This window comes from Parasteatoda tepidariorum, chromosome 5, assembly GCF_982258835.1.
Source record: "Parasteatoda tepidariorum strain Cologne lab strain chromosome 5, Ptep-v5.0, whole genome shotgun sequence".
In the NCBI taxonomy this organism is placed as follows: domain Eukaryota; kingdom Metazoa; phylum Arthropoda; class Arachnida; order Araneae; family Theridiidae; genus Parasteatoda; species Parasteatoda tepidariorum.
This window is the reverse complement of record NC_141759.1, coordinates 120,087,254-120,231,432: the sequence shown is the minus strand read 5'-3', so window position 1 is coordinate 120,231,432 and position 144,179 is coordinate 120,087,254. Positions and strand designations below refer to the sequence as shown.

Below are 144,179 nucleotides of genomic sequence, written 5' to 3'. Positions count from 1 at the left end.
GTCACTAGCACGCGGTCTTAGCCATTGTACCACGTTTACACGGAGATCAGGCCACTACATAGCTTCAAGTACCCTCTCCCGGTTTGCTAAAAAAAATACTTGAGGGGCCATTGTGGCCCCTCTATATGGTCTATAAAAAATTTTCTCGGTAGGGTGGTTCGGCACATAGAGGCCAACTTTCCGCCCGAGTTTGAAATTTATAGCTTAATACATATTAATAGGAGTTAGACGGACTTGAAATTTGAGCCTTTTTCCCGCCATTTTATTTTTTTTTATTATTTATTCCTTTATGCGCTCTTTCACCAAGAAAGACGCTTGATTTTAAACATAGAGCATTTTTCGGATGCTAAACTTTCGTGAAAATATTGTAAAATTAGTAAAAAAAAATAATAATATAAATAAACTAATTTTCCGGGAATTTTCCAGTTTTTAAGCTGTATTTGAAAAGTCTCAAATAAAAAAAAATTTTTTTTGCTTGTAGGATCCTTTAATGTATCGAAAAACACATGAAATAAATAATATAATGTAAAAAAAAACTAAAGAAAAAAATATAAAAAAAATTTTAAAAATTGACCTCTGTCGTTGTTCGAACCTGCACCCCCTCGCTTAAGGCGTAAGTCACTAGCACGCGGTCTTAACCATTGTACCACGTTTACACGGAGATCAGGCCACTACATAGCTTCAAGTACCCTCTCCCGGTTTGCTAAAAAAAATACTCGAGAGGCCATTGTGGCCCCTCTATATGGTCTATAAAAAATTTTCTCGGTAGGGTGGTTCGGCACGTAGAGGCCAACTTTCCGCCCGAGTTTGAAATTTATAGCTTAATACATATTAATAGGAGTTAGACGGACTTGAAATTTGAGCCTTTTTCCCGCCATTTTATTTATTTTTATTATTTATTCCTTTATGCGCTCTTTCACCAAGAAAGACGCTTGATTTTAAACATAGAGCATTTTTCGGATGCTAAACTTTCGTGAAAATATTGTAAAAGGAGTAAAAAAAAATAATAATAAAAATAAACTAATTTTCCGTGAATTTTCCAGTTTTTAAGCTGTATTTGAAATTTCTCGCATAAAAAAAATTTTTTTTGCATGTAGGACCCTTTAATGTATCGAAAAACACATTAAATAAATAATATAATGTAAAAAAAAAACAAAAGAAAAAAATATAAAAAATTCTAAAAATTGACCTCCGCCGGGGTTCGAACCTGCACCCCCTCGCTTAAGGCGTAAGTCACTAGCACGCGGTCTTAGCCGTTGTACCACGTTTATACGGAGATCAGGCTACTACATAGCTTGAAGTACCCTCTACCGGTTAGCTAAAAAAAATACTTGAGGGACCATTGTGGCCCCCCTATACGGTCTATAAAAATTTTTCTCGGTAGGGTGGTTCGGCTCATAGAGGCCAACTTTCCGCCCGAGTTTGAAAATTATAGCTTAATATTACAGGGAGTTAGACGGACTTGAAATTTGAGCCTTTTTCCCGCCATTTTATTTTGTTTTATTATTTATTCCTTTATGCGCTCTTTCACCAAGAAAGATGCTTGATTTTAAACATAGAGCATTTTTCGGATGCTAAACTTTCGTGAAAATATTGTAAAATTAGTAAAAAAAAATAATAATATAAATAAACTAATTTTCCGGGAATTTTCCAGTTTTTAAGCTGTATTTGAAATTTCTCGAATAAAAAAAATTTTTTTTGCGAGTAGGATCCTTTAATGTATCGAAAAACACATGAAATAAATAATATAATGTAAAAAAAAAAAAAAGAAAAGAAAAAAATATAAGAAATTTTAAAAATTTACCTCAGTCGGGGTTCGAACCTGCACCCCCTCGCTTAAGGCGTAAGTCACTAGCACGCGGTCGTAGCCATTGTACCACGTTTATACGGAGATCTGGCTACTACATAGCATCAAGTACCCTCTCCTGGATAGCTAAAAAAAAATACTTGAGGGGCCTTTGTGGCCTCCCTATATGGTCTATAAAAAATTTTCTCGGTAGGGTGGTTTTGCTCATAGAGGCCAACTTTCCGCCCGACTTTGAAAATTATAGCTTAGTATTAAAGGGAGTTAGACAGACTTGAAATTTGAGCCTTTTTCCCGCCATTTTATTTTGTTTTATTATTTATTCCTTTATGCGTTCTTTCACAAAGAAAGACGCTTGATTTTAAACATGCAGCATTTCTCGGATGCTAAACTATCGTGAAAATATTGTAAAAGGAGTAAAAAAAAATAATAATAAAAATAAACTAATTTTCGGGAATTTTCCAGTTTTTAAGCTGTATTTGAAATTTCTCGAATAAAAAAAGTTTTTTTTTCATGTAGAATCCTTTAATGTATCGAAAAATTCATTAAATAAATAATATAATGTAAAAAAAAACAAAAGAAAAAAATATAAAAAATTTTGAAAATTGAAATCCGCCGGGGTTCGAACCTGCACCCCTTCGCTTAAGGCGTAAGTCACTAGCACGCGGTCTTAGCCATTGTACCAAGTTTACACGGAGATCAGGCCACTACATAGCTTCAAGTACCTTCTCCCGGTTTGCTAAAAAAAAATACTAGAGGGGCCATTGTGGCCCCTCTATATGGTCTATAAAACATTTTCTCGGTAGGGTGGTTTTGCTCATGGAGTCCAACTTTCCGCCCGAGTTTGAAATTTATAGCTTAATATTAAAGGGAGTTAGACGGACTTGAAATTTGAGCCTTTTTCTCGCCATTTTATTTTCTTTTATTATTTATTCCTTAAGCGCTCTTTCACCAAGAAAGACGCTTGATTTTAAACATGGAGCATTTTTCGGATGCTAAACTTTCGTGAAAATATTGTAAAATTAGTAAAAAAAAATAATAATATAAATAAACTAATTTTCCGGGAATTTTCCAGTTTTTAAGCTGTATTTGAAATTTCTCGAATAAAAAAAATTTTTTTTGCTATTAGGATCCTTTAATGTATCGAAAAACACATGAAATAAATAATATAATGTAAAAAAAAACAAAAGAAAAGAATATAAAAAATTTTAATAATTGCCCTCTGTTGGGGTTCGAACCTGCACCCCCTCGCTTAAGGCGTAAGTCACTAGCACGCGGTCTTAGCCATTGTACCACGTTTACACGGAGATCAGGCCACTACATAGCTTCAAGTACCCTCTCCCGGTTTGCTAAAAAAAAACTTGAGGGGCCATTGTGGCCCCTCTATATGGTCTATAAAAAATTTTCTCGCTAGGGTGGTTCGGCTCATAGAGGCCAACTTTCCGCCCGGGTTTGAAAATTATAGCTTAATATTAAAGGGAGTTAGACGGTTTTGAAATTTGAGCCTTTTTCCCGCCATTTTATTTTGTTTTATTATTTATTCCTTTATGCGTTCTTTCACCAAGAAAGACGCTTGATTTGAAACATAGAGCATTTTTCGGATGCTAAACTTTCGTGAAAATATTGTAAAAGGAGTGAAAAAAAATAATAATAAAAATAAACTAATTTTCCGTGAATTTTCCAGCTTTTAAGCTGTATTTGAAATTTCTCGCATAAAAAAAATATTTTTTTGCATGTAGGACCCTTTAATGTATCGAAAAACACATTAAATAAATAATATAATGTAAAAAAAAAACAAAAGAAAAAAATTTAAAAAATTCTAAAAATTGACCTCCGCCGGGGTTCGAACCTGCACCCCCTCGCTTAAGGCGTAAGTCACTAGCACGCGGTCTTAGCCGTTGTACCACGTTTATACGGACAACGGGCTACTACATAGCTTCAAGTACCCTCTCCCGGCTATCTAAAAAAAATACTTGAGGGGCCTTTGTGGCCCCTCTATATGGTCTATAAAAAATTTTCTCGGTAGGGTGGTTTGGCTCATAGAGGACAACTTTCCGCCCGAGTTTGAAAATTATAGCTTAGTATTAAAGGGAGTTAGACGGACTTGAAATTTGAGCCTTTTTCCCGCCATTTTATTTTGTTTTATTATTTATTCCTTTATGCGTTCTTTCACCAAGAAAGACGCTTGATTTGTAACATAGAGCATTTTTCGGATGCTAAACTTTCGCGAAAATATTGTAAAAGGAGTAAAAAAAAATAATAATGAAAATAAACTATTTTTCCGGGAATTTTCCAGTTTTTAAGCTGTATTTGAAATTTCTCGAATAAAAAAAAATTTTTTTTGCATGTAGGATCCTTTAATGTATCGAAAAAATAATTAATTAAATAATATAATGGAAAAAAAAAACAAATAAAAAAATATAAAAAATTTTTAAAATTGACCTCCGTCGGGTTTCGAACCTGCACCCCCTCGGTTAAGGCGTAAGTCACTAGCACGCGATCTTAGCCATTGTACCACGTTTACACGGAGATCAGGCCACTACATAGCTTCAAGTACCCTCTCCCGGTTTGCTAAAAAAAATACTTGAGGGGCCATTGTGGCCCCTCTATATGGACTATAAAAAATTTTCTCGGTAGGGTGGTTCGGCACATAGAGGCCAACTTTCCGCCCGAGTTTGAAATTTATAGCTTAATGCATATTAATAGGAGTTAGACGGACTTGAAATTTGAGTCTTTTTCCCGCCATTTTATTTTGTTTTATTATTTATTCCTTAAGCGCTCTTTCACCAAGAAAGACGCTTGATTTTAAACACGGAGCATTTTTCGGATGCTAAACTTTCGTGAAAATATTGTAAATTTAGTAAAAAAAAATAATAATATAAATAAACTAATTTTCCGGGAATTTTCCAGCTTTTAAGCTGTATTTGAAATTTCTCGAATAAAAAAAATTTTTTTTACTTGTAGGATCCTTTAATGTATCGAAAAACACATGAAATAAATAATATAATGTAAAAAAAAACAAAAGAAAAAAATATGAAAAATTGCCCTCTGTCGGGGTTCGAACCTGCACCCCCTCGCTTAAGGCGTAAGTCACTAGCACGCGGTCTTCGCCATTGTACCACGTTTACACGGAGATCAGGCCACTACATAGCTTCAAGTACCCTCTCCCGGTTAGCTAAAAAAATACTTGAGGGACCTTTGTTGCCCCCCTATACTGTCTATAAAAATTTTCTCGGTAGGGTGGTTCGGCTCATAGAGGCCAACTTTCCGCCCGGGTTTGAAAATTATAGCTTAATATTAAAGGCAGTTAGACGGTTTTGAAATTTGAGCCTTTTTCCCGCCATTTTATTTTGTTTTATTATTTATTCCTTTATGCGTTCTTTCACCAAGAAAGACGCTTGATTTGAAACATAGAGCATTTTTCGGATGCTAAACTTTCGTGAAAATATTGTAAAAGGAGTGAAAAAAAATAATAATAAAAATAAACTAATTTTCCGTGAATTTTCCAGTTTTTAAGCTGTATTTGAAATTTCTCGCATAAAAAAAAATTTTTTTGCATGTAGGACCCTTTAATGTATCGAAAAACACATTAAATAAATAATATAATGTAAAAAAACACAAAAGAAAAAAATATAAAAAATTCTAAAAATTGACCTCCGCCGGGGTTCGAACCTGCACCCCCTCGCTTAAGGCAAAAGTCACTAGCACGCGGTCTTAGCCATTGTACCACGTTTACACGGAGAACAGGCTACTACATAGCATCAAGCACCCTTTCCTGGATAGCTAAAAAAAATACTTGAGGGGCCTTTGTGGCCCCCCTATATGGTCTATAAAAAAATTTCTCAACAGTGTGGTTTAGCTCATAGAGGCCAACTTTCCGCCCGAGTTTGAAAATTATAGCTTAATATTAAAGGGAGTTAGACAGACTTGAAATTTGAGCCTTTTTCCCGCCATTTTATTTTGTTTTATTATTTATTCCTTTATGCGCTCTTTCACCAAGAAAGACGCTTGATTTTAAACATGGAGCATTTTTCGGATGCTAAACTTTCGTGAAAATATTGTAAAATTAGTTAAAAAAAATAATAATATAAATAAACTAATTTTCAGGGAATTTTCCAGCTTTTAAGCTGTATTTGAAATTTCTCGAATAAAAAAAATTTTTTTTGCTTGTAGGATCCTTTAATGTATCGAAAAACACATGAAATAAATAATATAATGTAAAAAAAACAAAAGAAAAAAATATAAAAAATTTTAAAAATTGCCCTCTGTTGGGGTTCGAACCTGCACCCCCTCGCTTAAGGCGTAAGTCACTAGCACGCGGTCTTAGCCATTGTACCACGTTTACACGGAGATCAGGCCACTACATAGCTTCAAGTACCCTCTCCCGGTTTGCTAAAAAAATACTTGAGGGGCCATTGTGGCCCCTCTATATGGTCTATAAAAAATTTTCTCGGTAGGGTGGTTCGGCTCATAGAGGCCAACTTTCCGCCCGGGTTTGAAAATTATAGCTTAATATTAAAGGGAGTTAGACGGTTTTGAAATTTGAGCCTTTTTCCCGCCATTTTATTTTGTTTTATTATTTATTCCTTTATGCGTTCTTTCACCAAGAAAGACGCTTGATTTTAAACACGGAGCATTTTTCGGATGCTAAACTTTCGTGAAAATACTGTAAAATTAGTAAAAAAAAATAATAATATAAATAAACTAATTTTCCGGGAATTTTCCAGCTTTTAAGCTGTATTTGAAATTTCTCGAATAAAAAAAATTTTTTTTGCTTGTAGGATCCTTTAATGTATCGAAAAACACATGAAATAAATAATATAATGTAAAAAAAAACAAAAGAAAAAAATATAAAAAATTTTAAAAATTGCCCTCTGTCGGGGTTCGAACCTGCACCCCCTCGCTTAAGGCGTAAGTCACTAGCACGCGGCCTTAGCCATTGTACCACGTTTACACGGAGATCAGGCTACTACATAGCTTCAAGTACCCTCTCCCGGTTTGCTAAAAAAAATACTTGAGGGGCCTTTGTGGCCCCTCTATATGGTCTATAAAAAATTTTCTCGGTAGGGTGGTTCGGCTCATAGAGGCCAACTTTTCTCCGGAGTTTGAAAATTATAGCTTAATATTAAAGGGAGTTAGACGGACTTGAAATTTGAGCCTTTTTCTCGCCATTTTATTTTCTTTTATTATTTATTCCTTAAGCGCTCTTTCACCAAGAAAGACGCTTGATTTTAAACATGGAGCATTTTTCGGATGCTAAACTTTCGTGAAAATATTGTAAAATTAGTAAAAAAAAATAATAATATAAATAAACTAATTTTCCGGGAATTTTCCAGTTTTTAAGCTGTATTTGAAATTTCTCGAATAAAAAAAATTTTTTTTGCTGGTAGGATCCTTTAATGTATCGAAAAACACATGAAATAAATAATATAATGTAAAAAAAACAAAAGAAAAAAATATAAAAAATTTTAATAATTGCCCTCTGTTGGGAATCGAACCTGCACCCCCTCGCTTAAGGCGTAAGTCACTAGCACGCGGTCTTAGCCATTGTACGACGTTTACACGGAGATCAGGCCACTACATAGCTTCAAGTACCCTCTCCCGGTTTGCTAAAAAAAAAACTTGAGGGGCCATTGTGGCCCCTCTATATGGTCTATAAAAAATTTTCTCGGTAGGGTGGTTCGGCTCATAGAGGCCAACTTTCCGCCCGGGTTTGAAAATTATAGCTTAGTATTAAAGGGAGTTAGACGGTTTTGAAATTTGAGCCTTTTTCCCGCCATTTTATTTTGTTTTATTATTTATTCCTTTATGCGTTCTTTCACCAAGAAAGACGCTCGATTTGTAACATAGAGCATTTTTCGGATGCTAAACTTTCGCGAAAATATTGTAAAAGGAGTAAAAAAAAATATTAATGAAAATAAACTATTTTTCCGGGAATTTTCCAGTTTTTAAGCTGTATTTGAAATTTCTCGAATAAAAAAAAATTTTTTTTGCATGTAGGATCCTTTAATGTATCGAAAAAATAATTAAATAAATAATATAATGGAAAAAAAAACAAATAAAAAAATATAAAAAATTTTTAAAATTGACCTCCGTCGGGTTTCGAACCTGCACCCCCTCGGTTAAGGCGTAAGTCACTAGCACGCGGTCTTAGCCATTGTACCACGTTTACACGGAGATCAGGCCACTACATAGCTTCAAGTACCCTCTCCCGGTTTGCTAAAAAAAATACTTGAGGGGCCATTGTGGCCCCTCTATATGGTCTATAAAAAATTTTCTCGGTAGGGTGGTTCGGCACATAGAGGCCAACTTTCCGCCCGAGTTTGAAATTTATAGCTTAATACATATTAATAGGAGTTAGACGGACTTGAAATTTGAGCCTTTTTCCCGCCATTTTATTTTTTTTTATTATTTATTCCTTTATGCGCTCTTTCACCAAGAAAGACGCTTGATTTTAAACATAGAGCATTTTTCGGATGCTAAACTTTCGTGAAAATATTGTAAAATTAGTAAAAAAAATAATAATATAAATAAACTAATTTTCCGGGAATTTTCCAGTTTTTAAGCTGTATTTGAAAAGTCTCAAATAAAAAAAAATTTTTTTTGCTTGTAGGATCCTTTAATGTATCGAAAAACACATGAAATAAATAATATAATGTAAAAAAAAACTAAAGAAAAAAATATAAAAAAATTTTAAAAATTGACCTCTGTCGTTGTTCGAACCAGCACCCCCTCGCTTAAGGCGTAAGTCACTAGCACGCGGTCTTAACCATTGTACCACGTTTACACGGAGATCAGGCCACTACATAGCTTCAAGTACCCTCTCCCGGTTTGCTAAAAAAAATACTCGAGAGGCCATTGTGGCCCCTCTATATGGTCTATAAAAAATTTTCTCGGTAGGGTGGTTCGGCACGTAGAGGCCAACTTTCCGCCCGAGTTTGAAATTTATAGCTTAATACATATTAATAGGAGTTAGACGGACTTGAAATTTGAGCCTTTTTCCCGCCATTTTATTTATTTTTATTATTTATTCCTTTATGCGCTCTTTCACCAAGAAAGACGCTTGATTTTAAACATAGAGCATTTTTCGGATGCTAAACTTTCGTGAAAATATTGTAAAAGGAGTAAAAAAAAATAATAATAAAAATAAACTAATTTTCCGTGAATTTTCCAGTTTTTAAGCTGTATTTGAAATTTCTCGCATAAAAAAAATTTTTTTTGCATGTAGGACCCTTTAATGTATCGAAAAACACATTAAATAAATAATATAATGTAAAAAAAAAACAAAAGAAAAAAATATAAAAAATTCTAAAAATTGACCTCCGCCGGGGTTCGAACCTGCACCCCCTCGCTTAAGGCGTAAGTCACTAGCACGCGGTCTTAGCCGTTGTACCACGTTTATACGGAGATCAGGCTACTACATAGCTTGAAGTACCCTCTACCGGTTAGCTAAAAAAAATACTTGAGGGACCATTGTGGCCCCCCTATACGGTCTATAAAAATTTTTCTCGGTAGGGTGGTTCGGCTCATAGAGGCCAACTTTCCGCCCGAGTTTGAAAATTATAGCTTAATATTACAGGGAGTTAGACGGACTTGAAATTTGAGCCTTTTTCCCGCCATTTTATTTTGTTTTATTATTTATTCCTTTATGCGCTCTTTCTCCAAGAAAGATGCTTGATTTTAAACATAGAGCATTTTTCGGATGCTAAACTTTCGTGAAAATATTGTAAAATTAGTAAAAAAAAATAATAATATAAATAAACTAATTTTCCGGGAATTTTCCAGTTTTTAAGCTGTATTTGAAATTTCTCGAATAAAAAAAATTTTTTTTGCGAGTAGGATCCTTTAATGTATCGAAAAACACATGAAATAAATAATATAATGTAAAAAAAAAAAAGAAAAGAAAAAAATATAAGAAATTTTAAAAATTTACCTCAGTCGGGGTTCGAACCTGCACCCCCTCGCTTAAGGCGTAAGTCACTAGCACGCGGTCGTAGCCATTGTACCACGTTTATACGGAGATCTGGCTACTACATAGCATCAAGTACCCTCTCCTGGATAGCTAAAAAAAAATACTTGAGGGGCCTTTGTGGCCTCCCTATATGGTCTATAAAAAATTTTCTCGGTAGGGTGGTTTTGCTCATAGAGGCCAACTTTCCGCCCGACTTTGAAAATTATAGCTTAGTATTAAAGGGAGTTAGACAGACTTGAAATTTGAGCCTTTTTCCCGCCATTTTATTTTGTTTTATTATTTATTCCTTTATGCGTTCTTTCACAAAGAAAGACGCTTGATTTTAAACATGCAGCATTTCTCGGATGCTAAACTATCGTGAAAATATTGTAAAAGGAGTAAAAAAAAATAATAATAAAAATAAACTAATTTTCGGGAATTTTCCAGTTTTTAAGCTGTATTTGAAATTTCTCGAATAAAAAAAGTTTTTTTTTCATGTAGAATCCTTTAATGTATCGAAAAATTCATTAAATAAATAATATAATGTAAAAAAAAACAAAAGAAAAAAATATAAAAAATTTTGAAAATTGAAATCCGCCGGGGTTCGAACCTGCACCCCTTCGCTTAAGGCGTAAGTCACTAGCACGCGGTCTTAGCCATTGTACCAAGTTTACACGGAGATCAGGCCACTACATAGCTTCAAGTACCTTCTCCCGGTTTGCTAAAAAAAAATACTAGAGGGGCCATTGTGGCCCCTCTATATGGTCTATAAAACATTTTCTCGGTAGGGTGGTTTTGCTCATAGAGTCCAACTTTCCGCCCGAGTTTGAAATTTATAGCTTAATATTAAAGGGAGTTAGACGGACTTGAAATTTGATCCTTTTTCCCGCCATTTTATTTTGTTTTATTATTTATTCCTTTATGCGCTCTTTCACCAAGAAAGACGTTTGATTTTAAACATAGAGCATTTTTCGGATGCTAAACTTTCGTGAAAATATTGTAAAAGGAGTAAAAAAAAATAATAATTAAAATAAACAAATTTTCCGGGAATTTTCCACTTTTTAAGCTGTATTTGAAATTTCTCGAATAAAAAAAGTTTTTTTTTGCATGTAGGATTCCTTAATTGTATCGAAAAACACATTAAATAAATAATATAGTGTAAAAAAAAATTTCAAAATTTTAAAAATTGACCTCCGCCGGGGTTCGAACCTGCACCCCCTCGGTTAAGGCGTAAGTCACTAGCACGTGGTCTTAGCCGTTGTACCACGTATATACGGAGATGAGGCTACTACATAGCTTCAAGTACCCTCTCCCTTTTAGCTAAAAAAAATACCTGAGGGGCCTTTGTAGCCCCCCTATACGGTCTATAAAAATTTTTCTCGGTAGGGTAGTTTGGCTCATAGAGGCCAACTTTCCGCCCGAGTTTGAAATTTATAGCTTAATATTAAAGGGAGTTAGACGGACTTGAAATTTGAGCCTTTTTCTCGCCATTTTATTTTGTTTTATTATTTATTCCTGTATGCGCTCTTTCACCGAGAAAGACGCTTGATTTTAAACATAGAGCATTTTTCGGATGCTAAACTTTCGTGAAAATATTGTAAAAGGAGTAAAAAAAAATAATAATTAAAATAAACAAATTTTCCGGGAATTTTCCAGTTTTTAAACTGTATTTGAAATTTTTAGAATAAAAAAAGTTTTTTTTTGCATGTAGGATCCTTTAATGTATCGAAAAACAGATTAAATAAATAATATAGAGTAAAAAGAAATAAATAAATAAAAAAAATATTAAAAATTTTAAAGATTGAGTTCGCCGAGTTTCGAACCTGCATCCCCTCGGTTAAGGCGTAAGTTACTAGCACGCGGTCTTAGCCATTGTACCACGTTTACACGGAGATCAGGCTACTACATAGCTTCAAGTACCCTCTCCTGGATAGCTAAAAAAAATACTTGAGGGACCTTTGTGGCCCCCCTATTCGGTCTATAAAAATTTTTCTCGGTAGGGTGGTTCGGCTCATAGAGGCCAACTTTCCGCCCGAGTTTGAAAATTATAGCTTAATATTACAGGGAGTCAGACGGACTTGAAATTTGAGCCTTTTTCCCGCCATTTTATTTTGTTTTATTATTTATTCCTTTATGCGCTCTTTCACCAAGAAAGATGCTTGATTTTAAACATAGAGCATTTTTCGGATGCTAAACTTTCGTGAAAATATTGTAAAATTAGTAAAAAAAAATAATAATATAAATAAACTAATTTTCCGGGAATTTTCCAGTTTTTAAGCTGTATTTGAAATTTCTCGAATAAAAAAAATTTTTTTTGCGAGTAGGATCCTTTAATGTATCGAAAAACACATGAAATAAATAATATAATGTAAAAAAAAAAACAAAAGAAAAAAATATCAGAAATTTTAAAAATTTACCTCAGTCGGGGTTCGAACCTGCACCCCCTCGCTTAAGGCGTAAGTCACTAGCACGCGGTCGTAGCCATTGTACCACGTTTATACGGAGATCTGGCTACTACATAGCATCAAGTACCCTCTCCTGGATAGCTGAAAAAAAATACTTGAGGGGCCTTTGTGGCCTCCCTATATGGTCTATAAAAAATTTTCTCGGTAGGGTGGTTTTGCTCATAGAGGCCAACTTTCCGCCCGACTTTGAAAATTATAGGTTAGTATTAAAGGGAGTTAGACAGACTTGAAATTTGAGCCTTTTTCCCGCCATTTTATTTTGTTTTATTATTTATTCCTTTATGCGATCTTTCACAAAGAAAGACGCTTGATTTTAAACATAGAGCATTTTTCGGAAGCTAAACTATCGTGAAAATATTGTACAAGGAGTAAAAAAAAAAAATAATAAAAATAAACTAATTTTCCGGGAATTTCCCAGTTTTTAAGCTGTATTTGAAATTTCTCGAATAAAAAAAGTTTTTTTTTTGCATGTAGGATCCTTTAATGTATCGAAAAACACATTAAATAAATAATATAATGAAAAAAAAAACAATAGAAAAAAATATAAAAAATTTTAAAAATTGACCTCCACCGGAGTTCGAACCTGCTCCCCCTCGCGTAAGGCGTAAGTCACTAGCACGCGGTCTTAGACGTTGTACCACGTTTATACGGACATCGGGCTACTACATAGCTTCAAGTACCCTCTCCCTTTTAGCTAAAAAAAAATACTTGAGGGGCCTTTGTGGCCCCCCTATATTGTCTATAAAAAATTTTCTCGGTAGGGTGGTTTGGCTCATAGAGGCCAACTTTCCGCCCGAGTTTAAAAATTATAGCTTAGTATTGAAGGGAGTTAGACGGACTTGAAATTTTAGCCTTTTTCCCGCCATTTTATTTTGTTTTATTATTTATTCCTTTATGTGTTCTTTCACCAAGAAAGACGCTTGATTTTAAACATAGAGCATTTTTCGGTTGCTGAACTTTCGAGAAAATATTGTAAAAGGAGTAAAAAAAATAATAATATAAATAAACAAATTTTCCGGGAATTTTCCAGTTTTGAAGCTGTATTTGAAATTTCTCGAATAAAAACAATTTTTTTTTTTTGCATTTAGGATCCTTTAATGTATCGAAAAACACATGAAATAAATAATGTAATGTAAAAAAAAAACAAAAGAAAAAAATATGAAAAATTTAAAAAATTAACCTCTGCCGGGGTTCGAACCTGCACCCCCTCGCTTAAGGCGTAAGTCACTAGCACGCGGTCTTAGCCATTGTACCACGTTTACACGGAGATCAGGCTACTACATAGCTTCCAGTACCCTCTCTCGGTGTGCTAAAAAAATACTTTAGTGGCCTTTGTGGCCCCTCTATATGGTCTATAAAAAATTTTCTCGGTAGGGAGGTTCGGCTCATAGAGGCCAACTTTCCGCCCGGGTTTGAAAATTATAGCTTAATATTAAAGGGAGTTAGACAGGCTTGAAATTTGAGCCTTTTTCCCGCCATTTTATTATGTTTTATTATTTATTCCTTTATGCGTTCTTTCACCAAGAAAGACGCTTGATTTGAAACATAGAGCATTTTTCGGATGCTCAACTTTCGTGAAAATATTGTAAAAGGAGTAAAAAAAAATAATAATGAAGATAAACTAATTTTCCGGGAATATTCCAGTTTTTAAGCTGTATTTGAAATTTCTCGAATAAAAAAAGTTTTTTATTGCATGTAGGATCCTTTAATGTATCGAAAAACACATTAAATAAATAATATAATGTAAAAAAAAACAAATAAAAAAAATATAAAAAATTTTAAAAATTGACCTCCGCCGGGGTTCGAGCCTGCACCCCCTCGGTTAAGGCGTAAGTCACTAGCACGCGGTCTTAGCCGTTGTACCACGTATGTACGGAGATCAGGCTACTACATAGCTTCAAGTACCCTCTCCCGGTTAGCTAAAACAAATACTTGAGGGAACTTTGTGGCCCCCCCTATACGGTCTATAAAAATTTTTCTCGGTAGGGTGGTTCGGCTCATAGAGGCCAACTTTTCGCCCGAGTTTGAAATTTATAGCTTAATATTAAAGGGAGTTAGACGGACTTGAAATTTGAGCCTTTTTCTCGCCATTTTATTTTGTTTTATTATTTATTCCTTTATGCGCTCTTCCACCAAGAAAGACGCTTGATTTTAAACATAGAGCATTTTTCGGATGCTAAACTTTCGTGAAAATATTGTAAAAGGAGTAAAAAAAAATAATAATTAAAATAAACAAATTTTCGGGGAATTTTCCAGTTTTTAAGCTGTATTTGAAATTTCTCGAATAAAAAAAGTTTTTTTTTGCATGTAGGATCCTTTAATGTATCGAAAAACACATTAAATAAATAATATAGTGTAAAAAAAATTTCAAAATTTTAAAAATTGACCTCCGCCGGGGTTCGAACCTGCACCCCCTCGGTTAAGGCGTAAGTCACTAGCACGCGGTCTTAGCCGTTGTTCCACGTATATCCGGAGATCAGGCTACTACATAGCTTCAAGTACCCTCTCCGTTTTAGCTAAAAAAAATACTTGAGGGGCCTTTGTAGCCCCCCTATACGGTCTATAAAAATTTTTCTCGGTAGGGTAGTTTGGCTCATAGAGGCCAACTTTCCGCCCGAGTTTGAAATTTATAGCTAATATTAAAGGGAGTTAGACGGACCTGAAATTTGAGCCTTTTTCTCGCCATTTTATTTTGTTTTATTATTTATTCCTTTATGCGCTCTTTCACCGAAAAAGACGCTTGATTTTAAACATAGAGCATTTTTCGGATGCTAAACTTTCGTGAAAATATTGTAAAAGGAGTAAAAAAAAAAATAATAATTAAAATAAACAAATTTTCCGGGAATTTTCCAGTTTTTAAACTGTATTTGAAATTTTTAGAATAAAAAAAGTTTTTTTTTGCATGTAGGATCCTTTAATGTATCGAAAAACACATTAAATAAATAATATAGTGTAAAAAAAAAAAAATTAAAAAAAATATTAAAAATTTTAAAAATTTACCTCCGCCGAGGTTCGATCCTGCACCCCCTCGGTTAAGGCGTAAGTCACTAGCACGCGGTCTTAGCCGTTGTACCACGTATATACGGAGATCAGGCTACTACATAGCTTCAAGTACCCTCTCCCTTTTAGCTAAAAAAAAATACTTGAGGGGCCTTTGTAGCCCCCCTATACGGTCTATAAAAAATTTTCTCGGTAGGGTAGTTTGGCTCATAGAGGCCAACTTTCCGCCCGAGTTTGAAAATTATAGCTTAATATTAAAGGGTGTTAGACGGACTTGAAATTTGAGCCTTTTTCCCGCCATTTTATTTTGTTTTATTATTTATTCCTTTATGCGTTCTTTCACCAAGAAAGACGCTTGATTTTAAACATAGAGCATTTTTCGGAAGCTAAACTATCGTGAAAATATTGTAAAAGGAGTAAAAAAAAAATAAGAAGAATAAACTAATTTTCCGGGAATTTCCCAGTTTTTAAGCTGTATTTGAAATTTCTCGAATAAAAAAAAATTTTTTTTCGCATGTAGGATCCTTTAATGTATCGAAAAACACATTAAATAAATAATATAATGAAAAAAAACAAAAGAAAAAAATATAAAAAATTTTAAAAATTGACTTCAGCCGGGGTTCGAACCTGCACCCCCTCGCTTAAGGCGTAAGTCACTAGCACGCGGTCGTAGCCGTTGTACCACGTTTATACGGACATCGGGCTACTACATAGCTTCAAGTACCCTCTCCCGGTAAGCTAAAAAAAAATACTTGAGGGGCCTTTGTGGCCCCCCTGTATGGTCTATAAAAAATTTTCTCGGTAATGTGGTTTGGCTCATAGAGGCCAACTTTCCGCCCGAGTTTGAAAATTATAGCTTAGTATTAAAGGGAGTTAGACGGACTTGAAATTTGAGCCTTTTTCCCGCCATTTTATTTTGTTTTATTATTTATTCCTTTATGCGTTCTTTCACCAAGAAAGACGCTTGATTTTAAACATAGAGCATTTTTCGGAAGCTAAACTATCGTGAAAATATTGTAAAAGGAGTAAAAAAAAAATAATAAGAATAAGCTAATTTTCCGGGAATTTCCCAGTTTTTAAGCTGTATTTGAAATTTCTCGAATAAAAAAAATTTTTTTTTTGCATGTAGGATCCTTTAATGTATCGAAAAACACATTTAATAAATAATATAATGTAAAAAAAAAACAAAAGAAAAAAATATAAAAAATTTTAAAAATTGACTTCAGCCGGGGTTCGAACCTGCATCCCCTCGCTTAAGGCGTAAGTCACTAGCACGCGGTCGTAGCCGTTGTACCACGTTTATACGGACATCGGGCTACTACATAGCTTCAAGTACCCTCTCCCGGTAAGCTAAAAAAAAATACTTGAGGGGCCTTTGTGGCCCCCCTGTTTGGTCTATAAAAAATTTTCTCGGTAATGTGGTTTGGCTCATAGTGGCCAACTTTCCACCCGAGTTTGAAAATTATAGCTTAGTATTAAAGGGAGTTAGACGGACTTGAAATTTGAGCCTTTTTCCCGCCATTTTATTTTGTTTTATTATTTATTCCTTTATGCGTTCTTTCACCAAGAAAGACGCTTGATTTTAAACATAGAGCATTTTTCGGATGCTAAACTTTCGTGAAAATATTGTAAAATTAGTAAAAAAAAATAATAATATGAATAAACTAATTTTCCGGGAATTTTCCAGTTTTTAAGCTGTATTTGAAATTTCTCGAATAAGAAAAATTTTTTTTGCATGTAGGATCCTTTAATGTATCGAAAAACACATGAAATAAATAATATAATGTAAAAAAAAACAAAAGAAAAAATATAAAAAAATTTAAAAATTGACCTCTGCCGGGGTTCGAACCTGCACCCCCTCGCTTAAGGCGTAAGTCACTATCACGCGGTCTTAGCCATTGTACCACGTTTACACGGAGATCAGGCTACTACATAGCTTCAAGTACCCTCTCCCAGTTTGCTAAAAAAAATACTTGAGGGGCCTTTGTGGCCCCTCTATATGGTCTATAAAAAATTTTCTCCGTTGGGTGGTTCGGCTCATAGAGGCCAACTTTCCGCCCGGGTTCGAAAATTATAGTTTACTATTAAAGGGAGTTAGGCGGACTTGAAATTTGAGCCTTTTTCCCGCCATTTTATTTTGTTTTATTATTTATTCCTTTATGCGTTCTTTCACCAAGAAAGACGCTTGATTTCAAACACAGAATACATTTCGCAAGCTAAACTATCGTGAAAATATTGTTAAAGAAGTTAAAAAAAATAATATTATAAAAATAAACTAATTTTCCGGGATTTTTCGAGTTTTTAGGCGTTATTTGAAATTACCCGAATAAAAAAAATTATTTTTTACATATAGGATCCTTTAATATACCGAAAAACACATTAAATAAATAATAAATATTCGCGGACCTGTTATGTGAAGCGTGGCGCAGTTGGTAAAGCTCTGTGGCAAGGTAGATTTGTAGTCCCTGATACCCTGGGTTCGAAACCCTGCGAGGGTCGACTTTCAAATTTTTTTATATTTTGTTTAAATATATTTTTCGATATTTTAACGTGAATAAAGTGTTCTGTGTATAAAAATATCTTTCTTTTTTTTGTTGGGAAATAGCGAATAATAGCTGATTAACAGAAAAATTTCGGATATTTATTACTTATTTATTTATTTTATTTTATGTTATTTTTATAACTTTTTTTTCAATATTTCAATGTCATAAAGTGTTCTACATGTAAAAAGATTTATTTTTCTTTGTTAAAGAGCGAGTAATGGCTGAGAAAGAGACAAAATTCGTATTAAGAGGCACGCACACATCACACCCCGTAACTCCCTATAATATTAACCTATAAATTTCAAATTTGGCCTGAAATTAGAGTTTAATGTAACGAACAATTGTACGAAAGAAATTTTTTATAGTTCTATTAGTGGGAACACAATGGGCCAAAATACGTTTTGTTGACTAACCGGGAGGAGGTGTTTTAAGCTAAATATTCGCGGGCATGGCATGTGAAGCGTGGCGCAGTTGGTAAAGCTGTGTTACAAGGTAGATTTGTAGTCCCGGATACCCTGGGTTCGAAAACCTGCGAGTGTCGACGTTCAAGTTTTTTAAATTTTTTTTAATATTTTGTTTTAATATATTTTTTGATATTTTAACGTGAAGAAAGTGTTCTGTATATAAAAATATCTTTTTTTGTTGGGAAATAGCGAATAATAGCTAATAAACGGATAAATTTCGGATAATTTTTACTCATTTATTTATTTTATTATATGTTATTTTTTTAACTTCTTTTTCAATATTTTAACGTGAATAAAGTGTTCTAAACTTAAAAAGAATTATTTTTCTTTGTTTAAGAGCGAATAACGGCTGAAAAAGAGACAAAAGTCGTATCAAGAGGCACGCGCACATCACATCCCGTAACTCCCTATGATATTAACCTATAAATTTTTAATTCGGCCCGAAATTAGAGTTTAATGTAACAAACAATTGTACGAAAGGAAAATTTTATAGACCTATTAGTGGGAACACAGTGGGCCAAAATAAGTTTCGTTGACTAACCGGGAGGAGGTGTTTTAAGCTAAATATTCGTGGGCCTGGCATGCGAAGCTTGGCGCAGTTGGTAAAGCTGTGTGGCAAGGTAGATGTGTAGTCCTGGATACCATGGGTTCGAAACCCTACGAGGGTCAACTTTCGAACTTTTTTAATTTTTTTTATACTTTGTTTTAATATATTTTTCGATATTTTAACGTGAAAGAAGTGTTCTGTATATAAAAATATCTTTTTTTTTTGTTGGGAAATAGCGAATAATAGCTAATAAACGGAAAAATTTCGGATAATTTTTACTTATTTATTTATTTTATTTTATGTTATATTTTAAACTTCTTTTTCAATATTTTAACGTGAATAAAGTGTTCTAAACTTAAAAAGAATTATTTTTCTTTGTTAAAGAGCGAATAACGGCTGAAAAAGAGACAAAAGTCGTATCAGGAGGCACGCGCACATCACATCCCGTAACTCCCTATGATATTAACCTATAAATTTTTAATTCGGCCCGAAATTAGAGTTTAATGTAACAAACAATTGTACGAAAGGAAAATTTTATAGACCTATTAGTGGGAACACAGTGGGCCAAAATACGTTTTGTTGACTAACCGGGAGGAGGTGTTTTAAGCTAAATATTCGTGGGCCTGGCATGCGAAGCTTGGCGCAGTTGGTAAAGCTGTGTGGCAAGGTAGATGTGTAGTCCTGGATACCATGGGTTCGAAACCCTACGAGGGTCAACTTTCGAACTTTTTTAATTTTTTTTATACTTTGTTTTAATATATTTTTCGATATTTTAACGTGAAAGAAGTGTTCTGTATATAAAAATATCTTTTTTTTTTTGTTGGGAAATAGCGAATAATAGCTAATAAACGGAAAAATTTCGGATAATTTTTACTTATTTATTTATTTTATTTTATGTTATATTTTAAACTTCTTTTTCAATATTTTAACGTGAATAAAGTGTTCTATACGCAAAAAGAATTATTTTTCTTTGTTTAAGAGCGAATAACGGCTGAAAAAGAGACAAAAGTCGTATCAAGAGGCACGCGCACATCACATCCCGTAACTCCCTATGATATTAACCTATAAATTTTTAATTCGGCCCGAAATTAGAGTTTAATGTAACAAACAATTGTACGAAAGGAAAATTTTATAGACCTATTAGTGGGAACACAGTGGGCCAAAATAAGTTTCGTTGACTAACCGGGAGGAGGTGTTTTAAGCTAAATATTCGTGGGCCTGGCATGCGAAGCTTGGCGCAGTTGGTAAAGCTATGTGGCAAGGTAGATGTGTAGTCCTGGATACCATGGGTTCGAAACCCTACGAGGGTCAACTTTCGAACTTTTTTAATTTTTTTTATACTTTGTTTTAATATATTTTTCGATATTTTAACGTGAAAGAAGTGTTCTGTATATAAAAATATCTTTTTTTTTTGTTGGGAAATAGCGAATAATAGCTAATAAACGGAAAAATTTCGGATAATTTTTACTTATTTATTTATTTTATTTTATGTTATATTTTAAACTTCTTTTTCAATATTTTAACGTGAATAAAGTGTTCTATACGCAAAAAGAATTATTTTTCTTTGTTAAAGAGCGAATAATGGCTGAAAAAGAGACAAAAATCGTATCAGGAGGCACACCCCATAACTGCTTATAATATTAACCTATATATTTTAAATTAGGCCCGAAATTAAAGTTTAATACAGGGCTCGAAGAAAGTCAGAAATTTTGCCCGTCCCCGAGGACGGCTGATCCAACAATGTTCCCGTCCTCCTTTGAAACTAACCCGTAGCTTCTAAATAAATAGAAATATGATTTTCTCTTATTTATTACAAACATTTATATAAATTGCACAATGATTTAGTAGTTACTAGGATTACAAATACTAGTTTACTAATAGTAAAATAAGTATTTCTTTTATGAAATAATTTATTTCTTTTATGAAATAATTTAAATGACAAAGGTCAAGTTATCTGGAATGTCAATTTATCCGAGGGTACTTCGTTTTTTAAATGAAACAAATATGACGTTTGCCAGTTCCACAATCAAGCCAATAATTTACAGAGGTTTCTGCACAGAAATCTGAAAGGGGTTTTCAATTTAGGTGGATGTTCATAATTGCGTTTAACGCTTCTTGTTTAAGACCAGTACGTAACGTGTTTTTTTGTAAGCTCATTGCTGAAAAGCCTCTTTCAACCACTGCACAGTAGTCCCAGACAGAGAAAACATCAATTCCACCAAGCGCAGTATGTTGCTGTATTTCTAGAATTGAGGGTCATTTTAGAAGTGAGGCGCTAGACCAGGGGTGGTGAACCTTTTTGCACCAACGTGCCATTTTTTTCTAAAAAATTGTTTAATGTGGTCATAGACGTGCCATCAAATAATTTTGATTTCGTGATTATTGGGAAAGTAATAATACTAAATACTATCAACTCAAAACTCTTTATATACTATGGAGAGAGAAAAAATTTCGCAATGTCTCAGTTATACGCATAATTCAACTTAAAGTAACACCAGTGTGACTTCTGTTGTAGCAAATTAGATGACAAATAACTTATAGTAGATAGTATGTTAGTTTAAACAGGACTGTTAATTTTTTTTGCTAGTTATTTATTGTTAGCTTGTTTTTTATGGTTATTAATTGAGTTTTTTTTTTGGCATTAATTGTTAATTTTTTTGTGAATTTTAATTTAATTGTTAATATGCTTCATAGTGAACTTTGTGATGGGTGGCGTGCCCAAAATATTGTGTCGCGTGTCATGAATGGCACGCGTGCCATTGGCTCGTCATACCTGCGCTAGACTCTTGTAAGATAACAAAAATTGAAAATGTATCACGAATATTAACGGGAAAACCGCAGGGAATTTTTGACCGCCGAGGACGGGCGGTTTTTCGAGGCCTGGTCTCCCGTAAGGAAAACATATTCTCATGAGGGTGGTTTGTTACCACTGCCGATAAACGCCCGACATCGAGCTTTTTAGATCTCATCCCGTGACTTAGCCAAAGATAAACAACGAGCATAGATTCGGCTCATTTGAGACGATTATCGATCATATTTCCAACAGAATATCCTTGTTCTCCCTCTTTGTAAATAAAATCAGCCAAAAGAATCCCAGCGAGTGAAGTTTTCCAAATACGGGGCAGTAGTTCAGTCCATCCTTGAAAGTGACCCCCTTGAACCATAAATCGTATGTCATGAAAAACCGGTCATTAGATTACGGAGTGTTTTTGTCCATTACACAGCTGTAAAATGTGCATTTAAACGAAATTAAGCTTAAAGTAAAGATAATGGTTGAAAACCTCGAATAAGGTAAAAATTAGCTGCTGTATAAAGTTTAAAATTCATTTACTTATAAAATAATAAAACTTTTTTACTCTTTTAAAGTCACGACACAATGATCGCCTGCTAAATTTTACTTATATTTCTAGATTTCTGATCTAAAAAGGTGGATAACTATTTTGTTTGTTTTATTCAATATATATTTATTATTTTTCAATGTAATATTTTTTATAAAATTCAAATATTAAAAACAAAAAACAATTGGCTGTTTTTTTATTTTTGAATTACTTGAGAAAACTTATTTGTAACTTAGAAATTTAATTTTTTTAATGTCTTTTGCTTAATTTCTTTTATTTTGTAACCGATATTTTAAGTTTTTATTAAATTTAATCTTGATAATATGAACAAGATAACATTATAATTCTTGTTGAAAAAAAAAGATTAATAAGGATAAATTGAAAAGAGATATTTACCACTGAAAAAGAAGATTACGCCATTTAAAATATGAACTTTGATGGTAATACACATTATTTGTTTTCACGAGAATTATAATGAAATTTTGCTTAAATTTTCATAATTAGATTTTAAGAAAATAACTCGAAATATTTCTTACAAAATAAAAAAATTTCAGTTAAATAAAAAAAAATTACATTACTAATTTTTTTATAATCACTTCATATATTTTCATTAAAAAATAAAAGTAAAATGTAGCTTAATTTTTTTTTGTTTGAAAATTTTAAACTTTGTAAAACAATTAATTTAAATTAAAAAATAATAATTTAAATATTGAATAAAACATACTAAATAATTATCAGTATTTTCATATTAGGAATCAAGAAATATAAATGAATGCCTCAGTTAGAAGGCTTAATTGTTGCACCATAAATTCACGAAAGATAAAAAGTTTTACTATTTAATAAGTGAATGAATTAAAACTTAAAGCAAACATATTTTACTCCGGGAGCAGCGGTATTTGCAAATCTTTAACCTCTCCAAGGTTTTCAACCATGCTCTTTAATTTAAGCGAAATATCTTTTTAATGCAGACATAAACTTCACTTGTATTAAAACACACTTAATGACTAGACTAGGGGTGCACAACCTGCAGCCCTTCGACTACTGAAGTGCGGCCCGCGAGAGCTTCTAAACACAATAAAAATTTTTTTTAAAAAATGGCTTTTTGTAATCGTTAAGTCATCACGTTTTGACACAATCAATTTTAACAGATTCTTTAGTAAATGTACGTTTAACGCGCTTTCTTGAAGCTGAATTCATCGTAAATATAAATGATTTTTTTAAAACTGTTATTTCCGCTTTTCTACGTGATTTTGAAAATTTCGAATTTTTATTACGACGCGAGTTTCAGATCGCAAATTTAAATAATCGCTTTTCGTGCACATTATTTATGACGATTTCATCTTAAATCTAAGTGATTTTTTATCTTTTTTTTTGGCAATTTCTTCTCTTTTTTCAAAAATTTTTCTCGTCAGTTATTGCTATGTGTTTCCACGTATTATAAAAAATTCCAATTATTCTGTTACGACATGCGAATTTTAAATCCTGCATTTAACGCGCTTTATTCGTGCTGAGTTCAGTATAAATATATTTTTTCCTAATTATTTCTATACTTTTCCTCGTGATTTTGACGATCCCGTTATTTAACTATGATGCTATTACGACACGTGATTGTTAATCACGCAATTAAATAATCACTTTTTGATACGGTATTACGGTACAGTTTTATCGTTCCTAGTTATTTTTCCTTCGTTTTTATTTCCGCAACGAATATGATTTGGTCGAATGTGGTAATGAATTGTGATTTGATCAAAAACCAAATATTCGGCAAAAAAAAGAAGAAAAAATCTATTGAACGCCATACACTTGGGGCCAAATAGCAAAATCTTTTAGCAGTATAGCAACACTGAAACTAAAATTTCAATGCTCAGAATAATATTTCCTGGAAAAATGAATTCATAAATTAACTCTAAAAAATAAGGCCAATCAAGAACGTATTTGAAAATGTCGAAAAGCGAAAGAGAGAACATATAAATCAATCTCAATTTTTGAAAATTTTTTTTAAAGCTGAACATCTCAGTTTTTCAATTACCATAAAAAGCCAAGAAAAAAGAATTAAGTCAACAGAAATGCTATTAAAAATTGCTGCGTTATAATGAAAACGTCTAAAAAAAGTTTTTTTTTGTTTAAAGAAAATAAAAAAGATAGAAAAAAAGCGTTCTTAATTTTTTAAGTGAAAATCTTATGCCGAAAATCTCAATTTAAATTTTTCTCATTGCCATAATTTTAGAAGAAAAAAAATTGCTATAAAATAAATTTTATTTGTAACTTTATTTTTTAAAAAAAATGCTGAGTCATAATAAAAATGCCTAAAAAAAGAAAACAGAAAAAAACTAATTTTTCTTGGTTCCTGAAACAAAACTTTAATACTGAAAATCACACTTTTCTATGTTACTGGTTATTTATATAACAGTACAGGGAAAGAGTGATAATAAATTAATAGTATGAGACGTTCTGTTAAAATGCTGGGTTATAATAAAAACTGCAAAAAATGGATCCTTCTCAAAGTATTGAAAAAATGACAAAATTGACTTGTCTGATTATAATTAAAAAAAAGAAAATATCTATAAAAATTCAAAAATAAAAAAACTTAAATACGTTTCTAAAAAATATTCTGCCAAATATTTGACTGATCATACAACCAACTGAATTTTTCACAGAAAGGCCAAGTACTCGTTACATCCCTCCCTAATTTAAATGCAATGTTATTGCAACTTGAGAAATTCATAAAATGACGGAAAACGTGAATTTTTAAACTGCTTACTGTTTGCAGTTTAGATTTAAATTTTTTGTTGCTTATGTGATCTTTTTCGATAAAAAAAAGGAAAATGTTTACGATATAAAAAATCTAATAATTAATATTTTGTTTTTATTTTAGGCTTTTGCTTAAAACCTATAAATTTTCTTCAATAAAAATATTTAATTTGAATTTATATTACTTAATTACGACTAAACTTTTTCCTACTTTCATTCTGTGGGCATTGCAGTTTTTTTTAATTTATTAAAATTTAATTCTAAAATGAGTTTTCATATTGCATATGATAAAAAAAAAAATTTCTTTTCTTCAATGTTTATTTATTTTGATAAATCTATTGTTCATATATAAAAATAGCAAGTTTATTTTTTATTTTTGAATGAATTCTAATAATGGAACACTACTAAGTTATTGATATTACTTAGTTTATTGATAAAAAAATGGAACGCTAATGTTTAAATAAACATTAGTACATTTGTCATTAACATGTCTGAATACATGTGCAGCACTTCGTTAGCCAACCTGCTGTGCAAGTGGCCCTTCACTCAAATAGGTTGTGCACCCCTAGACTAGACGATCGAATATTGATTCACGTTTGAGACTTATTATTTCCTTTTTTTTCTTTAAATATTTTCCCTTTTTTTTAATTTTTTTTTTAAGAAATGGACATATTTTTTTTAATGAACTCTACTATTTACAAATATTATTAAAAATTATTTTATTTCATTTACTGTATTTTTTTATAATACTTCATATTGCTTGGTATTTAAATTACATAAAAAAAAAATCAACCACTTCAAAATACAATAGTTTATAGAATACAATAGTTAATACAACTGAAATACCATGCAAGTGCACAGTCATAAGCACAAGAAACAAAAAATCCATAAAAAGGTATCTAATATTATTGAATAATAAAAAGGAATTGTTCTTTTTATACAAACAAGACATCAATCACTCTTTGTTTCTAGGATTTCACAATGGTTCCGTCTCCTAGCTATTACTTGGAAAGAACGACAACATCGACAAGGGAATGGTAATTTTTAAAGAATATACAACGAAAACCAGAAATTCACAATAAACAAAATAAATATTTAATAGGAATCATTATTAAAGTAAAAGTGATAAATAAATATTTTAAATACAAATGTTGAAGCAAAACATTTTATTTCAAAATTTAAAACTCTTCTTATTTTTTGTTTTCTTAAGATCCATGGAAGATGAAGCTTGATTACAAGCCTGAAATGAAAAAGAAACTGTATTTCACGATTTACATATAATAATAAAAATACACTAAGGTAAAGTTTTTGGTAGTTAAAAATCCTATAAATAAAATTTTTCTGAAAAAAATTGCAATGTTTAGTTTAGGAGAGAAAACTAGGTGACAAGAATGTTACCCAATAACTGCATAGAAATTTGATTTTAGATATTTTTTAGACCATTTATTTTTCTGATGTATCAAAACCATTATGAGTAAAATTAGTTGAAGGCAAAGACTGAGTTATCCAAAGTTAATCTGACAATGATTGTTGACTTCAAAATAGACTTGAAAATTTAAATTTTCATTTAGTAGCCAGTGGCTGGTAGACTAATAACTTAGCAGCTAATTTTTCCTCCAACCAAATGAGTCAATAATCAATACTGATAGGTCATTTTTATTTAATTAATGATCCCGATGATTAAGACACAGTTACCAGTAGAACACCGAAATCAAGCATCACTGGCTGCGGTCAGTAAGCGGGTAGGTGACCACTTTGATCATCGGTCCTCGTTAAACTGTTTTACCATAAAGTGCTCGACTTCGCGCACAGGTCGTCGGGCTACCAAAACGGAAGAGCCATCCCCTCTGTAGAGGATCAAAATTGTGATGTCATGTCTTCGGATCATCCTCGGGGATGTTTCCCGGACCGTCGCCAATAGCCCATTGTGCAGCTCTAGTGCGACATAAATAAAAGAAAGCTATGAATAAAAATTTTGTAAAATGTTTTTGTTAAATGTTCACGGAACAAAAATGGTTTACTGCATTCATCTAAACTATCCTTTAATATATTTTGGGTAAATGTACGCAATGAGAATGCCTCTGTGGCTGAGCATTAATAAGATCTATGGCCCCTGGCCAAATTATTAGACGCACTATAAGATTCTATGTAAAATCTTAATTATTAGGTGATACTATACAGCTTTATTGCTTTTACGCGGTTTGCACTTGTTTACGTTGAAATTAAACGATTTATAATGTAAATTCGAAGATAGATTATATAAATATTTATTATATCAGGTATTATATTAGTACATTATTATTAATTCGAGCAAATCATTAGACGCACTGCAGTTTTTTAATAACTAGTGTTTTAATAACTGCATGTTTTGCACGAGTGTATATGCGATACATTTATATTTAAACATACATGTAATGAGTGCTATTCTAGAGATTTTTTATATACTTCCTATTTGTAATTATTTTTAAAGTATTGCATTACAATGTTAACCAATTAATACACGAAAGTAAACAAGTGCTAACTGGTTTCAGTTGTGTAAGTCAGTTGATAATTTATATAGAATCTTCATTGTATCAAATAATTTGGCCAGGAACTGATGCTAGGCTAAATCGGCCAAATCGTTCCCTCAGAAATCGAACCTTAAATATCTGACTTTCTTAGAATTCGATTTCACAGGAACTATAAAGTACGCTTTTGTATCTGATTTCATAAATTAAAATATCGTCTGCATTAATTAATTAGCCTATTTTTGTTCACCCCCTCAAATCATTAAGATTAAGTCCTGAGCGTGAAGATCCGATCATTAGATCAAAAGTTATTCGGCGTGGTCAGCTCTTTTGTTTTTCACACTTTGACAATGTTTTTTCCCCCCAGCAAGTTTGCACTTTATTTCTTTGAAGATATAAAAAAGCATTGATCACTTAAATCACAAATATTTGATTATTTCCTAAATCACTGACCAGAAAAGCATAGATTTTGAAAGTTAAAAGAACAAATTCATAAAAAGTGCTTTAAAATTAAAAAAACTATTTCATGTAAACATGAATTAAAACTTCTTAATATCTCCTTATATTTAACCTAGCCAATTTTTAATTCGACACCATTTTGTCCCTCGGTGAAAATTAAGTTCTCCAGTTAAGTTAGTCTTCTAAAAGTAGCAGAGTAGTGAAAGCATTTCTAAAGTAGTTTGTAGTTGCTACATTTTTCAAAAAAAGTATTTATAGTTAACAACAATTGTAATAAAGTAGAACTACAGAGTTAGCTACTGAAGTTAACTACAAAGAAAATGTAGTTTTACTGACCACCACCCCTGGGTGCTATCTATGGGGGCAATTTGATCTAGGAGAACGATGAATGAATACCAATACTATTTGAATTATAAATCAAAATGATGAATAAATACCAATGCAATTTTTATTATGAATGAATACAATTACAAAGATTTTAAAAACCAAGCGATGATTTTAAATCACGTATTAGAGATATTTAAAATATGGATAAAGCAGGATGGATTATCAAGATGATTTAACTGAGTAAATTATAGATGGTTATGCAAAAAATATCTTAAACTTCAAAATGGCAAGATTTTCATTTGACATATTGATAATATAAAATTTCATTTGCAAAAAAAAAAAAATTATTCAGAGTCAACATGTTTCGAAGCTTGAAAATATGCGTCCATTCTCAAGACTCGCCAGATGTGAATGAGGCATAAATATATTCCTCACTCACATCATGGAGTCTTGAGAATGAGCACCTGTTTTTAAGCACTCAAAACACTTAGATTTTTATTACCATCAGCATATTTTTTTAAGCAAATGAAGTTTTATACATATTGCCAGTGGATAAATACAATATAAAATGGTAGATTTCCGAACCTGTGCAATATTTCCTTCATTTGGACCTTCACATCCCGAATCAGAAATTTCTCGTTTGACAGGAGCTTCTCTGTCCAGTTCTTCCTTATCTTCATCATATTGTATTGGAAATGAAGATTCAGATATCTCCTTCTTAATCGGCATTTGAGACTTATCTGCACTTTCTGACAGTTGATTTTCTGTAAGTCAATGGTAATTGTATGATTAGATTCAAATTCAATTATAAATGCAAGTTTTCTAAAAAAAAATAAACCTTTTGCTAACTTATAGAATGAAAGATTTTTCTGTAATATTAAAGTAAGCAAAAGAAATAAATCCACTACAATATTAATCTAAGAGCCGTGATGGCTCAGGTGATAGAGCGTTCACAGTCTTATTAGCTGAACCGGGTTTGAATCCCAGCTAGTGGATAGGAATTCCTTATTCGCCTTGCACCGACCACAGTACTGACGTAAAATATCCTCAATGGTAGACGGATCAGAGGTTAGAGTCCTCTTGCCATCAGGCTAACCTTGGGAGATTTTGCTCGCCATGTAACCCATATGTGGGTTAGTTCTATCAAAAATTCCTCCACGAAGGCAAATTTCTCACACTACTTGATACAGGAGTTCCCTTGTCTTCCAGATTAGGTTCAAAATTACAAGGCTACGGCATGGAGCATTAGTAATCGTAAACCAAAAAATCGGGTTGGCTGTTCAATGACAATTTTAAAATAAAATACCTATCTAAAAACTTAATTGCCTAATTTCTATAAAATAATTCATCAAAACATAGTCACCTTCATCATAATGTAGCGATTATTTTTATTCAAGATGCTTTTTCTAAGATATGGAGATAGATTTGTGCAATAACTTCAGCAGTAATAGTTAATACAAAATTTAAAATGGTACAATACCATAAACAACAGTTTTTTTCTTCAAACAATAGAATACACTTCAATATACTTAACTGTAAGAAGATCAACCAATCATAAAAAATTTAAAATAATGTTTTAAGTTTTATTACAAAACAAATAAAACAATTAAAGAAGAAAATAATAAAAATATAAAACAGTTACTAAAAGCACATTTTAAAAACATGAAAATTTGGTGCTTTTTACAGTTCTTATATATATTGTATAATTTTGTAATTGAATTTAAAACCCATAGAAAATACACAGCATTTTGTATTTTATATAATATGTCTTTTGGTCATTCTGTAAAAAATTTAAAAATACATTAAAAAATTGAAAATAAATGGATGTGTATAAAGGTACTTTGAAAGTACCTTTATACACATCCAGGATGCAAAAACAAAAAATAAGCACCTTTTAAGTACTTTTTAAGCACTACACATTAACAAAATGCAAAATAATTTTCAAAGACTTTACATGATCATGATAAAATAACCAATTTCTGACAAGGAACTATTTTCTTGATTATATTAGCCATTATAAAATGATGAAGAGGTTTTTCCGTTTGATATCAGAGGGAGGAAAATGATGCCTGAAATTGAGAATATCTTGCAAAATGCAGCAGAGTTTCAAAGAAGAAAAAGCAAAATAAAAGAAGAAAATTAATAAAAAAACAAACAAATGTAATATAAAAAATAATTAATTATTAATTTACAATAAAAACAATTATTATCTTCCAAAGCAAAGCAGATTATACAAATGAGACTTAGAATCTTGATTTAAACAGAAAAAAATAATTTAATTATGTTAAATCTTAGTGGCACAATACAATTACTTATTCCTTTTTTTGTCAGATGTAAAAAATCTAAAATGTATCGAGATTTTTTTTTTTTTTTTTTTTTTTTTTGTAAATCAAAATGCAATATGTTTCAACACATTTGTGCAAAATAACCTGTCTTGTTACAGTTTACTATAATAATTATTTATTGCATTTTCTGTTATAAGTGTGATTTTTTTAAAAAAAAACTGCACTTGTGAGAGATTCATTAATAGAGGTTAAAAATTTTAAATGATATAGCCTTTCATTTAACAACTTATAGCTTATTGAAACAGATATTTAAAAGTTAATAGTCATTATTTCTAAATCTTCAATTTTTTTACTTTGAACATGATACCTTGTTTGTTTAACCCACTGGCGGTTAAGGAAATGGGCAAAATTGGGAGAATGTTTCTTCCCTACACACAGTTCCCCTATCAGTTAACATGGGAAAACCGGTTTTGCTATGCAGAAAAGACTGCATGTTAAAATGCGACTTTTTACGTGCAGAACCGTCAGTGGGTTAAAATTATCAAGTTTAAAATTTTGGTTATCTGATAGACCTTACCGTGCAATTTCCGAACTAGAAATTTGCACATGTACAATGCAGAACATAAAACTAAACCTTTTGCTTTCCTAATAAACTCATATGAACAAAATTTTCTATATTCTATGTTTATACATCATTTAACATGTTTCTCATATATTCCTTAGTTTTTACCAGCTCTTTTAGGGTAAAAGGGGAAACAGTTATCAGCTTTGGAATGCAAGCAACATTTACAAACTTTCACTGCACAATTCCAATTTTGAACCAATTGTCAAATATTTACCAACAAAACAATAAAATTAAATGTTAACATATAGTTGGTTTGCAAAAGAACTTTCTTTTTAAATAAAATGTGTTGTAAAAGGTTATAATGAGATTGAGAAAATTACCATCAATGCAACGATTTTTAGACAAACATTGCTGTTAGTGATTGTAAGAAAATGAGTGATTAGTTGGCTTTGCTGAGAAAGAACAATTTACAGATTTCATTGGATGACAATACAAAAGCTTTCAAAAAAGAGTGCAATAAAAAATCTATTATTAAATTATAATCAACTAATTTTTGGAGAATTTTATAAAGTTATTAAAACACTTTGAATTGTTTCCCCAGAAGAAAAAATACTCCAAAAGAGTTGAAACAAACTTGAATGATAACTGGAATCAGCCCATGGACTAGAAGAAAAAAAAAAAACATTTATAAACAGAAGCTAACTCATTCTTCTGTCTCCACCACAATCTTTGCCTTTAATAAACTGCATAGTTTCCAAAGAGGTCAAAGGTTTCTCCATTCATTTAGCAACTGTGAGAGAGTTTTTATGTGGCATTCTAGTTTAACAGGGTTATAATAGTAAATTTTAAAGCAAGCAAAATATTGCTAATATGATGATATTTCAGCTGTTTGGTGATAAATTTCCATTTAAAAAAAAGGGGGTAAAATAATTTAAATTAAGAAAAAAAATTTCAGCTTTTTTTTAAAATTCTCAATTTTTCCATGTTTTTATCTAAATTCCTCAAATTTTTCCAGTATAAAAAAAAATTTCCAAAAAATTTCAGGTGGGTGGCTACCCTTATTGTATACTAGCCACCTAAGGCGGCCAGCTGTCCGCCACTCTGAAGGTTTTCACAAATAAAGTTTTTTAAAACATAGCAGGAAATCTGAAGATTAGTGGACAATTAAAGTGTTCCTGTCCAGCAATTTTGTCTTCATATCCAGTTCTGCTGCAGATGTGTTATAGCTCTTGAGGATGTTTGAAATTATATAGCTACAACGCTTAAGAAAAAAAAAACTAAAATGCTAAATACATGAAAAGAACACGAAAACGAATAAATTTTTTATGGTATCAATTTCTATTTCTATATAATTTTTTATAGTATCAAATTCTATTTCTATATCTGTTACGTCAAGCACTCAGGTATTATAATTTGATCTAGTTGTGCTTGTATAATTTTGATCTAGTTGCGCTTTCTACGTCATTTTGTTAACATCGTTTGGTTTGTTATTTAACATCGTTTGGTTTGTTATTTCTAAGTTAACTTTCAAAAAATTGGCTGGCATCAGCATTTTTATTCTTTAAGTTGTTTATTTTTTCTTTTGGAATTCGTTCCTTTTTAGCGAAATGTTTTTCAACCTAATCGAATTCTTTGCCGACTGTTCTCCGTATATATAAAGAAAATAAAGTAAATATTTTTAAAGTGTTGTGAAAAGAATTTTTAGTTGTACAAAGTACTACAATATCGCTATAAAAATTATCGTCTTCACTTAAGAAAAAAAAATAGAGCGTGGAAAGAAGAAGAAAAACTTATTATAACAATTATGAACAGCGACAAATATATCAAAGCGAAGCGTTCTATTTACGTATCGAATATGTTGCCACATTTTTAATACAAAAGTTAAACTTTTCTCCACTTTAATAAATGTAAACTAATGCGAACTTTATAATTAAATTATTAATTCCTTCGTATATTATTGGTTTAAGTTGTCGAAAATTAATATTTCAATTGTGAGGTTCGCATTAGCATACATTTATAAGAGTAGGGAAAAGTATATGCATTTCTTAATAGTTTTTTGAATATGGCTCTTTGAAGACGAAAAAGCAGACGAAAAGCATAGACTTACAAAATGACTGATAACTAAATAACTAATCCAAATTTTTGAAAAAGAAAAAAAATACTTCTTCATTATGTCAAAACACAATTATGTGCCGAGTTTCGTGCCTGGGCGAGGCTTCTGGGGCGACATATTGTGATTACAGACACACACACACAGCCGCTTTTATTATTATGTATAGATAATGCAAGAATGTCGTATGATTGTGCAAATAAAATGTTCCAAATGGCAAAAAATAAACTTGTCCCAGACTTTTGTCATATTACAACAATTTTGGACTGTTTTTGATACTTTCCACAGGTTTTTGATGTGTCATATCAAAAACCAGTTATTGATGTCAAAAACCAAATTTTGTTCAAAATTGCAAAAAAGAGAGAGAGAGAGACTGATAGTCAAAATCTGTCTTCAAACGTCAAGATTAAAATTGGAAGAGAAGGTTACAAAATAAAAAATTTATAAAAGTCTGTTTGAATATGATCAAACACATCTTTTTTTTAAACTTCCTCAATTCCTTTATATTTAATTTTTATAAACAGAGATTATTTTTAAATTACATTCAGCTAAAACAATAATAATAATAACTTACTCTGAAGTTCCATAACTTTTTTTCTTTCGACGGAACAGTCTTGCATGTCTCTTTGAACATTCAAAAACGAATCGACAATATCAGCATCAGAAGCCTGAAAGAGATTAACTAAAAATTAGTTTATTTCTTAAGTTTAAAAAGTAATAAAGTTGACACAATAAATATACAGCTCAATAGATATATACTTGCATGCAGTAACAATTTTGAAATGTAAAATTAAAATGTTAATTTAGCCAATAGTTAATAAAAAAGTTGTTTCTTTTTTAAATGGTAGCTTTTACAGAGTGTTTAGTAGCTTGGAACTTTAAAAAAGTGACTTAGGAACCAAAAATATTTTTTCTTTATATATCTATATAACTGTCGGTGAACAGCCGACCCAAATTTTTCGGTTTACAACTACTAATGTTCCACTCCGCAGCCTTGCAATTTTGGACCTGGTCCAGAAGACAAGGAAACTTTGAATCAAGTATTGGGAGAAATTTTGCCTTTGTGAAGTATTTTTTTATGGAACTAACTCGTATTTGCGTTATATGGAGTGGAAAACCACAAAAACCTTTCACGGTTAGTCTGACGGCAAGGAAACTCTCACCCATGATCCATCTACCACTGAGGATATTTTACATCAGCAATGTGCAAGCCAGGTGCGGTATTTGTATGGACGAGCCATCACTGGGATTTGAACCCGGTTCACTTCATTGGAAAGCGAAAGCTCTATCCTCTGAGCCATCACGGCTCAATTTTTTTTTTTAAATAAGAGGAACTTTTTTAGAAAAAAAAATGACAAGTTTATTTAAAAGCTGCTTTTTTTAATCAGAAAAGTATGTACATAGTTCCTGCCAACTTGAGAATGATTTTCTCCAGTTGTAATAAAATAAAAATTTTATTACTACTATCAGCAGAAATATCTGTTTTATTTGGCTCAGAGTTCAAAAATAACATTGTATTCATTTTCATCCACTTTTATAAATATTAATCCTTTAATATGTAGTGGTGGTCCAAATCATTTTAAATAAAATTTAAAAATCCAAGAAAGTGATAAAAAGCATAAACTTTACTGCAAATTTAAATGCATTTAAAATTTTATAGAAACTGCGTAAAAATCTGCAGTTATGTATATAGTGACAGGGTGCGTAGCCAAATCTATCAACAAAAAATAAGCACCTTTTAAGTACTTTCAAGCACTTAAAATATATTTTTAAGTATACACTAACAAAATGCAAAATAATTTTCAAAGACTTCGCATGATCATGATTAAATAACTAGTTTCTGACAGAGAACTTATATAAGCCATTATAAAATGATCAAGAGATTTTTTGGATCGATATCAGAGGGTGGAAAATGAAGCCTGGAATTGAGATTATCTTGCAAAACGCAGCTCAGTAGTACATGAGAGTGCAATCTCACCGAACCCAGTTCAGTAGACACACATGCGGACTCGCAAGTATTTCATCAAACATGTAAAATGATTGGAGCTTTCATAAGCTAGGGACCGACGGTGCGCCAAAATAGATTGTGATTGAATGAATTGTGAAAACGTTGCATAGAACAATGTGAAAAGCACGCTTTTGCATAATTTGTGGTGAAAATCGACATGGTAAAGAAAAAAGTCTCATTTTCGAAAAGGGAAAATTAGGCACTTTTTAAAAACACACAAAGAAATAAGCACTCTCAAGAGGTTTTAAAAAATGAAAATCGAAAATAAGCACCTTTAAGCACTTTTTAAAAATGCTACACACCATGAGTGATATCAGATGTTCCAACAGAGATATACCTAAATAAAAGTAATGAATGAACACAGACTTGCAACTAATTAAGATCTTCAAAAAATTGATAATTAAGGCTGAAAATCATGCTTTTGTATTAAAACGATTAAAATTTTTGCAAAAATAAACATAAAAAGGCACATAAAAATTAAGTTATATTACTAATTAAAATTTAGTTTTATTACTATAAACTTTTTGTGAACTGTACAAACCAATGTCAATCAACAACATCTTTCATACAGCTAGAAGACTGGTCATCTTTATAAAACTATAATGAATTAACATTTGGGCCACCGCAACTCATTGTAAACATATTTTTATAGGGTGAGTTAGAATTTGATAATGCTACTATGATTTAATCATGCAAAATTTTACCCCCAAAAAGAAAAAGTTAGAATGTATTTTTGTACAATTTTGTGTTAGATTAATACCAAATTGACAAATTTAAAAAGACAGCGTTTGGATGCACCAAGTAGTAGTGGTTTTATAAATTCTGCCAAACAAGCTACCCTTGCTTCTTTTCATGTGGCTTGGAATATTGCAAGACAAAAGAAACCCCATAATATTGCTGAAAAACTTATAAAACCTGCTGCCATTGACATGGCACGCATCATGTGCGGAGATGAAAGTTCAAAGATATCATTATCAAATGATACAATTCGTTTACGAATTAATGATATGTCATTTGATATTAAGAATCAACTTATTTCTGCTATAAAAATTGCTGGTTTATTTAGTATTCAACTGGATGAAACAGCAGATGTAAGTAAAGATACTCAACTCATGGTTTACGTGCGGTATCCAGGTTTAACAGCTATACAGGTGGACATTTTATTTTGCAAACCAATGTCAACAACAACTAGAGGTGAAGATATTTTTCTTATGGTCGATTCGTTTTTTAAAGAAGAAGGATTAAATTGGAATCAGTGTTTCAGAATTTGCACCGACGGTGCAGCTGCCATGACAGCATCTCAAAAGGGATTTTCGACAAGAGCAAAACAAATGAATCCACAAATTATATTGATTCATTGTTTGTTACATAGACAAAATCTTGCTTCAAAAAAATTATCACCCAAATTGTGTATCGTTTTGGATGAAATTGTTGCGGTAGTCAATTTTATCAAATCAAGAGCTCTTAACTGTAGAATTTTCCGTGAACGGTGTTTCGAATCTGGTGCAGAATACGAACATTTATTATATTATTCTGAAGTTAGATGGCTGTCCCGGGGCAAAGTTGTTCAAAGAGTATTATTAATACGAACAGAAGTCAAATTATTTTTGAGAGAAAAGAAACACGCATTAGCATCTAAATTCTCCTAGTTGAAGTGGATTACTCAAGTTGCTTATTTGTCAGATATTTTATTTGAAATAAATAATCTAAATACGTCCATGGAAGGAGGTAATCATACTATTATTTAATTAACTGAAAAAATTACATGTTTTAAAAATAAACTCAAATTATGGAGAAATAAGGTTGAAGTAAAGAAACTGCTGCATTCCCGAATCTTAATTTACTTGTTGAAGACAATAATATTGATATCACAGATTTTGAAATACAGAAAATTATTATTAATCATTTAGAAAAACTAATAGCAGACTTTGATCGATATTTCTCTGCAGACGATGTTTTAAAATATAATTGGGCTTGAATGCCATTTAATTTTGATGTAAGTGATTTGCATGAGGAATTTGATAATATTAATCAATTTCAAGAACAATTAATAGAAATACAAAGTGACCAAGCACTTCGATACAATTTCTACAAAAACACTGAATCTTTATGTGCTTTCTGGTTAAAATTAAAAACCGAAAAGCCAATAATTGTTAAAGAAGCCCTAAAAGTATTATTGCCCTTTTCAACAACATATATGTGTGAGGCTGGTTTTTCGGCTCTGTGTGTAATCAAAAACAATTACCGGAACAAGTTAAATCCTGAAATAGATATAAGGTGCTCCTTGACAAGCATTCTTTCTTTCAAAAGGAAGATCTTTCAAAATGTATTCAAGCACAAGGTTCTCATTAAAACTGTATGACTTGCATTTAAAAGACTTAACATATGTATTGATATTCCTTTTTTTTTTAGGAATAAGTTAAAATGTCAATTATTTTCAAAAAGTTATAAATATATTTTAATTTGGTCAATAAAAATTATTAAAAACACTTGATTAGTAATTAAATTTTCCTTGGATCGAAAAGTACTTTTGTTTATCTTTATTATTAAAAAAATAAATAAAAAATTTGTAAGTTAAAATAAATCATCATCGTAGGATTGAAGATTTTTTAAAAATACGATCTAAAATAAAGCAATGAAAAAATTTCGACTTTTTTTTTGGGTCGCGACATGAACATATTTCTCAAATTTGGGTCGCGGCTTAAAAAGGTTAAGAACCACTGCTTTACAGGACCAAATGTTAAAAAAGGGATAGAAAAGGAATCAAAATGAAAAAGAATACTTTACAGGACCAAATGTTAAAAAAAGGGATAGAAAAGGAACCAAAATGAAAAAGGGTACTTTACAGGACCAAATGTTAAAAAAAAGGGATAGAAAAAGGGCACTTTACAGGACCAAAACTCTAAACATACCGCTTTTATAAAACTTCATTCTAATTCATCCCAAAGGTGCTCTGTGCGGCTCTGAGAAGGCTAGTTCAGTTTTTGAACATCCATTTTGTCAAGCCTCGATGTGTGAATGGAGCCGTTATCCTGCTGGAAGAGAAATGGGCCAAAATATTGCCATAGAGTTGGGAGTGCAGCATTGTCCAGAATGTCCACCTTGCCCGAACTGAGGATCGAACCCAGGACCAGCGGCAAGGGAGCGCTATGACTCAGCCATCGGGCGTCTTTTCAAGTAAGAACCACATTAAAAGAAATTCATAATAAATACTTTAAACCGTTTATATTTTTACTTACCTCATGGAATGATAAGAGACAAGGCTCAAAATTAAAAATCAGAGACGCTCTATTGACATTGAACTGAACTTGAAATCTCATACATTCCTCGAAACATTCAAATTTGAAAATAAAATCATCCCTAGTCAAATCCATGTCTAAACTTCTTTCCAGATTTGTCATGATCACGTTTGTTTTCATTTCAGCATGCACATTCAAATCCTCAATTAATAATGAAATATTTTAGATTTTTATAATATGTATAATAATATATATACATATAACTATATAAACTAGTTTACTCTCATTTAGTTCAATTTGAGGCCTGCAAGGCTCATACACACTTGTAAAATAAATTAATGTGACCAAGTTTTATGTAAAGTCATAATGTTACTCAAAATGCTTGACCACCACCAACTCTGTCTAGTATATATTTAAATTTAGTTAAATAAAGTAATAATTGAAAGAGTTTAGAATTACACAGCACTATGTTACAGTAGCTTTTAAACTGGTAATGGCAGATGTGTATTGAAAGATGTTTTAATAACTGTTAAGTTTGGCAAACTATTTCAGATCATTTGATTTTTTTTCCTGATTTGTTATACCTTTATGATTTTCTTAAATTTAACTATTTTAATAAGCTTCCACGGTTTTGAAAATTATTTTATTATTTGAAGATTGCAACTGATTAAAATAACTTTTAAAAGCAAAATTTATGCAGTCTAAAAATGCTTTAATTTATGTTCATTAAGTTTTTATCAAAATGTGTTTAAATTTGTTAAAATTATTGCATATTTTAAAAATGCTTTATTTCATGTATGTGACGATTTTTAGTTCGATTTCAAACAATATGATATGTTATACAGCATCTGTGTCCGGGGATCATACATGCTATTAAGATGGCCCTGTTGAGTTTCAATTAGAAAAATTTAAATTACACTACTATGAAAAATCAATACCATTTGAGTATTTTAACAGGCTGCGTAGCCAAATCTTTCCAGAAAAAATAAGCACCTTTTAAGCATCTCAAAAAATATTTTAAGCACTATATACAAAATGCAAAATAATTTTCAAAAACTTTACATGAGTAAAATAACCAGATAAATATATGATAAAATATCCAGATGATAAAATAACCAGTTTCTGACAAAGAACTCTATTCTTGATTATATTAGCCATAATAAAAAGATGAAGAGGTTTCTCGGTTCGATATCAGATGGTGGAAAATGAAACCTGAAATTGAGAGTATCTTTCAAAATGCAGCAGAGTTGCAGATGAGAATGCAAGAATCTCACTGAATCCAGCTCAGTAGACGCACGTGTGGATTCTCAAGTTATTTCACCACACATGTAAAACGATTGGCGCTTTCATACAACAGTAAGCCGAAATAGATTGTGATTGAATGAATTGTGAAAACGTTGAATAGAACAATGTGAAAAGCATGCTTTCGCACAAAACGAGGCGAAAATCGACATGGTAAAGAAAAAAATCTCATTTTTGAAAAAGGAAATTTGAGCACTTTTTAAAAACACTCAATGAAAAAAGCACCTTTAAGGACTTTTACAAAACGAAAATCAAAAATAAGCACTATTAAGCATTTTTTTAAAAACACTACGCACCATGTTTCAGCAGCTTAGGCAGAATCTCATAAAGTGTGTTGTACAAGTAATCTTTAATGGGAACTTTACCTTTCTCAGTCAAAATGAGGTACAGTCAGCCCACTGAATTCTTAGGCAGTGCTCTTTATACACTGCTTAGCTTCCTCAACTAGAATGAAAAATAAAAAAAAAGAAAGAAATTTTACGTTATGTCATAGTAACTATTATGTAGCATGACAAATATGCAATCCACATTTTCAATGAAATCCTATTTGATAAACTTAAATGGTCTACATTGGAAGAAATTGACATTTCTAGTGACGGGCCATCATGCCAATTCGAACAGAAGCATACACTTTGCAACATTACTTTTTCATCCAGCAGGCCAAGTGGTCGGCATTAGTCGAGCAGTTAGCATGCCTATTGTTTATTTAGTTAAGGCAATAACAAATAGTTTATGGCCTTTAAGTTTTTTTTTCCTTTTATACTTCTTTTATTATTTTTGTTATTATGTGTTATTAACTTGCACCATATTTAATCTTTGTATTTTTTATAATATTGTGACTTTGTACTGATCTAAATTCTTAATAAATTCTTGCTGAATGGGCTCGTTCCTAGGCTGGAGTGGAGCCGGACCAGTAGCCAAGCTTTGGGCTATATGGTAAAGGGTCCATAATGACCTAGGTACATGTCCAAAGCTTGGAGAAAAGAAAAAAAAAAAGTTAGCATGCCTGACTGCAAAGCCAATGGCTGCGGGTTAGAATCCCGCTCTGGGCATGGATGTTTCTCTCTGTGTGTTGTCCTCTGTTGTGTGTGAATGTGGCCCACCCTATGAACGGGTATTTGTGGCAGTGTGGCATGGGTAATGTTGCTCGCCTCCGTGACTTAGGTTCACAGGTGCCCACTAGGTAACGTTAAATGAGCAACACTTCCGGCATCTTCCCAGGTGAAGGACGTAAAAGTTCAGTTCTGCCATTAGAAAAAAAAAAACTTTTTCATCCATAAAAATCTATTGAAAATTTTTTTTTTGCTGCCATAAGTCGTGGGAAAGGTTCAGTTGATGGGGTAAGAGGTACCGTAAAGAGGGTTATGTGCACAGGAATGATGGCAGGAAAATGGACTCCTTTACCAAATGATGCTAAATCATTTGCTGCAATGGGACGAATATAATCCAGTGTCCGAAAAAGGATATTGAAAAGGATGTTACTGCATTTGAAGAATATATGTTAAGTATAAAAGGTATAACAAATATACGACGAATCTATTGCATAAGAGTTCAAAGGAATTATACGTAATTTCTTATGCATCTGTATCCACTGAAGAAGGATAAAAATGTATAGAATAGACAGAGCCTGAACTAAGGCATGGGCTTATACCCGGGCCCCCACATCAGACGGGCCCCCCAAATCGAATAGAAGATTTATTATAGGTTTCCTTCTTTAATGAACTTTTTTTAAACAAAATATCAGTACAGTGTGAAATCCATCAGTTTTATGTTAGCTTCTTCATTAATCTATAATATGAACACAAAAAATCTACATTAATTAAAATTAAATCCATGGTTTTTTAGTACAGAATTCAGCTAAATTCTAGCAATTACAATGAACAAATTTGGCCAATCAAAATTTTTCCTTTTAACATGTCGCAAAATGTGATATGTTTATAAAAATACAGGCATCTGATTGGCTTAATTAAGCTATCGTAATTGAGAAAATTTAGCTGAATTCCACCCTATTGTCAGCAAAGATATGAATTTTTTGCAGCTATATGACAAAGTTAACAATCAGAAAACTGCATTCAAAATGATGGACATAGAAATGTCATAAAATCAATAAAATGGACAGAACGATATTTCGTCTGACCATTAGAGGGAGGGGGGACATTTATAGCTAATTTTAGGTTCGAGTCAATTTTCGTGTTATATATCTATAATGAGGTGAAAAATTTAAATACCTCCATAGTTCGGTTCTTTATTACTTAAATGGTGAAACAGAGGGGGGCCCCAGTTCAGCTAAGTCGGGCCCTGAGAATAGGAGAAGATACATGTATGAATGAATCTACAGAAATGCCAGATTCCTTCTCTTTTGATGTTGCAGTAGGTAGTTTTGCAAGTGTTAAAGTTCAAGGATAAAATAGGGTTGTTGCCCAAATAACTGAATAACTGTTAAACTTAATAAAAATGTGTTTACAATTTTAAAAGTCTTATAATAATTTATTTGACCTTGAAATGTGATAATTTTAAAAATTACAAATAATGTTTAGGATGGTCCAAATCACGGAATTTAATATAAATAACAGTGCATGTCAAAAATGAGAGATTTAATTTGTCCCCTCTGTTACAAATACTTTTAATTAACTTGCAATTTAATTATGAGGCTCTTTTATTATTTTATGCTAATTAATTAAACATTGCACCCTAACCTAGTATGCTCTTGCAGAATTTTTCGTTTTCAAAAATATGTAATACATATTTTAGAATGAAATATTTGTTTGATTTCCCCTCTGTTACACTTGGAATTTAACTTGTAATAATATTGAGACACTTTGTTTAATAAGTAAATCCAAAATGTATCTAAACATTGCAGAAAAGATACAGCTTTCGGAAACTTTAAACATCACAAACAGGTAAAATTTAATATGATTTAAAGATCAATATCATTTAAAGATCAAATTTTTTAGTGAAAAAAGAATTCAAATTTTTAAGGGAATCACTTCAAATGAAATAAAAGCTAATTAATTCTAAATTTGATATCAGCTTTTATTCTTCAATAAATAAATAAAAATGTTGGCACAAATTCTTAGAAAGGTAAATTGGAATTTTAATATTAAATAGCTAAAGCATAAATTATCAATTAAATTGAATTGCATTCTTGAATTTTATTAGTTTATCCATTTATAAATGCAATAGCAGCTTTATTACTGAAAATAGCAATGAGTCAGAAAGACAATTTTTCATATTTAATATATTTTGCAATGAAAATAAACAGGTATGAAATAACCAGGGTTGGGGTTTTAAACATCCTAAACCGGTTTTGGACAGGACACGTGGGTTTTACTGTCTTAAAGTGTCCAAAACCTTGAACTTTGGTAAAAGGTAAAAATTCTATAGGTGTAACCATTGTACACATAATAATTACTTGTATCAATAAGTATTTGATATTTTTTTAAACAATTTATTTTAACTTATTAAAGAAAAATAATATAATAAGAAAAGATTTATAATTTTTGAAGCACCACAGTTCATTGAACAACACTGAACTACCTAATCCTTTAAATATAAATATGCTTTTAATACTGATAAATATAAATAATGTTCTTGCATAAGAATAAATAATGCAATATTAAAAAATAAAAAATTTTTTTAAAAAATACTAAATTTGTTTAAAAAATTAACCTCCTTTTTTCACAATGCTTTTTTAAAATTTTTTTATAATTTCTGCATTGCAGGATGATAAAAAAGACATCTATTTGAAAAAAAAAATGTCTTTACAGATAAATGTATTAGTTTAAATTGGAAATACAAAATAACTTAAAATGTATGAACAGTTTTAAAGGGTATAACATCAGTTTCAGTTACTGACACATGTATCACCACTATGCTAAGAGAATCGAGTGTGAATGAAATAAAAGTATTCTTGAATAGCACTATAGATAAATAAATCTGCTAATGACTAACCAAACACTTAGTGCCTAATAGTTTAACCTGTATTGCAAGGTCAAACTTCAGTATGTACTATTGAATGAGAGGACCAATTGAACTTGATTACTGATTAATCTTCCTTTGTTTAATGCTTAAATTGAAAAGTCAAACAATATTAATAAAATATTATACTTTTAAAAACAAATATTCTCTAGTAGATTTAATTATCAATATGTTATTAGTTCTATGTTTACTTTACCTTTTAAATATTGTTCAGATAAAATTGTGACATAATTTGAGCAAAAGATTTTTGGACAGTTTAAGACGGTTTAAACCATGGATTAATCCATTCTGTCCTAAACCTTGCCAACCCTAGAAATAACATAAATAAAAAATCTGTTACAAATTGTAAATTACTTAAACTGTAGATGAATCAATAATTTGAAAGTAATTAATTAAATTAATTGGGATATTTCCGTATCATGATCTGTCACACCAACTACAATCACTAAGGTGCCAAAAAGATTTTAAACTCAACAACAACAACACTGATATCTAGATATAAATACAGCACATTTCTTTATAAGTGATACAAATTTAATTTGGTATCTTCATTTTACAACTTATTAAACAATCTTTCTGTTTATTTACATAAAAAAATTTATATATTTGTACCAGGGTTTGTTGATTTAAATCATACGTTAAATCAAATGATTTTTTTTAAAAAAAATCATTGATTTAAATAAGTTCATTTATATATATATATATATATATATATATATATATATATATATATATATATATATATATATATAGATTTAAAAAGTTACTTTTGTGAAAGTATTGATACTTTTATTATTTCTTTTCTTATAAAAATTTATTTTAAATAATTTTAATTTTTTTTTAAAAAAATTGCTGCATTAATTAATTTTAGCTAATGAAATTACTTTCTTTCTTGGTATGTGTTAAATTCCAACACATTTGAAATTACATTTTTAAAAATCTTTTGATGCTTGAGAATGAAAGTACAGATTAAAGTAATCATTTAAGTATTTTTTTCACATAATATGTTTATCTTTGGCATCAAAAGAATTTTGTGAAAAAAAAATTTCAATGAGTACATAGATTTTTAAAATTTTTTTTTTAGCTTAACTTATCTATTTTGATACAGGATTATAAATTTATATTTTAATGCAAAAATATATAGATTAAATATTTATTTATTTTTTGATGAATGACTACATTTATAAACACAATCTGTTACATTTATTTTGTCATTTTAAAAATCAAGAAAAAGAAGGGGAAAAAAAAAGAAATCACAATTTTAAATTAAAATTATGGTTTGGTAATTGAAACTTTATTTTAATAGTTTAAGTATTCTTTAAATTCTCTATTTCATCTAGTCTTTAAATTTCAATCATGTATTTGTTTCAAAATGGTTGCTATACATTCAAAGCTATGTATTATAATGAAAAATTGTTTTAGGTAGTTAGAGCTTCTAAAATATTCTTATAATATAGTTTTAATATTAATTTAATTTTGATTAAACATTTACAAAGTTTTTTAATCATAAATCAAAGTTCTTACAGTGTATTTGAATAAAAATCAAAAAAATCCAATTTAAATGAAAAAAAAATCTGATTTATTTTTTAGAATTTTTTTTTAAATCAAAAAAATCACGAACCTGATTGATACACATATAGTCATCAATCTACTTTGTGCAGAACATTAGAATTGAAATTAATTCATTTCATCAACTTCCAAAAGTAAAAAAACTTTTTAATTAGTGAATATATCTATAAATCTAGGTCATAATTTTAAAGCTGTCAAGGCAAATAGATTATACCATAAAATTGAAATTTCATGATAACTACTACATAAGTGCATAACATGTGAAATACTCGACATCTAAGGAACTAATATATTTTTTGCAATGACAAATAAAGTACAAAAATGCTTAAAAACTACAGCATTTAATATACATATTACTGTAAATAACTGAAATTGGTGGTTGTTGACTTCCGCCAGTGAATGTTGACAATCACAGTCGCTTTGCTAAATGTAAAAAGTATATACTAGGTCTAGTTAAGTGCCACTGCCCGGTATGCATTTGCCCGGTGTACCACTGTATTTTTAAGGACCAGTGCCCTTGCCCAGTATGCATTTAACTGGTACTCTGAACACTGATGTTTCTCCTAATCTATTCTTAGTAGATATTAAAATATCAAATAAATGTTATATCAACGAATAAATGAATATCACCTCGGATATAACAAATATTTCGGACACTCACTGAAGCGACTATGTAGTTGCTGACTTTCACTGGTGAAAATTGACATTCTCTTGATTTCGGTCTTTCACGATAATGTATACACTAATAACTATAAATTTAAATTGTTATCTGTTTGTGACCAACACTGGATGGCCATAATCACATAGGGAAAAAACTCTCTAACTGATTTTTTAGACTGATTGTAAAAAAAGGATTAATATGGCCACAGTCACTCAGGAAAAAAACTCCCTGACTGATTTCATAAAAATTTATCAATTTCTGCAACTGGTAGTATAAATTTCATTATTAATTTTTTAGCAATACCTTATTCTCATCCATAAAATATGTCACAAAACTTTTACATTAAGTACAAGCACATCAAATAAGAGGAGCCCACATTATGTAGGACCACCATGTAAAAGAAACCACAACCATTTTGTAGGTACAAACTTTAACTAATGCTGTTGTCGTCGTAGGCCATTAAGGCAAAAGGTGGGATTGTTCTTGTTTTCCAGTGACGCCATCTGTAGCCAAGAATTAGACTTCAGCCACACCCATATACGTCACACCAGCTTATAGGACAAATCCAGAAATACATCCATTCATTCATCCACAGATCGTAATTTTAACCTGAACCAGAGAACGGTCAATCCCCAATTCAGTACCCCTAGAGGTATAATTTGTTATGGGAACATGGAGGACTTTGTGACCAGACAGATTTAACATACACCAGTCACCATTTACTACATAGGAAGTCTTCGGCTGGCTAGATTCAAACTGCTGTTCTCACGCACGTGAATCCCACGTTCTGCCAATGAGGCTATCCCGGCCAACTTTAACCAATCTCACCCCTAATTGATACAATAAAAAGTTGATAGTGATAGGTCTTACACTTGCTACTAGATTTAAAAATAACCTTTTTTTATTTCATAATTATTATGAGACCAATTTAAGAAAAATTATTGCAAGATTACTTTAACAAAAATATTGGACATTTGGGTACCTGAAAATCTAATTAATTCATTTTTCTTGACTTTTTTTAAAATTATAATTCCCTGATTTTTCACTGCAATGTGACCACCCTGTAAACACTAAATAAATTAATATAAACATTTTTTATTAGGTTCATTGCATTCCTCAATTCATAATTTTCAATGAATTTATTTTAGATAGTTATGACATATTTTTGAATAACAAATACATTAAAAAAATTGGTGATAATATTAGATACTAATTATTTTCTAACTGATTTAAAAATAAAGTTTTTATTAAAAAAGATAATAAGTAAAATTTACAGAATTTTAAATTAAAAGTAACATTTGCTTTGCTGAAACTTATTTAAATTTACAAGCCATCAATTATCTGAGTATAGATTTATTTTGACAGGGATTCTTTAGATTTCATAAAATTTTTTAAAATATACGAATACATACAGAAGTTTTGTTTAAATTAGAACACCAGGATAAAATTGCCAAATTTAGTTATTTTCAGGAAAATAAAGTAGTAACAATTATTTTCCATTCTTAAGAATATGCAAAGATTGCTCAATTTCATTTGAATGAAGTCTGCAATCATAAAATTCACCAACTTTTTTTAAAAAATAAAATCTAGAATAATAATTATAAATAACACTTGATTTTGTTTTAATACAATATGGAACTTTCAAATCCACTTAACTTTGCTTCCATAAAATCTAGAATTATAAAAAAAAGTTTGTTCCTATAAAATCAGGAATTACAAAATCCAAGTAATTTTATTAAAATAAAATCTAGAATTACAAAAACTACCTAAATTTATTTTAATGAAATCTAGAAAATGAAGAAGAGAAAAGCTATTTCTTTTAGAAAAGAAAAAGCATTGGCTATTAAATAAATACTTGCCTCATAACTTGAAGGAAAACCTAAACTAATGCCTGCTTTAATAAGTCGTCTTTGGTTGTGGCGTATCATCTGTGTCCTCTAGTTTTGTTCGTGAAGTTTCAACTAAAAATAAAATATACAAAAACATACATATTTATAACTGTTTTTCTTGAAGAACATTTTAACCTAATAATATAAGGATTCTAACATAAAAAATAGCCCTGTGGCAGAATTTTTTAGAGCTATCTGGGACATAATGGTCCAGCACTAATATCTTTCTGCAAGATACTTTTAATAATAACAAACATATATGTTACTAATTTAAAATAACAAGAGCGCTTTGTTTACAACTACAAAAAAAAAAACTACAGAATTCTTTTAAATTGAACATGTAATAATTTTTTATTCTAATATTATGGGTGGTATTCTCGCATTTTGTTGGGGGGGGGGGTGAACGCACTAGTTATTTCCTTTTTTGCATTTTGTAAATAATCATCACAATAAAAAAAATTAAAAATCATGAAATCCGTAGTGGTAATTGTCCAAAAAAACATAGAGGATAAAATCATGAGAATAGAACTCTTCAAAAAGGGGTTTCTTTTCAAAATTAGGTTGTTGTATTGAAATGTTATCGAATAAAAAATGTAAAAATGGAGAAATCTATACTAATAATTGCTCAAAAATTCTATAGAATTATTGCCTTAAAAAGCAAATACTCAAATGTCCGATTCAAATTTTCCATACTGTTGGTCAAATTTTACATCAGTTGGAGGTCTTAATCTTTTCTTGCAAATCTTTTCTCAATGTTCAAAATGAATTTTATTTTTGGTATGTCACATTTCACAATAAAATTGGTCACATTCATAAATTTGAAGAGTGACTGTTCATGAGGTTTCAATCTTATTACAGAAAAAAAATCTTTATAATGCAATAACAGGGTGTGTAGCCAGATTTTTCAACAAAAAATAAGCACCTTTTAAGCACTCAAAAAATATTTTAACTTCCCTTTTCCTTAAAATATTTAACTTAAAATACTTAACTTTTATTACAGCAAAAATAGTAAGTTTTTTTTTTAACCCAGTCACCAGGGGCAGACCCCTATTATCACTTTCAAATTTTATTATTACTACTAATTAACTAATCACATACATATAAACTATAAAAAACACATATTGAATTCCCAAATACAAATAGCATCCATTTTTAATCAAATACTGTTAAATATGAATACTTGAACCGATTCCTAAACAAGTAGTATTATTCAACAAGTAGTTTAATACACAAAATAAAGTCAATTCCTACTTAGGTCAACAAAGAAAAATCTTACTTTAGTTACTTTTTATTAAATAATTATAATTTTTTCCCATATAAAACTAAAATTAATTCATTAAATTTAATTAATGAATTAATATTTGAAAAAAGTGCATAAAAATATAAAATAGTGTTATTCACAACAAGTTTAAAAAAAATGTATTTTAAATTGAATGGAGGAATAAAAAGTATTTTATTAACGATTGAAAATTTGAACAAGTATATAAATATATATTTCTTGGTGAGGAGCTATTCAAATTATTGGTGTTTGCATGATAATCAATTACTGTTTGTAGAAAAAATAAATAAAATGCCCATATTATACAATAGAATATATTTACTTCGCACAATATATAAGAAAATGTTGTTTATTCTTAGCTTATTTTTAATACAATTTATAAAAAGTATGATTCTCAAGCACCCCCTGGGTACTGCTCGGGTGTGCCATGTGTAAAGACGGTACTGTGATAGAGCTATTATAAGATTAGACCAAGTAGGCATTTGCTCATCTCTCCTACCCTTGGTAATGAAATTGAATTTTTGTTAAAAACCATAAAAAAATAAGTTTCCTAAAAATTAGTTTTGGTACTTAAACATGCAAATCTTGTTTTTAATTTACCATGTACATAAAATTGAAAAAGAAGGAGTCTTTACATTTTTAGGAGCCTTGCATTAAAACAAAAATATCATAAAAAACAAAAATATAGAATGAGAAAATCTAGTTTTTTGATAAATCATTTGATGATTATTTGAATTGGGTCGTTTAATGAAAAATTCTTTATTTCTAAAAAGCACTAATGTTGTGTACATAAAAATGAAACGATGGTATAAAATTTCAAGAAAAATAATGTTTGGTAGTTGGTCTTTAGAAATGAATTTTTTTTTTAAAAAAAGCAAATTTATTGTAAATATCTGGAGTTGTATTGTAAATAACAAGGAGAGCAAAAGAAATAGAATTTTAAAAAAACCCACAAAATCTACCAACAGTTTTGATCAAGCAATAAACAAACAAAAAAAGTCATGTTGAACAAATAATTAGTTACCATTAAAAAAAGTATCTTCCAAATCTTGTAAGAAATGCAGATTCAGAAAGGTTCATTTCAGCAGGCAATTTCTTGTTTAGTTTTTTTTTAATACTGCCTCTAGCAAATTCAAAAACATTAAAAACATAGTTTCAATAGTAATCAGAAATAAAAAGATAGGGATAATAAAATTCAAATGTCAAACAATTCATATCTTACCCACGCTAGGAGTTTAAAAGTACAAAAACCCTTAAAAGGATGGTAGTTGGCTGGTTTGCAAAAACCCAGCCACGTCAGTTTATATGCAGTGGAAATAAAAGGCAAGTCTTAATAAAACTCGAATGTCAAACAATTTATTCCCTAACCAGGCTATGAGTTTAAAAGTACAAAATCCCTTAAGAGGATGGTAGTTGGCTGGGTTCACAACCCAGTCCCTGTGGCTTCTTTTTATATGAAAAGACCTTATTATGTTTGGGGCCAATTGGGTTTTTTTTCAGGTTTTTCCATGAAATGATCTAATTTTGCCCAAAGATGAGTGCATTTTTTAAATATGTTCTACATGCATTCTTATATGTACGAAACAAAAAATATGGTATAAGAAGTATTAAAGGTATTAATAAATTAAATGATTATGAGGAGAATAACTATCTTAGTCATATTTATGCTTTTTAAATGTACAATAGCATAATGATGAAGTTGATAAAATAACTTTTTGCAAAATGCAAAGCATGATAAACAATATAATTAGCTTTATAGTCAATGAATGTAATTTCTAGATGCATTGTATACATTCATGAAATTAAATATACATATCTGTTGAAGCATGTGGTATGTTCATTTCTATTTTCAATGTGTGAGTTTCTTATATGTCTTTATAAAAAAATCAACCTTTATCTTTATTAAACCATTATTATGCTTTTGAAATAGAGAAAAAACATAATAAATTTTAAATGTTTGTTTCTAAACATTCCAAGTAAATAGTTAAAGATTTTATTGAACATGCAGAGATGTTCATTATTTAATAAAAATTAAGGACTCTTCTGAAAAATTAAGAACTTTAAAAATAGTATTGTTTATTATCGAATTTTCATATACCACCAGTGACAAGGCGAATCATTTAACTTTCTTAAAAACAAAATTCAATAAATGAAAAAAAAAAAAATAACAGAAAAAATTTTATTATAATGTCAGTAATGAAATAATTGTATTAATTAACAGAGCTTGCCAAAGTAGAAGCAAGCAATTTTTGAAAACCTGGGTAGTTTTTTTTTTAAAAATATTTTCCGATTGAAGACATTTATCGAATATTCATAATCCAATTTTAATAATTTCATTAAATTGAATTGTAAAATTAAGTGCCAAAATTAAGATTTGCAATTCTTTTCATATTATTGAAAAGAAAAGAGAAAAATTTAGGAGAAACAATGAAAATAATATTACAACAATATTTTGCTACTAGATAGGCATCACATATTCAGCTGTGGGCCAAGTTTGCTAAATATTCAGTTATGCCAAAAAATATTCCTTCTTTTCCACCAATAAAATGTTTCATTTATAAAGGAATTAAAACAAAAAGTTGAATTAAAGTTATGCATGAGAGTAGTTTTCTTACTATGTCATGTTAAATTAAGTCCTATTTCAAGTAAAAACATGCCATACTAACATCCAAGCAATTTAAATTATTCCACTTTTGTTTATTAGACTTAATTTATTTTTTTTTAAAAATCATTTATATAAATATTTCAATGAAAATTTTTATTAAATAAAAATATAATTACATTTGAGAAAATTTTTACTTTTCAAACCAATGTGTTTTATTAGTTCTCGGTGAAACACATAAATAAAAGGGTCTAGAACGACTTTTCAAAGGTATCAATACATTTCTATGGTCAGAAAATTGGTAAGGTTCCTTAACTAACAAATATTGATAAGTTATTTATTTTTTGATCACTTATAGGTATTTACTAGTAATATTTCTTTATAATACTCTATCATTCTTAATATTATTCTCGACTATTATTATGATTTGATATTTCATTTTTAATTAACAGTTTAAAACTGAAAGTACTATACTTTTATTATAAAGTAAACCTGCAATATCACCTTATCAGGTAAAGTTTTGTAAAAAAATATTGAAAAATATTATGAAAAACATATGTAATTTAACCATTTTGAAATTATTACTAAACAGAAAATGTGTAATATTTACTTTTAGGATAAGCCTTACATAAAATTATTTCCAGCCAAGACTGTTATTAGGAATTAATTTTACATAATATTACTAAACAATCTGTCAAAAAACATGAACAAATTTTAAAGTAATCAAAAGTTAATTAAAAATTTAAGTAAAAAAAAAAAGCATATTAAGTTGCAATGTTAACTGAATAAAATGATTATTAAAATCTAAGCTTGAATTTTATTCTAATAGACATTAAAAGCAAAAAGTTTATTGTGTAGATTTAAATTTTTATATAATAATCTGCTTATCCCTAAGATTTAAAAAATAATAGCATAACAATCTAAAACTTTAAATTAAAAAAAAATTACATTACAACGAAAGTTGTAAATAGTTACGAAATATTTACATTTTTTGTTAGAAGCAAAACATGTATTCTTATTTAGTACTGAGGAAAAAAAAATTAATGTATTTAAAAAAAACCAGTATTTTCATTAAAAACTTCATCATTAAAAACTGTATTTTCACTAATGAACTCCAGGTTTAGGATGGAAAACCTAGGTGGGCTGGGATTTTTCAAACACTGTTTATCACTGATCAGTTTAATTTTTAATAAAATCATGAATTTTAAAAAATGTTACTGCTTTCTATAAATTTACAGTTACCTTATATTTATAGTTACAAAGTTACTTAATTCTTCAAAAATTTTGGAAATAGTTTTCGATATAGAATATTTTGAAAATTCCTTTAATATATGCTAACTTCAAAACGTTTACGTTTGGATTCACGGAGCCGTTCAAAACTGTTGTTGGATATGACTTTTTTTCATCAGTCAACAAAATGGCATAGTAAGTGAAGCAGTAGTTGAAATAAGGAAACAAAATGTTTTTGCAGAAATAAACATTTATTTGATGAATATGAAACAAATGATTTAGATGATAACAGAACAGACTAATAGCTACACATAACTGAGACACGTGTCTGAGCCAACAACACATGTCTTAATTTCTAGAAGAATCTTACATGACAGTAACTTTAGAAAAAACATCATCACAGTTGGAAAGACAGCCCAATGTGGGCGAATGTCTTCCTCTAAAGATTTCTCCATAGCGACTTCCAATTTATCTTTGAACTCTTTTCATTAATTGCAAGAACTGACTCCACCGAATCAGCCCAGCGGCCTTCGCTGCTTTCTTGCTCTAGTGGGTCTAAAATGCAATATTTTTTTAAATGTATTGTCACTGCTCATTTGAATCACATTCATTTTTATGTATTTAATAATATCAGGTTGTTTATAAATCTTGTACAGTTCAATGTTAAATCTCAAGTTATTGTTTTCATTTACACCTTCGAGCACACCTCGCAAAATCTCTCAAGTCTCAGCCATTAAAAATCAAAATTCTGCGACATAGGCCAATAACAAACTTTTGAACATTTTGCAGAATTTATTAAACAAGAAGTTGAAAAATAACAGGCTCAACTACTGGAAAACTGGAGATGAACTAAAAGCATAGATTGGTCTGATTTGATGCGTTAATTAATCATATTTCCAATGAAAATGGGACAGTGTGTGAAAATAAAGTGCTGCCGCTTCCACGACCATAGCGACGAGATCTGTGACCGACGTTACAGTCATCTCCTACCCATGAACATATGCCCACAGGTAGTTAAAATTAAACAGTGCAGATAAAAGAAATATTTTCTTTATTCGGCCAAATTAAATACAAACCAAAAAACAACGTTAATAAAGCACAAATAAAGTATAGAAATGGACATATTATAGTTTTGGTTCTCTTACCAGGAAACGAAACTATAGTATGTCTATTATTTTATCCACAGTGATCTAAATTCAAACATAAAGTCACCAAGGATAAAATAATATACATACGGTTCTTGTTAAGAGAGCCAAAACTATAATATGTTCATTTCTTTACTTTATTTCTGCTTCATTCATGTTGTTTTCTGGCAAGCACAAAGTATACCTCTTTTTGGATAATTAAGAATCTTTTATAATTAATAAAAACTCTTTACATAGGAATATCTAATGTTCCTCTCACCTTTTGACCAATATCATCATGAATGACAATATTTCTTATTTTTTGTAACAAATGACTTAAGGCTGAAAGTGAGGACATTGATGTAGATATCTGTTCTTGAACATTTTTGCGCAACAAAAAATCCTCCTTAAAAAAAATTATTATTAATATGCAAACATATTAATTTTTTTAAAACAAAACAATACTACAATTAAGTATAAGATTTATTCATAAAAGCACCTTCGAAATCAATAATTTAATACTGTAAATTCCTATTAAAAATAATATGTTATAATTTTAAAGGCCCATTTTTATGATTTTAGTTAAGAGGATGCTCTTTAGTAATGAAGGAGAAATTCTCTTTCTAATTCATTACTAATTTGAAATTTAAAGAGTAGAAAAAGTGAGTTCAGACAAACCTTGAGTAAGCCATGAAGTTTTAAATACTGAAAAGAAAATTTTAAAAGATACAAATGTAAACAAATTGTGAGAAGATAACTTAGGATTAAGCAATTGGTGAAGTTCACTTCGAATAATTTGTTCGCATTTTAATATTATGAAGTATTTCTTTCAGCAGTTGAAACAGCATGAATTTAATTTTTCTTTTTTATAAATTAGTAGTGAATGAGAAAGTAAATGTGCAATAAAATTTTTTTCCTGCTGTGTGGTGACCTCTTAAAGGACGTATAGAAATACAGTCGGACTTCTATTTAACGAACTTCCATTTTACGAATTTTTTCGTGGAACCAAGAGCATTTTGGAAATTTCTTTGTTAAATAACTTCTAAATAGTGAAGTGAATTTTCTATATAACGAAAAAAAATTTGAGATCTACTTTCCCCATTTCCCAAAATTTTGAGAAAATTATTAACTTGTTAACGCAATTTATGGGGGAAATGACCTTGAACTGATTTTCGCATTCCCTTAACTTTGTAATTTTGATCCCAATGCAGAAGAGAAGTGAACTCCTGGATCAAGTATTGGGAGACATTTGCCTCCGTGGAGGACATTTTGATGGAACTAACCTGCATTTGCATTACATGGAGAAGAAAACTACAAAAACCTTCCACGGTTAGCCTGATAGCAAGGGGACTCTTAACGCATGATCCATCTACCACTGAGGATATTTCAAGTCAGCACTGTGATCAGTGTAAGCCGGATGCGGAATTCGTATTGACCTTCAAAAAATTATAAGTAGAAAAAAAAAGAATTTATCACCACATAAGAAATTGAGCCAGGGTGACTCCGGAAACAGAGCGTTCGCCTGCCAATGAGGTGAAGCAGATTAGAATTCCAGCAATGGCTGATCAATACAAACTCTGTATCCGGCTCTCACTAACCACAGTGATGATGTAAAATATCCTCCGTGGTATCCCCTTGCCGTCAGGCTAAGCGTGGGAGGTATTCGGGATTTTCCGCTCCATGTAACGCAAATGCGGGTTAGTTCCGTAAAAAGTCCTTTACGATGGCAAAGTTTCTCCCAATACTTGATCCAGGAGGTTTTTTGGGTTCAAAATTTTAAGGCTAAGGAGGGGTAGTCGGCTGTTCAACGACGGTTATAAAATAAAACAACATATAAGAAATTGTGATTAAAAAGAATATTTAAAAAAATTAAGGTGGGGAGATAAATCACCAGCAAGTAGTAAGACGTGGCATCTATAAAAAAATATTTCCATTAAATATAGCTGTTTTTTCTTCTTGTTATTTAAAAAATAATAAATTAACAATAAAACAATCTAAATGATATTTAAGATATATTTATCTTTTCAAACAAATTAGTTTTCTGGCAGTAATAGGAGAATTTTTATAAAATTTTCCCTGGACAGTAAATTGTTTCGCCAAATACCATAAAGTGTATCCTTGTAGGAGAACTAAAATATCAGTGGTCTGTCTAGGTTTTTATGAGAAGTACTTACTTTGAGAAAATGTAGACATAATTTGTGAAAATAAGAATTATATTAAAAAAAGAACACAAAAATATGGTAAATTTTTACATATTTTTCCCCATAAATTAAAATACAAATTTATGTAAATGAAAAAATTAAAACTAAAAATAGAAGATGACAGGAGTTACAAGAGAAACAAAAAATATAATCAGAAAACTATATTTTATAAATATTTAATCTATTTGCATGTATAAATGAATGCCTGTCCGTGATGTGTCTTTTATAGACTGCTAAATCATCTAAACAGCAATATGGCATGCAAAAAATTTGAAGCACAAAGAAAGCCCATTGAGCGAAAACGTCAACATCATTGAGAGAAAAACGAAATGAAATTTTCCAATCGGTCAAGCGTTATCCATTATTTTATAATTAACTTTAGACAATTTCCTAACGAGCCACGACTGTCTATCTGAACACTTGCACCGCATCGGTATTCTAAATTCACCTGACTGTCCGCTCTGCAACTTGGCAGAGCCCATGAATAGGACCCACCTCCGCCGCTGTGCTGCATTGCCAGGGGTCTGTCAAGGCCGAATTTACTACCGTTTAGCGATACCTTCACAAATTCAACTTTAGGAAAAACGGTAGTTTCACAAAATACTTTTTCTTAAAATTTCATTTTTGTATCCCTTAAGAACGATAAATTCATATTTTTGTGTTGATTTTTTAATATAATTTTTAATTTTTCACAAATTACGTCTAAATTTTCACAAAATAGGTACCTGTCAGAAAAACCTAGACAGACCGGCTCTGAATCGTCGCTTTATTGGCAAGCCAGAGAACTTTTAGGGCAATGATTTCGGTCATTCTGTTTAGTTTATTTATTCACCTGTTTTGTCTTTGCATTTGTTTTCTGCGTTATTTCTTGTTTATGCCCTGCCATTGGAAATTTTAAAAAAATTTAAAAAAACTTTAGACAATTTAACTATCCAAATATTTTAAAGATAACATCAGCAATATTTATTAGCTTATAGCATTATTTGATTATAAAGAAAAGGGAATTTATTATACTACTTTAATATTTAATTATTTTTATTTGCTCTATCAGATACCTTCAACATTAACGTGAGAACATGAATAGACAATGTCACCATATTAGTATTCCTAAAGTTATCTCAGACCGTGTGCTTATTTCGTTTATACCAATTCTTTTAAAACGTGTTTCTGTAAAAGTAAATGATTTAAAATCAACAGTAATTGAAATGAATAAAAAAGAATACTTAGATAAAAAATATATATAAAAAAAATATAAGTATTTAAAAAAATATATGAAAAAAATATGAGTATTTAAAAAAATATATGAAAAAAACATGAGTATTTTAAAAAATATATGAAAAAAACATAAGTATTTAAAGGCAAAAATTAAGAGAATAGTGGTATTAATTCGTTTAGGAGAAAAATGAAAAATCAACATGCTATTATTGACGCCGATGATTGTTAATTAATTTAGGTAATATATGCATAGTGAAATAAAAGAAATAAACCATGTACTACAAGACAAAATTAATGAAGTAAAGGTATTCATTCGCTTCGAGAAACTATAAAAAATTGCAGTACTATTATTGACAACAATGATGCTTAATCACTGTTAACAATATGTATTAGCTGAAATAAAAAAATAATTTATCAGCTAAATAGTATATTAATATTTTAATGAATTGGAATTAAAAGAAATCTTTTTTTCATCACTACTTATAAATATTTTAAACAGTAAATCAAAGATCAGATAGAGAAATAGTCATGCTCCAAAGTCCTTATCAAGGTCTCATAAGAATTTTATTTGTTTTTAAAATTCCGGGTTTAGTTGGCTGCTATTGATAAATGTATTTTGCACACAACTCAAATGTTAAAAGGTTATGTAATAAATCCCAAATATACTAATATAGGTATCGAGTATTATATTGACATATTTTCCGATTATTAAAACTACACCAACAGTAAGCAGCTTTAATATCAATATTGTGGAAATAAGTCTTTCACTCACGGCCCCTCGAAAGGGTTATATACAAAATTTTGACTATTATCAGCTGGTAGCTAATAGTGTTTTTCGAATTTTTTTGCCAAGAAAAATGAAAAAAGTCACAATTTAAAAGACAAAACTATAATTAACTTTAAGAGCACAGTAGACAACGTCAACAAAAATTCGTCACAAAGCTCAGTCCATAACAGAGATTCGTAACAAAAAGATTCAACAAATATTTTTCTGCATGACAATATGTGATACCTAAGTCGTGGGGATATAGAATTCAAGACAATAGCTATTTCTTTGTGTTTCACATAACTAGTAGATGGTAACTATCAGTGTACATTCAATGTTTGATAACACGGAGATACTTTAACCTGAAAAATAAATGCATTGATATTACCATTTTGGAAATATACATACAAGGTGCTAAAATCACTTTTAATCATAATTAAGGAATAATCATAATTAAAATCATAATTAAGGAATCATTGGCACATACTTAAGAAATCATTCGCATCTGAAAAAATGGAAATAGTAATAACATTTCATAAAGAGTCACAAATTAATTTTCAAGTGAGGAAAAAAAAAACTGTTTTGAACTCTCACCCACTACATAACTGATATCAGAAAGAGCAAAGGAGGGATTGAAATTATAAAAACAGCTTATTTTTTTAAATTTAGATTGGAATGTGTTACGAACTGCCTTAAGTTTTATCCCAAAAATAGTTGTAGATGATTTTAATTACTTGTTTGTCTTTACATCCTTTGAAAAATCCCCTTCAAAATTTGATCTGAACTAACCCCCACCAAAAAAAAAAAATGAATAACACACAAGGTTGGATTTATATATAAGCAGAATAGGTTGCAGCTTAGAATCCCAAATATCTTTTTTTTCTTTCTTTTTGTATTGCTCAGAGTTGTTCAAAATAAATTCAACAGCCAAGTAACATAAGCAAATACTATTAATTTAATCTTCAATAATCATGGATAAAAACTGATATTCTGATAATTAGTTTAGAGATTGCAAGTGATTTTAGTGACACTAGTTTTGAAATTTTTGAAACAATGGCTAAAAAAGAATTTCATGAACAGATTAAGAATTGATTTGATGAAGAAAATTGCTGTTGACGCAAAACAGTGACTTGGTAAGTGTTATAGAGACTCTTCACCTGGGAAATAAACTACTATTGAGTAAAACACTGCATTTATACATGGACACTTATGATGCTGAACGCTCTGGCAGTCGTTAAATCAGCATTGTTCAAGAAAATATCAAAAAAGATTTACAAAATACTTTTTCTTAAAATTTTATTTTTGTATCCCACAAGAAACGATAAATTCATATTTTTGTTCTGATTTTTTAATATAATTTTAATTTTTCACAAATTATGTCTAAATTTTCACAAAATAGGTACCTTTCAGAAAAACCTAGACAGACCCCTGCTATTTTAAGCTAACATGATTAAATATGCATGCTGCCCTTCATTAATCTACTTGCTGCGCGAGTGGCCCTTCACTCAAAAAGGTTGTGCACGCCTACGTATAAAGCGTCAACATCGTAAAGGGAGCATATAAAATATTGGTTAAGACATAACTTTCAGGATGCATAATTTTCTAGTGCAGTAAATAGACAGCGCCAACAGATTTATAGAGATAAAATTAAAACCGAAGATTAAACATATTGGTAAAACCCCATGAGAGGCCACTGTGAGCCCAAGTAATAAGCAGAGATCTTACAGACCCGGAAGTGTCAACATACAAATTCATATTTGAAACTAAATAATTGTTTCTTGTTAAACAGATGTCATTGATGTGATGATGTTCTGAACTCTTGAAAAACCACTGAACCTCACGATACTAATGGATGAACCTACTGATAAATGAATTTGAACACACATATACATAGAGCAAAATTTCCTTTTCTCCTTTATTCTTAGATGAAGGAGAAAATTAGCATAATACTAAGTATCAAATTACTTTGTAACTTTTCCTTAATGCAGATGTTTGACTAGTTCTAATTAAAAGCCTTGATTGTTTAAATATAATTCCTCTCGGTTTGAAATCCCCAGTTTTGTCTACCAATAGAAAAAATAATATAAATTAAACGCCTTGATTGTTTAATTAAAAGCTTTGATAGTTTGATTAAAAGCCTTGATAGTTCTAAGTAAAAGCCTAAATTGTTTAAATATAATTCTATTTTGGTTTGAAATTCTCTCTTTTGTCCACCAATAGATAAAATAATACCAATGTGAATATTAATAGGCAGATAAAGAAGATGAAATTTTATATCTTAAATAGAACTCTCGATTATAATATAAAGAGACCCAGAAGGAAGGAAGTCCTAAAGATCCACAATTTCCAAAGTATAGCAGAATCACTGTTCTTATATATTTAGTAAACTGAATGATATGAAAGGGGAAAGTAACTCAACTTTTACATAAAATTCAAATACCATTTTTTGCAGAAAGTATGCATAAAAAATTAAGTAACAAAATATGAAAAGAGAAGAAAAAAAAAGATTAAGCACATAGCCCAGCTTAAAAAAATTTATTATTAATCCAGTACTTAGATCATAATTTTAATTACAAATTGTCAGGATTAGAATTAATCATGGAATACAACTATAAAGAATTATGATAAGCAATTATTATGATCAGAGTAAACATTATTTTATTCCCCGTGGCAGAATTTTTTGGCATTCTGCGACAAACCTCTCTAGCGCTACTATCTTTCAGCAAGATACTTTTAATAATAAATAATGCATATGTTATTAATGACATTTGAAGTAACAGGAATGTTGTATTCACAAAGAAAAACCTATTAGGGTATAATAAAATTGTACTGTCCCATAGCGTGGGGGTTTAGGAAATAACACTCTTAAATAACACTATTTATTAATTATTTACAACATTTAGAATACAGAAGATGCGTCTTAATGCAACACTAACAGGTGAGGAAAACTAAACTGTAACTTTTAGAGGGAAAGTCCCAATTCGATTGCGCAGGCGTGATAGTTCGTAAACATAGCCTCGAACGGCTAAATACATGACAAAAACTTAATGTATTTTTTTAAAAATGAATATGTAATATTTTTCATATTCTAATATCTCGGCAATATTGTCCCATTTTGTAAAAGAAATAACAAACTAATTATTTCTTTTTTGGCATTTCGTAAATCATTATCACATAAAAAAAATAATTAAAAATCATAAAATCAGTGAAAGAAAAGAAAACCAAAATTAAAAAATCACAGGTATTCTTCCCCTCTGAAAGGAAAAAAAAATCTTTCAAAAAATTTCTGCAGAAGAACATTTTTTTTGTTTCAACGCTCTTTATTTTTCATTTTATTTAAATATGAATCGAAAAATTACGAACATTTCTTTCCCCTCCGATGCGCAAAAAGGGCTTCTTTTAAGTATAATTTTAAAGAAAGAGAACCAAAATTTTTTACTTTCTAAAGAGAAATTCTTTCTGCAAGAACTCTGTAACGTTTCTGTGACAATGTCGCTGCGATTCGCTGCCTTTCTAACTGAAATAGTGTATTTTAAAACTAGAAAAGAATAGTACTATAAGTTTAGCAAATAGAAAAACAGTCCGTTGTCCTTAGAAATACCATTTATGTGTAATATTAACTGGATAATTTACCCAAATGCTATAGATATTTCTCTGATAAAAAAATTTTTTTGAAGTATTAACCACATTTTTTGTATCTATAATTGACAAATGCTGATAAAAGTTTCGTGCATTCCATCACAAGATGGTCCCTGCAGCTGATGGGCAAAGGTATTTGGAACAGGTAATGATACATCTTTGTTTCTCTCATTGTTAAAAATTAAGAAATAAAACATTTTTAATTGTAAAAATTCTGTTTAAAAATAGATATATATTGTAGTTAACAAAAGTAAAAGCTAATTTGATGTACATATAAATATTCTATAATTAAAATAAATAAAAAAGGGGAGGAAGCTCGAGAGTTCAAAACTTGTATAAAAGGATTTAGAAATGAGTACCAACTTTTTATCTTTGTTATCAATCAACTTGGAAAGCATAGAGCGACGTTTATTCTTTCTGCCAGCAAGTATTTGTCCATAACCAGCATACGTCCTTAATTGATTTGGGCGAATATTATATAGCAGTCTATTAAACTTTATCATTTCAAACTCGTCAGAGCTAACATATATAATAATTACACAAAACAGATCAGTTTAGTTATTATAGCTTATGTATTATGAAAGTATTACGAACTGTGTGTTTATTTATTGTATAGTAAAGTGCAGCGTGCTCTCTGCTTTCGCTTATAGCACTACGTTTCAATAGGTAGGGCTTAATTTAGCCTATCAAGATTTATTTGAGCTCTGAGGCTCTTCTTCAAATGCAACATGCTACCACGGAATCCAACAGGGAACTTTTTATTGTATAGTACCAATATTTTGAAACTAGAGACCCTCCACCAAAACCCAAGTTGTTCAATTGAAAATAGAAGTAGAAGAAAATTATTCGCTTTAATCTAACTCACGTGATTTCGACAATAATTTAAATTTAACTCATTCACAAAATGGGTAGAAATAAGCAAAACATTACAAATTTCTAGAAACATTACAGGTTGTCGGCATATTATTTAATTAATTGCTCCTCTTTTAATACCTTTTATAATCTTAGAATTTTTAAAGCTTTTGTTGTTGTAATAGGATATATTGGCGTGAAATGTTAAACTATCTTTTTAAAGATTATTAATTATGATACCACATAAGTAATTATTTTCCCTTTCTTCGAGCTCTTCGTAAACCTACTTTAGATTCTTCTTTATTATCATCTGATTAAATAAATTTAAGGTATTTCGTGTACAAAAAATTCTGACGTTCTAAGGTATTTCGTGTACAAATTTCCTTTACAATAAAGTGTTAGGTACAGCTGTCATTAGTTGTTTGAGATCTTACTATTTGACTGCTCTCATATTAGAATTCTTTTGTTTATAGAAAATTTGTAGGGTTAAAAATGATTTAAATTAAAACAGAACCCTTTCAGTACAGAATAAGATTCAACGTTTAGTTGGGAATATATTCCAACTTTAAAACAGTAGGCTGACCCGGGGTAATTCAGGATCACTCTGTTTCTGGGGTAAATAATGATCACCTAAGTTTTATTTAAAAAAAAACATTTTTTAAAAAAATTTGAGGCATGGACAAGCATGCTTGTACACTATACCAAAGTATAACTACATTTACTTAATAATAGTTTTTTGTTTAATCTAACAAAATAAGTATCTTTTAAACTGCTTTCTGTATTTTCCATTTCAAAGATGGGCTTCAAACTGTGCACATTTCTGCAAAGATCCCCCTCCTTCTCTTAATAAATATTTTGAGTTACTTTCTTTTTCTTTGATATAAAAGTAGTGTAAGCTTTTGTTTAATTGTTTTACATCTACTGTAAACACTATTATTGATTATAGGAAACTATATCAAATATTGCTCCCTACAGATGGGGTAATTATTGATCACTGGGGTAATTCCTGATCATTGTCATTTCTTCTTATAAATAGTATATAAAATAGCTAATAAATAGCTAATTGTCTTTTCTTAAATAACAGTTCATATTTAATAAGTGGAGCAACTATAAAGTATATTTTAACTGTCATCACAAAATTTGTTTTTAGCTGTATACAAGACTATATTCTGATTTACACCATTTCTGGTTTGTCTTACCTTGCTTCTATTTTAATTTTATGTGTGTACATTGTTAGAATAATTTTTAAGTTTATAAATTAGCCTAGTATAATTTTTGGAGTAATTTTTAAGTTTATAAATTAGCCTAGTATAAATATGGTGAGAAATTATATGCCTAAAAAGGATACTAAGCTTCTAGAAAGCAAAATTAGTGAATTTCTTTTAATGATTGAAAATGAAAATTTCAGTGTGAGAGCTGCTGCCAGTGTTGTTAACATACCTTACTTAGCTTTACACTTTCCCTTCATGAAGTTAAAAAATCCAGCAAAAGTAACTCATGTGGGAACTCTCTTATATTTCAGCCGAACATGAGAATGAGTTGGCTGATTGCCTAAAATGTATGGCAGGATGGAAAGATTTTTGAAAATTTAAAGTGTTAATCTTTCTTCTTGCTTTTAAATAAATCGTTTTATTAGCTGCTTAAATATATCTTTTTGGTTTATTTGTTTGATCTTGATGTCTTATTTGTTAATTACCATTATATAATTATTTTTAAACAGCCCTTTACAATAAAAAATGGTGATCAGTAATTACCCCAGAAGTGATCAGGAATTACCTCAGAAATGATCACTAAAAATTTAAAATCTTTTAAATTCTAATTAGATTTTCAAACAAAAGAAGGTGGCATAGGACTCATCTCATATAGCGTCAAACTTCCAGTAAATATTAAAATTCCATTTTGAATAGTTTTTTCACAAAATAGATGTTTGCATTTTTTGATCAGGAATTACCCCAGGTCACCCTAATTATAAGAGCAGGGGCTGGAAGTGAAAAGAAAATATTAATTTTGATTTTAAGAATGCTCTTTTCAATTATGATTAAATTGTATCAATTTAATTTACGGATTTAACAACTTAATTACAAGAGCTTATGGAGCTACCTATGATTTTAACTTGTAACTTTAGCTACTATTTTAGAATAATTAGAAAAGAAATTAAGGTTTTTATTTGAGAGTTTTAATCCTTTGTTCTATGTCTTATCCCACAGTTTTGAATTACCTCTATTTGTTTAGCTTTTTTGTTGCATTTTTAATGCAAAGTTTTTAAGAGTAAACTTTTTTTAAATCAATCTTAAGGTATATTTTCAGGAAAAGTAAAATATTGTTTAGAAAGTCAAGCATTGTTAATCTTCTACAGTATAAATATTAAATTAAATAAATATTAAAGATTTACATACAATTTCTTTTGATTACAGATTGCATAAAACTTTTTTTTTTTACATTTACAATGTTTTATAATTTTTTTTAAAAACATGCAGCTGACTTAACTATCTTTAATTACATATTCAAGCTATAAAAAAAAAAGAAGTTAAATTTGGAATTGGGAAATTTACTTTTCAAACTTGGTTTTTATTATGTTCAATTTGAATAACTTACAAAAATTGAAAAACAACCTTGTTACCTAAGTCATTGAAAAGACATTTAACTTACAACATTACCTGTGTCCTTTTACATTGGGTTAGTTTTCTGCCTTGGAGATTTTGGAACTTGCTCTTAGGTATTCTAGCAATACAATTCCCAAACAGAATTTTTTTTATTGTTTTAATCTTGAGCTAAAGATTAGAGTTATTAAATTTTTTTAATTAACAAACAATTTTGTATTGAATTAAGATATTTTGAAAACAAACTTTAATTTTTTATGCAAGTATTTTCAACGATACTCAGACAGTTTTTTATTTTCATTTTATCCTTTTCAGAAAAATAAAAATTTGATTGATGCATTTTAAACAGAAGGATCAAGCCAGAATCAGTATGTACGCTCCTTATGTTTCCAAAAATCGTAAATTGTATTTTATTATTTTTTTAAATTTTAACTTTTTTTCTTGTTTGTTTTTCCTGATAGAATTATTTAAAATATTGTTGAAAGAATTATTAAATGTAGAATAATGATGTCCCGTGAAAAATATGAACTGGATCACTCAAAAAGTCAACTGTCAAATGATTGTTTACTTTTCAGAAACCGAAGGGACTTGGAGCAAGCTCCAAAAACTCCCTGTCCCTGAACTCACCCATTCTTTTATAAATGTCATACTTTGTTGCTTATAATACATAATGGAGGCATAACAATTTATTGTATCAATAAAGTTTAACTGGTAGGTAATTCTCTTAGCAAAATGAATAACATGGTTCTCAAGTTTTATGTGTGTTTAAAAAAATGTTAAACTAAAAATTACAAAATTACTTTTTTCTATACTTTCTAGCATCAAGAATTGTTACTTTAGGATTTTTCTTTTTTTTTTATATTGTTTATGTATTTGATTTCTTTTACAGGTCAATTTAATCCCAAAAGCTACTATGTCCTTAAAGGCACTGGTAGAGCTACCTATAATTGTTGTCTTGATGTACCAGCTATATAAAATGAGTGTTCATAAAGATGTTGATCAATTTATACCTACCATTGATAATGACAACTATTACTTTACAACCCACAGCTCAACAGAGGTAACTTAATTTTAATATTATTTACATATTTTTTGATAATAGAAAGTTTAATATTAGTGACTATGCTTCAATGTTGAAATAGTTTATGAAGTGATAAATGCTTTCATAATTGTCTCTTTGTTTGCCAAATTACTCTTAGATGATAATTTATACATATAAGATAACTAAGAAATCTCTGTAAGTATTAAAAATGTTGCACATGCTTTAAATTCCAGAAATTGGAAGCAGATTTCAGTTGATAATGATCATTGTCAATATTTACATAGATTTTGATTTATCTGGCATTGATTCTCATTTTTGCTATAAAGTATTTGTTTTATTATAATTTTCTTGTATCTAAATAAAAACTAATTTAAATTTAGATATATGAAATATCACTAAAATATATAATTCTGATTAATTTATGAACAGTCATGAAAAAATTATTTTCTACGCCTCATACGTTTAATAAATAATTCATACGTCTAATAAAGTTTCAATTAATTCACAACTTGTTCTATATAAGATAACGATAAAGTATTCTCTTTGATAAAATGCATCTCAATGTGGATACATAATTTTCTAATTTTTATTCTGTTTTGATCAAATCATCTAAACTTAGAAAATATTTTTTTTTTTAAATATTTTACAACCAGCTCTCATAATTTAATTAAGAAATAGTTAGTCTGGGAAATATTTGTCAATATCACAAAAAATTTGATATTTTTTAATCTTTTTTAAAAATAAAAGCTTGTTTATCTTTTTTAATTAAAACAAATGTTGTATCCAAATGAAATCAGATTTATTCTATTGGTCTCAGTTTTTATTTTTATCCTTGATTGAAGCTGGAATGTCTTTTCTTTTTCTTTGTAAAGGCTTGCAGCAAAAATATTGCAAAGTGTGAGTTAGTTTTTTTCTAAATATCTTAAAACAATGTCATACATTCAACTAAAAAAATAGTCTAAGGAGTATTGATGATATCGTGTATAACATATTTTATTACTTTGTTACACTTATTAAAAATAAAACTTTCTTAATTCAAACAAATATTTTACTATGGAGTACAATGTAGCCTATTAAGTTGATCAGCCCACTAGGTATACCAAGACTAAAATTTACACCACTCTTGTCTCACCTCTTAATATACTGACCACTTCTCAAACTAGGCCATCAAATTGGTACATTACAAATGGTCAACCTGCATGATTTTTGCTGTAAAATCTATTTTATTGATTTTGATCTTGATTGTTGTTTTATCCTTGACTCGCTTGTCATTTTAATTTTATTTTTATGATGTTTACAGTCAAAATATTGCAGAAAATATAGAGAGAAACTTTTTAAATTAACTACTTGCATGCAGGATATACCTTAATGTCTTTCTTTTTTACTTATTTTATACCAAATGATCAAGTCAGAGCGGTTTTATACAATAAAATTCTTCAGTATTGTTTTTTACTTATTCAATTGTTTTCTGTGAAAGAATTTTATGTTCAATGACTCTGTGGGGCAAAGTTAAACATTAAATTTTATACATTTAATTTGTTCTTTGGGAAAAAAGCAGACAAAATGCAAAATGTTTGTAGAAATTTTATTTTTTGTTTTGTTTGGTTTTATTTTAACAGCAATCCATCTTTCAACAGAGAAGTTTATGTTGACTTTATGCCTGCACAGATAAAAACATTATCTTTTCTAGCTTACTTAGTTAGAATATATCAAGTGAGTAGGTTAATGACTAATATATTAAGAATCATTCATTATTTTTTTTGATAAATATTTTTTTATCCTGTATTTTTAAGGAAATCCCTTTTCTGCTCAGAAGTACTCTAATGTGGTATAACAATGTTGAGCACACTACTATTAACAAATTTTAAATAAAGAAAATTTAAGCAAATTTTGAATAAGTTCTCTGTAATTGCTTAAAACAATGTTAATTTTTTGTTTTGTTTTGTATCATATTTAACATTGTCCCTTACCGGTGACTGACGCGGCCAAAACAAAAGGTTCAGTGTCGGTCACTGATGGCTGATGTGGACCTCAACATGTTAAAAGACAATTTAATACTCACAGAAATTATTTGAGAATCGACTCAGAGGTTAAAGGCACCAAGCTATCAATGTGCTAGGGTGGGTATAACTTCAAGAAGTAAAAGCAACTTGTACTTAATCATGCCATTGGTTAGGAATTGTAGAGTTTTAACTTGTGTGACCCTCCTGACCTACAGCAGGCTGTTGTGAGAATGCTTTACTACATGTTAAGGATTTAAGAATGTATGATTTGTTGTCAACAGGGGGATTACTTTCAAGCAAATTAATGAGCTGTCTTTACATTGAGTACTTAATAATGTTAGTTGAAAAATTTATTTTCCTGGTCCAATTTTTCAATAAATTTTGAATTTAACATATCAATTGCCTTTTAGAATTTTTTTTAGTAATTATATTATATAATAAGACATAGAATATGATAAAAAAATTCTGCACAATTGATTAGGAATCAGATTTTTGGTTAACAAAATAAATAGCTGTAATGCTGAACTATTTGCTCTTTAGACATTAAACAGAGATAATGTGCAAAGTATATTGCAAAATATATTATCTAGAATCAGGGTTTCCGCTACGGTAGCTTTTTTCGCAAAATGCGAAAAGACCCCTCAAAAATGCTAAAATTCAACAAAGCATTTTCGCATTTTTGCTAAAGGATTTTACTAAATTCCATTTAAAAAAAAAGCTGTGTGGCACATAGGCTAGCATTAGCCGTGAGCCAAGCAGCGTCTGAGAATGCTTACCTGGTAAAGTTTCAGGACATAATAAAAAGAATTCACTCTTATTTTGAATGCTCCCCTGCAAATACCAGGCGATTGAAGAATGTTCAAGATATCCTTGAACAAAAATCAAGGAAATTCATAAAGTTATCAACAACTCGGTGGTTGTCTTTGGGGAATTCAGTTACAGCTCTGGATTGCAACTGGCAAGCTCTTGTTAGTGTTTTAATGGAAGACAAATGTCCTGTTGCTCAAAGGTTGTTAAAAAATATAACTACTTTTTTGTTTTTAGCAACCACTGCCATCATGAATGATATCATGTAGAACATTAATAAATTAAGCCTCATATTTCAAAAATCTAATTTAAATTTTGAATATGTTCAATCAAGTGTGAAGGCTTGTATTTCAAGTTTAGAAGAAATAAAAAATGGCACCGGCACTCATTATATGAGTTTTTTAGATGATGTGCCTAAGAAGAAAAGTGAAAAATTTGAGTTTCAGGGCCATATAATTTTAGATGGACTGAAACAGAGGGAAAGATTCCGTAATTTGATGCACAATTTTTTAAACTGTATCATTGAAAATATTACTGATAGATTGGGAGATTTGGATAAAATCGAAATGTTCAATATATTTATACCTAGCAGGATGCCCCATAGTTCGGAAGAATTACAGCATTATGGTGTAAAGGAAATCCGTTGCATTTTCAATTTGTTTTCGGAATCTCCCAGAAAAGATTTTCAGTTTACAGAAACTGAATTACTTTGTGAATAAGGATTATTTAAGCACATCTTAATGCAACAATGTAAAAATATGTCATTTAATGAATTACTTTTATTTTTATATACCAATGATGTGTCTGAACAGTACCCATTAATAACTTCTGTTATAGAGTATTGTGCAACAATACCAATGCACACTGTTGACTGTGAAAGGGGCTTTAGCTGCCTTAATTTTATAAAAACTAATATTCGAAACAGGTTGTTAATCAACCATGTAAACAATTTGTTAATGATTAATATTGAGGGCCCTGAAAGTGCATTTAACTTTCAAGAAGCATTTGTAAAATGGGCAAACATGAAAGAAAGGAAGATTGTTAATTATAAACCAAAATGTTTTGATAAATAATAAATGTGTTTTTTTTGTTGTAGGTATTATTTTTGATATTCTTGTACATTACGCTATTCTTTGTCAGATAACTTACAGTACTTGTTTGATATAAAGTAATTTTATAAGCCTAATGGCATTTTAGCATTTTGCTAAAACTTTTTTTCAGATTTTAGCTTTTTTGCTAATGAATTTTTAGACTCAGCTTAAACCCTGTCTAGAATTCTTTAAAAGAGAAAATAAATTGAAGAGTCAAGCTAATGAAAATAAAAATGGAGTATGTTCATATTTAGAGCCAGGTAAAGGAAATGCTTGATATGATGATATATTTGGTTAATCCCTCCACCGGTATTTCCTTGCTTACTTGTTTATTAGAACTATTTTGACTAGCGGGATTTTTTCTGATTATTAAATTATTTTTATTATGTTGTGAATATAAAAAAAATTTCTGAGCATTTTATTTTATGTTTTACTACTGTGATTTAACTGTATCATTAATACAGGAACCTCCAATTATAAAATCACTGAATTGTAAAATTAACTGCTTTTTGCTATTAATTCTGCAAGAACGGAATCATTTTAATATCAAACTATGTAAAAACCATCTTCTAATAAAATTATTACTGTTATGTAAAGACAAAATTTTGTAAGGCTTTTGTTTAAAACAATGAAAAACTTTGCTTTATTTTGTTTGAATGATTAGAATTATCTATATTCTCAAGTTTTGAATATGTATGAAGAATAAATTTTTGTCTGTTCTCTATGAACAAAGTTACTGGTATTGATTGTATTTTGTGTTGAAATTGAAGGACAAAAGTTGCAAAAAATTAAGAAAAAGGGAGTCTAAAGGAATCCAAAAGAAAACTGTTTATGTGCTAAGAAAAATTGTAAAATGCCTATCATTCAATGTCATGAATCCTGAATCATTCAATCAGGTGAATCTTAACTTCAATGAATTTTAGAAGAACTCTTGATTTCTTAAAATTTTATTTACAGAAAAGAAAAGGATATTTAATGTTTTAGAAACTCTTATATGCTTTCAAACTATGGTGAATCTTTAATTTGAAATTTTGCTTATCAAATATAATATTTTAAAACCCTCCTATAAGTTAAAAAATGTAGCTCATGTTAGTGTCAAATGTAGGTTTTGTAAAAATAAAACATAAATGTAGTAATCAATTTAGTTTTTAATCAATTTAATTTAGTTAAACTTTTTCCTACATTTTGGGTTTTAAAATTTGTTGCTTTTTAAAATCAAGTGTTCTCAAAACGAATGTGATTTTAATAGGCAGCATGCACTGTATTTATGTTTATCTTAGTAATATCATCTTAAATTAATTGCAAATTTAATTTAAATTTAAATAATAATTTAACCCAACTGTGATTTTTTTTTTGTAAAATGTTGTGAACATTCCTCTGTTTTGTGAGTGAACATTCCTCTCAGTTTGCTAAAGGAATTATAGGATTGTTGTATCTATGTCCTCAAGAAGTGACTCACTTGCGCGAAGAATTGCTTGTAGCAGCCCGTCATATTTTAGCTACAGAGCTAAGAGATAGTTAAAGCTTTTTTTAATTACTTAAATATGTCTTGTTTTTTTCCTTTATTCTGAAACATATTTTTTTTTCTTTAATTTTAAATAAATGACTCATTTTTTTCAATTTTTATTTTTTTTACTTTTGATACCATTTGAAAAATATTGTTTGAAATGTTCTCGATGTCTACTATTTCTTCTTATTTTTTGAGAAATTCTTTAATTTTTGTCCCATTTTCAGAATTTTGCATATCTAAAAATTAATAACTCTAAGGAAGGGAAATTTAATAAAGATATAATAGCAGGATTTTTTAAAAAAAGAATAGCAAAATTATATTTTAAAACAGTCTTTCTCAGTCTTAAATAATTTATAATTTAAGTACTATTATTTTAAAAATAAACTGTTATTATGTATCTATTATTTGCCAAGATGGAGTAAAATACTTTTCATAACTATGAACAAGCAACTAAAAAAAGGTTTTACTCAACGGCATAATTTCTATTAATGTTTAAATTAAGTCAATAGTCAATTAGGAATTCATCTCATAATGAACTTAATGTTGATAATAGATTGAAGTTTACAAATCAATGACTAGCAATGAAGAAACTTTTAAAACAAAAATTTAGTTACAGTTTTGAATTGCCTTTGCATGAGAAAATGCAATTACTGTTTCCTCACTTAAATGCTTTAAAAACACACAAAGATCATAAATTATTTTCTAATAAATAAATAATTAATTAAAATATCATAGAAAATATTTTAAATGATATTTTATTGAAAAGTTATTTACTGTTTTAAAGAAAATAGATAACATCGCATAGAAAATATGCATTTTCTGAAAATTTTCGTATATTTTGTGCCTACAACCAGTGAACTTTTAAAAATGGATCAATTATGTTTTAAAAAAATTGATGATGTGTGTCATTTTTAATATCTTTGTGGATTATGCATGAATTTGCTAATTCGCACTTTGTGGCCCATTCTACTCCCAGAATAATCGGGAGTTTACTATGTAGCTAAAAAATATTGACAAATAACTTAATCTGAAATCACTAACTTTTGTATTATGTAAGACTTTTTTTCTTTTTTTAAGAAACCAAATATCCTTTTATTATATATTAAAATATATAATATTATAGTTTTTTTTAAAATAAGACTAAGTAAAAGATCCTAATTGAAATTACGAGATTTAGATCTTAAAGTAGTTAAAATTACAACTTAAACATTTATGCAAATATTCTAAATTCTTTTGATTTAAAAAAGGAAAGCAAAATATATTGATCGAACATCGAATGAAAATTATGAAAATAAAAATACACTTAAGCTTTGAGAAAATATAGTTTTTTGAAACTAATTAGTTTTTTTTTCTGTCGGTACCTAAAAAATGAGCAAAATAAGATCTTCATTTTTAACTCTGCTAAATTTCTCTTAACATTGTACAATTTTGATATTCTGAATCTCTTCTGGCAAGAAAAGAAATTTTAATGTGTTATCCTATTTACAAATAAATTTAGTTAAATTTAATATAATTACTAATATCAATATAACTTTCTTTTCTTATGATGCAACTTACAAAATGTATATCACACATTTAAAAAAAAATTAATTCATAAAAAGCATTTTTTCAGTTATATTAACATTTACATAAATAAAATACTTTAGTTTTAATCATATAAATTATAAATTCTCAAAGAAATAAAACTTATTTCTCGTTGTTTAATATTGTTTATTTTTAGTGTAAATTTTTTCATAGAAGCATTTATTGAGTTTTTCAAAATTCTTATGCGAAATTTAATAATTTTTCTGTTAATTAAGTAATAAATCAGAAAACGGATTTATTTGTAAATATGTTTTAGATCTTCAATTACTTGTTCTATATCACTAACTTATATTGTCTGATTTTAAATAAAATTATTTTTGTAGCAGATTTTCTACGTACTCTTGAGCAAAGGTAATAGGTTTTTCTCTACCAAAAAAGTATTTAGTTTAACATTAACATAAACCAAGTAGTTAAAATCACAAAATTTGCTTTTGAAGAAAAGTTTTAGTTAAAAAGTGGCTTCTTCATTTGCACTACTAACTTTAATTACTCATTATGATCAAAATTGTGATATGTTGATTGTTCCTTTTGTTAAATACCTCATAATAAAATAATTATACCCCTGGGAGCAAATTTTTTGTTGTATTTATACAAGTACTTGATCTTAATTAATTCCAATAATGCATAAATATCGTGTATGTAATTTCCAGTTTTTTAATCTTTTTAACTGAGTTCACAACTAATATATATATATATATATATATATATATATATATATATATATATATATATATATATATATATATATATATATATATATATATATATATATATATATATATATATATATATATATATATATATATATATATATATATATATATATATATATATATATAATGTTATTTTTAAAAGAACTAAAACATAAGAATGAAAATTTATGTGATCCAAAATATTAAAATATTTCATTAAAAACACTACAATTCATTTATAAAAGGTGGGAAAAAAAGTGTCTTATTTTTTACCATCACCTTTAGCTTTGATCACTGCATATAAACAATGTTGCATGGAATAAGCAAGTGTTTGGCAATTTTCTTTCAAGTCTTAGTAGTCCTATTGCTTTTCATTAGCTCAACTTTTTTTATTAGAGCAACTTCTTATAGTTTTTTCTTTAATATCCAAAACTTTGGGTAAGATCTGGGAAATTGGTAATAACTTGCTACTGTGGCATTGTAATTTTGTGTTAAGCGAGATCTTAAAATATTTTAATGTATGATGTGAGGCTAGTTGGATAATAAAATCATCTTCATTTGTTCTCATGCAATTCCATACGATCACATTAGCTTCATGGACTTTTTCCGATACTGTTGTATAATTGCTTATCCAAACTCAAATGCCTTGATTTCCATAAGAGGCACAAAACATAGTTTCCTCACTAATATTCTCTTTCAGTCCATCAATCCCCATAATAAACTTGATTTGCATCATCACTTTCTAGTAAGCTTTTGTTTTATTGTCTCAAATAGTTTTGTTTTAGAAAAACATGAGATTGAAGATGCTGAATTGATTTTTTTTAAATTTTACTCTTCAGCTTTTTTTTCCAATTTGTTTTTGGTTACCATTAAAATGATTATTTTGATTTATTCTACTGATACTGTTATATGATTCTTGATGAGAATAATCTGAATTGTTAGCTATATATGTTTGAATTTTACCTGTTGATATGAGTCATTAACTCTGAGTTTTATTGATTCTGAAATATCAGGAAAAACTTTCAATTTCGAAACAATCATAAAGCAGAGAAATTCAAATTAATTGTTTAACAAATCAATAAATTATTTTTCTTTATATTTCAGTAGACCAAATTATATGTTTTTTAGTTTGCCCTTTGTCTTTTTTAAAAGTAGTTAGACAAATGTCTGCTGTTCAGAAAAATGTTCTTATTTTTTCTTTAATTTTTCCTTAGCCTACTATAAAGTCTGTATTGTATGACATATTCTGTTTTTTTCTCAAGTGCAGTCTATTATTTTTCAAGTCAAGATAATCGTTCATATGATTTTAAATAAAATATTAAGAAAATATTCCAGCATAAAATTATAATAATTTTGTATTTTACTAGTAAAATAAGCTTGTTTTGCAAAAAGTATCGACCTTCAGAAGAAAAGTTTTTTTGAAAACTGACTGACCCTAAATTTTCATTATAAAAACTTTTTGTTAGACTTCTAAACTTATAAGTCCGTATAATTTTAAATTGATAATTTTTATTTAGTAAGAGTCAGATATTATTAAACCATTTAAATGTTTGGCATATGTTTATTTTGTCCTAAATTAAAGTACATCAAAATCAGGGGAGCTTCTATATAAAGAAATAAACTAATACAGTATATATACATAGTGCTCAGTAAAGTTAAAGTATCTAACTTCCAAACAGTTGCAGCTATTTTAAAATGTCTGCATCTATTAAAGTGTCTAGGTATTGTAAAATAGCTAGGTACTGCATGTTTATATTACTTAGAAAGCCAACTGGAAGAAAGTTGGGGATTTGTGTTCCTATCTTGACAAGCGATGGGATCTATCCTTATGAGATATGAGGAAAAGTAATGATGATAATTATTTTGAGTTCTTTGTTAGAAACTAGTTATTTTATCTGGATCATGTAAGGTCTTTAAAAATTATTTCACATTTTGTAAATGTATGTAGAGCTTAAAAATATTTTTTGAGTGCTTAAAAAGTACTTTTTTCACTTATTTTTGAGATGCTTGGCTACACACCCTGGAAAAGTTCGTTGAGTTCTTAAAATGATCATAGTACAGTAAAAATTGCTAAATCCAAACTTGTGCATAAAAAGTAAATATGTTTAGTTAAACCTATTTGCATATAAAAATCCTTATAACTTCCAAACTTCAATACCTTTACTTGTTTTTATATCTGATGCATATTAATTAATTTTTTTTAAATAAATGGTAATTTAAAAGTTTTTATATGAAAACTTTCAGTTTTGTATTTTTGGCTTTTTTTTTAATCATATTCAGAATAAAACAATATGCAGGACCTATTTAATAGCAATTTTAAGCACACAAATGCGTAAAATTGTATTTTTTTACGCACTTATTTCTTCTCTCTCTTATTGTCTTATTACTTCTAAATTTTAAAATCTAGCTTTGGGTCTTGCCTTTTTTGATATTATTTAAAAAAAAAAGCACATGAAAAAATACATAACTTTGCTTGACAGCTATGCATTGAAAAGTGCAAATTAAAATATAAAGCTTTTAAAGCTCTTGTCTTTTGAGAGAAATTATTATTTCATCATTGACTATTTGAATGTCTTCAAATTCTGTTCTGGCACCAAAAACTTGGTTCGGATTTAAAAACTAGAATTTTTAATTATTTATTTTCTTTTGATCGTGTTCAATTTAGAATAAAGGAAACTTGCAAAACATTACCTCACTTGCCCAGACAGCAGCATCAGATGCTTAAATATTTATTAGTTTAAATTTTTATTGTTTTTTTCTTCATTAAATCACATTAAGTATTAAACTTTTGGTTCTATTGACATGAACAAATTCATCAGAAACTACACCTCCCTGTCAAGATAGCATAGTTTAAGTTTTGTACCACTCTGACCTCTTCTGTAAATTCAAGATAGCTGCAAAAGCTCACATTGAACTTAAAATATCTACATTTTTCTATAATTTTTGAAACAATTAACAGCTTTACTCTAAATATTTTCATGTTCACTTATTTTGATAGAATGATTCTATAAACTTTTTTCCAATTCTAAGTAATAAAGACTCCTAGTTTTACTAGTTCTTTAGCTTTGTGATTAACGGAGTAAATATGATGTAAGTACTAATTTTTACCATTCTGCCCTTCTCCCAGCAATTGATTTCCAGCTCTTTACTTTTAAGATGGTAAAATCTTCATCCACATAGTCTTTCCATCTCATTTTGGGCCTTCCTCTTGGCCTTTTATTGGAGGGGGTTGCATTAAAGACTCTTAATGCTGTTCATTCTGGGCTCATTCTCACTACATGCCTGGCTCATCTCATTCTACTTAGTTTAATAGATTTAATGATATCATCACTATTAAAGATCTTATATATTTCAAAATTATATCTTTTTCTCCAGTTGTTGTTATTGAGGCGCCAAAGATGGTTCGTAGGACCTTCCTTTCGAAGGTTGCTAATAACTTTTCTTCCCTTTTTGTTAAAGTCCATGTCTCTGAATCATAAGTCAAAACTGACTTGATTAATACCTAATAAAGTAAAGTAAAATCTTCATCTTTCTTTTCATTAAGTGAGATTTCAACAATGATATTAAACCATAGAAGCAGCGATTGACTGCGATTATTCTTTTTCTGATTTCAGGATTAATGTCATTATGATAGTTTATTTCTGATCCTAGATAAGTAAAATTTTTTACAAATTCAAATTTAAAAGAATCTATTTCAAACAATTTAGGGGTATTTCCCATTATACCACAATACATATATTTTGTTTTCTCCACATTCTCATCAGTGCAGTCCAAGATCTTGTGATGATGTCTACATCATCGGTGTAAGCTAAAATCTGCTCTGATTTATTAAATATAGTACCTGGAGTATTTTTGCCAGCATCTCTTATAACTTTTTCTAAGGCTATGTTAAACAAAAGACATGCTAAGTCTGTGTACCAACAGCAAGGAAATGTGGCATATTTATAACTTAAAGCACTAAGAAGGTCAGTGTTATAGCTTTCTATTATGAACTGTTCAAGCGGGATAAGCAAACAAAATAGAATTTTCTGACTAGTTAAGCATTGCCCATTGTTTTGAATTTAATTTTGACAATTCAATTTTTCAAATATTTTTAATATGACATTATGACATCAGTAGTGATATTTGTTAGCTTACAGATCTATTTGTAAAAAAAAAAAGAAAAAAAAAGAAAGAAAGGAGTTCACTACTAATACATTGAATTATTTTTTAATTGCTATGGTAGTATTTTATTCATTTTACAACATGATAACTACTTCAATTTCTTTCTTGTTTCATGAAGTTATTCTCTTTTTAAGGAAAGAAAAACACTATATTGCATTTAAATATTAATTTCATGTTAAATTTTATCTCTGAAGTCTATGAATAACAGTTCTTCATCAGTATGTGTGCTGTGGCGAGCATTGGATGAAGCTTTGGTGCCTGATATATAGTGGCTGTCAAATTTCATAATTAATTTGTCTTGCAAGACACAGGAAATGTTACTGTTATACACTGAAGAGCCAAAAAAACTGGTATACCTGCCTAATATCTTCTGAACATCACGTTGCAAGGCATCCCAAATATATTCAATAATGTTCATGTCTGGGGATTTTGGTGGCCAGCGGCACTCTTCTGAATTTAGACACTTCCGCTGGCCACTAAAATCCCCAGACATGAACTTTATTGAACATATTTGGGATGCCTTCCAACGTGATGTTCAGAAGATATCCCCGTCCCCTCTTACTCCCACTTATGGACAGCCCTGCAGGATTCATGGTGTCAATTATCTCCAGCACTACTTCACACATTGATCGAATCCATGCCACGTCGTGTTGCGGCGCTTCTGCGTACTCGCGGGTACCCTACACGTTATTAGGCAGGTATACCAGTTTTTTTGGCTCTTCAGTGTAAATGTTTGACTGGCTAATAATAAAACCCAAAGAATATAAGATAGTGTGATTCTCCAAAAATGCTTTTTATTTAAAAGTATTCTTGTTCTGAAGGTTATATTTTTGTTCAAATTGTATTTTTATGCATCTGACATTCATTGCTTGAAAACATTTTGTTTCTCGGCAGGTAAGCTGCACTGATTCTCTTCTAACGGATCAGCGTTTGAATCCCAGCCCTCCTTCTTCTACCAGTTCCTCTTGTAGGTCAACGTCTTCTTCTGTATCCATACCTCCAGGCAGAGTCAGAAGTAAGTTATATATTTGTCTATTTTAAATTAAATTCTAAAGGCTTTTTCTCATTCCAATTTAGAAAAAAATTGTTTTCATAGGATTTTTTTTTTATTAAAATTTAAACATACTTTCTTGAATTTTTGGTGGTCAGCCAACAATTATCTATTCAGAATTCAACTAAATTATTTACACTAAATTAATTTATACATTTTATGAGATATTAATCATTAATTTTTGTAGAGAAGAAAAGCAAACTCTTTCTTTTTGAAGTAGCAAACTTTTTATGTTCTTCCTTATTTTATGACTCATTTTAGTTAATGTTTACATAAAAGATTTTGACTGAATTACCTTATGTATAGTGCGCAAAATAAAAAGGACAACCCTGAATAGCTTTTGATTTAATATGATCGGATCTTCACCTTTTAGGACTCAATCTTAATGGTTCAAGAGGGTGACCTCAAATATGCTGATTAAGTAGTGCAGATGATGTTTTAAGTCACACACATAGATGTATTTTCTCTGTATGAACATACTTTTTTTGTTGATGGTTTTGAATTTGTCTCCTAGAATATAGGATCTAGCGGTATTCTGGAAAATATAGTCCCAATAGTCTGGTCAAGAGACCCGTCCAAAGTTTAAACCCCTGAATGTTAATTTTACCTTTTATGTATTTCACCTTCAGTCTGAGAACTTTTTAAGCAAATTGAAAAGTTTTTGCTTATAATTATAAAATTTTTTTTTAAGGATTACATGTATAATATAACTTTAGTATGCATATATAATTTTTTTTATTTAATAGTAGTAGTCAAAAAAACTATTGAATTGTAAGGTATATAAGTTTTTGGATCATTTTAAAGAATGCAGTTGTAAATTTCTAAATGTAAAATTTTAGCGAAATCATTCGAATAGTTTCTGAAAAATCAAATTTTGAAGAAGATTTATTTTTAAAATTTAATTTCTCTAGAAATTATTCCATCAATTTTGCTCAAATTTTTTTATTTTTCCAGGCAAAAATACAATTTTTAAAATAATGTCAAAATTGTATACCGTACGATTCAATTATTTTTACTACTAAATAAAATAATAAGTTTTCACTAAAAATATTTGTTGTATGGAATTATCTTTGGCTAAACTAAGTTAATAATTATAATTAAAATTCTTCAATTTGCTTAAATATTTTTCGAGATGTGGCGAAATACGCTAAAAGTAAAATTAACATTAAAGGGTCCAAACTATTGAGGCCATATTTCCGAGACTGCTGCTACTCCTATATTTTAAGTGCCCGAATTTCAAATCTTTCAAAAACTTTATTTTTTTATCAGATTTCGTAACTTAAAATGTCATTGGCACTAATTAATTAGCAATATTTGATGTCACCCCCTCAAACCATTAAGTTTAGTTTTAGAACTGATCATTAAATCGAAAGTTATTCAAGGTGATCCATTTATTTTTTTGTGCACTGTATATATTCATCATCTTTGTAATTATTAAACTAAAATGAAGTAGCCTAACAATCCCTGAAACTTTATTTTATAAAAATTTAATGGTAATAAGATACAAATCTTTCAATCTATAGAACTTGGTTGTTTGTAAACACTTGATTTTGTAAGTTCTGGAAATCACTCTGAGATTACCTCTGAATTTCAGAATCTGGACACTGTTAAAACTATCTGACTAAACAAAGTTTTAAAATTAAAAATAGTATATTTTGTAATTCTTTTGCGATAAAATTCACTTTTAATGTATTTAAATGAATAAAATAATTTATTTTTTCTTTTTAAAAATAGTCTGGTATATAAATACTTTACATAAGAAATGTTCTGAATCTTTTTGTTAGGTTATCACTATGACAGAACAACTGTTAGTTTACGATTTTAGCCATAGATAAGACCATTCAATTAATAATACTTAGTGAGTATTTATTAATTTTTATTATTTTATTTAATAATAATCAAAAGAAATTTTAACTAAAAAATATGCATATGATGTCTAATTTATAGCATATTATAAAATCAATGAAATTTTGCATGTTTCTTGGCCTTAATTTCACTACAAAATGTTTTTGGGGTTACTGAGGCGTTATGTTAGGGTAGCTAAGGCAAAGTAACCCAGGTCAGAGGGAAGATACTGTACAAAGATAACTTTGGGGCTTTAGCACAAGGTTGATCTCTTTACTAAACCAAATTTCCCCAACTGCATAGTAAGGAAAGGAGTGAAAAGAAACAAAGGTTACCCAGATCTAAAACAGATGGAGATTCATAGTGTTCGATTAATGTCAGGTGAAAAAAATGATGGGTTGATGTACAACAGGCTGTATTGCTTAGACGGTAGAAATGCTGAAATACCTTTAGAAAAATATCACATTAACTACTAAGGATGCTTTTGTTTCTTAAAAGAAAACATTTAATAATTTTAAGAGCTGGTAACGAAAAAACTTTTCTCCTCTGACTTTGAATTTTCTTCCGAACCTCGTTAACACGAAATTTGCGGGACTATCAGAATTATTTATGTCAACCAGATTTCATCTTATCCGATATATTATGAACACAATTTATTACGTACTGTTAATACATATCATATACTACGCTTGTGTACCAAACAAATTAAAATAAGCTTAAAAATTTCAATAACTTTATTTAACTATTTTATTTATTTACCCATCTGCTACTCCTAACAAACGTGGATAATAGAAATCGCATTCCTCAAAATGAATAATTAGCACATTATGCACATGCTTCTTATCTGTGTTGTGACCTTTCATGTAAAGCGATAATTAGTAAGAAATATTCATGTTAAATATTATGTAAAATGCAATAATAATTTATTGCTGACTCTCGGGACCAAACATATATTTCATGTAAAGCGATATTTATCCCTAAGTGGTTTGCATTAATAAGGTTTGACAGTATTTCCTTTTTTTTTCGTATGAAAAAACTTTGATATTTTTACCTTTTTCATTCATGTAGGAAGTTATAAACAGAAAAGAATAAAAGATATTGTAGTCAACATATTTACAACTAACTTCGTAACTACCCTTGGAAATTCTCTTAAGTTCTACTTTAGAACAGAGAATTCCTTTTTTGATTCTAGTTACTGTTTTACCTTTTGCCTGGCAGTGTATTCATGTCATGATGTCTTATAGTAATTGTCGCTTGTCTTGATGGTATTTCTTGATTTTATTCATTAAGTATCAAAAATATATCGTAACTGGTTTTATATATTTACTTATAAATTATATTCAAAACTTATTTTTAATTAGTATGAGCAATTTCAAGAAGATTTGCTCCTGACACTGCTGCACCTACTCCATCACTTACAGCTAAAGAATGGCTGAATGGAAAAAACTGAAATCCTATTCTGATATCCATGTATGTAGGTATGGTAATAGTCATTGTATGTTTCGTAATAACTCTAGGTAAAAAAAAATTAAACTGCATAGCTGTCAGCTTTCATGAAAACATTAGAAGATTCCTAACTTTTGGGGAAATCTTTTATGCTCATAGAAAATATTCAAGTCTTACAAACTTTTGAATTATTTTTTTTAACAAAATCAAAAAAATTTTGAAATTTTAAATATTGCTACAAATTCTGCATTACATTTTCATTCAGTTGAGCTTTAGTAATCAAGCATTCAGATGCATTTTTGAAGCTACAGATTTAAAATACCACTTTATTAGAGTGAGCATATTTTTTGTTTCTTCTATCTAAGAGAAAATTGTCTGCATGTATGTAGTGTATATAAAATCTTAGTGCTGTTAGAATTTTAATGTTGTCTGAATTTTAAGCTCATTTTTTGTTTACTTTGAAATAACAAGGAAAAGCCTGTAGTTACTCTGAATGTTTCCTTTTATTTCATATAGTGTGCCTTATGAAAAGCCTTTTTTTTAAATTTTGTAAAAAAGGTGATAAAACCTGCAGAAATAAATTATTAAATTATACTTACATTATTAAATTATACTTATATATAGGTATTTTGTGTGAAAAAATATAAATTGTGTTCTCAAAACACAAGAAACATTTTTAAACAAATCTATATATCATAATCTCTATATATCTTCAATTTCATTGAAGATATTTAACGATATCACTATTGGCAAAAAAATATCTAAATTCACAATTGTAAATATTTTGTAATTTCAAAAATGCATTTTCGAAATGTTTCAAAGTACTCATTCACTTTTTCAATGATAATATAATTAAAAAAAAAAACTAATGAACTTTTCTGGAATACAATTGATTAACTTCCAGAAATTAAAAGAACACATCTATGTAAATAGCATGTTGATTTCTCTCTGTTTATTAGTTATGGATTAAAAGCATGTGTAATGAAATATTCTTGCTGCATTTTGTATTATTATATGCCCTTAAAGGTGCTTTTTTTTTGGTGTTTGTAAGAAGTGCTTAGTTTTCTATCTTTTAAAAGAAATTTTTTTCCTTGCCGTGTCAATTTAAATTCTAAATCTTCATGCAAAATACAAAAAATGCTTGATTTTCACAATTTTCTCTGCAATATTTATCAGAAACTAGTTATTTTATCACAATCATGTAAAGTTTTTTAAAAGTTTTTGAATTTTATTGATTTTATGTTTATAAATTAAGAACTTTAAACAATTGAAAATTTTTTTATTAGTACACAGATCCTAATTATGATTTTTCTTTTGGAAAGTGATTAAAAATATTTTTTGAGTGCTAAAAAAGTACTTAAAAGGTGCTTATTTTGTGTTAAAAAATATGGCTGAGCACTCTGTTATTACAGTTTGGTCTCCTTTTAAAAAAAACTTATTTACAGTCTTTTCTTTTCCCCTGATTCTAGTTAGTAACAAAAGCCTTGTATTTGAAGGCAATACTGTTTAATATAGCATCTGCATCTTATTTTACAACTCAGCTTCTTTCTTATTAAAAAAAATTATAAATTTTCTGCACTGTCTAAAATTTCTTAAAATGTAAAGATACCATATTTTTGTAAATATTGCTAGTTACATATTCAGCCTATATTTTTGACTAATTGTCCCTGATTGATTATTAAGATCACGGACAAAACCTAAAACTAATAAAATAAGAGCATTCTCATTATCCTGTTACATTGCCTACCACATCATTAGTGTATTACTTCATGTTTTCTTCTTATTTTTAAGATTATTTCCAAATTTTTTTTTCTTCTTTTTAGTTGGGTTTAACAATAAAAAAAACGGCTTTTTGTAGCGATTCAGAAAACCGGAAAAATCAGTTATCCCGAATAGCGATCGTCCCGACCGTTCCGGATAATCGGTTCCCGACTGTATTAATTTTTAACTACTAAGTATATTTGATTTTGTACTAAACATTTGATTTTTGCAATGAAAAAAAAGTTTGATAATTTATGTACCCAAATCATCAAAATAACTTATAAGTTAAAAGGTTGAAGAAATGTTGTGTGAAACTGCTGATGTATTGGGTTGTGTAGTTGATTAATTGAGCTGCAAGTTCTGAATTTGTTTATTCTTTATTTTTCACCCTGATATCATGAATTACTCCATACATGAATAAAACTTTTGATCTCGATGTATTCCTTAAATCAGTATGTATTAATATTTGTTTGAATTGCCATTTTTATTTGCAGTCTCTTTTACTGCTTAAAATAACTAACTAACAGAAAACCAGTTTATTTATTTTAGTGAAAGTAAAGAAATTCCCGATTTCAACTAACAACTAGTTTTAAAGGGACCAATTTAGCAAAGTTGTGTCTATTTAGAAGCAACACAACTTTGCATAGCTTGACAGTTTGCTTAGCTAGAAGCAAAAGTTTGAAGTGGTACCTACGGAAATTAAAATAATGGGCAGTTTTTCACAAAGTATCTATTTTATTAATTTTTAAAAAAAATAAAGATTGTTTATTGTTTACAGCTGTATTACTTTGCTGAATATTGTTTACAGCTGTATTACTTTGTTTAAATTTTATTCAGGGTACTTTATGAAGGAAAGGAGAAAGTCATGGCTCACAGTGAAGTGGTCCTAAATACACCAGGTGGTCATTTAGCAAATGTAAATAATAGTGGTTCAAAAACTTTTTACATATCGGAGGGCACCTGAAAATGATCCCTGCAATCAACTAGTTGTTACTGATATATGTATCATATTAGCAAGTAAGGTAATTTATCTTTGCTTCTTCTATTGTCTCTTTTTAATCAGCTTCCAATATCAGTTTAAACATATGGCTAAAAAATTTTTAATAATAGCTTTTTATTGTGTTAAAAAGTTTTTTTTTCCTGCAGATTTATTTTTAAAAATTTAGAAGGTAACGCCATGAAAGGTCTTTAAAATAATGGTGGTTTGTTTGTTCAGACCTCTAAAATCTGTTTCAAACTAACATTAAGGCTGCATTTTTAAAAGCTCATTTGCAATGTTTTTTTTTTTTTTTTTTTTGCTAATAACAATTTCTTCATTGTTTTTAAGATTTTTTTAAAATTGCTGCTGTGAGTATGCAACAGCTATTCTTGACTGTTAGGTTAAGTTTAACCTATCTTTTGCCAGCTCCATCTATGATTATTTTGAATATAAAAGAAAGCATCAATATGGAGAAAAGCCACAGTTTTGGGAAAATGAATAGTATTTATGCTCTAATTTTTTAATATTTAAAAACTTCAATGCTGCATTACCTTAGCTCAAAAAATTTGCAAAATATGAGAGTAAGGCATTTGCTTGGATAATTTTTATATGGGTGGAAAAATGACGCTAGATTGGCAATTTTTAAAAAGTATGCCAACTTTTAAAATATTTAAGTTATTTGTCTGTTCTAGAGCCTTTTTAATTTTTCAAGTGCGAGACACTTAAAGTTTGACTTTTTTGTTTGTTTTTTTTGGGTTGAGAGTTTTAAAAAAAACCATTTGCCAGTTAAAAAATTATCGCTTGACCAGCTGACCATTTTGGTCAATAGACTGTAACGGGATGGTATACTAATTTAGTTTGGTATTTTTTTCCTGTGTTGCTCACATAAAATAACATACTTATTCATGATTGTAAATGTTATATATTCTCTTTAGTTAATAATCTAAATTCACTTTAATAACTTTTTTTTGTGATTAATATTTAATATAATGATCTGGAGTAAATGTTTAATTTTTAACCTGCTTATTAAATTTTTTATAATTATAAAATTTTGCTTTATATAATGCTAAATTTCATTGCCTCATTTGCAGTTTTTATTATTAGTTTATAAAATGTGCCTATGCAGTTTATTAAATTTATTTTATTCAATAAATGAATAAGTGTTAGACGGTGTATTTTTAATTTTTATTTATCTATTTTTGATTTAATAGATGCATGTGAGTAAATCTGAAAATATGTACATACTCATGAAATCTTTGTTATTAGGCCAGTGACTATTTTTCTACTATTGCCATAATTTTCTTTTATTAATATTAACAATGAAGATTTGATGTATTTATCTATCTAGCATTTTCTTTGGTATTAGGTTGAGTTAATAATAACTTCTGTATAGAAAATTGAAAGTGCATGCTAATAGAGGTGAATTCTGTTTCTAGTTTTAATATATCTATTTTATTATTCTCTCCCACTAATGTCATCCAATTATATTTTCTTTTACTTTTTATTTTAAATTTTTTAGTAGTATTGTTGAATTAGTATAAATATCTCTTAAACGGTGAGAATATAGTGAAATTGGATATGATTTTGCTTTATCAAAGTGTAAGTAATCTGCAAGGAATGCCTACAAAGATAGATGAATGAAGGCATTAAGCTAGTAAAAGAGACATGAAAACAAAATAACTAGCAACCTTAAAAAGCAACACCAATTACCCACTCAGCACATATGATAATCTTTGATTAAAATTCATAGTGGCTCAGGGGATAGAGTGTTCGCTTTCCAATCAGGTAAACCGTATTCGAATCTCTGCAACAGCTGGTCAATGTGAACTCTGCACCCGGCTCGTACCAACCATATTGCCAACGTAAAATATCCTCAGTGGTAGCCAGATCATGGGTTAGAGTCCCTTTTTACCGTTAGGCTAACCATGGGAGGTTTTTATGGCTTTCCTGCCCATGTAACGCAAATGCGGGTTAGTTTCATCTAAAAGTCCTCCACGAAGGCTTGGTCCCCTTGTCTTCTGGATTGGGTTCAAAATTACAATGATACTTAGTTGAATATTAGTAGCCATAAACCTAAAAATTGGGTTGACTATTCATCAACAGTTGTAAATTTTAAATAAAATCCTTGATTAAGTTGCCATAATGGGTCTGTGTGTACCTCTTTTAGGTTTGATTGAGGCACTGATGCTACACCTCTTTCCTTATGTTGGATAAAATTGGGACAGATCCTTTGCTTACCAAAATCTTGGTAAATGAACTGCCATTGTTAATTCTAAATCTTCTCATAGGCAGTCGTTCAACAGCATCAGTCGCTAATGCTTGATATTAATGATTGTCACATATGCTTTATATATAATGGTATGCCACACATGTTTATTGCCAAATCAAATTTCCTTTGTCATAATCTTAGCGTGGTTTATTTCCCTTCCTGTAAACATTTAAACCAATTAAAAACAATTTTTCTATTATTAGACGTCATTTTGGTGCTCCTGGACCAACATTGCATAATCTACATTTTCTGAGGCTGTTAACCAATAAATGTTTTCATATTTATTCACTGTTAATTTCAATTTTATGTTAGATTTTTCGAACAAGCAGCTCAACCACTCCTGTCAGGCTAATCTAATCTTTGCTTTTAGCCATTCCCCACGGATATAATCCTGGCATCTTAAGTTATGTTGCTTTACTTTATTTCTTAACCATCCACCAAACCATTTAGACTCAACCTGTATTAGAAACACATACTAAGAAACCATGTTGTGAATATTAATGTGTGTATAATTATAAATTGAAATTAGTACATTTTATCAGAATTTCCATAATTTAAATTGAAGTAAATTTGAATTCTTTATGTTTTAATACCATGAGAACATTAATGTTGTAAAAGGACAAATTTTTTATTTCCCCCCCCTCCCAAAATTTGTATGTTTAAGATTAAAAAAATTATTAAAAATGTATTTTTTGGAATGAAAATCCACCTCATGCATTTTTTAAAATCAACAGAAATTTAAATAAAGGAGTGGTAAGTATCTTTTTTTTTTCTCCAATGGTATGAAATACTATATGATATATCTTAACTACTACTTTTAATAAGTTATTGCTTTTTGGTGACTTGTGATTGAAATTATCTTCATAACTTATCTTTCAGAATATTTGCGTTCTTGAGCTGACATGATCCTAAAGCATACTTGTCATATTTCTCTTTTTTTCCCTTCCTTTTTAACATAATTTATTAGATCCTTTTTTTTTTTGTTACCTTGCCAGGATTGGGACTCCATGTTGAAAATAAGGAAAACCTGGAAAATACAGGGAATTTAAAAATCATCTAAATTAATGGGGAAAATGCAGGGTTTTTTTTTTTTTTTTACAAACTTGGAATTTTGTTTCTTATTTTCGTCTTACGAAAAATTTCAACCACTCAAAAGTGATCTATGTGATATTTAAGGATGATATTTTAGCTGTATTAAACTATTTAAATTACTTATAGCATTAATTAAGTATGTTCATCTGTTCTTTTTTTTTTCTTAAGTTTTTTAGCAATTAACACCAATGTAATAGCCCAAAATAGCTCACACAAGAGCACAGTAATTGTTGTGTTGCTTCTTAATATATTGTGTATAATATGTACACATAAAACACAGGGAATTTTGTTTCTTCTTGAGTGTTAACCCTGCTTACTCAGTTAGCACAACATATAGCTGTGATGTTGATACTCAGCACAATTTATAGCTGATTTTAAACAATATACATGTTATAAAACTGAAACATTCAATTAGTTCTATATTTATAATTATTTTTCATATGTTTTCTCCTTCTATGTTGTTTTTGGATAGAAAGAGTCCATTATAATAGTAAATACCATTTTCAAATTCTCATTATGTTTTTAAGAAATTCAACCTAACAAGTAGAGATTTTTTTTTCTTCTGAATTCATGAAAGTACTTGTTTAAATAATTTATGTTTAAAAATAAAATGCTATTTACAAATAAAATGTTTCAACTGTACAAAATACGTAGAGATGAAATTCTTTGATCGTTTTGCAGATTGCTTTGGTTTGTTGATTGAATTCTAATTCTTAATTAAATTCTTATTTTGCAGTTAATTGAAACTTAATTAAACATTTTGATGAAATGTCTTATCTATATTTTTGTTTAAAAATATTAATATTACAATTAAAATAGTTAAGATTTTATGATTTTAAATCAATGAATATTTTTTTCTGTTAAGTATTTTCATCAATATGTTTTTAAAGATCCAGCTTATTTTTAAATGGAGAAAAGTATAACTGTTTTGTGTGAAATCACTCAGTATTTTTCTTAAGTTATCTTACAAACTGCTCTGAAGTATTGTATTTTGCTAAAAGTTACAGGGAACTGGGATAAGATTCAGATTTCAAATCAGCCTGAAAAAGAAGTTTTTGACCTAGAAAAATTGAAGACTTAGAATTTTTTTTTTTTTTTCTTTTTGAAGTATGACTTAAATTTGGATTTTGATTTATTTTTGGTTTAGATCTGAATTTTTTCGAAAGGTTTGAAGGTGATTAGCCATAAACAGTCTTATGTTTGAAATTCTATAAAATGTGAAAGGGCCACATTTGTATATGAACTTAACACAGAGTTTTTTTTTTTTCTAAAATTCCAATTTGATTAAAAGGCATTGAAATTTTAAGTGCCTCTTTTGCAATTCTTTTTCTCCCCCTCCCCATGTTTTTGTTGTCGATTTGCCTTAAATTATACTGTGTTGCCTAGCATCTATAAGACATAGAAACTTAAAATTATGAAGATGTGAAGAATAGTACACAAAATGTTCTAAGGAATTAGGTATATATGATTCAATTGTTAGTTTAAGAATTATTAACTGTTAAACTTGTAATAAAAAAAGAAGAAAAAAAAACACATGTTCGTCAATCTACTATCTGTAGAAACGTAACTTCAGAGGTAAAATTTAATTAACTAGTTGTACCATTTTATACTTTGATTTATTCTCAGCCTTTTTAAAAATTCCCATTTGTTCAAAAGCTATTGCAAACTTAAGTCAGTTTTTTTTTTCAGCTTATTTTTCTTTAAATATCGACTATTTATCCATCATTGTAAAAAAATTTATTTTTCCCGCACCAAATCTTAATATCTTTAATTTAAAAATTCTTGCTAGAGTAGATGTCAGTCTGAAGTAGCAAAAAGAAAAAAAGAGATTGTGTGTTGCCCATTATAAATCTTAACATTTATAGTGACATTTTTAAAAATAAAATTCAATGCAGAGTTTCCTATTTTAGTTATAGGACAAGTAAAATTACTTCTCATTTATTTACATGTTAACGAAATATTCTGTGTTTTTGTGGAAAATATTGATGTTTAAGAAATAAACAGTAAGGAATGAAAATCAATTATGAGGGTTGGAAAGCGGAGATTCCCAGTATACTAAATTTGTTAAGTGTAATTTCTCTAGGTATCTTAAATATAAATTTTTATTTTATTTTAAGTGTATGTAAAATAAAATAAACTTATTCTTAGTAAATGAAAAGTTTTTTTTTTTTTTTTTTTGAAGGAAAAGTTTTTGTTAGAGAAGTATTAATTTAACGGGGGAAGAAAGCTTTATTTCAAACCTAAAGCTTTTGTTGTATTTATGGAGAGCATATTTGTAAAGAAAGCACATTTTATGTCATCTTTAATTAAACAATCAACCTCGTAAGTGTCCCAGTTATTATTATCATTCGAAAAATTGAGAATATATATATATATATATATATATATATTTAAAAGAAAGTTTTTTTCTGAATTCAATTAAAACTTTTTTCACTCCAAAAATACTTGGACTAACATAATCTTACCATTTAATAAGTTATAAATCTCAATATTTATAGGAAAATTTTTAAAAAGAAAACTTAAGAGTTAGTTATAAGTACTATTCCCAATTTTAGTTGTTATATATTTCATCCACAAATAAAGCAAAGCCTCCTAATATATTAAATTTGTTAAGTGTAATCTCTTTTGATATTTTAAATTTTAAAAAAATATATATTTATTTTAAATGTATTTAAAAAAACAACTTATCTGTGTAAAAGAAAAGTTTTTTTTTTAAAAAAAGAAGTATTAATTTAAAGTGGAAAAAAAGAAGTGCATCACCTTTATTTCAAACCAAAAGCTTTAATTTTTTTTCACTGGAGAGCATATTCGTAAAGAAAGCACATTTGATTAAACAATCATCTTCGCAAGTGTCCTAGTTTTTTCCTTTAAAAACAAAACAAAAAATTTATGAAAAAAAAAAGAGTTTTTTCTGAATTTAATTAGAGCCTTTTTCCACTCCAGAAGTACTCAGACTATCTCTTAGTACATTTATCCACTGATATTCCTACATTTATTGATTTTTCAAAAGAAATCAATTAAAATAATAAAAAGAGAAAAAGTTAATATGTAAAAGATCCTTTTGCAATAAATTTCTAGATAACTCCCTGGCATTACAGTCCATGTTGGACCATGGTCTCACTAACAATTTTCCTCCAAAGTCGCCTGTCTTTAGCTCTTTGTTTCCAGTTTTGGACTTTTAGAGTCTTAAAGTCTTTTTCTACCTCGTAACCATCTCTTGGCCGGTCTTCCTCTTTTCTTCTGGCACTGCCCCTTGAATATTTTCTTAATGCCTCTGTTTTCCTCCATTCTTTCAAGGTGTCCTAGCCATTGACTTCTCTTTGCTTTTACGTAATTTATTATACCTTTTTCTTTAAATGGTCTTGTAATTTCAAAATTGTATCGTCTTCTCCACAGATCACCCTCTTTGACCGGACCAAAAGTAGTTCTAAGAATTTTTCTTTCCCGGGTAATCAGCTTTTTTTTCTTGTTTTGGATTGGAGTCAATGTCTCTGATCCATGGATAAAGGTTGGTCTGATTATAGTTTTATGAACCTGAAGCCTCGTTATTACTTTTGATGTTAGCAATCTCTTAAGTGCAAAATAACTGCGATTTTTAGCATTTAATCTTTGCTTAATCTCTGGCATAATATCATCGCTTTCAGTGACAACTGAACCCAAGTACTTAAATTCCCTAACTCAATAAATTTCACTTAGAATATTATTTGACATGTCTTCAATTTAATATCGTAAAAACAATTATAATTTTAATTGCATACTTTATTAGTTATTTATTTTTATCTTCTAGGCTTACTAAATATTTAGCTTTTTATCTGCACATTTTTAATTTTGTTCTTTTTAGGGGTGCTTCTTTTATTCAGTTGCTAAAAAATGTCGGACCTGACAAATGCTTTAAAGTCCTACTGTTTGCCCTGACTGAACAAAAGATACTATTCTATTCATGGGGCCTGATGTTTTGACTAGTGTAGCAGAAGCTGTAGTAATGGTAACTGTTTTTCTGTGTAGATTTATAAGACTCCTTTTAAGCATCAGAGGAAATTTTCTCTTTTCACGCTTGCTATTAAAATGTGTATTACCGATAATTAGACCAAATTAATTGTTTTGTTCTTCTAAAAATTACCATGACACGTTAGGTGTGTAGTGATTGGCTCACGGCTAGAGAGCGAGTTGTTCACGCCCCTAATTAAATAATTAAAATGAAGAGTATATGCATATTTATATAACCGTCATTGTACAGCCGACCCAATTTTTGGGTTTACTACTATTAACGTTCACCTCTGTATCCTAAGTATAAAGTTAAGTAAGGTTTGTCAACAGCTCACAGACTGAAAATTTTATTTTCAATCATTAAAAGAAATTCACTAATTTTGCTTTCTAGAAGCATAGTAGCCTTTTTATGCTAATTATATATATTATATTATTTTCTTATTTATATTAGGCTAATTTATAAACTTAAAAATTATTCTATCAATGCACACACATAAAATTAAGATAGAAGCAAGTTAAGACAAAGCAGAAATGGTGAAAATCAGAACTCATTTGTCTTGTATACAGTTAAAAACAAATTTTGTGATTACAGTTAAAATATATTTTATAGTTGCCCCACTTAATAAATATGAACTGTTATTTAAGAAAAGTCAATTAGCTATTTATTAGCAATTTTTTATACTATTTATAAGAAGACATGACAATGATCAGGAATTACCCCAGTGATCAATAATTACCCCATCTATAAGGGGCAACATTTGATAGAGTTTCCTATAATCAATTATAATGTTTACAGTAGATGTGAAACAATTAAACAAAAGCTTACACTATTTTTAAATCAAAGAAAAAGAAAGTAACTCAAAATATTTATTATTAAGAGAAGGAGGAGGATCTTTGCAGAAATGTACACATTTTGAAACCCATCTTTGAAATGAAAAATACAGAAAGCAGTTTAAAAGATACTTATTTTGTTAGATTAAACAAAAAACTATTATTAAGTAAATGTAGTTATACTTTAGGAAAGTGTACAAGCATTCTTGTCCATGTCTCAAATTAAAAAAATATATTTATATTTTTGTAAATAAAACTTAGATGATCATTATTTTCCCCAGAAGCACACCAGTGATTGTGAATTATTACACTCTATTTTACAAAATATGGGATTAAATTCATGTCACTGAGACAAAATAATGTTTCACTATATGTTCTTACCTTCTTTTCTGTTGACTACTGGATTGGCATTTCTTGGATCTTTCATCCTGTCTTTCCATAAAAGAAAAGGAATTAATTAGAATATGATCGTCATAAAAACAGTTAAAAATCAACAAAATCAAAACTGTTTCTTATATTTTATAATTTTTGTTACAAACAATTTTTTTACTTAAATGAAATTAATTTTGATTTAAATGAAGGAGAAAGATCATGTATTAAAATTATGGCAAATATTTTTATTTTTAGTAACTGACAATAAATTGAATGTTTAACAACTATCTTTTTTATGCTCATTGCATATTGTATTTTAGCATAAACTACTGATGATTTTGATTAAAAATAATTATCATTGGAAAAGACTATAAAATTTGGTAATGAATTGTAGGGGAAAATTTAGAGGACAGGTCTAAATCTAAAGTGAATAATTAGACTTGAAATTTTAACTTATTATGCATCGTTTTTTGAAGTTGGATAAAATATGTGAACTACTAAATATTTAATAATATTATAATAAAATTACAAAATAATAATAAGTTAAATATTTTTCTAAAATAATGAAGTTGTTTTTAAAGTGAAAAATTTTCTCTTCAAATTTTTTTAAATTCTAATTTAGAAAAAGAATAAGATATGTATGAAAAAAATAAGACATTAGCCAATTAGAATTAAAATAAATAGATAAATTCTAAATAAAGCTTTTGTCATTAAGGCCTCCCACTCAATTTTAGAAATAAAATTTCCTGAATTTTTGAGGAAAGTTTCCAACAATTTCTGGATTATATATTTCATCTACACAGTTATCATCACAAATTAAATTTTAATTGAACAATTAATTAAAGTTACTTTATTGTTGAAAATATATCAAATATAAGTTTCTTAAAAACAAAATTTTTAAACGTGAAGGCTGAACAAGTATATTTTAGAATTGACAACTATATAAAAACAGATAAAAACTTGAAATAGTAAATTAAAATAATAACCATGAAATAATATTTTAATTTCAATTCAAAAAAATTGAACCTTAATTTTGAAGTAAATTAATTTTATAACAAATTTAATTTTACAACGTAATAATAGTTTTATAACAAATTAATTCATTTTATAACAAATTTAATTGTAAAATTAAACTTAATATAAAGATTAGAAATGTTCTCATACCTTTACAGCAATTCATTAAATGCAAAAAAAAAAAGATAAAAACAACAAAATGAAAATTAGAAATAAGGCCCTTCTATTTAATATGTCATTTTGTTATTCATTTATTTAGTAAACAAAATATATTATATTGAGTATCAAAACAAATAAATTGTTTATAAATATTTGTTTCATTTATTTATTTTTTGGTGGTTTAAAAGTTATTTAAAATTACTTCTCATATCTAATCAAAAGTAGTTTTTGGAACAATAATTGACACCCGCGGATTAGATTATTCAAATAATGTTTTTTTACAGCCCTTCAAAGAAAAAAAATGGCTACCGAAATTAAGCAAATTATTAAATTAAGCAATGCTTCTGAAAAGTGAAAGAAACATTTGTTATTAATGGCTAAGAAATTATAAATTCTTCTTTTATTAGATAGAGTTAATTGAACTTTTATTTATGAAAAAAATCTTCTAATTCATTTTAAAACTAAACTAGCAGCTTACAGGAGAGTATAAAATGAAATAGCCAACTAAAAAATTATTGTTATAAAACATAATTTCTAAAAACTTAACAAATACAATTAAAACGAATAAAACTAATTATAAAAAGTATGTGATTAATAAAATAAATGCATTAGCTGAAGAGAAAAAACATTTTACTTACTTGCTCTTTTAAAGTGTTTAGTTCTCTCTTTTTGCAAAGAGGAAGTAGACCCCTTTGGGACTAGGGACTAAGCAAAGATTCATTTGGCGAGAAAGTTTTAAAAAATGGAGTATTTATCTCCTTTTTTTAAAAAACTTTCTCTCCAAAAGAATCTCTACAATCAAGGACCACCTGCTGGGCAGATTTTCCATACTTGAAAAGAATGTTTCTTAGAATTGGGGGTAGGGGACAAAATGTGCTTCCTTCCCGTCTCTCTCCCACATTCTTTTTACTTCAAGGACTTCAAACATACTTATCTGGTGATTTCAAACAGTAATCAATATCTATTTTGAATTATTAAAAACTATTTCTGGTCCTCTTAATGAAAAACTAATATGCACTGAAACCTTTTATTAAATATTAGCGATAAGCAAGCTTACTAAATTAAAAAATTATTGAAATCAAAATTCATTTCAGTACTTTTCGTAAGCAAATTTTTTATACATATAAACTGGGAAATAATGCTTACATATATGTTTTGATTGGCGGAGCAGTAAATTAGAATATCGTTTCTTTATAATAACAGTAAAGCTGCTATAATTAAACACATTTAAGTAAATAAACCATTTTTTTTGTTTTTCATCAGCTTTTCAACAGTTTTAGTATGTAAAAAACATGTTCTCTTTTTATGAAATATTTTTTATAAATAATTAAGTATCTTTAATTAGGCAAATTTATTTACATTAGCAAACTGGCTGTGCAAAATACAAAATTAGTATTGCAAAATTATAAATTAATAAAAAATATATATTTTTTCGTCCAAAAGTCTTTATTAATTATTTCCCTCGTTAAAAAAAAAATATTATGTTTTTTCTGAATGAATGCATAAAGACTGTGTTATTTTATATCATTCACTTACATCACTAAATAATAATTATATTTTTGATTGAAAGCTAATTATCACAAAGATTTAAAATCCTAAATAGCCAACTGCAACAAATTCATTGCCTTGGATACTTAAACAAGAATTTGAAGTTACTTTACTTTTCCACTAAATACTTACTTCTTTTAACTATCTTCATAAGGATAATGATGTTCTTTTAACTTTCTTACAGATGATATTCTATTTAGCTATGCAGATTTATACTTTCTATGGCGTTAAAATTCACGATTTTTCAATTCTTCGTAACTTAACAAAAAAACTTTACTTTAACTTTAAAACTTTATTTTATTTACGTTTAAGCAACGACATTGATTTTAGAAATCCATTATTAGTTTTCACACAGTTTTAAAACATGCATAGAATATTTTTGAAATAACATCAGTTTTTATTTTGTTATTATTCGCATTACTATAACTTGTAAAAAAAGTTATTTTTTCTTTATCATTTGAAACTTTAAATATTTTATTAAATGCATAGTTAAAAATTACCTGTCTATTTTTTGTTCAAAAATAATTCCACTTATACAAAAATAAAAACCAGCAGGCTTTACCCTTTTCTTACTCCGCTCACCAACTCCCGTAATTGCTTATCATTCATTCATCATTGTTTTTTTTCTTTATATATACTTCCTTAAGCTGCAGTATTTTTCACTTTTCACAAAACACATAACATTTTATTTTCAAAATATATAAGTATTGTAGCTTTATGTAAGAACATTTTGTTAAGCATAATGAAATAGAGGATTTAATAAATTCAAAAAATAATTATCTCTACTTGAAAAAAAAAAAAACTGACTTACAGAATAGAGATTGTGTAATTCAATTGGAAAAAATAATGAGAAGTAATTTTAATCGTTAACAAGACTTATCAAAGTTTAAATAGGGAATGGTTTTAATGTTATTTATTAAGTTTATTGCTTTTAAAGATGTCAATATAAATGTTAAGAGTGATATTAGGCAACATACAAATCTCTCTCTCGCTGTCTTTCGCTACTTTTGATTGACAACAAATTGAGCGCAAGCTTATAAAATAAATATTTTATGACCATTGATAAATAGTCAATATTGAAAGCAAAAAAAAGAAAAAAACTTTAAGAAAGATATAACAAATGAGTATTTAAATTTGCAATTGCTTTCGAACATATTGGAATTTCAAAACAAAATTCTTGTTAAGTTTACACATAAATCCACTATTTCAGCAAATTAAATTTTAACCAAGTTACCTTTCAGCTAACTACGCGAAGAAAAAGTTTTGCTTAAATTACCGCATTCTATGATAATAAATTTTTTTCAAAACAAAACCATAACTCTGTTAATAAAACCAAGTATTTAAACCATTTATTTGGTAATTTTTTTCTTAAAATGATAGCACTTTACCGGATACTCTAGCTTTCAAAATTATAGCTCTTATAACCTCACATTTGGTAAAAAATATAAAACTGAGTAATAAATTTTTCTGAACAAATGGTTTTTATACAGTGCTCTAAACTATCATGGTAAAATTATGAAATTTTACCACGTTTATCGCATTTCAACTCATATTATAAAATCTAAATTTTTTGTTATTTTTACCGAAAACATTACTAAACCACTTCGTTAAAAAATACTGGACTTTTTGATGTTCCCCTACAGCCAGAAATAAAGTAAGTTTTACAATATTTTGGTAGTTTTGAGTGAATTTTCTTTTGTAGCAAACATACAACCAATCGTAGTATTTTTTATTAACAATTAATAATTTTCAAGTTAATTATTGAAATCTAAATTTTCTCTACAACTCATCATAATTTCAAAGAATAAATCTTATCGTTTTTGCACAGTAAAACAAAATGAATATAGCGTGAAAAGAAAAAGAAGAAGAAAAAAAAGGTGCGTAAAAGGCAATAATAAAATTGCAATTAATTTTTGAACAAATTTGAATACTGATATTAAGTTCATGAACAAAATTAGCCTTTACAGCACGTAAAATTTCAAATTAGTATTTGCATTTCTGTGTTCTGCAGAGTACAGTATTTTTTTATACGAGATTTTGCAGATAACAATTTCCAAACTAATAATAGAATAGTCATTTTTCTATTTCATCGCACTCCCTGTCCATTTTTTTATAATCCTTTGTAATTTTATTTTATAACTGTCGTTGAACAGCCGACCCGAATTTAAGCTTACGACTATCAATGTTCAACTTTGTATCCTTGTAATTTTGAATCTAATTAAAAAAATAAGCGAACTCCTGTACAAAAGTACAGGGAGCGAATTGCCTTCATGGAGAACTTTTTCATGGAACTGCACCGCATTTCCATGCCATGGTGAGGAAAACCACGAAAACCTTCCACGGTTAGCAAGACGATGATCGGACTCTAGTCCACAATGCGTCTATCCCTTGGAATATTTTATGTCGGCCGGGTACGAAATTTGTATCAACCAGCAATTCAAATCCTCAAAACTCATTAGTAGGCTAGCTTTCTTTCCCCTGAGCCACCACCGCTTATCCTTCGTAATTTGAAAATCTTACACTTTTTGTGCAGCAAAGCAAAATATAAAGTTAAAATAAGCACCCAAAAATAGCGGAGTGGATCTTCGCTTAGCTCTTTTTTATTTAAAGGGAAACGTATTATAGTAAATATTTCTTTCATGATTCAGCTCAATAATTTGGTAGTTTTCCTCCCGCTGCTTATGAATTTTTTCATATGAAAAATTAAATAAAAATACAATATATAAATTTTTTTTTTCAGAATATTTTTCTAATTAAAAGGATGAAATCCAGTTTAGAAGTATCTGAGTTAACTCCTCAAAGTAAATATACTAAAAAATGGACATTTAAATGCATGAATTATAAAAGATCCAACATTTTACGCATTTATGTCTAGATGGAATATTTAAATTATACTAATTTTTGAAGTTGCGAAATAAGAAGACTTAACATTTTTATTACCATTAATTTTCCTCCTTTTTTTCATAATTTTATTAACAGTGTCTAACTTCTGCCTGAAAAAAAGTTGTTACAAATTTCTTTACTTAGTAAAAAAAATTCTAACAAGAAATTTTAAAATAATCCTACTTAAAAATTATTACTATAATGAGAAAAAAAATACTATGATGCTTCTTCAGAGTTTTATAACAGTTAAACATCTGTTTACGTATTTGTTTAAGAAATATAATGTGCTTACGTTGTAAAAAATCAAGATCAAGATTCAAGAAATATCGCAGTGATGCATGAACACATAGCTTATTACAAATTTATTAGATAAATTACTCAAATTTCTGAGGGTTCAAAGAATCAAATTTTTTGTTTTTGAATGTTTTTTTTTACCTGCAAACAAATATATCTGTTTATTTTTGAAGTATTTGAAGAAACTTGATTAATTTGTATCATGGCGTACTAAACATACTATTATCTCAATAGTTGTGAAAGACTCAAATAGTCGTTCGCCATGATTTAAATAATTTACAAACTTTCGACTGTTTAGATAAAGAGCTGAAAGATAAAGAAAGAGCGGAAAATGATGTGTGGCCTCGATCGTTATGCCCTTTTATTAACCGCAAAAAATAATAAGCTTGAAAGGTACTAATTTGAACAGTACATACCTATAAATGGTTTACATAAAGCATAAAAGTGAAGCTCTTTCCATTTTGAAGTCCTCCTCATCAAGTAAAGTTGTCTTACTTATTAAAAATAAGATCTAATAGTAAATCTAAAATTATTTTTTTAAAATTTAGAGTTTATTAATGTACTTATTTTTTATTTATTTACTTCTGTAATTTTCCATATCCAGTAGAAACACTTTTGTTTGCTATTTTTTTTAAATTGCATTTTGAGCTGTAAAAGATTTTTACTCTGTATTACTTACGTTAAAACTGTTTTATGAGTAAACTACAAAATATGAGAGTTTTGTGTTGTTAAAGTTTTTATTTTTTCATTTATTTACTTTTTTTAAGGAAAATAAGTAGTTTAATGGATACCTAATCACAAACGATTTAAAAAAAAGTAATTTCATTAAAATGTTAAATAATAATAATGATCAGCATCATTAGCAAAGAAGTAAAAAATGAAATGGATGTTTAGGGGAGCTTCAAGCAAAGTAAAGTATAAGAAAATGAAACAAAGTGCCGATAAAGCCCAAGGCTTCTCAAGAACTACCACCAACAGGGAGGGATGAAAAACGCATAGCCGGACATCATTAATTTTCCTTTTTACCCTACAGAAAGGTGATCTACAGCTGCACCCCATCAACAGCTCATCCCTATTAAAGAAAAACTTCAAATTCTTATTCTAAAACAAACGTATGTACTTCTTCTAGTAATCAATATTTAAATATCATGACGGATACACTAATATACATACAAATTTTTTTTATTCCTAAAATTGCATTGCGTAAAATTGATCCTTATGATTCTCATTTTGACATTACATTATAATAATACATACTGATTAATTCATATTGATACATAAAAGACTTAACATTTTTAGATGTGCAGAAAAAGAGTTCTAGTTCTTACCACATACAAAAATGTTTAAACTACAAATTACTCATTTTAGAGCATTCATTCCTAAAAATATTTAAATTATTATCTGTTTTTCTGTGATCTGGGTAAAATTTTATCTGTTTTTATATAAATAATTTGAAATAATATTTTCATTCAAGTTTTTTGAACAATCTATGATTTACCAGACTTGTCAATGAAAACTCCAATAAAAATGCATCATTAAAGCTTGCAAACATTCTCATCAATAATAATGTTATTTGTTTTACAGTAATTGTTTAAGAGTTAACCTAAATATGTTTCCTAGGAAGTCACTAAATTCTTTTCCTTCTTCAGTATTCATATTTATATAAGAAATGATGCTAAGACAAGGGACAGTAATTATGTATAAATTAACCATACAGGAATATAAAAACACTTTAAAGTAATTACATGTAAAAATATTAAAATCACTCCCTGATGAAAAGAAAAAGAAAGAAATTCATCTTGAGAAACAATTAACTACAAATATAAGAAGATCAAAAATTATAGCCTGATTTGATCTTTGTGTGTTGCTTTTTTATTAATGCTTATGTTAACCTGTTTTTTTTATTTTTTTTTATTTTGACTCTTACAGATTTTTACTTGAGACAATAGTGTTGAAGTTGATCTAATCGATTAAGTTGCTCTCTGACCAATCCTAAAAATTTCCTTTCATATGAACTTGGAAAAAGAAAAAAAAAAAAAGACTGCCGTGCTCACCGAACTTGATACTTGCTTTTTCTCTATATCAAATAAATTTTTTTCTATATCAGAAACTTGAAAAGGATTGTTTTGGGAGTTAAACGTTTGCTATTCATTTTGCATTTCTGTTCACTTAGAACTTTAAATTACTAAGGTGTGTAGAAAACTATATAGGGATTACAATGGAGGAAAAAAATTAACATTCGATAGTTAATTTGAGAATTTGTAACTTCTAAACTTGATGGGAAAATAGACCAAAGTTACTCTGCAGGCTGCAGGAATGCAACTAAGTTGAAATTTGGCATGCTGAAAGGACAAAGTTTAATATAGAGTATTTTTTTTTTTTTTTTACTTAAAGATTTTTTCCCTATATAACAAATATTTTTCCATTGGAAATTCATTCATTGGAATGTAGAAAAATTTATCTTTTGCGCGATTTTCATAACTTCAAACTTCCCTTAACACAAAAATTTACAAAAAAATAAAAAAAAATTAATAAATATTGCCAAATATAAATCTGAACATTTATATAGACGTTTTAAAAAATATTAGGAAAAAAGAGAGATAAAAACAGTTTCAAATATGATTCGGTATATCATATAAGATCATCATTATATATTATTAACAAGAAAAATTATTTCTTGTTTTAATTGCTATTGTCTCGCACATTTTGTTCTTAATTTAATTATTTATCAAGTACATTTGATTATTTTCAAATCAGCTATCATCTAATTTTTGTTAGGATTCTTAAAATGAAATATGCTTACGCGAAAATTATAATAGTTATATATTTTACAAACAAAATGATTTTTAATCAACTTTTAAGAACATGGGGAAGGAACGGTTTATGTCCACTGCTTCTGGTTCTGAGAAGAAGAAAAATTTATGCACTGGCAGAAACTGCATCTTTATTATGTAATAGCTCTCTGCGAGAACCGATTTTTTCCTTGTTTTTATTTGCTAAACTTAGTAAGTTTTTGTTTTTGAAAAAGTTATTATTAGCATTAATTATTATTATCAGAATTCTACTTGACTAATTTTAAAAGAGTTCTACTAATTAAAAGGGAGGTATGAAAATGATTTTCTTTTGTAGCATGAAAATTGTCATTTATAGGCAGCAAGAAATACCGCTTTATTTTTCACTTGTTCATGATTTAAAGATCTCCCCTAATAAGTCCTAATTACAAAATAATTTTATTTCATCTAAACAATTATGCCTTTTCTGAAATATTGAGATTCTGTATCTTCAACTATAAATTGGAAACTATACTAATATTTCAACTCGATAAAAGTCGAAATGTCGGTACTCTTAGCGTTCTTTTTATATTTCAAACAGGGTTCTTCCACTAACTCCAGAGATTTAAAACATTTTGCACATACTTATAGTTGTTAATTCCCCCAAAAAATTTTTTGCAATAAATCTGCATGCATAGGAAACATTTTTTCCAAATCAGCATTGAAAATGATTAAATGTGTGTTTATTATTTTGTGTTGCCACTGCAAGTTATGTTTCTTTCATTATTCTATAGTTACTGGGAAAGGAGTAATTTTTTTTTATATGTCTTTTGATTTGAATATTAAATTGATTTAGTAGCAGAAAAAATTGGTAACTTTTTTTAAACTATGCTAGGACACTTGTACTATTTTCCGCTTTAATTAGAGTGCTATGTAAGTCTTGAATTAAATTATATGATAAATTTAACTATAAAGAAAAATTGAAAGGGAGAAAATTTTAATGTTTTTTCTTTTAGTCTAATTTGCTATTAAAAAAATTGAATTTAAAATGAAACTTTTTAAAATGAAATAATTCTAGTTTAAAAAAAACTATTTTGCTCTTTAATTGGTAAATGAAGTTGCTAATTTTTGTATTAAAGATTTTCCGAATGACACATTCTATGCTATCGCAACACATGAGTTATAAATTTCTTCTCTGCTTGATATGGATAGCGAAAGCTTAAGGTTTGAAGGTCAAGCCCGGGGGGGGGGAGGGTTCCCTACAAAGACCTCCTCTCATTGTCTGGTCAAAAGCCACACCGATCAGTTTACAGACACCCGTGTAAATGTTTTTTGGCGAAATTCTAGAGAATCAAGCAAATCAACCCTACAAAACCCCACACCTTGCCTTAGAGAAGCATGCCGTTTGGATTTTTTCTCACTTGAAACTTGTGTTTTATTGCAAAAAATATATAATTTAAGAAATTTTCAACAGCAAGATAAGAAGTATCGGATCTTTCGTCAATAATTTTGTGCTTTCATCATTCGTTCATACATTTTAAAATATTATATATCAAGCCGTAGACAGAATTTTCTTTCGGAAGGGATTTAAATTTGTAATATATAATATCGCATTTTTTAACAATTACAAATTCGTAAATAACTTATCTTGCATTTGTCTTCAATTTATAACGTTATACTCATAAATAATTTTTTTTCCATATGTAAATCATTACATGCAAAATATTTGCTTTGCATCTTCTGTCAAACCTTTTTTAATAATCAATAAAATATTGTAAGACAACGTTCTCTCATAAGTATTTAAGATTATTTTTATAGTAATGATTGAAATGTTTATTAAAAACTCATAGGGAAAAAATTTACTATTTCAAGAATAGAGAAAATTTCTTATTTTACAAGGGAAATTATTTTTTGTCAATTCTTTTCGGGAGTTGTTTAAGCCCCCCGCCTTATTCTATTCCTTGCTTACAGCCCTGTAATAAATGATAGGACATTGAGTTTTAAAAGCGTATTAATATATTTTAGTTAAGTTATTCATGAAAGGGAATATTTCTTAAAATAGTGATAAGTCGAGGAAACGTTAGTAAAAATTTTACTGTAAATTAGAAAAAGAAAAAAGAGAAGAGCAGGCAAAAAAATCATCATGAGGAAAGCAGCACTTTCATATAACACATAACAGTTTTATATAACAGTATTTTCAATACAACTTGGGGTTAGTAAAAAAAATATGATTATACTTGGTACAATTATTATATATTTCCTCAAGAATGTTTAAGAAGCTCACCATAAATTAAGTAATTGATTAACTATTTTACTTTTTTTTTATTTTAGTCATAGATTTCTTTTTGAATTATAGAGTTCTTTTTTTAAAGAAATTCTATTTAAAAAGAATGGTATAATACAATACAGAATATTATAAAAAAAAAATAGATTTACTCTAATTGCTCTATTTATCCCAAGATCATGAAAAAATTTACTTAACTCGCAGCTCATTTTTTGATGCTTTCATATGTAACACTCAATCTCTTACTAGATAAATATCAAGTACCATAAGAAAAACAACATTCATTTTAAAAGTAATTTTTGTTTGAACTAGAAAGGGTTACTTATAAAAAGACTTTATTCATAAAAGTTTAAAGCATTAAAAATCAACTTTCTTTCTTAATTTTTTTAAATAAAAAAAGAGTTTATAATTAATTAAAATAAAACTTTATTTATTTGTTCTATACCATTTTAATTTGTTAATGTACGATTTGTCGTAGTGGATAGCATGGATTAGCTGTCCCCATAAAACATAATGTTCCTTTACATAATTCTATAGTTTCAATTAAAAAAAAGAACGAATTTTTGATTTTAGAGCTCAATTAATATTTTCTCCCTTCATAGAAAAAAATTAAACAAACTTTCCACTCGCAAAGAATAAAAGTACTTTAAAAAATCATGACACAATTGTTTTTTTTTTTCAAATTTAATTTTATAAAAATAACATTAACTTTCAAAAAATAACATATTAAGTATAAAATAGGTTTTATTTAGAGTATTATTGGTAGTATTAAGTCATCTATGACTGAAAAGAGCTTTAGTTAGCCGAAATAAATTTTATTAACTATCACTAAGCCATGCTATTTTATGGAAAGGGATTTCCATTTTCTTTTATACTGTTGTTTTGCCATAATATTTTAAAAGAAAATAATCTTTGATATTGTTGTTCTTATCTTGATTTTTAGCGATTTAATATGAAACTGACTGTTCTAATCTTTTCGAATTCGGAAGAAAATAAAGCCCTCTTTCTCCCTTTGCTGAGGAGGTATATGATGTGAAAGCTAGAAAAATAATTTCCCTGCCATCTATCGGAAACTTTTGAAAACACGTCTAAAATAATAATAAACAGCACCCTCTTTATATGGCATTTAAAAGATTTTTTTTGTTATGATTTCAAATATAGATATGATGCTACATGGAAAAATGTTCTTGCTATGCAAATGAAAAAGAAATATGTTGAGCATTTTGAAAGTACAATTTTGATTAATATAATAAAATAATAAAAAGCTCCCTCTCTATATGACATTTGAAAGATTTTATTTAAGTTTTTTTTTTAAATATTTTAAATATAAGTATGATGCTACATGAAAAAATATTTTTGCTATGTAAATGAAAAATAAATGTGTTGAGCATTTTTAAAGTATAATTTTGATTTTCATTTATATTCTGTACTAAAATTTAAAATAAAATCAATTTATCAGTAATCATTTTATCAGTAAATCATTTTATTGTAAATTGTCTAATATTTTGAAATTCAATTAATAAAAATTCCAAATATTTTTTTATTATTTAAAAACGAATTTTTAAAAGCAGAATTTCTTTAGCTATTGCTATTTTCAAATATTGTCCCAAAATTTTTTGAAAGAAATATTATTGAGTTTATTATACTAGAGTTTTGTTCTAAAAATTCAAAAAATTTAAGCACATTTTATTTATGCCAAACTCTTAAAACCCTTTTTGAATCCTTTTTTTAAAAAGTAAGTAATTAAACTGAGATTTTAAGTTAAAATAAACATTAGATATTGAACATTTAAATAGATTAGAACAATTTATATAAATTAAAAATGTCCTATTTTAACATTTATTATAACATAATACTTCAATTGTAATTAAAGTTTGCAAATTAATAAAATAAAAAAGTATATTTAATAAGAAATCGTTACTTTGAACTAAAAAAATGCATGATTAAAAGGAGGATTTCAGCAATTTAAAGTACTTTTTCTCTTTATCTATAAATATATTCATTATTTCTGAATGTCTTCATCATTTCTAAATTGCGTATTAATTTTACTTTTAAAGAAGGCTTAAAGAAAGGTAATTATATATATATGTATATAGTTATAAGTAGTTATAGTAGCTCATTTCAGACTTCTTCCTAAAATGCCGTAATACAAACAAGAACGGACCTTTAGCTTTTTCCTGCTATTATATGAAATTTTTTTAACTACATGTTTTTACCATCTAATATTAAAATAATAAGTTTTTAGGAATCATGTAACATTAAAAATAAATATATCTTTTATCTAATAAAAGAAAAGAAAGAAAAGAAATAAAAGAATAAAAGAAATAAAAACATTTTTCAATAAATTTAAGAATTGTTCTAGTTATAAGTTATAATAATTTTATTTTTAAGGGAAATAGTATTAAATTTCATCAAAAATATTTACTTCAAAACTAAGAATATAAACGAATTTAAATATTATACTTTGAGAAATGCTTTTTAGAATAAAAAATTCTTATAAATATTTATTTAAAAATGTTAAAATATTTAATTTCAAATCGAATTTTTAATCAAATTACTTTTTAAAAATATTTAATAAGCAATTCCAGAATTCATATTTAGGTTATAGCAAATTAATAAAATACTAACTTTTTAATGTTTTATGTAAAATTTCTGCAAATTTTAAGGAATAATGAAAGTGCATTTTTTAAATCGTAATATGCTAAATATTTTATGGATTTTATTCTTCTATCTTTTTTCAAATTTTCGAGTTAATAAAAAAATTTTATAGCAACTCTACACTTTCTCATTATTAATCAATCTATTCATTGTTACTTAAAATTAATAATGGCATTAAATGAAGGTCTTGTAACCAATTAATAGTAGAAGGCCAAATGACACATTTAGTTTTCGGGCCTCTTCATGCTAAAAGATAGGAAAAAAAAGAAAATCGATAAAATATGCTTAATATTTTATTCTTCGCTTATTTTCTTTCTTCATCTTTTCGAGTTAATGACCAATTTTTTTACCAACTCTACACTTATTCATTATTAATAAAATAATTCATTGTAACCTTACAATTAATTTATGGTATACATATGAAGGTCCTGTAACTAATTAAGTGCAAACGGCCAAACAGCACTTTTATTTTCCGGGCCTATATAAGTGACGAGTTATACCGCCGCTTCCGATAATGCCTCAAAACCAACGGTAACAGACCATTGTGTTTACCTTTTGCAGTTAACGTTCCGAAAATGCCATATACTGCCTTATGTTTGCCGTGAGGTGTGAGCTTACTGGGATTATTTATTTTCTTAATCTTATGATAATTTTTACATAATGAAATAAACTTAAATGAAATTATATTTGTTTGATATTAAAGCATGGATTTGCTTAGAGTATTTAAAAAATGTGGACAAAATGTTGGTTTATTAGAATAGTAGCAAATAATAAGTTGTTGAAGATCCTGCTATGTTTTTTCTTTAACCACTTTTGTAATAACATTTAATAATAAAAAAATTAAATGTTAATTTAGTCTGAGGTGAATTTTTTTTCCACAAATACGAAATTATTTTTAAGCTAAATAAAGTTATTTCATTGATTATATTTAGCTAAAAACAAATAATGAACTGAAATATCCGCAACTTTCATATTTATTTTTTCAAGGATTATGGCTTTTAATGTTACTGAGATTTTTGTAAAAAAAAATGTTTTAAATAAGTTATAAGTTAGTGGTAGAAAACAATTGCATTGTAACTTACAGTGAGGCGAATTTTTTGTAATAAGTTTAACTAAGTTCCTTTGAAAAGTGGTTCAACTAATAAAACTTCTTTTTTGCAACCAAGTTTTATTGTTCTTATTTATTAAATATTGAAAACTGATTTAGAAATCGGTGGTAAAAAAGAAAATCATCTCAAGAAAGAGAAATAATTTACATTCATATTAGTGCAATTTTCAATTTAATTTAAAATTTACATTATCATTCAAAACTTTACATAAAAATGAAAAATATTCTTATATTGTAAAAGTCAGTTTTTCTACTTATGCATTACATTTGGATGGTTTATTCAGTGTCTAAAATAATGTCAAAACATACTTAAATTATTTTAAAAGGCTTAAATTGTATGAAGCAGTGTGACATGAATGCATAAATTAGATATTAAAGATCTAATACTTTTATTTATTCAAACTGCATTCTTGTTTTAATCATTTCTAATTATCCAATTTTTTTTATGTTTCATTTACTTTATATGAATGATGCTTGATAAAAATTTATAAGAAACAATATTTTTTTTAGTTAATTTTTTTGATTGAAATGTAAAGTTAATGTGTAAAGTGTAAGTTAAAAACATTTTTAAATAAACTTCATAGCTTATTATAAAGATTGTATCAATGCTAAGAACAAGTTTATGTATATTATAAATAATTAAGTATACTAATTTTATTGTAATATTATATGTGTTTTAAGAAAATAATATACTAAAAAAGTAAACATTATTTTCTACCTAAGGCTTGACGGTATTGGAACTGTGACTGTTGAAAAGTGATATTTTTGCCAATATTGAGGTACAATTACGAATACTTCTTGAAAACCGAATTACTCATTTTAGGTAAATATATTACTCTTTTCTTTATAATTTACTCTAAATTAGCTTATTATTTAAAATCCACTCGCAAATTTGTTCTCATAAGTTTTGGTTATCCTCTTAGAGGTTGTCTCTAATGTACCCGAGTTCCCTTTTTTTTTTCTTCGCTCTAGACTTAGTTAATAGCAAACTTTTATCAGTTTATCTGAAGCAGATAATATTGTTTACATTTGATGCAATATGGCCAATATTTGAAGCTCTACTCTTAACTCAACTTTTTTTTAAAAAAATTTAAAATATTGTTTAAATCTATTTATTTCGTAGTTTAGTGTGTGTAATTAAATGCTAAGGTTTTAATTTATGCCTCTAATATTCATTTTAATGGTCCTTTAATTTTTCTTTCAATGCGACTTGCCAACCAGATGAGGTATTTTCATTGCTTTTAGAATTATTCCAATTTATCATCATTATTTTTTTTATTTCATTTTTTCTCTCCCATATTTAATCATGTTCTTTAACTATATCGTTGTTTGTGTGCACTTATTACTGATAACAATTTAAAACAAAAGAAAAACAGCCAAAAAAAATTAAAATTATCAAATCAATTTTAAAAGTTACTTAATTTTGGTACAAGGTTTTTAAAAGTCTTTAATTTTTTAGCATCACTATAGTTGATAGGAACAATTTTTCAATTCAATTTTTTTAAACAAAATGTCCTTTTATCACTTAGAATTAGACCCTGCATCGAGGGTAAAACATTTTGGAGAGATAGAAATTAATGTGTGTAGGGGGGAGCTATAGGTAAGAGGAAGAAAGTATGTCCAGTTATTAATATATTGGTTCTTTCATTAATATATTCTGCCTTTTGCCCAGAATGATACTCTGTGAGGAGAATGAAGCATTCTAAAAGAAAAGAATAGTGTGAACAAGGGTAATACTTCACATGGAAAAGATAGTGCTTTTTTTTTGGGGGGGGGGGCAGCAGTTTTAAGGTACCTAAGTAGAAGACACACTAACCTTCAAAATTGACAGAATTTAGGAAATTCAGTTCTACTGGTAACACATATGCTTATAAGGCTTAAGTAAAACTCTAAGAGAAGAAATATCAGAAAAATTTTTGAACTAGAATCCATAACTAAAACTATTTCCTAAAATCTTGAAGAATTAAATAAATTTGTATAATAATTCAATGTGTAATAAGTAAACGTAAATTTATAGAAAGCATAATGTTTTTTTAAAATTCAAGATTGTACTAATAAGTAAACAGATCTGTAAGGAACAAGGTTGGAAAAATCCCAGCCCACCTAGATTTTTCATCAAAAACATGGAGTTTATTGATTGGGTTTTTTAGATGAAAATCTCAAGTTTTTTTTAAAAAAAAAAAAATACTTAAAATTTTTTTCCTGAATAAAAAAAAAGCATGATTTGCTTCTAACAAGAAAGTTAAGTATTTGGTAACTATTTATAATTTATTTTGTTGCAATGTAATTTTTTTTTTAAAGTTTTAGATTGTTACGCTATTATTTTTATTCCTTAAAGATAAGCAAATTGTTACATAAAATATAAATCTACTCAACTGAATGATCCTTAGATTTTAATAATAATTTTAATTAGTTAACATTGCAACTTAATATACTGTTTTTAATTTTTGTTCAATTTTAAGTTACTTTAAAATTACTTCCTGTTTTTCGCCAGAATATTGAGTAACATTAAAATTAATTCTTAATAACTGCTTTGGCTGGAAATAATTTTGTTTAAGTTCATCAAAAAAGCATATCTGACACATTTGCTGATCTAATAGCAGAATTTAAAAACTTGTAATAATTACTTCTTATTTACTTTTCTTTTTTAATATACATGAAAAAAAATTACAAATCCTAATTTCTGCACTTAATTTTACAATTCATTTTCAACGAAATGATTAAAAATGGAATGCAGATTAGTTTCATACATTAACTTTTACAATATGAATGACTTTAGCTTTTAACAACCTGAAAATGTTTTTTAAAAAAACCCCGACACGGATTTGCAAAAATTACCTAGTTCTTCTTTGTCGAGCCCTGTTAATCAATACAATTATATCAGTTCTTAAATTATAATAATATTGTTTTTTATTATTTTTTTATTTAATGATTTTTTTGGAAAGGTAAATAAAATGAGACTTGTTGCTTATTTTCACCTTCGTTAAATTGGATTACCCATTTTGTAAAATCAGTGTTTTTAATCCATTGTTTCTATGGAGATTCGAAAAATATTTTTTACATAGAAATTTTTGCTAAAACAGGATTTAAATATACAGACATTGCCCCCAACCCAATTAACGCCAGAACACATTTCCAACTGTCAAGCCATTCTGGCTGCACTTTTTGAACTCTGCGCACCCTCAAAGGACATCTCATACGGTCTCCGGAACTCGCAAAGTTCATTCTTGAAACTTTTGGAAATATTTAGCACTGCCATACATAAGACAACAATAAAATTGAGCAAAAATTTTTTTGATACATAAAATGATTCAATGATAAGAACGGCAATGAAAAATAATTATTTTAATGCTGTTTCTCTTCATTTATCTCAGAGAAAAGAACTACTTCTTTAAATTTGTAATGACAAAACTGTAATACTTTTCCCGTATATACCTGATATATTATAAGGCCATTATATATAAAATCATAATATTTTCATATATTCCATTGGTAATTACTGCAGAGTTGATAACTTTTCTTTTTGTGACAGGTTTGCTATAGAGTGTTGATGCTGTTATGTGGATAGTCAGCCAACCTTGGCTGTGAAAATTTTATTTGAAATGAAACATTATGGTGTACAGCCCAATGCAATAACTTATGGTTTTTATAACAAAGTATGATTTAAATTTTTGTTAAAATGCTGCCTGTTTTTTGTTAAATGCCTATTTTCGTCTTTGACGTTTAGTCTACTGATAAAATAAGTTTGCCTTGTTAAATTCAAAATTAGTTTGTAGTTTACAGGTGCGCAGATACCCTGAACAGAGGTACACAACCTACAACTGCTTGTTTTTCAGCCAAAAAATGGAAAAAAATATGCACTCAGCAAATGAAATATAATTTCAGTAAAGCCTGGAAAAAAATAGAAATTATTTTAAACTCCATTATGTGCTAACTCAAAGCATCAAAAGATATAATTCTTTCAACATTTTAAATCTTTTAATAGGAAATTTTGTTTTGAAAATATTTTCGATACAGAAAATTTGGTGCCTGCAGGATTATAGGGCACATGAAGCCAACACGTAGAAACAATGCACAAACAACCAATTAAACACATAGGTATGTGAAATATGAGACTTTCATAATCATTATTAATAAATAATATTATCAAATCTGATAATATCATGATCATCATTAATAATGTAACCATAAAAATATATTAACAAATCTTATACATAACAGACAATAAATAATGAATATGATTTTAATGCAAGAGTTGAGAAATTTTATTGGAGTGGTGAAGATACAAATCAAAGTAAAAGTAATACAAATTAATAAAATAAAGACGATGAATTCCTTGAAAAATATTGTTGTATGCTCCTAACTATCAGTACTTTTGAAAATACATTGTAATACTGAAATTTGGTACTTATCGGCTATAGGAATGAATATTCTCGTACGCAACAATCCAAGTATTCGCCAATGTAAACTGACAAATACTGATAATTTTCTTAGTTAAAACGAATGAAATTCATTGAAGAATAAAGATTAAATTATTTATACATTTGAAAAAATTATAAAGCAACAGATAATTTTATTGAAGAAGATAAAAATGTTAATACTTTATTTGAAAATATTCCAACATAATATTTCACAAAAGACTTAAATCAGTTAAAGAACAAATTTATATTTTTTTAATGACACTAAGCTTCATTAATTAAAAATTGATGTAAAATAAAAGAATTTTATTATTTTTTTGTTGCTGCTACTGGGAAGTTAATTTTTTGACCAGCAGTCTTCATTCGATAAAAAATGTTTTATGCTGTATTCCTTACAAAATAAAACAGAACAACAAACCAAAATTTTCTTCGTTCCAAAAGAAAAATCTCTCTGCAAGAACTCTGTAAAGTTCTGTGGCAATGTCGCTGTGATTCTGCCACAGGGAATGCATGTGAATGAAAACTTAGGGAAAAAAAAGATTGTGCTGGTAAGGGTGGAACCAATACATTGTTAACAAGATTTCATGTAACTAACAAAAATTAAATTTTAGATTAGCGGATCTCTGAGAAAATTTTGTCGTAATATAAATTATTGATTCGCAGAAGTCTGCAAATCAATAATTTATATTACAGTCTTAAAATTCACGAATTTCTATTAATTAGCACAGGAATCACATGTAGGATATAACCAATATTCGGCGTTTTTACTGCATATTCTGAAAATTATTTTTCGACAAAATGTTTCTGGGGCATAAATTTGAATAGATTTAATGAAAAATAATTTAGAATGTTTTTTTTTTACTATGTATTAAAAGAAATAGTTTTAACACATATTTAAGTTCTAAATCTTGTAGTTTATAGTCTGAAATACAAATGGAAAAGCAAAATTTGAAAAATTACCAGATATTCGGCCAAATCACGACTCATTACATCCCTAATTCTGCAAATAAACATCCTTCTTTGCTTTTTTTCTATCAGCAAAATAGTTTTACAGAATTTGAAATGACTTAAAGTAGGTTTTACCTTTCTAACAATGACTTTGAGTTTATGCAAAAAAAGAAATAAGGAAATTCTTTTGGGCCTTTTTTTGTAGTACAGCAAAACAGAATATAATTTGAATAACGGTTAAATTACTTTAAATTTTGCGTTTTTATTTGCTTCAGCATTTTTTTCAACACACTAGTTTTATTAAAAAATGAAATAACTTAAGAACCAGTCCCACAACATGTGATTCAAGCAGATTCTCTAACATTTAGTTTTAAAACATTTACTCATGTGTTACGTGTATGGAAACTAAATGCAACAAAAGAGACCACTTGAAGGTACTTATATTTCTGAACAATAAATTTTAATTTGGGCAGAAAAGAATAGGATGATTTCTGCATCAGTATCTACGCTACAAATCATCAAGTTTTGGTGACTTACAAGCAGTAGCCAATGAGGAATTTTAAAAAAAGACCACCCCAGAAGGTGACCAACTCAACTCGAAAGATATACCTCTTAGCCACAACTGGGCATGCCTCAACATATATATATTTTATTTTGTGCAACTTTAAATTTTTTTTGGCACTTGGGTGATTGTAATTAACATAATTAGAAAATATCTCACTTTCTCCCAAAATGAATCAGACTGAAAAGTGGAATTAGCAAAATTTGAATAATAGTTAAATCACTAAAATCTTGCCTTTTTTTTGTACTTTCTATCAGTAAGCTACTTTTACAAGAGTATAAATGACTTATGTAAAGTAGCGTATTCACCTTCTGAACAATGACTTTGAGTTTATGCAATCACTTTATAGCCTTTTTTTTGTGCATATTTCACATCCTTTTCCCTCACGATAACGAAGCTTTCCTTATCGTAATATAGTTTTTTTCTGTACTGATGTGCTCGACTTGAAATTCTAAAATGTTTGTTTAGAATAAAATTTGTGCAACTCGACCAAGTGAGCTTAACAGTGTTCGAATGAACGTTATTTTCCTTCCCCAGAATAAGATCAACTTGTTTATGTGCAAGTTGATTCAACACTCTTTCGGCTGAGATTCTACATTCCGATTTGAATTTCTCGCTAATCGACTGATAACACATCTAGGTCAGTCTCTCCCTGACCCTCGGCCGAAATTCGGTTTCAGAGAGTGACGTGAAATCACTTTTCAAGACTTGAAAGATTTTGTTTAAATCGAATCCGACATTGTGCGATTGAATATTATTAACGGTGGCATTTTAACTTAAGTGTTTTTTTTTAAACTGTATTCTGTTTGTAAATTAAAGTTATAATAAAGTCAGAATAAATATCTTTTAATGTTCCTCAGTATTTGTCTTTAATCAAACGCAGGTTAAGAAAAAGACTGTGTCTTGCTGGTTAGTATCTTCCTCTTTTATTAACAAACAATAAATGTATTAATATATTGTTTTTTTCTATTGATTATTTAAAAAAATATTTCTTTCCTCACTATAAATTTTTAAAAATTTATTATTTTAGCATTCAATCTCTAATAATAGAGAAAAATAAAATTAATTAATGTCATTTTTAAAAGTATTTATATCTTACCTCATAATAAATGATGAATTATCGTGTTTCAATATTCAGTAGGACTGATTTTTACTTATAAAACATTCAAGATAATATAAGGTCTCTCTTTTCCACCCTAAATGAAATGTGGGCTAAAGAAGAGAAGAAGAAAACTGCCTGGAAAGTTAATAAACTTTTATTATTAAACCATATTTTTGTTTATATTGGTGTGATGCTTTAGTTATTTTTTGAAGATTTATTTTTTCTCCTTTAAGGTTAACATTGTTCTTATATCAGAAAGTTAAATTAGTTGCTTCTGTTAATTTTTTAAAAAGTATTCTTTAGCCATCAGTCGGTAACCATGTCTGTTCTAAAAGACCAGATTAAAGAATTACGTTTGCAAGTTGTGAGGTATAAGAGCAGTCTAAAGGAAATATGGGGTTTCTTGTTTAATGTTTGATTCTATTTAAATTTTACTTGATGATCTTGTAAACTCTCTTTAGCATAATTCATAAAGCAAATATTTATCATATTTTTAGATAAAATTCAGTTACAGAGTTTAGACATAGTTATCCAGTTGCACATTTTTATTACTAGCAGTTTAGATGCAGAAACCATTAAGTATTTCTTTCTCTTAAATATAAAATTCCAAACTTAAATTGTAATTGTATAATGACTAATAATAAAGTTACAGTTAATCCATTCAATACGATTTTTGAAAATATTTCACATTTGCTATGCAAGTGGCACATTCACAGGACCTGGCAAAGACAATTATCAGCTAAGTTTTAAGATGTATATTTACAAAATGAACTATACACAAGTTTATTATCTCTTACAAAAGCGAAATCTTTGATCATTTTTAAATAAACTTCAGTTGTTTATACAAAAGCACAAAATTGTTGCTCTGCTGCTTATCTCTTATTTTGTACAAAATTATTGCTCACAATAGTTCTACAACTAGTTTCTACGGTAGGCAGTGCTCCCACCAATCAAGCAGTTGGCTGTGAGCTCATTTATGTCATATGTAAAGAAAATAAATGTTAAAAAATCTGTGATGCGACTAACTATTAAATGTTGTGATGTAATATCCTGTGATTGTCTTGTTCTTTAAATGCTGTTATTTATGTCTAAACTCTGATGGATTCTGCAATAGAAATATTAAATAAGATTAATCAGACACTACCCCTCTCTTTCAGACGTAATTAACCTGACTAAATTTAAGACTTGCAAAAGAATTGAAAATAAAAAACCGAGCAGCAAACCTGTCAGAACAATAATTTATTTAATTCCGTGGCCAAATTCATAGTTCTTAATGTCACAAAAAGTTCGGTTCAGTTGTTTTGGAATCAAATAAAATTTGGGTGCTTTAGAAAAATGAGAGTCAACTATATTCACTAAAAATTTTAAACCGATTTCGTTTTTGAATAGTTAAAAAAGTTGTTTGATTTTTATGTATTGATAAAACTTAATATTTGAAAAAGTTCGGTGTCTAAAATTTCCAACTTACTATCAGTTTGATCACTACATAGCAAATTTTAAATATGGATATCCTTCTTGTTCAATTAACTCAACAATTCATTATTTTAAACAGTTGGTACCTATAATGTATGTAAATTTCTCCCCTACTACGTCATCTATAAAGCAAAATAAATAAACCTATAGATAAGGGTAAAACAAAAACATAAGAGTAAATTTTCATCCTGCACTCAGGGGTGGAAGATCAAGTTTGTTATCCTAGACTGCTTATTTAAAATATTGCTTAAATCGTGTTGAAATGAATTTTACTTGTGTGATTATTATTTAAAACAATCCCTTATTACAGACAAAACGCAATTGCTTTTATGTGCTTTAGGAAGTTCTTTTGTGTTATTTATTACTATTATTTGCTATCAATTATTTTTATTATTTACTAAAGCATGTATAGCTACTTGTAATATTAAAAACAATGTAGCTTTGATAATAATATTTTTAATAAATTGTTTTAAATGTTTGGTGAATTCTATTGCTAATTCTTAAATATATTTTAATTTCAGCTGTTGTTGATTTCTTTTAAACTGTAATGTCATATTCTCCAAGACATGACTGCAAATCGAGATCCTGGAAGAAAATGATACAGAAATGACCTGGAAGAAAATAAGTTTAATTGGAAGGTGTATTATCCCATTTTTGGTTCGACTATGGTCAAAGAAAATATGAAAATGCTAAAGAAAAATTTTCATGTTTTGCTACTGCAAGATGGGAGGTTGCTGTGACCTTTCATACAGTTTCACTCTTGGCCATTCGTCATATTTATGAAAATTTATTTTCTTATGTTTTATTTAAACGTGTCTTTGTTTAAATTTCAAATTTTTTTGTAGTAATTAAATTGTAAAACTCTAAGGATTGGTTGGCAATGAATAGAAAGGGGCATAGCCTTTAATGTAGTTAAAATAAACTATGAAAAAAATATATATAGGCATAAAAATTGGAGTATTAAATAAAACTTAGAGAAAAGAGTGAGAAGATCGCTGGAAAAGAACTGCTTTAGAATTTTCAAGGACTAGCGAGCTAGAGTAGAACACTCTTCTGATTTTAAAAGAAAACATTAAGAACTTATCAGCAATAGAAATTACTCGTCCATTAAATTTGTGGGAGACTCTTACAAAATTCCTTCGCTGCCATGAGGAGAAAAAGGTGACTAATTTAAGCTGTGAGTTATCATTAATTTTAAACTAGTCATTTTTCTACATCTGTTTATATGCTGGTTTTATTTTATTTATTGACTTGGAAAAATTAGGCATAAAGTCACGTTTACTATATCTGTATTTATTTTATTAGTCACCACTTCAATTACTTCATTATTGACCATAACAAGCTTATGAATTGTAAAAATATTAACAACAAAATGTCTTTTTTTCCATGTAAGGTGATAATTTACTTAGTCATTTATAATTCAGTCAAATACATTTCATTTCATTTGCATTTGCCAATTAGTAGTATAAATTGTCTTACCATATTAAGTAATGCTTTATCATTCTGTATTTATACTCATTTAAATTTTGAAATTGAATAAAAGTATTAGAACAGAAGATAAAATTTATATTTAGCTTATTGGTTTTGTTTAACTATTTTTTCATTATTTATTTCAACAGCAACTTTTTCTTGTCACACAATATATTTAATTTTTTATATATTAATTATTGTTCAATTAATTATTAAATATTTTCTTCCAACTTCAATCTCTGTTTTATGCATTCTGTTAAATTGATTTTAAATAAATCTTAGTTCTGGAACTAGGTTATTATTATTTTACAGATATAAACGTTTATTTTTCTTCAATAATGTATTTTTTCATGGCATGCATATAAGTAACTAAAGTATACCTTTTACTAAATAAGCAAGAAAGGTTTAAGCAATTAAAGTATATCTTTTCCTACGTTTAAGGCTCTTGATTTTAATTTTTTAAAGAAAAATTTTCTCCCCAGAAAATATTGTTTTTATTTATTTATATTTTAAAAAAGCATATTTTTTTATGAGAGATGCTTGAAATCTTTTTTTCTTAAAAATTTTTTGTGAAATATTCTATAGTGAGAGAATTTTTTATCATGAGTGATATTAAGAAATTTTGAAAATTTAGATTTTTATTTATTTATTTGAGACATTTTTAATAATTTTTTGTGTAGCTTAGTTGTTTTTTTAAGAAGATTTTATTAGTAAACTTTAATTCTTTAAGTAAACAAGTTCTCAAATATTTTAATATTTGTTTGATTTTACGCCTTCTTTTAATGGAGTGAAAGGTTTTAATTCTAAATTTTTCCTTAAATTGAGTGGTTTCATTCCTTTTTTTTTTTTAAGAGTGTATGTCTTTTTTTATAACAAGACTTCATTTATTTTTAGGAAAAATTATATGGAACACAGTGAAAGAGCGTCCGGCAACCTAATTCCATACATTTCCCCATGGAAAGGCACTGCCACGCGTGTTTCGGAAACAAGGATTGGAACCCTTGACTAATCTTTCACAATCAAGTTTATTCTAGTTTGATTTTCCATAAGAAAATTAATTCAATTTTATGTCAGAGAATGTGAATTATTTATTTTTTGTAAATATTACTTTTATTTCACAATTAACTAGCAATAAAATATTTATTTTCTAAGATCATATTTTAAGTTCCATGTATTTTAAATTTGTTTTCTTTGTAACCTTTTATAATTCCTGATTCCTCTTTTTTTATTTTAGCATTTCTTACCTTCAGTCACCATACTTTTACTTAAATGAAATTAACTAATAAAGAATTTTGCATACTTCGCCCTATTTTATTTGAGTGATTTGATATGTTTATTGACGAATGTAAATTACTCAAAACTTTCACAAGAACCAACTTTCAAAATGTGTAATTCTGCAATATCATGCCATGACATGATGTATCATTAAATTTCCACCATTATTCAACTGTATCACAATTTATCTTGGGATTGGCTTTTCACCAGAAAATTAATTCTTGAAAGCATTAATAGCTCAATTAAAGATATAAAAATTAATTTACTTTCATTTTATGATTTAAAATTTATTGTAAATATATAATGTTAAAATAATGAGAAAAGCTAAAAACTTGACATTTAATAAATTTTTTTGCACCATAAGAAATATTCAAGGATTGACAGAACATGAAGTCTAATTGAGAGTATTGACCTGTAGTACACATATAAAGAAGTATTTAAATAATTTCTGGAATTAAGCTGTACTCCGTGCTGCACAATTTATTTTCTCATTTTAAAATGAGCTGAAAATTTGTGATTCGTTTATTTTGTTCAGCTTACTTAGTATGTTACCTAATGTATCTCTTATCTTTCATGAAATAAATACTTATAAATAGCAAAACACTGTTTGGGCTTTATTTTTTTAAACTATGTCTTTAATTTTGTTCAATGCATATTAAGTCTAATGAGTGTTCACATAAATTAGTTTATGTGGAATATTTATTTATACATTTTAAGAGAAATGATGTAGAGAGAATTTCCAAATTTCTGAAAAAATGAATTTATAAATCTTAAAACATTTGCATTACACCTTTTTCTAGAGCCTGCAGTGTGAGGAGTAATTAGTATATATTTGTACTGGTTTTCACGATGGAAGCATGTAACAAATTAAATAATTTACTTTTAACAAAACAAGGTCGCTTTTGTTTTTCATAAATCAGGAAATCCCTCATGGGAGAGAGTGTTCATAAATGAGTCAATTTTCAGTTAGTTTTGTAATATTTTCGATTTGATTTCTTTAGCTCAAAATTTTATGTTTAGTTTATATATTTGGTTATCTGAAAAATTTATAAAAATTGGATTAGAAAATGCTTACTGTGAATAATAGATAAACAAAAAATAGAAATTTAGCCCATTCAATTCCAACACATGAGGTTGAATGTGCCATTGATAGTTATGAATGGGCCACATGAAATTCTATTAAAAAGTAAGTATCAACTTCTTTTATTGACTAAATATAACAGATAATGATTTATCAAAATTAATTTTACATCTGTTAAAATTTATATCCTTGGTCTGTTTTTGACTTAAAAACACTGTCCATCTTAAACAAAAACTTATTTTAATTAAATTTCAAGTAATCAATTTCTAATACACTAATATTCTGAAGAATTTATCATCGGGCAGCATTTTTCTTTAGAAATGAATATAAATTATGCCTTTTGAACTGCCATTTAATCTAAAATCTTTAACAGCCATTTTAATAGTTTCATACATCAAAAAAAAAAAAGAATTCTAAATAGGAAAAGAAAGCAAGCAAGAGCAAAATTTGGAAAATAATCTTCATAATCAGGGCAAAGGAGGTCCATTCAGTTGAACGTATACTTTTTGTATATGTATTCAGAATTCTGACGATCATTTAAATTCAAACATTGATGCATTTAAAGTTAGTCTCAGGGATGAGATTCTTCCGCGGATTCGCGGATTCCCGCTTTTTCTCAGATTTTTCCATTTTTCCCGCTAATTTCCGCCGAAATTTTTTTTTGCACAAGTTAAAATATTTTATGAGGAATTTAATTTTCCGCGGAGCGAAATTATTGAAGTCCTCATTCCTCCCTCTTAAGTTTCTCTAAAAATCATTTCCTTGGGATAAAACTGGTTGACCTTTATACAGGGATGAGATTTTTTTCGGTTTTTTCTCTCGAATTTCAGCCTTTTTATCAAAAACTCAGATTCTCTAAAAGTTTAGTTTTTTTTTATTTATTTATAAATATCCCGTTTTTTTTTTTTAAAAAATTCAGTCGTTGAAGTCAAATTATTATATTTATTTACGATTTTCAAAGAAAGACAGAAAATTCAAACTACGTCCTAGCTGCTAATCCTTCCGCATGTTTACTTATATTAGCTATTTCCTCCGATTTCACGCATAGATAATAAGATTTTCCGTATTTTTTATCCGTCGGCCGGATAGCTCGTATTTTCGTAATTTAGACGTCGCTGCTTCTTGTATTCTGGAGAGAAAGCAAACAAAAAATGCGAAAAAAAAATAGAGGTGGATTTGTGCTGAAAATATTTATTTGCTCATTCAATTAATCTTGTAAATTTTTATTTCTTGTAAATTTTCTCGATTTTTATTCACGCGATTTTAATATCAATCATCGATTTTCGTATTTACCTGATTTAAAAGTTGCGCATTGCAATTCTTATTTACGCTTTTTAAATATCGTACATTATGACTCGTATTTACGAGATTTAAAAAATCTAACATCGTGTTTTGCATTTTTACATTTTTAAAATCGCGATTTTATTATCAAACATCGATTTTCGTATTTACCTGATTTAAAAGTTGAACGTTGCGATTCTTATTCAGGCCATTTAAATATTGTACATTGCGATTCTTATTTACGAGATTTAAAAAACCAATATCGTGATTTGTATTTACGAGCTTTTAAAACCCTATGTAGCTACGCGAGCTTAAAATCCAATGTCGTGATTCGTTTTTTGCGTTATCGCGCGATTTTAAAATTATGCATCTTGATCTAAAAATTGCGCATCATGATTTGCATTTTTTAAATTCGATGTAGAGTTTTATATGCACGTGATTTAAAAGCCTCATATCGGGATTTATAATCACATGGATTACAAGTTATATATATATATATATAAATATTCTTGGATTTCCTCTTTTTTACTTTCTGACTACTCTCATCCCTGTAGTCTACAAAAGGTTTTCTAGTTGTCATTAAATAACAGATATTTTTTAGGTAGTATTTTGTTGGCAGAAAAAAAAAGAAGTCACAAATTTTTCACATTTGATGTGTTCGACAGAGCAAGTAACTCCACTTATCGGTAGCATTTAAATTTATTTCACGTAAATAAAAATACTTTTTCATATATTATTAGTGGCCAATTCATTACCACACTCCCCAATTTTTTATGTATATTAATTGTCACTTCAAAAGTGATATCTTGGCAACAAAAAAAAACAGCGATGCAAAAAAATAGATTTTGTTACATTTATATACAAAGAGTTTTTCATCAAATATTTAAATGCTTATATAAAAAATAATCTTTGTTTTATGAAAACAGATTTTAAGAATAACAGGTTTAAATTTAGAAAACTATTTTCAATTGAAATCACAAAACAGAAGCAGATTACATTAGTCTAATAATAAATTTGTAGCTAGTAATATGTATGCATATACATATAGTATATATGCATATACAGATGTGCAAAAAACTACATTTTTGTACTTAATTACAACTACTTTATTATGAATATAGTTAACTACAACCACTTATTTTTAAAAAATATAGCGATTACTTTCCTATCTTTAGAAGACGGACTTTGTTGGAGAACTTAAATCACACACGTGTTGAAAATGGTTTTGATTAAGGAAATTGTTTATTTAAACATGAATTATTATGAAATATTTATTCATGTTTACAGGAGCGAGTATGTAATTCTAAACCATTTTTAACAATTTACTTTAACCTTCAGCTTTATGTATTTCTCAACAGTATTTAAGAAACACTAAAAAATCATAAATTATTTTCAATTTTGATAGGTGTTTAATGCTTTTTTATTTACTCTAAAATACAAAGTGATTCAAAAATTACACAGAATATATTCCCTTCTATTGAATTAACATCAATGCTTCAGAAATGTACATTCACATATAATTTTGAACACAACAATAATTTTATTTTTAGAAGTGAGACAAAAATAATTATGCATTAAATAGAAATGATTTTTCATTTTACAAAAAATTCAACATAATGTTCTGAGAAGAAACTCTTCAACATAGGAATTCAAATTAGCATTTGGTGGATGTTTAATGTCAAGGAGAAAAATATTTTTTTGACCTAACAAGGTTTTCAACATATTGAGTGCATACTGTAATACACAATTCTCATTGCATCCTGATATATTTAAGTAAAAGCTTAATCCTTAATTAGAAAATATTCTTTGATTGTTGAATAATTTTCCTTCTATACATTTTTTAAGAGATATGTCTTAACAAAACAAAATCAACAATCCTGCTCATCAGTCAAACATTTTAAAAAGGTATACATTTCTTTATATTGCGGACAATTTTAGTTGCAATAACCAGATATTATAATAACAATTTTTATTTTTATCCAACTTTTATCTGATGTAGAAAATTCTTCATTGATGATACCACTACAATTCATTTATCAGTAAAAAGAATTGTGACAATTTATTTCAAGTTTCCAGCCAACGTTAGTTTCTATAAGTACGTCTTAGTATAAAACAGGACCTAGAATAACACAACAATAAAACAACATATTAATGTATACATAATCACATATATTTGATAAACAGATTAAAACTACAACTACTAATCAATAAACGCTATCTAAATTAATTTGATTTAAATTGTTCGATTTTAAATATCAATGAAATTTTCTTTCAAGGAACTAAGCTTGATAAAAAAAAAAGTTGTTAAAATAATGAGAAAATAAATATATAGTTTTTTTTTTTTAATTAGGAGCAGAAAATTGTTTTAATCATTTATGTACTTCAATATCAAATTTATTTTCGAAGGGATAGCATAGAACAATTTTAAACTATAGCTATATCAGATAATGGACATAAAGAACCTATAGCAATTATTTTATACCAATTAGTGCAAAGCAACTCGTTAAACCTATATGAAAAATCTAATGAAAAAAATATACATGCTTCAAATTGTCTGATCCAACTTTATAAAATTTTTTGGTCTTATTTTATACTTTTTACATATGCTGTACTCTTACAAAAAATAAATAGAAAGGTAAAAATAAAAATTATCAAAAGAAAATGTATCTCATTTATTTATAATTTTTGAAGATACATATTAAGGGAAAGCTGCTATTTTATAGAATATCTATCCAAGGTACTTAATTCACTTTATATACAAGCTTACTACTATTTCACTGTAACTGTTAAAGTTTAAATAAATTTCAATTTAGAATTTAATGCTACTGTATTTAATTAAAAACTTCTTAAATTTAGAAAATATGTCCAATAGTACTTTAGTAGAAGTTATTTGATTGAAATACTGATAAGTATTGAACAATAGAAGCTAGCACTTGACTTGAAGAAAAGTCGCAGCTTTGGAAAACATAACTTTTATTGAAGAACACAACGATTTTGTGTCACTTTGATGATTGTTCTCTCTCTCAAAATTAAATATTGTGCCCTCTTTCCCTGCCTAAGACCTGTTTTTATCCTTCCTCTCGGCAACGACGTTAGATATATGTTACGGTGAATGACCGAAGTCTCGAAAATGTCGACATTCACCGGTGAATGTCAAAAATCACATAGTCGCTTTGGTGAATGCCCGAAATATTTATTAAATTCGATTTGATATGAATTTATTCGTGGATATAATTACATTTATTCGATATCTATTCGGACCATACATTTACATTTGCTCGGTATACCCTACACTGATGTTTTTTTAAGGTTAAGTGCCACTGCCCGGTATACCCGATACTGATGTTTTTTTAAGGTCAAGTGCCATTGCCCGGTATATATTTGCCCGATACTCCAAACACTGATGTTTCTTCTAATCTATCGTCAGTAAGTAATAAAATACAGAATAAATATAAATATATCAAATAAATACAATAATATCAACGAATAAATTATTATAAAATTGAATATAACAAATATTTTGGACATTCATCAAAGCGACTACGTGATTGTTGACATACACCGGTGAGGGTCCGAATGTTTAAGAATGTAATGAAATATTCGATCTTTCGCTTACGTATTTGGTGTGTGTCGACATTCACCAGTAAAAGTCAACAACAACCTTTTTCGGTCATTCGCCGTAATATATATATATATATATATATATATATATATATATATATATATATATATATATAAAAGAATGCATCAACGTGACACATAAAAAAAAGCAAGATACTAAAAGAAAGAGCCCCCCACTTTTGGCAACATATGACACGAGACAGGCACTATTGTTTATTTCTGTTTTGTGGGTCAACGTCACCCCTAAAAGGACAGATAGATTACATCTATGCACTAAGCGGGATTCGAACCCAGTACCTTCCAGGTACAAGACCAATTACAGCGTGGTCAACACTTTAAAAAACATAAAATACCATATTTGAATAAATTTCGTTCGTGTAGAACAGTTTCTGTGTTAATAAATTCGATTATGAGCACAATAAAATTGGACATATATCCAAATTTTAGTACAGTATTTATTTCAAATCAATGCTTGAAATTGGTTAGGATCAGTGACTTTGATTTTGTCCCAATATGATATTTAAACATAAAATACCAATTCTGTGCATGCAATTATATTCTTCTCAACAAAAATTACAAATTCAATAGTATACAAATCTTACTTTCTGTTTTAAATTAATTATAATAAAAAAAAGTTGTGTTTCCTGCAATAGTCGGCAAAAAAGAAACGAAACTTGATTTGCAGCATTTTTGAAAACAATGTACAAAAACAGCTTCTTTTTTAAAATTAACTTTTATTGAGTACACACTTAAGTACATTAATATTGATAAAAATGATCCAGAAATTAAGTATTCAATGTACTTTTTATCCCCATTTAAATCATAATTGATTTATTCTAGGAAGAAAGAATACAGTTTTCTACTTGATTAAAAGAGCAAAGCACTATTAATTCAGGTTATAAAGTAGCAGTAAAGTATAAGCACACAAATAATTCATATAATGCGTATTAAACGGTTCAACTCTATTTCAGTAGATTTGAAATGAGGTCAGGAATCTCCAAAGACAGTATTTGACCGCTTTTAATTAAATAGTAAAGGAATAGAATATAAATGCCCTTTTAACACAAAAAAGACAGTCCTACAGTAGCAATATTTTACGAAATCAGACACAAAAATGCACTTTCTCTGAGTAAACCAACTTTTTTTTTTAGTGATGTAGATGTCTGACCCCAAAGATATTGGGGGCAGCCGGAACTCGGGAAATACAGTTCCAATAGTTTGGACAGAAGATAATTCCAAAATTCGGATCTCTTCATGTTAAATTTCTTTTTGTTGAGTACTTTTTAAACGAATTGAAAAATTTTTGTTCACAATAGTAAAATTCGTTTATTTAAATTTAATTCCACTCAAAATATATCTTTTAGTAAATGATCGTTGTTTTTTTATTTAATATAAGTCTTAAAATTTTTGAATTGTATAGTAGATATTTTTTTTATATCATTTTAACCTTGCAGTTCAATTTTTCGACTATTATTAAATAAAATAATTACCATTTACAATAAGTTATATTTTGCATAGAATTTTCTTTTGGATAAACGAATTTTAAAACTGAGAGCAAATATTTTTCAAATTCTTTTTATAAGTATTCGAGATATGGTGATGTACGCAAAAAGTAAAATATTAACATTAATTGTTCTAAACTTTGGACTGCTCTCTTGACGACACTATTGGGACATTATCGCCCAGAACTACAACGTACTGCTGTGCTGGTTTCGGAGCTCCGTCTATCGATAGCACTATGCATACTCTCCAGAAAAACTCTAGTTATATAGCAGAAAAATTAGTCCGCAGATAAATGAGAACGATTAAGTGTAAACTCGGTATCGGTTCACTATTTATTCATTTTGTACACGAAACTAGTGTTAAGGTAATATATTAAACTTTTTTAAATGAAGGCGTATAATCCAAAAAGCAGAGCCGTTTTGGGGGGCCCTCGGCCTGTCTTTATTAGGGGGCTCTTTATGAGTGATTTCAAAGAAAAAATTTCACTTTTGAAATTTTGTATTTTAAGAAAGTAAAACATTGATACATTATTATAAAAGCTTTATTTACATTATTTTCATCAAAAGTTTAAGATAGCAATACTTTTTACGCGTTCTGAGAGGTGAAGTCTTCTATCACATTGCTAAAATCAATTTCCAGCACATTTTATTCAATGCTCATGATGACTCATTTTTTCTTAAGTCATTAAGTTCATTTTTAATCAAGTTCAGTATGGAGAATAAACGCGCGCCACTACAGCTAGTTATCATGAGTGACAATTGTCCAATGTCACGCTTAAAAAAAGTATAACAAACGTCAATGTATGGAAAAGTGTCTTCGAGATAGTTGTTTTTTACTATTTTATGCATCTATTCCAAATTTATCTAACTTATTCTCCTAACCCAAATCATGTTTGAAATGTTCTAATTATAGCTCTAGTTCTTTTTCGTTTATATCACTGGCATAAAATGTTCAAAATTTGTAACGGTGAAGCGCAATCATTACGCAATCTTTCACTAAGAAAGACACATGATTTCAAGCACAGAACACATTTCGCGTGCTGAACTATAGTAAAAATATTGTAAAAGGAGTTAAAAAAAATAATATTATATAAATAAGCTAATTTTCCTGGATTTTTCCAGTTTTTAAGCATTATTTGAAATTTCCCGAATAAAAAAAATAATTTTTATTTGTAGGATCCTTTAATATATCAAAAAACATATTAAATAAATAATATAATGAAAATAAACAAGGAAAAAAAATTAACAATTTTAAAAATTATCCTCAGAATGGGTTCGAACCCGCACCCCTTCGCTTAAGGTGTAAGTCACTAGCACGCGGTTTTAGCCGTTGAACCACGTTAATACGGAGATCGGGCTACTACATAGCTTCAAGTACCCTCTTCCGGTGAGCTAAACAAAAGACTTAAGGGGCGTTTGCAGCCCCCCTAATAGGTCTATAAAAAATTTTCTTTGCAGGGTGGTTCTTCTCATAGAGGCCAAATTTCCGTCCGAGTTTGAAATTTATAGCTTAATAATAAACGGTGTGAGATGGACTTGAAATTTGATCCTTTTTCCCGCCATTTTATTTTATTTTTTATTTCATTATGCGTTCTTTCACCAAAAAAGACACTTGATTTCAAACACAGAACAGATTTCGAATGCTAAACTATCGTGAAAATATTGTTAAAGGAGTTTAAAAAGATAATATAATAAAAATAAACTAATTTTTCGGGATTTTTCGAGTTTTAAAGCATTATTTGAAATTTTCCGAATAAAACAAATTATTTTTATTCATAGGATCCCTTAATATATCGAAAAACACATTAAATAAATAAAATAATGAAAAATAAAATAAAGAAGAAATTTTTAAATTGATCTCAGAAGGGGATCGAACCCGCACCCCTTCGCTAAAGGCATAAGCCACTAGCACGCGGTCTTAGCCGTTGAACCACGTTTATACGGATACCAGGCTACTACATAGCTTAAAGTACCCTCTCCCGGTGAGCTAAACAAAAGACTTAAGGGGCGTTTGCAGCCCCCCTAAAAGGTCGATAAAAAAATTTCGTTGTTGGGTGGTTCGGCTCATAGAGGCCAAATTTCCGTCTGAGTTTGAAATTTATAGCTTAATAATAAAGGGAGTTAGATGGACATGAAATTTGAACATTTTTCCCGCCATTTTATTTTATTTTTTATTTCATTATGCGTTCTTTCACCAAGAAAGAACCTTGATTTTAAGCAAGGAACACATTTCGAATGCTAAACTATCGTGAAAATGTTGTTAAAGAAGTTTAAAAAGATAATATAATAAAAATAAACTAATTTTTCGGGATTTTTCGAGTTTTTAGGCATTATTTGAAATTTCCCGAATAAAAAAAATTATTTTTTTGCACAGGAATCTTTAATATATCGAAAAACAAAATAAATAAATAATATAAAAGAAAAAAAAACGAAAGAAAGAAATTAAAAAAATTTTAAGAATTATCCTCAGATGGTTTTCGAAGCCGCACCCCTTCCCTTAAGGCGTCAGTCACTAGCACGCGGTCTTAGCCATGGAACCACAGAGACCGGGCTACATTGCGGCCCCCCTAATTTGGTTATGAAATTTTGCTTTGGTAGAGGGGTCCGGCACATAGAGGCCTATATTCGGTCCGAGTTGGAAAATTATAACTTAATATTAAAGGGAAGTAGGTTGGCTTGAAATTTGATACTTTTTCCCGCCATTTTATTTTATTTTATTTTTAATTCCATTATGCTTTCTTTCACAAAGAAACACCCTTGATGTTATACTTAGAACATCATAGTTCACCTGTTAAACTATCATGAAAGTATTGTAAAAGGAGTTTAAAAAAATAATATAATAAAAATAAACTAATTTTCCGGGAATTTACCAATTTTTAAGCATTATTTGAAATTTCCCGAAAAAAAATTATTTTTTTCCTTATAGAATCCTTTAATGTATCGAAAAACACATTAAATAAATAATATAATGTAAAATAAACAAAATAAGAAAAAATAAAAAAAATTAAAAATTGATCACAGCTGGGGTTTGAACCAACGCCCCCTCGCTCCTTGCGTAAATCACTAGCACATGGTCTTAGCCGTTGGACCACGCTTATACGAGGATCGCGCTACAACATAGCTTCAAGTACCCTCTCCCAGTTTGCTAAACAGAAGACTTAAGGGGCCATTGCGACCCTCTAATTGGGTTATAAAATTTTGCTTTCGTAGAAGGGTCCGGCACATAGGGGCCTATATTCGGTCCGAGTTTGAAAATTATAACTTAATATTAAAGGGAAGTAGGTTGGCTTGAAATTTGATACTTTTTCCCGCCATTTTATTTTATTTTATTTTTAATTCCATTATGCTTTCTTTCACAAAGAAACACCCTTGATGTTATACTTAGAACATCATAGTTCACCTGTTAAACTATCATGAAAGTATTGTAAAAGGAGTTTAAAAAAATAATATAATAAAAATAAACTAATTTTCCGGGAATTTACCAATTTTTAAGCATTATTTGAAATTTCCCGAAAAAAAAATTTTTTTTTCCTTATAGAATCCTTTAATGTATCGAAAAACACATTAAATAAATAATATAATGTAAAATAAACAAAATAAGAAAAAATAAAAAAAATTAAAAATTGATCACAGCTGGGGTTTGAACCAACGCCCCCTCGCTCCTTGCGTAAATCACTAGCACATGGTCTTAGCCGTTGGACCACGCTTATACGAGGATCGCGCTACAACATAGCTTCAAGTACCCTCTCCCAGTTTGCTAAACAGAAGACTTAAGGAGCCATTGTGGCCCCCCTAATAGAGTTATAAAATTTTGCTTTGGTAGAGGGGTACGGCACATAGAGGCCTATATTCGGTCCGAGTTTGAAAATTATAACTTAATATTAAAGGGAAGTAGGTTGGCTTGAAATTTGATCCTTGTTCCCGCCATATTATTTTATTTTATTTTATATTCCATTATGCTTTCTTTCACAAAGAGACACCCTTGATTTTATACTTAGAACAACATATTTCACCTGTTAAATTATCATGAAAGTATTGTAAAAGGAGTTTAAAAAAATAATATAATAAAAATAAACTAATTTTCCGAGATTTTACCAATTTTTAAGCATTATTTGAAATTTCCCGAATAAAATTTTTTTTTCCTTATAGGATCCTTTAATGTATCGAAAAACACATTAAATAAATAATATAATGTAAAATAAACAAAATAAGAAAAAAATAAAAAAAATTAAAGATTGACCACAACTGGGGTTTGAACCTGCGCCCCCTCGCTCCATGCGTAAATCACTAGCACATGGTCTTAGCCGTTGGACCACGCTTATACGATGATCGCGCTACAACATAGCTTCAAGTATCCTCTCCCTGTTTGCTAATCAGAAGACTTAAGGGGCCATTGCGGCCCCCCTAATTGGGTTATAAAATGTTGCTTTGGTAGAGGGGTTCGGCACATAGAGGCCTATATTCGGTCCGAGTTTGAAAATTATAACTTAATATTAAGGGGAAGTTGGTTGGCATGAAATTTGATCCTTTTTCCCGCGAACTTTATTTTATTTTATTTTTTATTCCATTATGCTTTCTTTCACACAGAGACACCATTGATCTTATACTTAGAACAACATTTTTCACCTGTTAAACTATCATGAAAGTATTGTAAAAGGAGTTTAAAAAAATAATATAATAAAAATAAACTAATTTTCCGAGATTTTACAAGTTTTAAGCATTATTTGAAATTTCCCAAATGAAATTCTTTTTTCCTTATAGGATCCTTTAATGTATCGAAAAACACATTAAATAAATAATATAATGTAAAATAAACAAAATAAGAAAAAAATAAAAAAAATTAAAGATTGACCACAACTGGGGTTTGAACCTACGCCCCCTCGCTCCATGCGTGAATCAATAGCTCATGGTCTTAGCCGTTGGACCACGCTTAGACGAGGATAGCGGTACAACATAGCTTCTAGTACCCTCTCCCGGGTTGCTAAACAGACGACTTAAGGGGCCATCGTGGCCCCCCTAATTGGGTTATAAAATTTTGCTTTGGTAGAGGGGTACGGCACATAGAGGCCTATATTCGGTCCGAGTTTGAAAATTATAACTTAATATTAAAGGGAAGAAGATTGGCTTGAAATTCGATCCTTTTTCCCGCCATTTTATTTTATTTTATTGTTTATTCCATTATGCTTTCTTTCACAAAGAGACACCCTTGATGTTATACTTAGAACAACATATTTCACCTGTTAAACTATCATGAAAGTATTGTAAAAGGAGTTTAAAAAAATAATATAATAAAAATAAACTAATTTTCCGAGATTTTACCAATTTTTAAGCATTATTTGAAATTTCCCGAATAAAATTTTTTTTTCCTTATAGGATCCTTTAATGTATCGAAAAACACATTAAATAAATAATATAATGAAAAATAAACAAAATTAGAAAAAAATAAAAAAAATTAAAGATTGACCACAACTGGGGTTTGAACCTTTGCCCCCTCGCTCCATGCGCAAATTCACTAGCTCATGGTCTTAGCCGTTGGACCACGCTTATACGATGATCGCGCTACAACATAGCTTCAAGTACCCTCTCCCGGTTTGCTAAACAGAAGACTTAAGGGGCCATTGCGCCCCCCCTAATTGGGTTATAAAATTTTGCTTTGGTAGAGGGGTCTGGCACATAGAGGCCTATATTCGGTCCGAGTTTGAAAATTACAACTTAATATTAAAGGGAAGTAGGTTGGCATGAAATTTGATCCTTTTTCCCGCGAAATTTATTTTATTTTTTATTCCATTATGCTTTCTTTCACAAAGAAACACCCTTGATGTTATACTTAGAACAACATTTTTCACCTGTTAAACTATCATGAAAGTATTGTAAAAGGAGTTTAAAAAAATAATATAATAAAAATAAACTAATTTTCCGAGATTTTACAAGTTTTAAGTATTATTTGAAATTTCCCGAATAAATTTTTTTTTTCCTTATAGGATCCTTTAATGTATCTAAAAACACATTAAATAAATAATATAATGTAAAATAAACAAAATAAGAAAAAAATTAAAAATTGACCACAGCTGGGGTTTGAACCAATGCCTCCTCGCTCCATGCGTAAATCACTAGCACATCGTCTTAGCCGTTGGACCACGCTTATACGATGATCGCGCTACAACATAGCTTCAAGTACCCTCTCCCGGTTTGCTAAACAGAAGACTTAAGGGGCCATTGCGGCCCCCCTAATTGGGTTATAAAATTTTGCTTTGGTAGAGGGGTCCGGCACATAGAGGCCTATATTCGGTCCGAGTTTGAAAATTATAACTTAATATTAAAGGGAAGTAGGTTATCTTGAAATTTGATCCTTTTTCCCGCCATATTATTTTATTTTATTTTTTATTCCATTATGCTTTCTTTCACACAGAGACACCCTTGATCTTATACTTAGAACAAAATTTTTTCCTTGTTAAACTATCATGAAAGTATTGTAAAAGGAGTTTAAAGAAATAATATAATAAAAATAAACTAATTTTCCGAGATTTTACAAGTTCAAAGTATTATTTGAAATTTCCCGAATAAAATTTTTTTTCCTTATAGGATCCTTTAATGCATCGAAAAACACATTAAATAAATAATATAATGTAAAATAAACAAAATAAGAAAAAAATTAAAAATTGACCACAGCTGGGGTTTGAACCAACGCCTCCTCGCTCCATGCGTAAATCACTAGCACATGGTCTTAGCCGTTGGACCACGCTTATACGATGATCGCGCTACAACATAGCTTCAAGTACCCTCTCCCGGTTTGCTAAACAGAAGACTTAAGGGGCCATTGCGGCCCCCCTAACAGGGTTATAAAATTTTGCTTTGGTAGAGGGGTACGGCACATAGAGGCCTATATTCGGTCCGAGTTTGAAAATTATAACTTAATATTAAAGGGAAGTAGGTTGGCTTGAAATTTTATCCTTGTTCCCGCCATATTATTTTATTTTATTTTATATTCCATTATGCTTTCTTTTACAAAGAGACACCCTTGATTTTATACTTAGAACAACATATTTCACCTGTTAAATTATCATGAAAGTATTGTAAAAGGAGTTTAAAAAAATAATATAATAAAAATAAACTAATTTTCCGAGATTTTACCAATTTTTAAGCATTATTTGAAATCTCCCTAATAAAATTTTTTTTTCCTTATAGGATCCTTTAATGTATCGAAAAACACATTAAATAAATAATATAATTTAAAATAAACAAAATAAGAAAAAAATTAAAAAAATTAAAGATTGACCACAACTGGGGTTTGAACCTACGCCCCCTCGCTCCATGCGTAAATCACTAGCACATGGTCTTCGCCGTTGGACCACGCTTATACGATGATCGCGCTACAACATAGCTTCAAGTACCCTCTCCCGGTTTGCTAATCAGAAGACTTTAGGGGCCATTGCGGCCCCCCTAATTGGGTTATAAAATTTTGCTTTGGTAGAGGGGTCCGGCACATAGGGGCCTATATTCGGTCCGAGTTTGAAAATTATAACTTAATATTAAAGGGAAGTAGGTTGGCTTGAAATTTGATACTTTTTCCCGCCGATTTTTTTTATTTTATTTTTTATTCCATTATGCTTTCTTTCACAAAGAAACACCCTTGATGTTATACTTAGAACATCATAGTTTACCTGTTAAACTATCATGAAAGTATTGTAAAAAGAGTTTAAAAAAATAATATAAAAAAAATAAAATAATTTTCCGGGAATTTACCAATTTTTAAGCATTATTTGAAATTTCCCAAAAAAAATTTTTTTTTTCCTTATAGAATCCTTTAATGTATCGAAAAACACATTAAATAAATAATATAATGTAAAATAAACAAAATAAGAAAAAATAAAAAAAATTAAAAATTGATCACAGCTGGGGTTTGAACCAACGCCCCCTCGCTCCTTGCGTAAATCACTAGCACATGGTCTTAGCCGTTGGACCACGCATATATGAGGATCGCGCTACAACATAGCTTCAAGTACCCTCTCCCGGTTTGCTAATCAGAAGACTTAAGGGGCCATTGCGGCCCCCCTAATTGGGTTATAAAATTTTGCTTTGGTAGAGGGGTCCGGCACATAGAGGCCTATATTCGGTCCGAGTTTGAAAATTATAACTTAATATTAAAGGGAAGTAGGTTGGCTTGAAATTTGATACTTTTTCAAGCCATTTTATTTTATTCTTTATTCCATTATGCTTTCTTTCACAAAGAAACACCCTTGATGTTATACTTAGAACATCATAGTTCACCTGTTAAACTATCATGAAAGTATTGTAAAAGGAGTTTAAAAAAATAATATAATAAAAATAAACTAATTTTCCGAGATTTTACAAGTTTTAAGTATTATTTGAAATTTCCCGAATAAATTTTTTTTCCTTATAGGATCCTTTAATGTATCTAAAAACACATTAAATAAATAATATAATGTAAAATAAACAAAATAAGAAAAAAATTAAAAATTGACCACAGCTGGGGTTTGAACCTACGCCCCCTCGCTCCATGCGTAAATCACTAGCACATGGTCTTAGCCGTTGGACCACGCTTATACGATGATCGCGCTGCAACAAAGCTTCAAGTACCCTCTCCCGGTTTGCTAATCAGAAGACTTAAGGGGCCATTGCGGCCCCCCTAATTGGGTTATAAAATTTTGCTTTGGTAGAGGGGTCCGGCACATAGGGGCCTATATTCGGTCCGAGTTTGAAAATTATAACTTAATATTAAAGGGAAGTAGGTTGGCTTGAAATTTGATACTTTTTCCCGCCATTTTATTTTATTTTATTTTTTATTCCATTATGCTTTCTTTCACAAAGAAACACCCTTGATGTTATACTTAGAACATCATAGTTCACCTGTTAAACTATCATGAAAGTATTGTAAAAGGAGTTTAAAAAATAATATAATAAAAATAAAATAATTTTCCGGGAATTTACCAATTTTTAAGCATTATTTGAAATTTCCCGAAAAAAAAATTTTTTTTTCCTTATAGAATCCTTTAATGTATCGAAAAACACATTAAATAAATAATATAATGTAAAATAAACAAAATAAGAAAAAATAAAAAAAATTAAAAATTGATCACAGCTGGGGTTTGAACCAACGCCCCTCGCTCCTTGCGTAAATCACTAGCACATGGTCTTAGCCGTTGGACCACGCATATATGAGGATCGCGCTACAACATAGCTTCAAGTACCCTCTCCCGGTTTGCTAATCAGAAGACTTAAGGGGCCATTGCGGCCCCCCTAATTGGGTTATAAAATTTTGCTTTGGTAGAGGGGTCCGGCACATAGGGGCCTATATTCGGTCCGAGTTTGAAAATTATAACTTAATATTAAAGGGAAGTAGGTTGGCTTGAAATTTGATACTTTTTCCCGCCATTTTATTTTATTTTATTTTTTATTCCATTATGCTTTCTTTCACAAAGAAACACCCTTGATGTTATACTTAGAACATCATAGTTCACCTGTTAAACTATCATGAAAGTATTGTAAAAGGAGTTTAAAAAAATAATATAATAAAAATAAAATAATTTTCCGGGAATTTACCAATTTTTAAGCATTATTTGAAATTTCCCGAAAAAAAATTATTTTTTTCCTTATAGAATCCTTTAATGTATCGAAAAACACATTAAATAAATAATATAATGTAAAATAAACAAAATAAGAAAAAATAAAAAAAATTAAAAATTGATCACAGCTGGGGTTTGAACCAACGCCCCCTCGCTCCTTGCGTAAATCACTAGCACATGGTCTTAGCCGTTGGACCACGCATATATGAGGATCGCGCTACAACATAGCTTCAAGTACCCTCTCCCGGTTTGCTAATCAGAAGACTTAAGGGGCCATTGCGGCCCCCCTAATTGGGTTATAAAATATTGCTTTGGTAGAGGGGTCCGGCACATAGGGGCCTATATTCGGTCCGAGTTTGAAAATTATAACTTAATATTAAAGGGAAGTAGGTTGGCTTGAAATTTGATATTTTTTCCCGCCATTTTATTTTATTCTTTATTCCATTATGCTTTCTTTCACAAAGAAACACCCTTGATGTTATACTTAGAACATCATAGTTCACCTGTTAAACTATCATGAAAGTATTGTAAAAGGAGTTTAAAAAAATAATATAATAAAAAAAAACTAATTTTCCGGGAATTTACCAATTTTTAAGCATTATTTGAAATTTCCCGAAAAAAATTTTTTTTCCTTATAGAATCCTTTAATGTATCGAAAAACACATTAAATAAATAATATAATGCAAAATAAACAAAATAAGAAAAAAATAAAAAAAATTTAAAAATTGATCACAGCTGGGTTTGAACCAACGCCCCCTCGCTCCTTGCGTAAATCACTAGCACATGGTCTTAGCCGTTGGACCACGCTTATACGAGGATCGCGCTACAACATAGCTTCAAGTACCCTCTCCCGGTATGCTAAACAGACGACTTAAGGGGCCGTTGCGGCCCCCCTAATTGGGTTATAAAATTTTGCTTTGGTAGAGGGGTACGGCACATAGAGGCCTATATTCGGTCCGAGTTTGAAAATTACAACTTAATATTAAAGGGAAGTAGGTTGGCATGAAATTTGATCCTTTTTCCCGCGAATTTTATTTTATTTTATTTTTTATTCCATTATGCTTTCTTTCACAAAGAGACACCCTTGATGTTATACTTAGAACAACATTTTTCACCTGTTAAACTATCATGAAAGTATTGTAAAAGGAGTTTAAAAAAATAATATAATAAAAATAAACTAATTTTCCGAGATTTTACAAGTTTTAAGTATTATTTGAAATTTCCCGAATAAATTTTTTTTTTCCTTATAGGATCCTTTAATGTATCTAAAAACACATTAAATAAATAATATAATGTAAAATAAACAAAATAAGAAAAAATTAAAAATTGACCACAGCTGGGGTTTGAACCAATGCCTCCTCGCTCCATGCGTAAATTACTAGCACATCGTCTTAGCCGTTGGACCACGCTTATACGATGATCGCGCTACAACATAGCTTCAAGTACCCTCTCCCGGTTTGCTAAACAGAAGACTTAAGGGGCCATTGCGGCCCCCCTAATTGGGTTATAAAATTTTGCTTTGGTAGAGGGGTCCGACACATAGAGGCCTATATTCGGTCCGAGTTTGAAAATTATAACTTAATATTAAAGGGAAGTAGGTTATCTTGAAATTTGATCCTTTTTCCCGCCATATTATTTTATTTTATTTTTTATTCCATTATGCTTTCTTTCACACAGAGACACCCTTGATCTTATACTTAGAACAAAATTTTTTCCTTGTTAAACTATCATGAAAGTATTGTAAAAGGAGTTTAAAAAAATAATATAATAAAAATAAACTAATTTTCCGAGATTTTACAAGTTCAAAGTATTATTTGAAATTTCCCGAATAAAATTTTTTTTTCCTTATAGGATCCTTTAATGCATCGAAAAACACATTAAATAAATAATATAATGTGAAATAAACAAAATAAGAAAAAAATTAAAAATTGACCACAGCTGGGGTTTGAACCAACGCCTCCTCGCTCCATGCGTAAATCACTAGCACATGGTCTTAGCCGTTGGACCACGCTTATACGATGATCGCGCTACAACATAGCTTCAAGTACCCTCTCCCGGTTTGCTAAACAGAAGACTTAAGGGGCCATTGCGGCCCCCCTAATTGGGTTATAAAATTTTGCTTTGGTAGAGGGGTACGGCACATAGAGGCCTATATTCGGTCCGAGTTTGAAAATTATAACTTAATATTAAAGGGAAGTAGGTTGGCTTGAAATTTTATCCTTGTTCCCGCCATATTATTTTATTTTATTTTATATTCCATTATGCTTTCTTTCACAAAGAGACACCCTTGATTTTATACTTAGAACAACATATTTCACCTGTTAAATTATCATGAAAGTATTGTAAAAGGAGTTTAAAAAAATAATATAATAAAAATAAACTAATTTTCCGAGATTTTACCAATTTTTAAGCATTATTTGAAATTTCCCGAATAAAATTTTTTTTCCTTATAGGATCCTTTAATGTATCGAAAAACACATTAAATAAATAATATAATGTAAAATAAACAAAATAAGAAAAAAATTAAAAAAATTAAAGATTGACCACAACTGGGGTTTGAACCTACGCCCCCTCGCTCCATGCGTAAATCACTAGCACATGGTCTTAGCCGTTGGACCACGCTTATACGATGATCGCGCTACAACATAGCTTCAAGTACCCTCTCCCGGTTTGCTAATCAGAAGACTTAAGGGGCCATTGCGGCCCCCCTAATTGGGTTATAAAATTTTGCTTTGGTAGAGGGGTCCGGCACATAGGGGCCTATATTCGGTCCGAGTTTGAAAATTATAACTTAATATTAAAGGGAAGTAGGTTGGCTTGAAATTTGATACTTTTTCCCGCCATTTTATTTTATTTTATTTTTTATTCCATTATGCTTTCTTTCACAAAGAAACACCCTTGATGTTATACTTAGAACATCATAGTTCACCTGTTAAACTATCATGAAAGTATTGTAAAAGGAGTTTAAAAAAATAATATAATAAAAATAAAATAATTTTCCGGGAATTTACCAATTTTTAAGCATTATTTGAAATTTCCCGAAAAAAAATTTTTTTTTTCCTTATAGAATCCTTTAATGTATCGAAAAACACATTAAATAAATAATATAATGTAAAATAAACAAAATAAGAAAAAATAAAAAAAATTAAAAATTGATCACAGCTGGGGTTTGAACCAACGCCCCCTCGCTCCTTGCGTAAATCACTAGCACATGGTCTTAGCCGTTGGACCACGCATATATGAGGATCGCGCTACAACATAGCTTCAAGTACCCTCTCCCGGTTTGCTAATCAGAAGACTTAAGGGGCCATTGCGGCCCCCCTAATTGGGTTATAAAATTTTGCTTTGGTAGAGGGGTCCGGCACATAGGGGCCTATATTCGGTCCGAGTTTGAAAATTATAACTTAATATTAAAGGGAAGTAGGTTGGCTTAAAATTTGATACTTTTTCCCGCCATTTTATTTTATTTTATTTTTTATTCCATTATGCTTTCTTTCACAAAGAAACACCCTTGATGTTATACTTAGAACATCATAGTTCACCTGTTAAACTATCATGAAAGTATTGTAAAAGGAGTTTAAAAAAATAATATAATAAAAATAAAATAATTTTCCGGGAATTTACCAATTTTTAAGCATTATTTGAAATTTCCCGAAAAAAAATTTTTTTTTTCCTTATAGAATCCTTTAATGTATCGAAAAACACATTAAATAAATAATATAATGTAAAATAAACAAAATAAGAAAAAATAAAAAAAATTAAAAATTGATCACAGCTGGGGTTTGAACCAACGCCCCCTCGCTCCTTGCGTAAATCACTAGCACATGGTCTTAGCCGTTGGACCACGCATATATGAGGATCGCGCTACAACATAGCTTCAAGTACCCTCTCCCGGTTTGCTAATCAGAAGACTTAAGGGGCCATTGCGGCCCCCCTAATTGGGTTATAAAATTTTGCTTTGGTAGAGGGGTCCGGCACATAGGGGCCTATATTCGGTCCGAGTTTGAAAATTATAACTTAATATTAAAGGGAAGTAGGTTGGCTTCAAATTTGATACTTTTTCCCGCCATTTTATTTTATTCTTTATTCCATTATGCTTTCTTTCACAAAGAAACACCCTTGATGTTATACTTAGAACATCATAGTTCACCTGTTAAACTATCATGAAAGTATTGTAAAAGGAGTTTAAAAAAATAATATAATAAAAAAAAACTAATTTTCCGGGAATTTACCAATTTTTAAGCATTATTTGAAATTTCCCGAAAAAAATTTTTTTTTCCTTATAGAATCCTTTAATGTATCGAAAAACACATTAAATAAATAATATAATGCAAAATAAACAAAATAAGAAAAAAATAAAAAAAAATTTAAAAATTGATCACAGCTGGGGTTTGAACCAACGCCCCCTCGCTCCTTGCGTAAATCACTAGCACATGGTCTTAGCCGTTGGACCACGCTTATACGAGGATCGCGCTACAACATAGCTTCAAGTACCCTCTCCCGGTATGCTAAACAGACGACTTAAGGGGCCGTTGCGGCCCCCCTAATTGGGTTATAAAATTTTGCTTTGGTAGAGGGGTACGGCACATAGAGGCCTATATTCGGTCCGAGTTTGAAAATTACAACTTAATATTAAAGGGAAGTAGGTTGGCATGAAATTTGATCCTTTTTCCCGCGAATTTTATTTTATTCTTTATTCCATTATGCTTTCTTTCACAAAGAAACACCCTTGATGTTATACTTAGAACATCATAGTTCACCTGTTAAACTATCATGAAAGTATTGTAAAAGGAGTTTAAAAAAATAATATAATAAAAAAAAACTAATTTTCCGAGATTTTACAAGTTCAAAGTATTATTTGAAATTTCCCGAATAAAATTTTTTTTTCCTTATAGGATCCTTTAATGCATCGAAAAACACATTAAATAAATAATATAATGTAAAATAAACAAAATAAGAAAAAAATTAAAAATTGACCACAGCTGGGGTTTGAACCAACGCCTCCTCGCTCCATGCGTAAATCACTAGCACATGGTCTTAGCCGTTGGACCACGCTTATACGATGATCGCGCTACAACATAGCTTCAAGTACCCTCTCCCGGTTTGCTAAACAGAAGACTTAAGGGGCCATTGCGGCCCCCCTAATTGGGTTATAAAATTTTGCTTTGGTAGAGGGGTACGGCACATAGAGGCCTATATTCGGTCCGAGTTTGAAAATTATAACTTAATATTAAAGGGAAGTAGGTTGGCTTGAAATTTTATCCTTGTTCCCGCCATATTATTTTATTTTATTTTATATTCCATTATGCTTTCTTTCACAAAGAGACACCCTTGATTTTATACTTAGAACATCATAGTTCACCTGTTAAACTATCATGAAAGTATTGTAAAAGGAGTTTAAAAAAATAATATAATAAAAATAAAATAATTTTCCGGGAATTTACTAATTTTTAAGCATTATTTGAAATTTCCCGAAAAAAAATTTTTTTTTTCCTTATAGAATCCTTTAATGTATCGAAAAACACATTAAATAAATAATATAATGTAAAATAAACAAAATAAGAAAAAATAAAAAAAATTAAAAATTGATCACAGCTGGGGTTTGAACCAACGCCCCCTCGCTCCTTGCGTAAATCACTAGCACATGGTCTTAGCCGTTGGACCACGCATATATGAGGATCGCGCTACAACATAGCTTCAAGTACCCTCTCCCGGTTTGCTAATCAGAAGACTTAAGGGGCCATTGCGGCCCCCCTAATTGGGTTATAAAATTTTGCTTTGGTAGAGGGGTCCGGCACATAGGGGCCTATATTCGGTCCGAGTTTGAAAATTATAACTTAATATTAAAGGGAAGTAGGTTGGCTTGAAATTTGATACTTTTTCCCGCCATTTTATTTTATTCTTTATTCCATTATGCTTTCTTTCACAAAGAAACACCCTTGATGTTATACTTAGAACATCATAGTTCACCTGTTAAACTATCATGAAAGTATTGTAAAAGGAGTTTAAAAAAATAATATAATAAAAAAAAACTAATTTTCCGGGAATTTACCAATTTTTAAGCATTATTTGAAATTTCCCGAAAAAATTTTTTTTTTCCTTATAGAATCCTTTAATGTATCGAAAAACACATTAAATAAATAATATAATGCAAAATAAACAAAATATGAAAAAAATAAAAAAAAATTTAAAAATTGATCACAGCTGGGGTTTGAACCAACGCCCCCTCGCTCCTTGCGTAAATCACTAGCACATGGTCTTAGCCGTTGGACCACGCTTATACGAGGATCGCGCTACAACATAGCTTCAAGTACCCTCTCCCGGTATGCTAAACAGACGACTTAAGGGGCCGTTGCGGCCCCCCTAATTGGGTTATAAAATTTTGCTTTGGTAGAGGGGTACGGCACATAGAGGCCTATATTCGGTCCGAGTTTGAAAATTACAACTTAATATTAAAGGGAAGTAGGTTGGCATGAAATTTGATCCTTTTTCCCGCGAATTTTATTTTATTCTTTATTCCATTATGCTTTCTTTCACAAAGAAACACCCTTGATGTTATACTTAGAACATCATAGTTCACCTGTTAAACTATCATGAAAGTATTGTAAAAGGAGTTTAAAAAAATAATATAATAAAAAAAAACTAATTTTCCGAGATTTTACAAGTTCAAAGTATTATTTGAAATTTCCCGAATAAAATTTTTTTTTCCTTATAGGATCCTTTAATGCATCGAAAAACACATTAAATAAATAATATAATGTAAAATAAACAAAATAAGAAAAAAATTAAAAATTGACCACAGCTGGGGTTTGAACCAACGCCTCCTCGCTCCATGCGTAAATCACTAGCACATGGTCTTAGCCGTTGGACCACGCTTATACGATGATCGCGCTACAACATAGCTTCAAGTACCCTCTCCCGGTTTGCTAAACAGAAGACTTAAGGGGCCATTGCGGCCCCCCTAATTGGGTTATAAAATTTTGCTTTGGTAGAGGGGTACGGCACATAGAGGCCTATATTCGGTCCGAGTTTGAAAATTATAACTTAATATTAAAGGGAAGTAGGTTGGCTTGAAATTTTATCCTTGTTCCCGCCATATTATTTTATTTTATTTTATATTCCATTATGCTTTCTTTCACAAAGAGACACCCTTGATTTTATACTTAGAACAACATATTTCACCTGTTAAATTATCATGAAAGTATTGTAAAAGGAGTTTAAAAAAATAATATAATAAAAATAAACTAATTTTCCGAGATTTTACCAATTTTCAAGCATTATTTGAAATTTCCCGAATAAATTTTTTTTTCCTTATAGGATCCTTTAATGTATCGAAAAACACATTAA

General features: G+C 29.0%; 2 protein-coding genes and 1 long non-coding RNA gene across 17 annotated transcripts; 1 reads left to right on the top strand and 2 right to left on the bottom strand.

Moving 5' to 3' along the window:
• Positions 1-25,567: 25,567 nt before the first annotated feature.
• LOC147810120 (uncharacterized) lies at positions 25,568-44,171 on the bottom strand. 4 transcript variants are annotated; one of them, XM_087165007.1, is made up of 6 exons: positions 43,840-44,171; positions 39,962-40,109; positions 38,364-38,564; positions 33,691-33,784; positions 28,742-28,920; positions 25,568-26,103 (listed from the first exon to the last, which is right to left on the bottom strand). In XM_087165007.1, the coding sequence occupies exons 2-6, from the start codon at positions 39,962-39,964 to the stop codon at positions 26,035-26,037; spliced, it is 546 nt and encodes a 181-aa protein (XP_087021133.1). In that variant the 5' UTR covers positions 39,965-40,109; positions 43,840-44,171; the 3' UTR covers positions 25,568-26,034. The 4 variants fall into 4 exon arrangements, with proteins under 4 accessions (XP_087021133.1, XP_087021134.1, XP_087021136.1 ...); XM_087165008.1 differs by having other exon boundaries at positions 40,031-40,109; positions 43,840-44,167; XM_087165010.1 differs by lacking the exon at positions 38,364-38,564 and adding an exon at positions 35,397-35,461 and having other exon boundaries at positions 40,031-40,109; positions 43,840-44,152.
• Positions 44,172-47,590: 3,419 nt separating this feature from the next.
• On the bottom strand, positions 47,591-62,644 carry LOC147810119 (uncharacterized). The gene is made up of 5 exons (XR_015434231.1): positions 62,182-62,644; positions 58,426-58,541; positions 54,278-54,403; positions 50,066-50,164; positions 47,591-47,834 (listed from the first exon to the last, which is right to left on the bottom strand). It is a non-coding gene; the product is annotated as an uncharacterized LOC147810119 (long non-coding RNA).
• A 42-nt stretch (positions 62,645-62,686) lies between these two features.
• LOC147810118 (uncharacterized) lies at positions 62,687-120,364 on the top strand. 12 transcript variants are annotated; one of them, XM_087165019.1, is made up of 12 exons: positions 62,687-62,769; positions 65,586-65,638; positions 66,160-66,330; positions 79,058-79,178; positions 80,999-81,072; positions 82,421-82,537; positions 85,104-85,288; positions 92,448-92,591; positions 109,239-109,338; positions 112,048-112,171; positions 117,540-118,179; positions 119,383-120,364. In XM_087165019.1, the coding sequence occupies exons 3-5, from the start codon at positions 66,184-66,186 to the stop codon at positions 81,037-81,039; spliced, it is 309 nt and encodes a 102-aa protein (XP_087021145.1). In that variant the 5' UTR covers positions 62,687-62,769; positions 65,586-65,638; positions 66,160-66,183; the 3' UTR covers positions 81,040-81,072; positions 82,421-82,537; positions 85,104-85,288; positions 92,448-92,591; positions 109,239-109,338; positions 112,048-112,171; positions 117,540-118,179; positions 119,383-120,364. The 12 variants fall into 12 exon arrangements, with proteins under 12 accessions (XP_087021145.1, XP_087021144.1, XP_087021149.1 ...); XM_087165016.1 differs by lacking the exon at positions 119,383-120,364 and having other exon boundaries at positions 62,727-62,917; positions 117,540-119,359; XM_087165018.1 differs by lacking the exons at positions 65,586-65,638; positions 119,383-120,364 and having other exon boundaries at positions 62,718-62,769; positions 117,540-119,360.
• The last annotated feature ends 23,815 nt before the right edge of the window (positions 120,365-144,179 follow it).

Excerpts from the sequence above, each read along its gene's own strand:
- LOC147810120 (XM_087165007.1), bottom strand. Across the intron at positions 33,785-38,363 it reads GTCTCTTATCATTCCATGAG|GCTTCTGATGCTGATATTGT; the intron begins GTAAGTAAAAAT and ends AATCTCTTTCAG. Across the intron at positions 26,104-28,741 it reads ATGAAGGAAATATTGCACAG|GCTTGTAATCAAGCTTCATC; the intron begins GTTCGGAAATCT and ends TTTTCATTTCAG.
- LOC147810118 (XM_087165013.1), top strand. The coding sequence starts at position 67,876 with ATGCAAAATGTTTGTAGAAATTTTATTTTTTGTTTTGTTTGGTTTTAT. Across the intron at positions 68,026-79,057 it reads ACTTAGTTAGAATATATCAA|GTAAGCTGCACTGATTCTCT; the intron begins GTGAGTAGGTTA and ends GTTTCTCGGCAG. Across the intron at positions 79,179-80,998 it reads ACCTCCAGGCAGAGTCAGAA|GTTATCACTATGACAGAACA; the intron begins GTAAGTTATATA and ends TCTTTTTGTTAG.